Source organism: Hylobates moloch, unplaced genomic scaffold (assembly GCF_009828535.3).
Source record: "Hylobates moloch isolate HMO894 unplaced genomic scaffold, HMol_V3 SCAFFOLD_5, whole genome shotgun sequence".
NCBI classification, from domain to species: domain Eukaryota; kingdom Metazoa; phylum Chordata; class Mammalia; order Primates; family Hylobatidae; genus Hylobates; species Hylobates moloch.
In genome coordinates this window covers 141,465,015-141,578,722 of record NW_026652280.1, presented here as the reverse complement: position 1 = coordinate 141,578,722, position 113,708 = coordinate 141,465,015, and the positions used below count along the sequence as shown (strand labels likewise).

At 41.7% G+C, this 113,708-nt stretch overlaps 1 protein-coding gene across 1 annotated transcript; it reads right to left on the bottom strand.

The window, feature by feature from the left end:
• Positions 1-31,648: 31,648 nt before the first annotated feature.
• LPAR3 (lysophosphatidic acid receptor 3) lies at positions 31,649-112,925 on the bottom strand. The gene is made up of 3 exons (XM_032151984.2): positions 112,774-112,925; positions 85,125-85,881; positions 31,649-34,039 (listed from the first exon to the last, which is right to left on the bottom strand). The coding sequence occupies exons 2-3, from the start codon at positions 85,858-85,860 to the stop codon at positions 33,714-33,716; spliced, it is 1,062 nt and encodes a 353-aa protein (XP_032007875.1). The 5' UTR covers positions 85,861-85,881; positions 112,774-112,925; the 3' UTR covers positions 31,649-33,713.
• Positions 112,926-113,708: the final 783 nt, after the last annotated feature.

The following is a 113,708-nucleotide window of genomic DNA, read 5'->3' as shown; positions in this document are numbered from 1 at the left end:
GGGTTTCACCGTGGTCTCGATCTCCTGACCTCGTGATTCACCCGCCTCGGCCTCCCAAAGTGCTGGGATTACAAGCGTGAGCCACCGCGCCCGGCGCCACTTTCTTTTCTGACTGTTTCTCTCTCTTGCTTGGAAACATTGTCCAGCCAAAGGTGCTTCTCTGGGTGGCTTCCTGAGTCTTTGTGGCCTCATTGTTTTATGTGGTGAATGCTGTTGCTACCAGGATGCCCACAAAGTCCACTTGGGTCCCCAGCTTTATTTCAGGGCTTCCTGGGGCTGCCAAAAAGTTGTGCAATTCTTTCAAGGCCCTGGCACCGGGGACTCACACTTGTAAGGCTGCTTCATTCTTATGTCAGCTCTGAGACCAGAAAGGACTCGCCAAGGGTAGCCACCTAGGTGCATGCTTCATCCCCAGAACCACATGGGCACAGGGTGGTGCAGAAGAAAGAACAGCAGTTTGGAATTAGTCAGTTTACACGTTTGCAGAGTCCGATAAAAAACAAAACAAAAACAAGAAGACAAAGTAACCAAACTGGGCAATCCTGAGCAAATAAGTCAGCAGTCCTCCAAGCTTCAGGGTCCTTATTGTAACAATAGGAGCAGTCTTGCTAACCTCTGTCCATTGTTTTCAGCAGTGATGACACCCCCATGAGAATATGTTTCTTACAAAGGATCTCCTTCATCTCTCCCCAGAAGAGAGGAGGAAACAAGATGAAATGCATGGTGCAAAGCCCAATGCCTATCTGCTGGATGTGAAATGCCTGCATGCTATAAAATCACTCTGGGATTTACCCACGCTCTAACAGTGGTTGTGTGTGTTGACTATTCTCTGTCCTCAGCCAGCCTACCGGAGGCAAAGTATGGTGATTGGAGGGCATCTCTGCAGGCAGAAGCAGCACTGAAGGCACCTGGAATGAAGATGAGTGGAAAACATCTCAGTAAACACAGCACTATTCATGATAGCCTAGATGTGGAAACAACCTAAGTGCCCACTGATGAATGAATGAATGGATAAATAAATTGTGATATCTATATATATTACAATATACCTATAATGGAATACTATTCAGCCTTTAAAAAGGAGATACTGCTATTTGCTACAAGATGAATGAACCTGGAGTACTTTATGCTAAAAAGTAAGCCAGATACAGAAAGAAAATTACTGCATGATCTCACTGGTATGTGGAATCTAACAAAAAGTCTAATTAATACATAGAAACAGAGTAGAACAGTGGTTACCAAGGGTGGGGAGGGGAAAGAAATGGGGAGTTTGTCAAAAGGTACAAAGTTATGTGGGAAGGATAAATCTGAAAATCCAACATATAGCAGGAGGACTATAGTTAATAATACCATGTTGTATATTGCAAAGTTGCTAAGAGACTAGATTTTAGGCACTCTTACTAAAAACAGGGTAACTAGAGAAGGTAGGGAAGGTGACGAATATGTTAATTTGCTTACCTGTAATAATCGTTTCACTATGTATATCAAAACGTCATGTTGTATACCTTAAATATATACAATAGAAAATAAATAATAAAATAAACACATTAAAAAATAAAAACAACTCAAGATACAAATGTACATATGGGTGGCTGTAGATGTAATTACTGGCTAAGGCATGGATTCTGAGCCAATCCCTTTGAGTTCAGATCGTGGCTCTTCCACTTTCTCACTGTATGATCTTCAGTGATAGCATCTTTTTTCATGGCTTAGGAATTTTTTAAAGTCCTAAATTAGGTAGTTTTAGCTGGTAGATCCTTGGATATATCTTGTTCTTCTTCTTCACTCTTTGTAAACGGGGGATAATAATACCATCTACCCCAGGGTTATTGTGAGATTTAATAAGTAAATATGTACACACAGAGAGAGGGAAAGAGAGACAGAGCAGTTGGAACAGTCCCTGACAAGCAACTTTAAAGTGTTGGCTATTATTATAAGGGAAGGGCCAGGTAAATGCTGGTGCTTGACACTTATTTACTTTAAAAAGAGAAAAGAAAAGAAACAAGTCATACCCAACATCTACCAGCTTAAACCACCTAATTTAGGGTAAAAAAAAAAAATTCCAGACAATGAAAAAGATGCTGTCTCTTAATTATTCAGGGAATGGCTTTTCTCTAGGAAAGGCAATCTGAAATGTGTCCTGGCAAACCACCTCCTTGGCTAAAGACACATGGTGGCTCTTGGTTGGGCGTGGATTAAAGCGCAGCTCCTCCCGCTCTCCAAACTCAGAAAGGAGGAGGAATGTTAAGTGTGGCTGCATTGTCATTAATTAATTTCTGAAGGGCTGCAGTAATCAGGAAGCTCATTAATGTGTTTTAGCCTGCCTTTCATTTAGAGAATGAGTAGGAAATGTAAATGGAGTGCACTTAGAAACCTTAAAAATCGTTCAGTGCTGTAGTGCGAGGGGAGAAACCGTGGTATGTCTCTAAGGAACAGAAAAAACCCACAAGGGCTTCTTTAATCACATGAAAGAGAAGCAGTTCTAACTCAGCAGCAGCAGAGGCTCCCCGTGGCGTTTCAAAATATTATCATTTGGACTTGGTTGTTCCTCTACTCTTGTGCCATGTTTAAAGATGCCATGCTCCATCCATATTTATACTTCTCCCAGCAGGGAGCATAATCGTGAAGGGCAAATTCCAGGGGCCAGGGCTCCGTGGGGCCATTCCACAGGGTGCTGCCAGGAGCTCCCTGGGGTATACATGAGCAAAGGCGGCGCAGAGGAAATCCGGTCTCCACGGCTCCCCCTAGCGGAGGCTCTGCTGTTGGGCCAGGTTGGGGGCGGGGCACCAGCAGCTTCTCTAATTCTTCAAGGCCAACCTAGGGCCATACATGTTCTCCTTCATTCTGCTCTTGACCGCCCCTGAGGAGGTGCCTGAAATTGAGCTCATTCCTTTTCCTCTGTGAAGTCACCATGTTTCAGAGGCCTCCCTTCATAGACGTGGACCGATTCTTCCCTTGCAACTCCTGTTAAATGTATACATAAAGCACTTAGAACAGGAGGCAGTGTTCCGTCATTCTCATTGTGATTGTTAGTGCTAGCTACTGGCAGACAGTGGGCCACCCGGCTTTGGGGGGTGTTTACCCCTCCAGTTTCCACACGGGGCTTCCTGACGATGATCACTAAACAATTTGTCACACATCCAGCCACAGAATCTTGAGTTGTGACTCAAACTTCCCTCTGTCCTATGCCCACATCCTTATCTTTGGTAGACGAAGGTCTCACTTTTACTCTCCCCTGGATGTGGGAGGGAGGGGCTGGGCCTGAGTCCACATACACCCTCTCTAGTAGGATGTGCCTCTGGTGGGCATGGGCATGAGCCCACAGGAAGCCAAGTTTCTTCTGACCAGAAAAGGGAAGCCAAGTAATCTATGTCTCTCCCTCCTCCCCAGAGAACAAACAAGCCACTTAACACTTATCCTGCCCCATCTTGCCCCGCCCCCACCTCTCCCAGGGGACCTTGCATACATGACCCTCTCCTATGACCCCAACCGAACTTTCCTCTTCAGTTCAGTTCAACAAACGTCTATTGAACACCTACTACGTGCCAAGCCCTATGCCAGGTGAGGGGATCCAAAATTAATAAGACGTGTTTCCATTCTTAAGGAACAGATTAGGGAGTAAGTCAAACCCAGAGGCATTATTCCAACAAATGGGAGTACAGAGGGGGCTGGAACTCAACCTAGGCTTCCTGGAAAGGAAGGGAGCCTGAGGTTGGCCTTGGCAGACATGTGGCAGGTTCCCTGGGACTGGAGAGTGGTGGGCATGGGACAGCGTGGCATGTGCCTCCACGGTGAGCGTGGTACTTGGCACACAGTAGGTGGTCAGCACACGCATTGAGCTGATGGAGCAGGTAGCCAGCAGTCAGTGCTACTGGTGCGTGAACACTGGCCTGTGGGGGTTGATGGCGCTGAAGAGGGTCTGAAGCCCGAACCTGAGGAGGGCCTTGAGTGCCAGGCCCTTATCTTATAAGACCTTACCCTACAAGAGTTTGAAGCAAAAGAGTGACATAGTCAGCTTTACATCTTATTTGCTCATTATTCCACTACCCTAAGGAAGCCTCCTGAGAACTCTGAAGAGTTGCCCTCTAAGATCACAGTCTCATATGACTGGTACTGCAAGCAGCTACTCTCCAGCCGTATTATAACCGTGGTGCTCCTTCAGCCAACAAATGGGCTAACTGGATAGCTAATCTTGAGATACTTGGTCGACAGTTTATAGGGTGAAATGTTCAGTCTCTACCTTAGTTCCTAATCGGTAAACAGACCTTTTGAATTCTATTGAAAAGCTTTCTCCACAAACCTTTCCTACAAACAAGAGTTTATTCCCACCTCCTGCCCTTAACCGCTACAACGCACTCTTACCATCATGAATATACCTCTGCACATCTGAGTACCCAGTCCTATTTGTACACTTACGGACCAGTATCATAATATGACATCCTGGATCAACTTCTGAAATGCAATAAGCAACATGTCACAGCATAGGAAAGAATCAGCTTCAGGCTTGGGCACAAGGTAGGCCAAGGCTGACATTCAAAAGAGGGGTGTCTATTGTAATGTCTAGTTTTAAACCTGGATCATGCCTCACTCTTTGAGATTTCTGCTACATTTTAATGATTTTTCTGAAGACTGAACAAAATAATGAGTAAAGTGCTTAAAAATGCCCTACCTATAGTAAGCTCTCAATAATATTGTCTATGTTCATTATGACTAACAGGATAGTTCTGCCAAAGATTCAGGTCATTTATACCTCTGAGGATAGAGAGAAATTTATCTACTGTGAGAAATGAATTTGGCAGTTTTTAATGTTAATTACTTTGGTATTGTTCTTTCATGTTTTGTGTTTATATCTTGGCCCCCTAATTAGAATGTTAGGACTTTGAAGGCGGGGGTCTTGTTAGATTTGTATTTTTATATCCTTCAAAGAATCCAGCACTATTTCTAGTATGTCATAGATATTCAATAAATAGATCTAGATTGACTCAATGTTAGAAGGGCTCTATGAGTATTAAAGTGTTAATCACCACAATACTCGGCAAGTGATCATCTGCCCCACAGTCCTTGTCTTTGCCACCGCATCAGGAAAATGGGCAGGACATAGGTTCACGAGTTGGGTAATGAGCCCAAAGGACTGTAGACTACGCTGTCTGACTGGTTCGCACACCCCAGCTAATCACTGTATCTCTGCTTCCCACTACACGCTGGCCAAGGAAACCTCGTGAACTTCTCTGACCTCCAGGCTCCAGGGTCCCAGGTGCAGCACCGGTTCCCCAGGCATTTCTTGTCCTAAGGTGCATATGACTCCTCCAAAGGTCAGGAGAGGCCCTGGAGAGCCGGCCCCCTTCTTGGGTATCACTTGCAACAAGTTGGGGCAGACTACACTGGCTTCTTCCTCCTGGTCAAATAATAGGCCATTCAGTCTTGGGGAGAGAAATGAATCAGCAGCCCCAGGGCCATTCCAGTGGCCCTGAAAGCTGCCAGCTGGACAGCCCATTTCAAACAACCAATTAGTATGAGCACCACAAGTTGATTTGAGCAAATCCAGGCACCTCTCTCTGCAAGTACAAGATGGGCCTGCATGTCTGCATGGAAAATGAAGTTGTTTCACCTTCCATGGCATTGTTCCACTCCAAGAAACAAGCTTTATTTATCTCAAAACTTGGCTTCTGTTGACTTGCCAGATGAAAAATGATGTGAAGTTACTGAAATCATCTGCTAAGGGAAATGAATCCAAGCACGGTGAAAGTATGTTTTGCTGCTTTTTCAAAGCACATCAGTCAGCTTGTCTTACAAGCAAAATAGAATTTTGCTACCAGGTAAAGACAGTAATTATTTCAATTAGCAATTGAATTAGATGTAGAAGGTAATGAGGAATAAAGATGCTGAACTAAGTTCAATAACTCAACACATATGCTTCTCTTTCTTGTTCTAGCTAAAGCAGCAATAAACAGAGTGAATTCAGCTGTGGGATGACAGGAGCCTTTCCCCGCAAGTGGACTGAGTCTCAATTCATCATTCACTGCCTGATGAAGAGGCAGCACAGCAGACATGAGATGCCAACAGTACTCAGCCTATGCTCAGTCCAGCACCATCCTTGGTGCACAGTGAGCCTTGTGGAAAATGGGAAATTATGAAGTTCTATGGTAATTCGTGAAACAATAACTTAAAGATATTTTCAGCTCCACTGCTGAAATAAAATAAGGAAATTCCAAGGATCTAGAGTATTTTTATTCAGCATCTTCTGAGACCATTCTTTTGATTTCATTCATGTGCGTCTCTGGAACAGGAAGAAGGAAAACAGAAGGGGAGAGGGTGCAAGAGCCGGGGCTTCCTTATTCTGGGAAGACTTTGACCAAACTAGGCTAATATGGCAGAAAGAAACTGACACAGCTGATGGTCTTTTTGCAAGTTTAGCACATCTGAAGTTTCTGTTTTGATTAGCCCCTCTCCATGTTATCTGAAAAGTCTATCACTAAGCAAAAACTGACAGTACTTCAAGGAGTAATTGACAAATTTGTGATCAGAGTGGGAGCTTTAACATGGCTTTCTTAGTAATTGATAGATCAAGCAGCCAAAAAATTCAGTAAAGTTATAAAGATTTGAACAAGATGATTAACAAGTTTGATATAAAAGACTTATATAGAGCACTGCATTCAACCACTGGGGAATATACATTCTTTTTAAAATCACATATTACCTTTACAAAAACTAATTGTGAATTAGGGCAGAAAGCAAGTATCAAATCTCAACAAATTCAAAGAGTAAGTATCATAAGACCATAACACAATTAAGTTAGAAACAAGTGAAAATTATAATTAAAAATCTTCATACAATTAGAAATTTTAAACACATCACTTAAAAATCCATAGAGACAGAAAGCAGATGGGTGGTTGCCAGGGGCTGGGAGGAGAGGGGAATTACTGCTTAATGAATAGAGTGTTTTCTTTTGGGGTGATGAAAATGTGTTGGAACTGGATAGAGGTGGTAGTTACATAACATTGTGAACGTACTAAATGCCACTGAAGTGTGAATTGTATACTTTAATACGGTTAGCTTTATGCTATGTAAATTTCACCTCAACAACAAAAAAAGTGCTCATATCTCTGTGTTTTAATTTTTGTTTTTTTAGATGGAGTCTCGCTCTGTCACCCAGGCTGGAGTGCAGTGGCACGATCTCGGCTCACTGAAACCTCTGCCTCCTGGGTTCAAGTGATTCTCCTGCCTCAGCCTCCCGAGTAGCTGGGATTACAGGTGTACACCATCACGTCTGGCTAATTTTTGTATTTTTAGTAGGGACGGGGTTCACCATGTTGGCCAGGCTGGTCTCAAACTCCTGACTTCGTGATCCACCTGCCTCGGCCTCCCAAAGTGCTGGGATTACAGGCATGAGCCACTGTGCCTGACCTCTGTGTTTAAATTCTAATGTGTGGATACACAGGTGTGTATCGTTTATGAAAGTTTTTCAAACCATTCACTTATAACATGTACACTTTCTGTATTAAATGTGTATATTTACATTTTCTATATTATGCTTCAAATAAAGAGTTTTAAAATTAAAAGAAAACATATTACTTAACTCATGGGTCAAAAAGAAATTGTACAAGAAAATATAAAAACTAAGAACTGTATAACAACTACACTAAAAATGTGCAGTTTGCAGTGCATTTATTCAGACCAAGGGATGCAGGTGAGAAATCAGCTGTGGTAGAGGACGGCAATGGGTTCTCCTAAGTACGTATGAATACAAATGTATAGGTTTGAATGTTTATTTGGGAAAAAATGCTACTTTAAACATAAAATTAATAAGCTAAGAATCAAACATAAGAAGGTAGAAAGAAAACAGAAAATTCCCAAAGAAAATAAAAAGAAGGAAATGACAGCCTTAAATTAGATAACAGATACAATAAGGACAATCAATGAAGCCAAAAATTAACACTTTGAAGAGACTAACTTCTGGAAAGACTGTATAAGGAAACTAAAAATATATATAAAGAGATAAGGCACAAATAATGTTAGTAGAGAAAGTAGAATACAAATGGTCAAAAAGATAATAAAAATATAAAATGAAAAACCTTATCCAGTAAGTTTGAAAATGTTCATTAAATGGACAAATTCCTAGAAAAATATAATTTGCCAAAACTGACCAGAAAAGAAATAGAAAGCCTGCATAACCAGCAGTAAAAACCTTCCCACAAAATAAATCCTAGGCTTGGAGAGTTTTATCTGTGAGTTTTATAAGGCATTTCAATTACAGCTGAAGATTATACCAGTATGTTAAAGAAGCAGGATTCATGGGATATAATCCAGAAAGTTATTAGTTTTGTCTCCAATGGCCCCTTTAAATCTTCTCAGTGAAGGCAATCCTTCCCCTGCCATTGGATGAAAACTCAGGCAAGCCCTATATAAAATAACTATAAAATATTCACTTTTATAGTTGTTATTGAGTAATAGAAATACCTTTATTCACTTTCAGACACAAACCCAGACTCAAATTAGTAACTTGACATAAAAAGCCAGGCTTTTTTTTTTTTTTTAAATTATACTTTAAGTTCTGGGATACATGTGCAGAATGTGCAGGTTTGTTACATAGGTATACACGTGCCATGGTGGTTTGCTGCACCCATCAACCTGTTGTCTACATTAGGTATTTCTCCTAATGCTATCCCTCCCCTAATCCCCCACCGCCCCACAGGCCCCAGTGTGTGATGTTCCCCTTCCTGTGTCCATGTGTTCTCATTGTTCAACTCCTGAAAACCCAGGCTTTCAATTTAAAAGTTAAGACTTCTCTTCACTCTACCTTCTTTTCCCCCAGCTAAGGGCTGTGGCAGGGAGGCCACCTGTTTGGGGGAAAGACATAAAATCCCATCTCTTCCTTTTTTCTCTCTCACCTTGTCAATCACCCTCCCCTATACTAGTCAGGGGACAGAAAACACACCAGTTATTTGAGAACGAATTTAATATAAAGAATTATTAACTAGATGTAAAGCTACTAACTAGGTAACAGAAGAGAGAAGAGAATGCTAAGGTGTCATAAGCAATCATTTGAGGAAATGGCTATCATTCCCAGGGCTGAAGAAATAAAAGGAAGAGATTGGAATTCTTGAAATCTAAAAGCTGAGACAAAGGATCCTGGTGAGCTGAAACCCTGACCCTGAGGAGGGGGAGATGACGGACTGATGGTGGTGTCTCAGCTCAGAAGAGCAGCCAGGGGAGGCTGGGGCCCGGACTCTGAACAGGGGGCACTGGTCAGCACATAGTCGAGTCTCAGGTTAAAACGGTGAATGTGACAAGTCTGGTCCTGCAAGTTTGGTAGAAATGGTGAACTAGATCAGCTGCTGCTATGGAAGGAACTACCACCAATACAGTGAAGGTGCAGTGCTGGAGTGACACTCACAAGAACTATGAGCAGAAAGGAAGGCCAAAGCAAGCAACTGGGAGGAGCACATTCCTTCTGCTCCTCCAGCCTTTGAGTTTCCCTCTAGCACCCCAATTGGCAGAGCCCAACAGGGAATAGCTGGCGAAGCAGAAAAATGATTTCCAGGGTTCCTGCCCGAGCACCAAAAAGCAGGGAATAAAAGGGTGGAATGCGCTGAAAGACAATTAATAACTCATACATCCCCCATCCATTTACTGCTGTTTCTGATCCTCTTCAGGTTTGGGAGATGGGGAACGAAGAGAGGTAGAAAGTCCTTACTTAACTGGTATCAGCAAAGTATTTGAAGCTGATTCTTTCTCTTATGGAATGCTTTCATGTGTACTTTGGAGAACTTATTTTCTTACCCTATCACTGCTGATTTCTTTTGATCTGAATGAATGCACAGTGTTCTGGAAGTTGCTTACTTACTACCCCTTACTGCCAAGGAAAGCAGTATCCACCTCTAGCTCATGCTGTAATGAAACCTGTTCACCTCTCCAACTGACTTGACTCTGAGTTCTTCTATGATGACCCAATTCCCAGCTCTTTTGTGCATACCTAGCCACATATGAGCCAAGGAAACCATTGTACTGCTTTGTTCAGGCAAATTTGGGGATTACGAGCTGATTCAAGTCCAGCAGCATCTTTCATTCAATCCATCACCAAACCAGTTAGCCTATCCTTTTCTTGCCTTCTGTGTTCTAGATGGGAGGTGGACACAAGTCTGCTGACCTGCCTAGGTGGAGAGGACGCATATGGAGCTTTCTGCGGGGAAAACTTGAATCCCTTCTCAGTTGGCTCAGTTCATACTAGCAATGTTTTCCAAAGAAATCCTCTTCAAATCTCCATTAAACTCCACTTTCTAGACATTTATTTGCTTGAGAGGGCAAGGAGCTGTTAGTGTGAAGGAATGATTCCTGGATATTTACTTTGGAAAGGCAACCTTGGTCTAACATTTCACTTTGAAAGTTTATTTTTGAATCTTGGTGCTTCAATTGAAACTTAATTTAACATCCTTTTTCACCATTCTTAAATTCTTCCTTTTCATCCTGAGATGGGTATAACATTGATCCTAAAATCAAATTAAATAGTACTAGAAAGGAAAATTATTGGCCAATCTTATTCATATGCAAAGTTGCCAAAATTCTAAGCAAACTATTATCAACCAAATCCAGCAGGGTATGAAAAAAACATTCATCACACTAAGTTGGGTTTATCCCAGGAATGCAAAGCTGGGTTAACATTATAAAATTAATTAACACAATTCCTTATATTAACAGATTAGAGAAAGAAGACAATTTTATCATTTCTTTTCCGTTTCCTTTTTTTTTTTGAGACAGACTCTCACTCTGTTACCCAGGCTGGAGTGCAGTCGCATGATCTCTGCTCACTGCAACCTCTGCGTCCTGGGCTCAAGAGATTCTCCTGCCTCAGCCTCCTGAGTAGCTGGGATTACAGAGGTGCACCATCACATCAAGCTAATTTTTGTATTTTTAATAGAGACAGGGTTTCACCATGTTGGCCATGCTGGTCTCAAATTCTTGACCTCAAGTGATCTGCCAGCCTCAGCCTCCCAAAATGCTGGGATTACAGGCATGAACCACTGCACCCAGCTGACAATTTTATCATTTTAATATACGGCAAAAAGCATTTGAGAAAAAGCAACCTAATTTGTGATAGAAACACTGAAAATTATAATTAAGAAGGTAACTCCTTTAACAGGATAAAGGTCAAAAACCAAAATTTATGGCAGATAATCATTCTTAATAATAAAACTTACAACTATTTCCTTCAAAATCAGGAACAAGTTGAGGATGCTCAATATTATCATTCTATTCAACATTATTCTACTGATTCTCATCAGTAAAATTTTAAAAAGGAAAATAAAAAGGTACACAAATTGGAAAGAAAGAATAAAATAATTATTAGCAGATAATATGATTGCCTATGGAGTATATTTTTTAAAATCTATAGTTAAACTATTAGAGTTAAAAAGAGTTTAAGTTTCGCAAGGTAGCTGGGTAGACAAAAACCAATTGCACTTCCATAAAGCAGCCATAAAAATTGTAGTAATATAATTTTTAAAAGATACCATTACAATAGAAATAAAACTATAATAAAATAAAAGCAAGACCTTTATGGAAAAAATGCTATTGAAAAATGTTAAAGAAGACCTAAACTAATGGAGAGATATACTGTTCCTAGGTAGAGAGATCCAATTTCATAAATATGCCAATTCTCCCTAAATACAATGCAATTCCAGTCAATAGCTCAATTGTTTATCATGAACCTTATTATCTGATTCCAAAACTTACATGGAAGAGTAAAAGCCTACAAATAGTCAAGACACTTTTGAGGAATAACAACAAGGTGTGTGGGTGGGTGTGTGTGTGTGTGTGCGTGTGTGTGATGGGGTAGAGGTAGGGGTTGCCCTGCAATTTGTGCTAAATCTATGTAAATCATGTAAGTCATGATAAATCTATGTACATAAGATAATGTGGTATTGGAAGACAGATAAACAAATAGACCAGACGAAAGAATAGTGAGCCCCAAAATGAATCCATGAATATATGAAAACTTATCTAGAGGCATTGCACAGTGGCTGAGGTGTGGGACCAGGGTAGAAGGCATGGTAGAGAATGAACTGTTTAATAAATAGTGGGGGAACAAGAGTTTATCCATATTGGAAAAAAATGATATTGGATCCCTCCCTTATACCATTTATAAAATAAAGTCCAGGTAAAATAAAGACTTAAATGTAAAAGGAAAAACTTTAACATGTTTAAATGTCAATATAGAAGAATAGTTATGTGACTTTGGCTAAGAGAGTATTTTCTGAACAACACTCAGAGACTACAAGCCATAAAAGAAAATATTGACAAATTAAAGAAATTCAAATAAAAAATTTCTAATTTTTATCTAAAGACACCATAAAGTGAAAAGACCAACCAAAAATCTAGAGGGCATATTTTCCATGCATATAATTAATAAAAGATTAGTATTGAGAATCCATAAAGAAGTCCTAAAAATCAGTGAGAGAAAACACAAACAACCCAATAGAAAATGGCCAATAGGAATGAAAAGATTTTTCACAGCAAAGAAAACATAAATGGCAAATCAATATACAAAATGTATCTTAATTTCATAAGTACCAAGAAAAAGAAAAATGAAATCACAACGAGAGATAGTTTTATACCCACCAGATTGGTACAAATTAAAAATCTGACAGTTTTAAGTGTTGACAAGCTGTGGTACATCAAGGTCTCCTAAACAGTGATAATGGGTGATGCAATCACTTTGCAAAACAATTTGACATGAGCTAGTATAGCTGAGACTGTGCATCTCCTATGACTCCTAGGCATGTGCCCTTGGAAAACTCTTGCACATAAGTACCATGTAACAAGTTGGAGGCAGCATTGTATTAACAACAAACTGAACACAACCCAAGTGTTCACCAGCTGGAGAATGGACAAATCAATGTGATTCTTCATAAAACAGCTATAGCGATGAAAATAAATGAATCAACAGTGAAATGGAATGTCAGATATAGAATGTTGAGAGGAAAATTCATGAAATATGATATTTTAATAAGCTTGGAAAACAAGCAAGGAAAGCAATACTTTGTTTATTGATACATACAAATGTGTAAGGCTATCAACAACAGCAATGGAATGATAAAGCCAATTTTAGGGTAATGGTTGCCTGCCATTACCTGGAGGCCCAGGTAACTTTGAATTTAAACAATGAATGCATTTTTTAGTATAACTATGTCCCAGATATTGCATGGGACATAGTTATACTAAACAATTATGCACTGTTTATCTGAAATTCAAAGTTAGTTGGGCATCTTTTCTCACTGTTGTTGTTTGCTTTGGGCTAAATCTGGCAACCCTACTCAGAGAGAGCTTCAATGATATTTATAATGTTCTGTTTAATATGTTGGGTGTTAGGTTCATGGCTGCTCATTGCATTATTTTATTTAAAAAGAAAACATTAAAGCAAATCTCATTGTTTATAATTCCACTTGGTGGATCCAAAGCTTTTGCTAAAAAAAATAAGCAGTAGCTGTAGACTAGGCTAGAGTGTCAGGAGCTGATTCTCCCTGGCCATGTGGGGATATGTCAAATGGTTTGTTGCTGGGCTTTCTTCTTCTCTCTCTCTCTCTCTCTCTCTCTGTGCTGTGTTGGCAATCAGCTCACCCCACTCTAATACTCAGGAGCTGCTGATAGAATACGCTCGTTCAGATACCCACCATCTACCTTTCACAATGTCTGCAAATGTGGGGTGTTATTCATTGCGGGATCCACTTTAAGCTCGTGTTCCAAGCCATAAAAGACCTTTTAACCATAAAAGTCCCTCCTATCTTCCCAGCTCACATCCCTCAGAGAAAACATCAGAAAAGAAAACACGAACACCCAGGTGAAAGAGGCGATTAGTTGCAAAATCACTTGACAGCCCCGTGGGAAGGAGCTCACTAGAGGGAGAAAAGCCTTTCTCAAAATTTACTTGATGCCAAGGCTCAAGACCTAAAGAATCTTCTTGAAGCAAGTACACAAGCAAAGGATAAAGACTTTGCAGAGAATATAAGGACCCAGCAACAACAGCAAGACATTCCAGCATAGCACAAACAGCTAGGAGGGAGGGTATGGGCTGCTCAGCATATATAGAAGAGGTTCAGACCAGATCTGCCTTTAAGCAAGACCGAGGAGAGTGAGCAGGCCTGTTGAGCTCACTGCAGTATTCCAGGGCTTAACCCAGTGACTGGCATAGGGTTGTCCTCAATAAATCTTTGTGGGTAGAATGCATGAAGCCATAGTGAATGAGAGAAAGAGCAAATGCAGCATTGAACATTATTATCATTATCTGATCCTTCAAACGGTGGAATCAAAAAGTCATATCAGGATCTGCCGATTATCGTATATATTTCATTGTCTACAGGTATGTACATTGTTTGTTGTTCTTAACACAAGGTATGGGTTTGTAAAGCCCCGAATTTAAAGAACCCTGGGTGAAATCTGCATATCTTTTTCTTTTCTTTTCTTTTCTTTTTTGAGATAGAGTCTTGCTCTGTTGCCCAGGCTGGAGTGCAATGGGGCGATCTCGGCTCACTGCAACCTCTGCCCTCCAGGTTCAAGTGAGCCTCCTGAGTAGCTGGGATTACAGGCATGCGCCATCACGCCTGGCTAATTTTTGTATTTTGAGTAGAGACAGGGTTTCACCATGTTGGCCAGGGTGGTCGTGAACTCCTGACCTCAAGTGATTTGCCCGCCTCGGCCTCCCAAAGTGCTGGTATTACAGGTGTGAGCCACTGCACTTGGCCGAAATCCGCATATCTATTATCTATCCCACTCAAGAACCTGGTGCCCAGAGTGGGTAGAACCAAGAAGCAGCCTCTAGCAGACACCCGCTTAATGAGGCCAGCTTCTGCCTGGGTTTGCTCAATCACTTTGGGAGGTCTGTTTTCTACATGTTTAGTTCCTTCTGGCAGACCTTGAGGGATGATAACTTCGGACACTTTTTCTTTTGACATGAGGTGTTGATGTACTGGCTTTGTGCATCAATCCTTGCATTTAATCATTTATTCAATTAATATTTATAAAGTATGTGCCGGGTACTGTGCGAAGCCCTGGAGATTTAGAGGTAGCATTTAATGAGCACTTACTTACTAAATGTCAGGCACAGCATTAAGCTCATGACTTAAAGTGTCTAATTTGTAGCCCTAAGCAGTAGGCACTATTATTATCCTATTTTGCAGATGAGAAAACTCAGAGATGAATAAGACATGGTCAGAGGCTTCAAGAGGAAAGCCTCTCCTAATGAAGAGGGCTTCATTCTCACTGCTATAGCTGTTTTATGAAGAATCACAATCGATTTGTCCATTCTCCAGTTGGTGAACACTTGGGTTGTGTTCAATTTGTTGTTAATACAATGCTGCCTCCAATTTGTTACCTGGTACCATGTGCAAGAGTTTTCCTAGGGCATGCTTCTAGGAGTCACAGGAGACGAGCAGTCTCACCTATACTAGCTCTTGTCAAATTGTTTTGCAAAGTGATTGCATCACCCATTATCGGTGTTTAGGAGACCCCATTGTACCACAGCATTGCCATTTGCAACACATGGTTCTGAGGATTTTCCGAGGTACCTTAGGAACATAGTGTATGTTGCCAAAATATTAATATGTATTAATTAGATAATTAAGTATTAATTATCTATTGCTGCATAACAACTTAATCAGCAGCTTAAAATAACATGCATTTATTTCCTCACAGTTTCAGTGGGTTAGGAGTGCAGGTATGTTTAGCTGGGTCCTGTGTGTCAGGGTCTCACCAGCAAGCTGCAATCAAGTGCCAGCTAGGGCTGGGTTATCATTCCTCTGCTTGCCTGGGGAAGAACATTCTTCCAAGCTCATGTGGTTGTTGACAGCATTCAGCACCTTGTGGCCTCAGATTCTTCCTGGCTGGCAGCTGTTGGCTGCTCTCAATTCCTTGCCACCTTTCCTCTCCATGCTCACAATATGGCAGCCTGCTTCCTCACAGCCAGCAAGGACAGGGTCTCCCAGCAAGGTGGACATTTAAGTTCTGTAAGCTTCTGTCTTGGGTAATATAATCCAGAATGGACATCCTATCACCTTTGGCGTATTGTATTAGTTGAAATTAAAGTCACAGTCTGGCCACATTCAAGACAGAAAGGGCCTGACCAATCGACCAACTTGGAAGCAAATGGAGATTTTAGGACCAGCAACCACACAGAAGGAAACCAAGGATACAGACAGCAATAAATGGGAACTAAAGTACTAAAGCCAGAAATGATTATCACTTCAAAATAATCATTCTGCGGTTTTCTCGGTAGGAACAGAGTTGGTTCCTCAATTGAACAGAAGAAACAGAAAATCAGACGCTTGCCTGGATGCCACACTCACCGTACTATCTTCAGGAGGAGAGGTAGGGATGAGCAGAAGTCAAGCTTTGATGGAATTCACGTTATCTGTTCAGTCACTAGAAGCCTTTGGACCTGATGTTCCTTCACGTGCCAAGGAACGCTTTGACTCAGAACAAAGGCACTCGCCGGCAAAGTTCGTGGCCTTCTGCTGTTCTGACCACAGCATAGATCACCTTCACACCGTCCGGGCAGTGCTTCATTTCTGCTGACCACCTCCCTTGGCCCTGTTCCTGAAGAATGGAATAATTAGAAAGTTTTTTTTATGTTGCCTCTATTAAATATGAGCTTTTTTTGGTGCCCTCGAGTGGTTTTGAGGGCAGAAAAAACTATTCAGAGGTTAATGTTGCTTTTTAAAAGTTAATATCAAATTTATTAAAGTTACAGATTAAGAAGCCCTATTTTTCCTAAAGCTTTTATGTTCTGCATAAAATCTTCTTGTTTCTTGTATATTGTATATGGTCTGTCATATTTTCAAGAACTGTGTTAAGGGCCTTTGAATAATATGTGATCCTATTTATAAGCTTAGCTAATTTAACATCCTCAAGCATTTTAAATTGAATTTATAAATCAATATATTCTATTTATCTTTTAAAATTACTTCAATTTTCTGATTAAACTAATATAATCTTTCTGAGTACTTAACATAGAATGACTATACATCAAACTCATAAATAGGGTTAACTTTAAGTTCCTTTAAATATTTCAATGATCTATATAAACTTAGTAAAATTATAACTTTAAAACTAAATCATTTATTCACACATTATAAATTGGAATCTAACATCTGTTCATTTTAATATTAGGCCAAATTGTCTTAAACGTTACATGCATGTGAGATACCAAATACGTGTTTCTATCTCACATAAAATATTAACATACAACCAGTTAATTTCCTTAAACACATCCATACTTGAATTGAAATCAGCCTAGGGTTGAGCGATACTTACCCACTGTACTGTATTAGTTTCTCTGGGCTGCTGTAACAAATCATCATAAACCAGGTGGCTTCAAACAACAGAAATTTATTCTCTCACTGTTTTGGAGGCTGGGATTCCGCAATCAAGGTGTCAGCAGGGCCATGACCCTCTGGAGTCTCTAGAGGTGGATCCCTCCCTACCTCTTCCAGCTTTTGGTGGCTGTTGGCATTCCCAGGCTTCCTTGGCTTGTGGCCACATCACTGCTATCTCTAGCTTCATGTTCACAGCACCTTTGCCTCCACGTGTCTCCACTTTTCTTATGAGGACTGTTGTCATTGGATTTAGGTCCCAGTCAGGTATTCCAGGATAATCTTATATTAAGATTCTTAACTTCATTACATCTGCAAAGATCAATTTTCCAAATAAGGTAACATGCACAAGTTCTAGGGATTTGGAGGTAAACATATATTTTTAGGGGCCACCATTCAACCCACTGCACCCACAAAAGAGCTAACTGTCACTCCCATGAGTCATGGTGACGCCCAGAGGTGGTGGCTGGGAAGCTGACCGCCTTCTTGTCAGCAATGCTGCTGGAACATGCTTCATTCTATTTATAGCGGTGCTATCAATGCCCTTCAGATGATGTGTCTCACAGTCCATGTCCCCAAGTTCACATTCTACTTTACTGAGTTTCTTTATCTCCTCACAGAAGCCTGCAGCACCCCCACCCCACTCCATACTTCACCCAATTAGGTTTTGCAGATAGATAGATAGATAGATAGATAGATAGATAGATAGATAGATAGATATTTGTGTATATACATATAGATAGATATTTGTGTATATACATATACATATATATGTATATTTTTTTCTGATTCTCTCCAAAGACATTTGAACTTGATAGACAGAATCCTGCATTCTTTCTATCTGTTAGGATAATTAATTCTTAGGGCTATTAAAATGACATCCAGTTGAATTCTGGCACCTCTCTTATGGCTTTGCCTGACTTCTGAGGTCTTTCCACTGTTTCAAACAGCTTGGTAAGAATTCTTTTAGGGCTTTGGGCAACCGTTGAAAAAGGAATACCAAAGAACAAATCCTGACAACAGGTCTTTGCTTAAAGGAGGTAGAATTGTAGAGTGATAAAGAAACTCAATCCCAGCACTTCGGGAGGCCAGGACAAGAGGTTCGCTTAACACTAGAAGTTTGAGACCAGCCTGAATAACATAGCAAGACCCCCATTTCTAAAAAAAAAAAAAAAAAAAAAAAGATTAGGCATGGTGGCCTATGCCTGTAGTCCTACATCCTCAGGAGGCTAAGGCAGGAGGATGGCTTGAGCCCAAGAGTTCAAGGCTGCAGTGAGCTATGATCATGCCACTGCACTCCAGCCTGGGTGACACAGTGAGACAGAAAGAGAGAGAGAGAGAAAGAGAGAGAGAGGAAGGAAGGAAGGAAGGAAGGAAGGAAGGAAGGAAGGAAGGAAGGAAGGAAGAAACGAAATAGTAAGACCCCCATTTCTAAAAAAAAAAAAAAATAGATTAGTCAGGCATGGTGGCCTGCATCTGTAGTCCTACATCCTCAGGAGGCTAAGGCAGGAAGATGGCTTGAGCCCAAGAGTTTGAGGCTGCAGTGAGTTATGATCATGCCACTGTACTCCAGCCTGGGTGATATACTGAGACCCTGGAAAGAAAAGAAAAGAAAGAAGAAAGAGAAGAGAAGAGAAGAGAAGAGAAGAGAAGAGAAGAGAAGAGAGGGAGGGGGAGGGAGGGGGGATAGAGAAAGAAAGAAAGAAGGAGGGAGAGAAGAAAGAAAGAAAGAAAGAAAGAGAGAAAAAGAAAGACAGAAAGAAAGAAAAGAAATAGAAAGAGAGAAAGAAAGAAGAAAGAAAGAAAGAAAGAGAAACAAAGAAAAAGAAAGAAAGAAAGAGAAACAAAGAAAAAGAAAGAAAGAAAGAAATTTATATATACCAATAAATGCTGTGTGGTTTGGGGAAATCACTTAACCTTTCTGATCTGGTGTACTGGTATACTCCTGTCTATACAATGAGGTAACATCACTCCAAGTTACTTCATTGGGTTGTGAGAATTTAAAGAAATGGTGCATGCAGAATGCTTCCCACAGTGCTCAACTTAATAAGCACACGATAAGTGTTAGTGATTAGAATACTTGAATTTGGCCGGCCATAGTGGCTCATGCCTGTAATCCCAGTACTCTGGGAGGCTGAGGCAGGTAGATCACCTGAGGTCAAGAGTTCAAGACCAGCCTAGCCAACATGGTGAAACCCCGTCTCTACTAAAAATACAAAAAACACTAGCTGGGCAAGGTGGCAGGTGCCTGTAATCCAGATTCTCAGGAGGCTGAAGCAGAAGAATCTCTTGAACCTGGGAGGCAGAGGTTGCAGTGAGCCGAGATGGCACCACTGCACTCTAGCCTAGGTGACAGAGCGAGACTCCATCTCAAAACAAAACAAAACAAAACAGAACACTTGAATTTGTGTGCCTAGAGTAATTGTTCAGAAGAGTGTTCCCATTCTTTCTTAGGGACTATATGAACACAAATTCAATGGAAAGAAACAATACAGTATTGCACACTTTAAAATATGTTAAGAGGATAGATCTCATGTTAAGTGTTCTTAGAACACATACACACATGCACACACACAAAGAACACCAGGAAATATTTGGAGGTGATGGATATGTTTAGTAATTTGATTGTGATGATGGTATTACAGGTGTATGCGTATGTCCAAACTCATCAAATGTATACATTAAACAAGTGCAATTTTTTTGTATCGATTATACCTTATTAAAGCTTAAAAAACAAATTCAGCAGATGGAAATATTCCTTAAAAGGAGGTTCCCTCCTGTATATTATACATTCATTCATTATTATTTATATCCAAATATTTACAGAACACCTACTATCTGCCAGGCTGTTCTAAGTGCTTGTGATAGATCACTGAACATAAGAAGCAACAATCCCTGCCTCATGGAGCTTAGGTTCTAGTGGGGAGAGCGTTTCAGAAGATGATGAGTACTATGAAAAAAATGGAGCAGAGGAAGGGGGAAGGTCAGAACCAGGAGTGGGGTGGGTTACAATTTAGATAGGATGGTTGGGGAAAGTCTCATGTAGAAGGAGACATTTGGGTACAGACTTGAAGGAGCTGAGGAAGTAAGCCATGTGCAGATATATGGGAGAGGAACCAAGAGCACAAGGGCCCCGAGGCAGTAGCATCCCTGGCATGTTCAAGGACAAGAAAGAGCATGATGTAATGGGAATGGTGTGAGTGATGGGGAGAGTAGAAGGAGGAGAGGTAAAGAGGTGACAGGGGTAAATCATGAAGGTCACTGACATCGCTTTAATAAGATGGGAAGCCACTGCAAAGTTCAGAGCAGGGGAGTGACATGACTTGACTTGAACTGTAAAAGGCTCACTCTGGCTGGAATGTGGAGAATAGATGTAGGAGAAGAAGGGTAGGGACTGGAAGACCAATGAGAGGGTATGCAGGAATCCAGGCAAGAGATCAAGGTAGCGCAGACCAAGAAATAGCATGGGGGGCGGTGAGAAGTGGTCAGATTCTGGCTTTACATTAAAAAGAAACAAGGCAGTTTGTTGACATATTGGACAAAGAGTGTGAGAAAAAGAGAAGTGAAAGAGGAGTCTAAGATTTTTAACCAGAGCAATCTAAAGAATCGTGTTACCATCAACTGAGATGAGAAGGACTGTGGGTAGAATTGTTTGGGGGCAGGAGGGAATGTATGTGAGCTGTTTAAGTGAAATTTTCTACATGAGTTTGGAGTTTGACAGGGAGAGGTCTTGGCCATAGATAGAAATTTGGGAGTTGTCCACATACAGATGTTATTTAGAGCCATATGATTGGATCAGATCATGAAAAGAGTGAGGGTAGATAGAAAAAAGAACTGGACAAGTGGCAGTGCCCTCTAGCATTTACAAGCCAGGGAGAAGAGTAAAAACCAGTAAAAAAGACTTGGAAGGGGCAACCAAGGGAATATGGTGTCCTGGAAGCCAATGAGCTGTGTCCTCTGTGGTGCTAGAGTCTGCATTTAACTCTGTGGGAATTTCCTCCATGTGATGACAATGGAGTCAACCCCTTAGCGGTCCAGGTGACACCAGTCCTAGCACTCCCAGTTACCCTTAACACGTCCTCTCTAGCTAAATATATTTTGCCTTTCTGCATTCTTCTGTTAAGGGAACCAAATGGATTTTAATAATTAAAAAATAATAATGGAAACAAAAATCATGGAATATGCTTCAGGGTAGCAATAATAATTTTTAAAGTATGTCTGTAATTAATTTATATAATCTACAGAACATGTGTATCTCATACACAAATGTCCTTGAAATCACTGGTTCTTTGGAAAATTCTAGTTGATTCCATAGCAATAATGAGTTTTATACCATATGCTGCAAGATGTATAAAGGCAATCCAAATGGCACTTTTCGATAGTCATAAATCTGGTGAGAGACAGCATAGGCAATTGGTGAGTATGTCGTTCCTTTCTTCCTTCACAGTATTTTTTTTTTTTTTTTTTTTTTTTGAGATGGAGTCTCACTCTGTCACCCAGGCAGGAGTGCAGTGGCACAATCTTGACTCACTGCAACCTCTGCCTCCCAGGTTCAAGCGATTCTCCTGCCTCTGCCTCCCGAGTAGCTGGGACTACAGGCGCATGCCGCTACGCCCGGCTAATTTTTTGTATTTTAGTAGAGACGGGGTTTCACCGTGTTGCCCAGGCTGGTCGCGGACTCCGCCTCAGCCTCCCAAAGTGCTGGGATTACAGGTGTGAGCCACCGTGCCCAGCCTATTGCTTCACAGTATTTACTGGAAGAGCCTTAGTCATTAATGTAAGTGCTTTTTGAGCTCAGGGTCCATTTTATTTCCCTCACTATCTTTCTCGGTTCCCAGCACGCTGTTTAGCTCATGGTAGATACTTTATACAAGTTTGCTCTATAAACGGCTGAATAGTGCAAGCTGCATCAATGAGTGACTTAAACTAAAAAGACTTTCTTGGGACAGAAACTGAAACTCAGACAAGCATAACAATTATACTTAGAAGTTGCCTTTTATGTTAAATTTATTGCATACTTTCTGGTTGGGACATTTGTAGTCCTTTTCTTTCTATAACAACAACAACAACAAAATTCAAAAGTGAATGCTTTCTACCCAAGGACAGGCAAGATGCATGCCACATTATTTGAACCACATATATTTCCCAAAGGAATACCTAGGCAAAGAAAGGAGAAATGCAGCTTTCTAATCAGCAGCGCTGATGAGGACAGATGCTAGTTTATTTTTCATACACCCCATTTTTTTCCATGATTTTATATCACTTGTGACCACACGTATTTTATTTCTCATGCTCTAATTCAGGAATTATGATTTTCCATATTATCAAAGCAAAAAAAAAATCTCTGTGAGAAGGCAAGCAAACTAATGGTGTCACTGAGCACATCACACAGGTGCAGATGAGAAGCTGTATCCACAGGCCAAAGGGGCATAAGATAGAGTGACTCTGCAAACTAATCAAAAGGACCATTTCCATAAGCATCCACCTTATTAGATGCATCATCAACAGTCTACCTAGGGCCTCTTTCTGTGGGAGAAGTGGGGAAGATAAAGGTTCATTTTGTCAGTATATTGTAGTTTTTCTTATGATTCTTAGCTGTCTCTAGAATTTTTTTTCAGCATTCAGACAGACAGCTATAAAACTGATTGGCTTGAAAGCCAAATAAAATAAAACACAGTAGCCTACTTTGTCATTTGATACTAGCTATTTATTATGAGCAGTGCTGTGTTGGGATATCAACCCGGAGATTAAAGCTGGGGAAATATAGATTCTGAGATTCTGTGGACACATAAAGCTCCCAAGGCATGGTGACAGATGATAATGAGCTTATACTCAGGGGCCATCTTTTATCTCAATGGAGACCAACAGCTATCATTTTTTAAAAATAATGAATTGTATAAACAATGCAGGGAACATTCACTTAGCTATTCTGCAATGCAACTTCCTTGGGCTCTGAGCACATGGTCAGCCACCCAGCCAACTGGCCATTGAAGACAGACACTCTCCTAATTCATTAATTCCTTGGTTGGTTGGTTGGTTGGGTCATTCATTCTTTCATTTATTTCAACCTATTTGGCCCTAGGAGGCATCCTTCTCCCTGAATATTCCCTGAATTCCTCATGTTCTTTCTTGCCTCCAGACCTTTTTTTGCCTCTAGCTAGGAAACCCTCTTACACCTCCAAAATAAAAATTCTACTGCTTCTTTAACACACAACGGAAGTCACACATCTTCCACAAAATCTTAGGCAATAATCTTAGAGTAAATTGTTTCTGGATTCAAATCCTGGCCTTACTCCTTATTAGTTGTGGACCCGTGGGCAACTCACTTCCTCATTCTCAGTCTCAGCATATTTACTCTAAAGTAGAGGTTAAAATTCTTATCTCTAACCGTTGTTTCAAGACTAAGCATATACAGTGTTTAACACAATTCCTAACCCATCGTAAGTACTCAATCAATGTTGATTCCCCCTCCTTGGCTCCTGTTCTCTGAATTACAATAGCAGTTTAATTTATAGCTCACGCTTATATAATTAAACATACACTGAATTTTTCACAGCTGTATTTCCTGGAGCTCAGGCTCTTCACTGTACCTTCCCTTCACCCTCTTGCTTTAATCCATGGTTCCCAACCCTGGCTGCACATGACAATCACTTTGGGTGTATCTATGGTTGGGCCCAAGCCCCAGAGATTTCGATTTAATTAGTGGAGCCCAGACATTGCCTGACAAAATAATTCAACTCTGTCTACAGCATAATGACATCCAGGCAGCTAGATGGGCTGGAAAGGACATATGGCCTTTCTGAATGGTAGCACCTTAAATCTGTGCCCCCCAGCCTCACTGAGGGGGCCTTGGTCTAGCAGCCCTACTAAGTCTCCTGGTCCACTCACTGCCCTTTTCCTCGGGAGTGTGATTTCTTACCTTCTGCTTTCCTCAAACCTCCTCCTTTACCGTTACCCTCTGCTAATGATCTGGGGCACTCACTGATAAGACAGGAGAGAAAAAAGTGAACATTCTCACCCTATCTTCTAACTCCCTGCATTCATACTCTATCTTCCTCTTCTTACTATGGATGGAATGTCCCTGTTCAGGTCAAAAACCAGACTCCTCCACCTATATCCTAAAGCCCATTCCTTCCAGCAATTGTCACCGCTCACCTGAGTTATCACTTATTCCACCTGTATATGTCCCACACTGGGTCATTCCCACCAAGAGCTAATATGCTGTAATAATTCCCACCTTAAACCCCTCCCTTGACCTCATATGCCCCTTTAACTATTGCCCCATATCTCTGGTCCCTTGTCAGGAAAAAGCAAACAAAAACCTCAAAAATAGCCTGTCCTCACTGTCTCCAATCCTCTCCTTTCATTCTCCCTTGAACCCCTTCCAGTTAGGCTTACTGGTGTCAGGGTCACCAATAACCACCAATAACCTCCCTCTCAAGCCTTGACTTGCAGTATCTGACATGGTTGTTCTCTCCTGGGTCTCCACTGACTTTTAGCTCTCTTCTTATACCACTGGCTTCTCCTTCTCAATCTCCTTACCAACTCTTCATTTCTCTGACTTCAAACATTGGAAGCCCTCAGACCTGTTGTAATCTCTCTCAACACTCACTGTTCAAGCGATTTTGTATAACCTTATGACCTTAAACAGCATCCATATACTAGTGATTGATATCTCCTGTGTGGACCTCTTCCCTGAGCTTCGTATTTACCTGGCTGCCTTCTTGACATCTCCACCTGATTGTGTCTCTGTGACATTGAATGTCACACATCTAAAATGGAATTCCTCATTCCCACCCACTCCCAAATCTGCTGCTCCTAGCATTTTCTCTGTCTCAGGAAAAAGCAATTCCACTTTTGTGGTAGTTTGAACCAAAATTTTTGAAGTCATCCTTAAAACACGTCTCTTGATACCATGGCCAATCCATCAACAAATTCTACATTATAAATGTTTTTCAATATTAGATTATTCACACCTATAACTTTAAATCGCTATATAGAATCCATCAATAATAATAACTGCAAATACACAGTGCCCAGCACTATTCTAAGTGCTTTACATAAAACTTAATCTCCACAAAAACTCTGAGATAGGTATGATTGCTATTCCCATTTTACAATAAAAACTGAGGCACAAAGGAACTTGCCCAAAGACACAACGCTAGTCAGTAAAAGAGCTAAGATGAAAATCTAAGCAATTTGGTTCCAGAGTCCATGTACTTGACTACAGTGCTTTATATTTATCCTGTACTTAAATATTTAGATTGTTTAGAAGTTTCCAGTTCCTATAAATCACGTCATTTTAGCCACCTTTGTGTACAAAGCCTTTTCCTAATTTAGAACAATTTCTTCAACATACATTCTCGGGAGCTGAATTACTCAAAAAGCACAAACATTCTTAATCCCTAAAATAGGCTAATTCTCAGTAAACATTGGCTCTTTGAAATCTGAATTTATATCCAGTTATTCAGAAACTAGGTTTTTCTTTTTTCTGAATAGAGAAGACCTAAAGGAGAGCTTGAGAGCAAAGTTTGATCCTTGATTTAATCACTAAGTATTCTACTCAATCTTCCAGTCTTTATTTTCTTCATCTGCAAAATCAAGATAATTCCTAAGTCACAACTTCCCCCAAGATGCGCTAATGAGACTCTTATTTCTATATTAAAAAGTTTGTCTTATTTCCCACAAATCCTGAAACTTCGATCTATTCTTGTTCCATCCTAAGAAGGTTTTGATCCATTGCATCTTTTAAGATCATAGAACACTGAGTCTGACTTTTAAGGTGACTTTGCATATCCAAATTTTACACCTCCCTTTGCTCATTCGTTATTGTTTCAAGACCCTATTCTACTCACCATCTGGAAAGCTGAAGGAAAGATTACGTATTGATGCGTTCGCCATGGTTTTATATTAACTGTGACCACACATATTTTATTTCTCATGCTCTAAACTCAACTTTGATATCACAGATTTGGATATTGAAGAGCTAATGATAAGTGAACTTTTTTTTTTTTTTTTGAGGTGGAGTCTCACTTTGTTGCCAGGCTGGAGTACAGTGGTGACATCTCAGTTCACTGCAACCTCTGCCTCCCTGGTTCAAGCGATTCTCCTCCCTCAGCCTCCTGAGTAGCTGGGATTACAGGCAAGCACCACCACGCCCTGATAATTTTTGTATTTTTAGTAGAGACGAGGTTTCACCATGTTGGCCAGGACGGTCTCCATCTTCTGGCCTCGTGATCTGCCTGCCTCAGCCTCCCAAAGTGCTGGGATTACGGGTGTGAGCCACTGCGCCTGGCCTGATGTTATATTCTTTTTAGGCTTTTTTCCGTTCAGCCTTTGGATGATCCCTATACTACAGTGTGGAACTCCTATGTTATATGTACCAATATATTATTATTATTATTATTATTATTTTGAGATGGAGTCTCGCCCCGTCACCCAGGCTGGAGGGCAATGGCACAATCTCGACTCACTGCAACCTCTGCCTCCTGGGTTCAAATGATTCTCCTGCCTCAGCCTCCCGAGTAGCTGAGATTACAGGTGTCCGCCACCACACCCAGCTAACTTTTGTATTATTAGTAGAGATGGGGTTTCACCATGTTGGTCAGGCTGGTCTTGAACTCCTGACCTTGTGATCCGCCCACCTCGGCCTCCCAAAGTGCTGGGATTACAGGTGTGAGCCACCATGCCCGGCCCCAGCATTTTATTTTTAAGAAAATTTTCACCTTACTCTAAAACTGTTATATCTTCTTCCCTCAGTCATAAAAAACTAATACAATTTTTCTTTGAAAGGAGAAAGTTCCAGAAGCCAAGAAGACCCCTCTCCCCTTCATTTGTTTCCTTCTCTGCATGCCGGCTTGTCTGCTGACAGTCAGTTTTATTGCTGTTCCTTTCTATGCTGTCCCCTGTATCTGAAAGGCTGGAAGCCTGGAAACTATATTTCCCAGAATACACACCCAGTAAATATCTCAGACAATTATGAGAGATGAGGAGGGTAGAGGGAAGCAGAAGCCATATTCTTCTACTAGTGGCAGATTTGTGAGTCTGGAGTGGCCTGTGTTGTCCTTCTACAAGTCACAGCCTCAGGGGGCACTTTCCAGTAGTTTCTGACCTGTGTGGCAATAATTCCCTAAAAGTTAACTGCAAATCTGAGAGCTAACTATGGGCTTCCTTTGCCTTTGTTCCCTGTAGCCTTTCCAACTGTTTTATAAGCATCTGTCTGTTTTCAATACCTTCCTGCTTCAAATACCCAGAATGGTTTCTGTTTTTCTGACTGAATACTGACTGATATGTCCCATCTTTAAGACTTATATAAACCTGTGGTCAGACATCCACCTAAGCAAGATAAAACAGAACAAACAAATAAGTCTAGTTTACATGATCAGTATCAGATCCCCAAACCATAAACTGTAAAATGTCTTTAACCCAAAAAGAAGCCTATTTAGCTAGGTTTGGTGGCTCACACCTGTAATCCCAGCACTTTGGGAGGCTGAGGTGGGTGGGTGGATTGCTTGAGCTCAGGAGTTCACGACCAGCTTGGGCAAGATGGCAAAACTCCATCTCTACAAAAACCACAAAAATTAGCCAGGCGTGATGGCATTCACCTGTAGTCCCAGCTACTCGGGGGGCTGAGATGGGAGGATTGCTCGAGCTTGGGAGGCGGGGGTTGAAGTGAGCTGAGATCGCAACACTGCACTCCAGTCTGGGTGACAGAGTGAGACTCTGTCTCAAAAAAAAAAAAGAAAAAGAAAAAAGAAAAAAAGAAGCCTGCTTGTATGATTTCCTTTTATTCCTCTAGGTCTCAGATAATTATATATCAAATTACAGAGGCCCAATCTAAAAACCCCAATGCCAATAGCCAATATCACCAGTGTTCCAGTGTAATGCCTTGAGGGTGGCTAAAGCAATACAAACATGTCCATCCTTCATATTTTCACCTCCCTTTCACTTTAGTCCTCTTATTTGTGTACTTGTGCATATGCTTGATTTATGATTTTTGTTTATTCTTTTAAGAGCAGGTTTTTTTTGGGGGGGATGGGTTTCCAGCACCTAGGAAATGTTCTAAAGATGTTGGTTAAATTAAATGTAAAATAAATGTGTGGTTTTCTATTAGGCTTGATGGAGTAAACAGCAGCTCACACGTATCAAATTAAGTTCACTTAGGAAACATAAGCAAATCATCAAGCTCTTAGGTTTTCCATATGGGATAGTGGTTCCATTTTATTTTGAAAATCCTTTTTCCCCTGTATTGATGATGAATTTATGATGACATATCTCACACCTGCCTAAAGCACACAGATGTTAGGTTGTCTCCCTAGGTAATTCTGATGCACATGAAAGCTTGAGAACCTCTGCAGCAAATGAAAACAGAGCTCCTTTTCTTTGAAATCTCTATGCCAAGAGTGAAATGCACAGAATCCAAAGACCTGGGTCTCTTTTCCAGGATTCACATTTGGGAGACGATGCACAGAAAGTGAATTTTGGAGCTGAAAAGGTCCTTATAGGTCATTTAATTTAAGCCTCTCATTTAGAAGATCAGCAATCATATCTAGAGTTTCTTTGGCATTTTAGGGCAGAACAGAATTCAGAACATAGGTATTTTGAATTTCAGTCCGATGTGTTATCTCCATGTGTCAGTCGTACTGTGGACAGGCATATGTATTAGCAGAGTTTTCTGGCTGGTAGCAGTAAAGTTTTTCCAATAGATGCTAGCGTCTTGAGGAACAGATATCATTTTTCTAATATGCACAAAGATGTAACATGAGCTTGTGGCAGGCAGCCCTCCCCCTTTTTCTTTCATATATCTTATTAATATACAGTGTGGAGGCTCTAATCTCAATAACAAAATACAATACAGATGCATTTTAAGAAAATTTGAATTATACAAAGTTGAAATTGCTGATGCAGAAAAATATTACAAAGTTTTGCTGCATAAAATTACAACTTCCTAAACGACTGCCAAGAACTGCAAATTATAAAATGGGGTGGTGCAGTGAATTGCAAACCATGTTCATGGACTGTCATGCAGAGGCACTGCATTACAGTAGTAGGATGTGACTCGCACTTTTATTGATGTACACTGGAACCTGCCTGCATGTGATTCCAGTGACCCTTGTGCTATTATCTGTACAATAAACTTGTATTTAATTTAATTAATAATTAATTCATCTACTTTTGAGACAGAGTCTTACTCTGTCACCCAGGCTGGAGTGTGGCAGCACAATCTCAGCTCACTGCAACCCCCACCTCCTGGATTCAAGCGATTCTCCTGCCTCAGCCTGACGAGTAGCTGGGATTACAGGTGTGCACCATCACACCTGGCTAATTTTTGTATTTTTAGTAGAGATGGAGTGGGTTTCTCCATGTTGGCCAGGCTGGTCTTGAACTCTTGAGCTCAAGCGAGCTGCCTGCCTCAGGCTCCCAAAGTGCTGGGATTACAGGAATGAGCCACCATGCTCAGCCTGCACTATAAACCTTTAACTCAGAAGTTATAGATAACATAACACTCTGAACCTCTAACAACTGCCATTAGTAGCTTACCATCTGTTAATTTAGGAGCGAGCATACACCAGAAAGCACTGAAGAGAATGGTGTAAAGATAAAATATGGCATTAGGGCCAAAAAAAGAAAATAACCCACACCAACAGCATCTCCCATCGAATGTTTATTTATCTGTGAAAACTAGCCTTAAATTATGAGTATTTCAAACCATGTGATGAGTTCAGGAGGGCATCCCTCACACAAAAATGCAGCTTCCCTGACTTTAAAAGCTCTTCCTGTCTTTACTCCTATGCCTGAAAGACAATGTGTAAAACTGGAAGGAGCCCTAGGGGTTTCCAATTTAACACATTTCCTGGTCCACAATGGGAGGGATATAATTCTCTGTTAAGTCTCCTAGAAGTCAGATCTGCTTTTGCATGTTTTTAATTCCTTTTAGCGCACAGTGAGATGCATCATCATGTGTTTTCACTCCAGGCTCTAACAAGGCCGGAGTTTGTCACTAAGTCACCTTCACGGGCGTCTTCACAGACCTCACCTTCATTATGTCTGCTCAACCAATTAAAAAAGAGAGCCAAGTAATTTTATTGTCCCCTTCCCAGAATGATTAGAGGATTAATGAGCTAAACAAAACACTCTCGAGCTCAGGAGGAACACTAGTCTACAAACACGGAGCATGGCACACTCTGTGGTCTGCGAGGGGTGACATCTGCAGATGAAGAGAACGGCACCCCCTGCAGCGCCTGATGCTGCTGCTGCCAACTCCATCGGGTCCTTGGTCTTGGTCCATCCAACCGGGGCCGAGTGCGTGCTCAGCGTGCCGATGAAGCTGGGGCACCAGAATTTCTAAATTTTGATTAGTATTTATAAAAAGCATCAAGGTGCTGAGTGTGAGGAAAATTAGAACTTTATCGGAGGCTTACATTTATTTTAAGGTTTGGTATTGTTTTTATTTGGAATTACATGAATGGGGGCAGGGTGATGCGATAATCATTTCCATGCTTAGGGCTTCTCAAGGTCACAAACTGGTTCCAGGTTTACTACTCACTTGAAAAAAAATTCACCAAAAAATTCAACAATTTATTTCCACAGGATTATTTCTTTTCAAGCAAGCTGTTTTTATGAAGTACTAAATTCTTTCACCAGTACAGATTTATCAGAACACCTTGGACAGTGCTACAAATCTAAGAAGAAAATTAAATATCATTTAGCTAGGGAGTAGCCTCTGCTTTGAGTCAAGGGCTGGTCTGATGAGGTCTAGATGAAATTTTCAGGACCACCATATTGATAACTTGCAGATAAGCTTTGCATCCTAGAATCTGAGGACACACAAACACACAGAAAGGGCCAGGTCTGTCAAGGGTCCTTGGTGAGCTCTGTGACCCCGCCACTCGTCATTTCTAAATATTCCCGACTTCCTTACTCTTGTGCCCTTGCTGAGATGTGTGTGTGCATACAAACAAAAGCTATATATTTCTACCCTGAGTTTCCACACTTTGGACCCCCTCCAGACACCATTCTGAATATGACACTCTGCTGCAGGGTACTAAAAATTGTTCTTTCCTCAAAATAAAACCTTTAAAGATCCCTTAGTAGCTATTTGGGGACTGGAATTCAATTTCAGTTCTCCACCCTTTGGCCAGCTATAGATTCAAAATGCTTACATAAAACATTGAGAGTATGTACTTCATGGCAAATTTGATTTTTCTTCTGCAGTAGAAATGTATGCTGTGGCTACCACAAACTATATTTTTACTTAGAAAATACACAAAGCAATAATGCACCTCAACAAGAGAGAACAGATCTTTTAAAATTTTATTTTATAGGTAGCTTTGATAAAAGCTTCAGATAGACTCACATACTATACAGAGTTTGTGAAATCTACACTTTCAAATCATAATATTCTCTATTTTAGGCTATTATATTTAGAAGCATGACTTCTCAAATCCTTTTATTACAAGTAGTTCTTGCACATAAATGTTATATCACAATAGCAAAAAAATGTAAACTTCTTTTGCAAACTACATAAATACTATAATATCTGCCTTGAAGTTATTCTCATTTTAAATCAGAATACACTCTAAATGTTTTACATAGAAAATTCTGGTCGGTAGCCTATGTGTATGAAACATTATTTTTTCTTTCTTACCGACTTGTCTTTCATGTTGCCTACTTAGGTCTCTGAAGGAGAAAAATTCAAAATAGAATCCAGATCAAAATTCAGTTCACATGTAAGCCAGGTACCAGAAGGATGCCGTTAAGCTTGGGAAAAATAAGAGATGTGAAATTATTCTACATGCTAAATCCAACATGCCACCAGTTGGTATGGAGGTAACTGAAGATAAGGACTGGGGTCAAGCTCATATTTCATTCTATATGGAAGGGATTCAGCCTGCTTGTCAATACAGCTTTTACTCTGACGTATAAAAACGTCTGTTTTCAAATGAACACCTCTTTCTCTTTTCTCGTACAGCGCAACAGATCATTGCTACAGCTCTAGTCCTAGACTGGAAAGTCTAGGTGGCCGGTGAATTGATTTCACCTTCGCTGTCCTTCGAGTCTTTAAATGCAAAGTGAAGTTGCCTCAGCTTCCCAAGTAGCTGGTATTACAGGCATGTGCCATCATGCCTGGCTAGTTTTTTGTATTTTTAGTAAAGACGCGGTTTCACCACATTGCCCAGGCTGGTCTCATACTCATGGCCTCAAGTGATCCACCTGCCTTGGCCTCCCAAAGTGCTGGGATTACAGGCATGAGCCAGCGTGCCCGACCTCTCTCCTTGATTCTTAACACTGTTCTTTGGTCCTCTTATTCCTCTGTCCCTTTGCTGGGTTTTCTCTACCTGCTCCTTAAACGTTGGTGTTCTATTGGCTTCTTTTGCTCTTACTAGGCAAGATTATCAGCTGGATGTTCCAGAGGCACTTCAAACTTCACATTCTCTTCTCCTTGTTTTCTGCATAAACCCTTTACTAGCTCTCCACCGTTTTTCACCATCATGAGGGAAAATGAGCACTAATGTGGGCTGGTGGGAGGCAGTCTGGGGCGGTAACACCGTATCTGAAATACTCCAGGAATCCATGTTTCTTTCAACAGTCAGATTAAGCATTCCCCAGTCCAATCCCCAGATATCTTTGAATAAAATCAATAAAAATCAGTAAAAACAGGAATACATACACACACACACACACACACACACACACACACACACGCACGGAGGACCATACCAAGGCCTTTTTCAGGTCAAAAAGGGTTTCCACATTGACCTTTTTTGTTACTTTTAAGTAAGTATTTTTCCTCAGAATGTTCCTTCAGTTAAGTATCAGGTTTAATCTGGAGCTCTTACTGGTTTTTCTTTGATTCCTACTGAAAACCTAGCTACTGGCCATGGTTTCTTTGAAGAAGAAAATACCATTGTTGAAGCATTTCTAAACATTTTTAATGCATGCAGAAAGAACTACATAGACTTTCCAAGCAGCTATATAAGGTGGCTCAAGTAACATTATTATTTATTTTGGTCTAAGCCCTTTCATAACGTCCTTTTAAAATACAAAGAGAATGACTACGAAATGGTGCCAGAACCCAGAAGGCCCATCCGGACTGACAGGAGCTCTGAGTAGTTCACAGGACAAGCAGGGACCCGCCGAACCTCTCCCGTTTCTGTGCTTTCTCTAAATGCACCAGGTCCTCTCTTTACTGCCCATGCTTTTAAACGATGAAAAAAAATTTTTAAAGAAATCTAGCAGTGATTAATGGAGACCTCAAATAACACTGCACATGGGCTTTGTTAGAGACAGGTAACCATTCTTAACAGCTCTTTTCCCAGAGGAGGCCTGGCTGGGCCGAGAGGCATCCAGAGTTTAGGAACTGCTTTTATTGCAGACTGCACCTTGGCTAATACTATCCTCTATGTATTGGCTGCCTGTGTCACTCCTGCTGAGGACTGCGGAGGGGATGCGAGAGGGACGCCTCTCTGGGTTCTCCTGAGAGAAGCAGCAGATCATCTTCTTCATGGTGCCATACATGTCCTCGTCCTTGTAGGAGTAGATGATGGGGTTCATGATGGAGTTGAGCAGTGCCAGCAGCAGGAACCACCTTTTCACGTGCTGCACGCCACACTGCCTGCAGTTCAGGCCGTCGAGGAGCAGAACCACCAGGCCCGGGGTCCAGCATACCACGAACGCCCCTGCAAGGAGAGAAGAGGAAGCAACAGACGCTCAGACCTTAGGGGGCTTATTCAGGTTTTCTTCTCTCCCAGCCTTCAGCCAGTGGCATCAATGGGCCTTCATGATTTGTTCTGACAACTGCAAGGCAAACTTCCACCTACCATCTGAGCATTTGAGACCTACGCTTGGTATAGGCAAATAGCTGGGAACCTCCTTGACTATCAGTCACATTTCATTTCACTTTCTTTTCTGCTTACCCAGGTCTTGTGATTATGAGGGGCTCACACTTACATTCTGCTTAGGAGGCAGTCCACATGCATGATCTCCGTTAGTTCTCTGAACCACACTGGGAGGCTGCTGCACTCATTATCCACATTGGACAGATAAGAAAACCAAGGCCCAATTCTAGGGGGAGATGAGGGGAGAACTCTCTGACTCCAGGGCTCCCACGCTTCACCCTACATTCTGCTGTTATAGAAATCAGATTTTCTAAATGTGCTCTTGAAAATAAGACACAATGAGTCTACGGCATTCTCCTAGTGGTTTAACTAAGTCACCTGCTCATAAATTTCATTCTTCATAAATTCATGTGGATGCTTAGTAAGCACTACATTCTTTTTGACATATTCATGGGCCATCTGCATAATCATCTGCTCTACATTTAGATTTTTTGGTCAGAAATAAATCTTTCATGATGAGACAGTTAAAAATCTACTTTTCAGACTCTGCAATTGAATATGAACTGTAGTCTCTTCTGAGTCTCTAGCCATAGGATCATATTTACCTTACCTCTAAATTTCATGATATTTTTCTCCCATTAAGACATGGGTCCACTATTTCCCTACTATTATCATAACCTCAGATAGCAATAACGACTAATCTTTATACAGCACTTACTATAACGAGGCACCGGTGCAAATGCTTTCCTTGATTAACTCATAGGACCACACTATGACATTGGCATTATTACTATCCCCAGGAAACTGAGGCACAAGAGAAGTTAAGTAACTTGTCTATGATCAAATAACTCTTAAGAGACACGATTTTGAATAGAGGCCGTCTTTCTCCACGGGCTGTGCCCTGGGCCACTATATGACCCGCCTCTGTAGTATGATGTGGTTGCTTTCGGCGAATGTCCTTGTCATTTCTAAATGCACTTGCTTGTCCACTCATAAATATTCATCTGAAGCTTACAATGTGCCAGGAGCTGTACTAGACAGTGAGTGAGGTGAAGTCCATGCACTCATGGAGCTAAAATACTAACAGAGGAGACGACAAACAAGCAAGTTTGTAGATGATATCACCATCTATAGACTTATGATATCTACTCTAGATAGATGATATCTACTCTACTGGTTAGAATCAGTTCTGCACAATATTTCATATTTCTCTTGTTGCTTATTTACTTCCAAGAGATATAATACTAAGTAGGGCAAGTCAAGGATTATAAAGAGGCAGTGTAAGGCAGGGAAGAGCCACGAGCTTTGGGGTCAGACACGTACGCACAGCTTAACCTATGAGCAACCCGAATTATGGGAATTACTTCACTTTTCTCAGCCTCAATTCCCTCCTTTATACAATAAAGTTAATAAACCCAACTATGTGAGGTGGTGGTTGTGAGGATCAGAGGTCATGGAAAGTGGTACCCAACACCGTGGTGGGTTCGCTGAGCAGCAGTTATCATGAGGTGCTTTGTTTCCACAAAATATCTATATGTTTAGTAGCTAGCAGGGGGGTTGAATTCCTTATTTCATAATTACAGTTCAGCAGTGGTTCCCTTTTTTCTCCACCTTGTATTATTATTTTCGGTCTGGCTGATATATGTGAATAAAGAACTGGACTTGGAGATAAGAGATCAGAGATTTGGGTTCTAATTCTTCACTTACTGTACAACTCTGGGGGACCCATGTCATCGCGCTGGGCTCAGCTTCCTCAGCTATCAGCTGAGGACTGACTTTAGGCTAGGTCTGAGTTTTTCTAGTGGTGGGTCAGAACTTGTTAGTGGGTGTGCAATCAATGTGACAGGTTCAGACTGTTTTTTTGTTTTATTCAGACTGGTTTGAAACAAATAAAAGAATTGGATGGGCAGCCAAGTTTGGAGCTACCAACTTGAGAATTCATATTAGCAAGTTTTTAGCCATACCACCCGATAATTGTGTCTGAGAAACAAACAAGTCAAATTTGTTTTATGGAGTTTTATGGAGAGTTAAAAGCCACAGTTTCACAGAATTCAGCAGTTTCCTACTTGGAAAAGAGTTCAGAAGCCGCTTAGCACTATCTTTCATTCGTAGGAAAAAGGCCTTCCCTTTGTACATCTCAGGACAATCCAGGCAAAGGAAATGCCCTGGTCAAGGGAAGCTCCTCACCTGCTGAACAATGGCTTCTTCTCTCAAATAACTTCATTTAGGTTGGGCACAGTGGCTCACAACTATAATTCCAGCACTTTGGGAGACTGAGGTAGGTGGATCACCCAGGTCAGGAGTTCGAGACCAGGCTGGCCGACATGATGAAACCCTGTCTCTACCAAAATGCAAAAAATTAGCTGGGCGTGGTGGCAGGCGCCTGTAGTCCCAGCTGCTTGGAAGGCTGAGGCAGGAGGATAGTTTGAACCCAGGAGGCGGAAGTTGCAGCGAGCCGAGATCATGCCACTGCACTCCAGCCTGGGCAATAGAACAAGACCCCATCTCCAAAAAAGTAAAAAGCAAAAAAATATATAAATACCTTCACTTACTCGAAAAGAAGGCTTGCATCCAAACTCTGCCTGTTGTACTCTTCCATTTGTTTTGTGTGATCTTCTGCAATAGCCCAGGAAAAGTCTGTGCTTTCTTTATGTGATGCCCTTCAGGTTTTTGAAGACAGCTAACGCTTCCTGTCTTTCTTCAGCCTTTTCTCCAGGAGACACATATTTAATTTTATCTACTAGTTCCCAGATGGATACCTCTGGACTCATTCATATTTGTTAATGCTGAGATTTTTTTTTTTTTTTTTTTAAGTAATCTGGGCATCACACAAACTCTTCTTTGAACCCTGCTGGTTCCCAGCAGTCATAGTCTGAGCATTGAGGCTAAATACTCAAAAGACATTCCTTTTAGTTTTTTTCTTCTGGATTTATGCAGATTGGTAGGCAACTGAGTGATAAATATTTTCCAGGATCTATCACACACACACACACACACACACACACACACACACCCTCCCGTCTCTTTTAAGAATTAGTCCAGTTACCTGTTTGAACGTTCCTGACATCTCCACATTCTCTATGAATTCTCCAAGACTACAGACCCAGGGTGTGGAGGTGTGTGGGGAGGTCTTATGTTTAACTGCCAACATAGAGCAAAATCCCCCAAAGAATGAACTGTTAGATAAACTGTGCATCTCTTCTGAGATGTGTTTGGAGAGAGATCTTGGCCTCCAGGTGGAGGAGGCTTGGAACAGCTGTGTTTCCCAGGGTCACTGTCGGGGAGCATCTGCTCAAGGCAACATCTCTGAAGCACCTGTTCTCTAGTTTAGCCACCTAGTATGTTTGTGCTGTTCTGTCAAAGAAGATTTGCCTTTTGTTGTTCACTGGAAACAGTGTAAAGATAAGATCAGCAGATTTTTATTTCTCTTCTGACACCACGGCCAGCCAATCAGCCAATATTTTTGTTGGATTCCTTTGGATTCCTTCCCTCCTTTCATCCCTCCCTCCCTTTCTTCCTTTCCTGGCCAAAAAAAAAAAAATCTTTCCTTTAACAAACCAAAGAATGATGTAATGGTGATATATGCAGCTTCATGGTCAGACATGACATACTACGGAGGGGCCCTTGAAGTCCAGAAGTACCCTCCCACTCCTCCTTCACTCTCTTTAGTAGTAAGATGCTTTATGGGCCACAGCTGAGCAGCCTAGCATAAAGTCAGGAACATGGCTCTGGTGCCAGGCTGCCTGGGTTCAAATCCTGGCTCTTCCACTGATCGGCTGTGTGCCTTTGACCACATCACCTAACTTCTCTGTGCTGTAGTTAACTCAGGTTTAAAATGAGGGCAGTACTAGTACCATTCCCAAGGGTTTTTATAAAAATTAAATGGATTAATTCATATACAATGATTAAAACAGGATCTGACACAAAATCATTGCTCAATAAAAAGCTTATAAGGTTTTAATTGAATGAATTATTTTATGTAATTCAATGAAAAGGGAAACTATGTAGGAATTATCATATTATGACAAACAGCATCAATGTGAAGACTCATTTGGAGTGTTGGGTCACATGATTAATTCAAAACAGAGTTTTGTGCTGGGGAGAAAACTTTCATGATAAAAAAATCACATCCTTAAAGAATAAAAAATCACATTAAAAAAATTCACATTTAATAATATGAGAGTGGGGTTTTAGGAAAACATTGGCAATTTATTTTTATCCTTGAGTGTGTGTGCAATACACGCATGCAAGGGGGGTGTACTATATTATTCAAACAAAACTACAAAAAATATATGTGAACTTTAAAAAATAATGCTTAAAAGAATAAAAAAATAAGAATATCTGTCTACTTACCACCCAACTTAAAGAACTTAAAGAAACTTAAAAGAACACTATCGTATCTTTAGAGCCTCCTGGGTGCCCACCCCAGTAGCCCTCTCTCCTGTTGAGATAAACGTATCATACATTTTGGGCTAATCATCTTCTTGCTTTTTCTCATGGTTTTCCAGTATATGGATGTAATGTTAGACATCATATTGTTTAGATTGATCTGTTTTTTAACTGTACCATGATTTGCATTGATTTTGGTTATCAATATATTGGGATTCACTTCTAGCATCTTATTTTGTTCTTTGTTTAATTTTTTCTATATTTCGCTTTTTCCCCCCTCTCTTTTTTGTATTGAGATCTTTTATTTTTTCATTTCCTTTGGTTTCATTTTTCCCCTTCCACTGGTTTGGAAGTTGTAGACTCTATTAAATCTCGACTTATATGTTTAACAAAGTATAAAGTTGGCCAGTGTTTGTCCTTCCTTCCCGTCAACATAAGGACCTTGGGACACTCCCACCTGGATTTTTTGGAATTATACAATTTCATATAGAAAGGACTCTTCACATCAAAGTTGGTGGCTATAGCTTTTGATGTCAGGCTTGTTTAGTTTTTCACTCTTCACAACACAGTAACCCTCTCTTGGGAATAGCAGAGAGAATAAAAGTGTTACTGTTATGGGAAATACAGATCACTGGAGCTGGGTGGGGCCTTAAAGATTACCAGTGTTTTTCAAACTTTTGACCAAGCTAAATGAAAAAGAAAGGAACTTTTAAAATAATGCATATTCCCTGGTCCCACATTAGACCCAATAGTCAGAATCTCGGGTGGGACACAGAAATCTGCAGGACTAAAAAGTTCCCTGGGTGATCATGATGCACAGCCAGTTTTGTAACCTATTTCTCCATGCTGACCCAAAATGGTTTAATCAAGCTGGATCCATAAGCAAAATTGTAGATGCCATATCTACTTAGCAAAAAGCCATGGAAAAGAGAGAGGGAGCAGAGTTTTTTCAAATGAGAAAATAAGCATCTCTAGAGATGAATATCTACAATTTGCATTTGGGAAAATGTTTGAGCACATATGCAAAAATAAACACACAAAGAGTGGCGGCAAAAGTAGTCTATAGGCAAGGCATCCACAGTCCTCTGCTGCTCTTTGGCTCGCCGTGCCAGGAATGCCTTCTCACCTCCTAATCTGAGGTCTGCTTTTCTTTCTAAGCTTAGTGCATACTCTGCCTTCTCCACTGGAGCTCCCCCATCTCTCCCACCACAGTGTCCATTTCCTCCTCTCAACTCCTGTAGCACTTTCTATCTATAGCATTCACATGGCACTGGGCACATTACCTGCTTAATTCCTCTCTAGCATTTCCTGAGAACTCTGGGTCAGGCGGTGTGCTCAGGGCTTTACATGCACTTCCCCTGTAAAACTCAGAGCCCTACAAAGTTGCTACTTTTATTATTATCCTAGACTAACATACAAGAAATTTGAAGTTTAGAGTAGCTCAACAGTTTGTCCTAGGTGCACAAGCCAAAAAATAGAAGTTATCATTTGAACTCAGGCCTGACTTCCCCATGCAAACTCTTGAGCATTGAGCTATACCAGAGGTAGTTTTTAAGACATATGTCTTGTGTCTCAGGTGTGTTCTAAGCTCCCTAAGCATGTTGCTGTGCCTCATGTGTTTGTATTCTTAGAACTAAATATCTAGCCCCACACTCAGTAGCACAGGAGATGAGCTAGGTGAATGTGACTGAAATTTATTAATCACTTCAGGGATTGACAGGGACAGAACCTGGACCTGATGACTCTAACTCCTGTCATTGAGGGTCTCAGTCGAAGTGACACTCAGTTGAGCTGGTGCTGAAGGGCAAGAATGACTGTGCACAGGTGAGAAACAGCGTGAAGCATCTGGGTAATTCCAAGTGGTTCAGGATGGTTTTAACCCAGGAAGATGATTGAGGAAGTAAGGTAAAGTCTGAGAGGTGAACACAGGGCTAGATTGAGAAGGGCCCTGTGTGCAATAATCAAGAGTTTGGATTTATTACGGATCAGACACTAATAAGTCTGTCTCAACCAGGAGTTCATGCAGAAAATTAAGTCTGAATGCCCTTAGGCACCCATTGTATGTAATGAACTAACTTCTCTTCTAAGCATCTAGAATGGTGTGAGTTATGTACCATCCTTGAAAAGATTAAGAAAATATTTCTATGTTCCATGGTTCATAAAGGAACCCCATTGAGAAAGGCTAGATCAAAGTTTTTCCAGACACAGTAGCAATTCAGTGGGTTGTGAAATCAATTTAGTGAGTTGCAACCAGCAATTTAAAAAAAAAAAAGAAATAGAAACAGAAAATATCAGAGTGCATCAAGTATAGTAAGGGCATGTTTCATAAAACTTGTTTCAATTACACAGAAAAATAAGTGTGTGAACTGGGCTGTGATACAAAATGTACACTATTTCTTACTGTGGGTCCTGCTTTTTTTTTTTTAAAGTTTGAAATCCACTTCAATAGATCAGTGGTTTTCAAACTACTTTTTTTTTTTAAGTAGAGGAATACTTTTCCCAAAGGAAATATCGCATTAAACTTCAAAATCAGAGCTTCTCTGACTAAAGAAAGAGACGGAGGAGGGGGTATTGACTAAAGCCCTATGTAGCAGAATGGGCTCTCATCTTCATACTCCAAACACCCTCTCCCCATACACGTCCACACACTGAGGCCCCTCTGAGGGGCTCTTGGCAACTCTACTGACCACTACTTTAAAAATACTGTTATTGAATGGTAGTTCTTCGAAGATTTTGAATCAGGGATGTGAACAAATCTCATATTTTAGAGTAAATCTTTATCTAAGTGCTCAGGATGGACTAGAGGTATTTGTGGAACTAGAAGTCAGCTCTAATCTGCATCAAAATCATCTGGGCTGCCTGCTTAATATTCTGATTTCTTAAAACCTAGTCCTGCCAAATGAGAAAGTGAGGAAAGTGTGATCTAGGCATCTCCATGTTAGCCATCTCCCTGGGGAATGCTTTTGCATGGTAAAATTTGAGTACTGCTGGCCCACGAAGGGAGATTCATCTGAAGACTAGCTAAAATCCAGGTGAAACTATCAGGATCTGAAAAAGCAGTGGTTGTGGAGATGGTCAGAGAAGTTGTAAGGGGGAAGGAAATGTGAGACCTGATGAATATTTGGATCTAGGAAGTGAGGGGAGGAAAGACTCCAGGGTGAGTGGGTAGCATGTGGCTATGATAACTAAGCAGGGAGACAGGAGGGACAGGTTTAAGAGGAGACAGTGTTCAGTTTTAGGCATCGGGCACTTAGAGTGTCTGTGGCTTCTCCGGCTGGAGATGTGTAGAAGGCAGCCAGCAGCATGGGTCAGAACTCTGAGAGCTCCAAATTGAAATGCTGATTTGGGAGTCATCAGCAGTAGGTGGTAACTGAGGCAAATGTCCTTCTATTAATAAATATTTACTAAGCAATTACCTACCATGTGCCAGTGAATGCCTTTATGATGACTGAGTTTGTATAACAAACCTATTTCCTTCTGTGGCCAAGTGACAGGTCAGTTATATTGATAAGAAGCAATTTTTTTTTTATTTTAATGATGTTCTACATCCCTTCAGTACCTGTTTAAGAGACTCACTAATAGTTCAATTAGACTATAAATAAGGTTTCCTCTAGTAATTAAATAAACTAGTTTGAGAGTTGTACTCAAAAATCAGTAACGTGAGTTCAATGTTAATTTTTAAAGATAAGTGAATAGTATGCTAGAATATTCAATTATAGCACTGAGATGATATCTTAATGACTGCAATTTAAGGTAATCAGAAACATCAAATTAAGGAATGTCTAACACTCTGGAAGGTACAATTATATTGGTGACAAGCGAAGTAAAAGATCTTGCAAAGTCCGTAGTCAACATTATTGTTTACATACTCGATAACAACCCCCACACCCAAATTTGGAAGTTTACAAAACACCTCAAATAGTACCTTGGTTAATACCTCATCTCCACATTATAGGAAATAAGAAGGGAGAACACCCTTCCATCTGGAGAAGCACCCTCCCATCTGGAGAAGCACCCTTCACTGGAACATATTTAAGATGGTTCAGCATTCCTGGGGTTTTGGTGATGGATAAGGTCTCAGTTTACACAAGGCCTGTTCAACACTCAAACTTTTCTATTCCTTCTATTTAGACTTGCAGCCATATTTCCATCTGTTTAAAAATTCACACATGCAATTAATCAAAGAATGTTGACATGAGTGGCACACAAATAAAACATCCATAATGATAAAAACAATCACGCAGAATACTCTCACTTTGCCACATGGACTACTAATTTCATCACAAGGGAGGATATATTTTAAATCTGTTCACTCTCTTATTCTTTGTTTTTAGTCCAGGAAAAAGCAGCAGGGCACAAGCAATAATACTAACCTAGTAAGCCGCAGGGCCATCTGATTTACTAAAATAGAAAATTGTAACTCTACATAAAAGTCAGGTTTGTGGACCTCAACCTAGGGAGGCATTCTTCTTATTTGAAAAGGAATTTTTAAAGTAGAATTTCAAAGTAAGCATCTACTTTTGATTAGAAGCATTATAATGTATAAGTTACAATTAACAGAATATTTAAGTGAAAATGCTCTTACGACATTAAAGAATTTGTTTAACAATTTAAAAATAACACTTCCAGATGTGGTATGCAGTCAAATTCATATTCATTTAGCATTTCAGAAGTCCAATAACTCAGAAAATAGATTGTCACATATGTGAAAGGAATGAAAATATACACCTTTAGTAAATCTGACTTATATTTTTACTGTAGAAAAAAGGACACTAAGATGCTTCAAATAGATGATGAGCAGTTAAACATTCCATAAATGATTCATTTAACACTATTGTTACTACTGTTGGGTATTTTGACTCTAACAACTGGTTTTAGATACTTGTTTTAAACTTGTGGCCAGCTTTCCAGCTTTGAAAAACTGAAAATCTTGATACCAAGGGCAATAAAAGATAAAATTTAAAGCAGAGGCATACCAGCTAGAACCACTGCCTAGACCTAATTCTAGTGTTTAACTACAGGCAACAGCTGGAAGTTATAAACCGTGTAAGAAAACACCATCTCCACCTCCAGATTCCACTTTAAATGTTATGTGTACTAAACAGCAATGCCTCAATACTTTACCAGCTATTATATCGAGGGCTCTATGGCAGCTAAGAAAAGGTGTGAGGTCAGCTGTGTGTACTGACAGAGTAGCAGCTATTTGCCTGGTATAATCTTAAAGAATGACAGATCCCAACGAACCTTCCCAAGGATTGGACATTCTTCCTGCTGAAGTCACTCCTTTGGATTCAGAAGTCCTCTGTTGCAACTTACCTAGAAATGCTAACATATTAGGCTGTGGGCATGTAATATTTAATCACATAAACTGTCATGAGCACAGAACAGTGCCCTGGGGGAATGTATAAGAGATATCTCTGATGGGGTTGAAACATTTTGAAAGGACCACAGCATTGGGCATTGCACAAGAAACTTGACCTACCTGGGACACAAGATTCTGGACATAACAGATGGCATAAAATATCACTCTGAGCTCAGAGGAAAGGAGTATGAATGAAGTGGCAGGCACTGGGGGAGTGGTTGAAACCATGCTGCCTTAGAGAGAGATGGGCCTGGAAGAACTATAGCATGGTACAGCTCAGGAATGACATGGTCCTGACACAGGCTATCACTTTCCATCCTCCACTCATGGTTAAGAAACCATGACACTATTTGTTTCTGGGATCAGATATGACCTAGAATTGCAATCTTGCAGCACAATGCTCCAAGCAGTCTCTGGCAATCAAATAGAATCAGCCTTGAAATGAAACCTACTTATCCCCATTATAGTAAAATGAGCATAGGCTTGAAATCAAGCAGACCCTGAGTTGAAATCCTGGTTATGACTAAAGGCAAATCAGAACACCTTCCTGGGCCTCCATTTCTTAGCTATGAAATGAGCATGATGATATGACCCAACAGGATTTTTGTGAAAATTTAATGAGATAATATGTGGAAAGTGTCCAACACAGAAAGCACTCAGAAAATATGAGTTTTGACTACCCAGATAGTGTTGGTTACTTCCTCTGCTGTCCTTCTTAGGCAACTTACAAGTAGATCTGGGATAGTATTTCAGTTGCTGCTGTGTGCCCACACATGTGTGCACACACAATTTCTCACACCCTGCTCTGTTTCTGTATCCACCTGGCCTCCTGCTAGACTGACACCCTAAGGGGAGATCTCTTTTGTGTCTTATTCCACTTAGATTACCCAGTGCTTAGCCAAATGCCATACGCCTAGTGGTGCTTAATAAATGTTTGCTGAATGAAGGAGTAAGGAGTCTTGATTCAAGTTCAGATCCTGGACTAGAGTGTGAGTTTTAAAAGGCCATTCTATTTCTCTGCTCCCAGTGTCTCCATCTATATGTCACTGAGATTGGATGAGAACGCCCTGTAAGGGTCCTGTCTGCTGTTACATTTGATGGTTGTGGGATTGTCTCATAGCTTCCTTTAGTCAGCCAACACGCAGTGCTAGGAACTGAGGAGAAAGGCAAACATGGATGCTCTGCATCGTGCAATGTGAGAGAATCTTGTGGTAAAACTTAAGACCATGTCACCTGACTCCAGCAAAAACTGGGATCTTTATGGAGTACAGGAATGCTCTCAGATATTCAATATCTAATATGCAATGGGCATTTGTTAAGTGTCAGGCACTGTGGCTCATCACTGGGAATAGCAAGATAAGGAGACAGAGGAGTAAATGATTCCAGGCAAGATATACCCAAGATGATGTAAGGGCATGCTGCCTGTCTTCACAAGGGCTGAATTTAATGTTCTCTGCAAGGCCACCATGTTCTGTGTTTTTAAATGGACAGGAATGTTAAGAATCCCTCTGGTTGGACATTATAGATAAAGGTGATGCAAAGGGGCTCACTGAACATCCGCTCTTTCTCCAGGTCTTCAGGACTGTACTTTATCTCTCGGATCTTCTATTCTAGTCACAAATCCATGATTGCTACACTATGTTTATAAGCTCCCTCTGTTTAAAAATGTACCATTAAACAAAATGTTGCCAGGTTTGATGATGATGGTAAGAGGTTCCTAACTCAAACAGAGAAAGGCCCAGGAGGCAGGGCCTGCTATCCTGTCTTGGTCATCAATATGGTTGGCAAACCCTGAGGATCTCAATCCCCACTTACTGTGGGTACTCAGAAAATCTGATAATGAATAAAAAAACAAATGTATAAACAATATTCCAAAGTTACAGAGCAATCACGCTAAGTACTAATAGAACCCTTCAGGCTATTTAAATGATGTAAAAACCAGTATAAAAACACCATATGGACATGACTTTCCTGAGTGTAAGGTCTTGCTGGGTGTGCACTAGAGAATATAATGATAATGGTGCTTTGTGGAGTTGTGCAATGTGAAGAAACATCACTACATCACTACTCTAGAGCTCAAGAGTTATTTTACATATATTTTTGAATTATGTATAATAGCAACATATAATATATACATATATATAGTGCCCAACAGCCATATCTTAAAAAAAGAATAGATGTGATTTTTACAGATAGTCTGAAGAATTTCACTCATTTCATCAGGCTAGTATTTGTCATTTTTGATGAAATCATATCAGAAAAATTCAACAAGAACTTTAAGCTTTTAGGTCACAAATACTCTGGGAATACTATAGCTTTTCAAGATTATTTTTCCTTTCTAGCTGACATTTTCTTTGAATGGTTGCCAGAACTTGTTTTTCTTTTTAAATCTTAAATTTAGTAAACCGTAAAATCTTTAAGTCTTTACATTTAGTAAACTCAGCTGTATCTAGGAATTTTATAATGCAGCTAACACCCCTGAAAATCATGATTCATCCAAACAGTGGCATACTATACAGCTACTGAAAATAATATTGTTATGAAAGATGTTCATTATATATTGTTTTTAACCAAAAAAACAGGTTACAAAACACTACGCGTAGTATGATTCCATTCTGACTACATTCATTAAAAATAAACTGATTAATAAATTAAGCAGGCATCTGTGCATGTGTGTGCTTAAAAAAGATCCTGAAACAAATATCCCAAAATCCTAGCACATATAATCTACAGGCAATATGATCCAAATGATTTTTTACCTCTTCCTTGCATCTTTCATTATTGTCTTAATTTTTTGCCATGAGCATGTCTTTCTTTTAAGTAATACATCCTCACTAAAACTACTCCTGTTGCCATTTTGGGAACAAATACATTTGCATGCACTAGATTTCTACAGCAAGAAACACTATAAGATTGATACAAGTTGAGAAACTCTAAAGTCATGACTGACTTTCCCAATTAATCTTTTAATGGCAGTTTCACTTAATTTTATCTACAGTTTACTAAATAGAAAAATGCACTGAAATGCATTTTGTATGAGGGAGTCATTCAATGGTAAAACCACAACATAATCTTGGAAGTTGAACCAATAAAAATCAATTACGTACAATGTGCGCTTTGTTATTGCAGTATTAATTTAAAATTTGTTCTATTAGTTGTATATTAAATCACAAAAAGCACAGGGAAACATATTGTACTGTACACTGAACCAAAAGTCACAAATGATAATTTTCCCCTTCTCTCCAAGAGCACAACTCTGGCTGGTCCCCATTGGAAAACTGGGCTGGGGGAGTGGAAGTCAGTACAGATTATGTATTATGGGGGTAGGAGCTGTTAAATTCTTTCATTTATTATCAGAGGATGAAAGTCAACGACTCCATCTTCCAGATAACCAAAGCTTAAAAACCTTTAAAATAGAAGCATACCTCCCTTCCTTGAGAAGTGGAGCCTACTGATCACACCTCTGTCTTTTCTTGACCAACTGTCATCACCATGAGCATGTTATCCCAGAGTGGGCGATATGACTGGAGAGCTGCCCTTCACTTGTGCCCTCATGATGCAGCCATACCCGTGGTCCCTGTGCCCCTAACAGGCACTGCTGACCATTCAGTTTGCTAATTTACAGTCGACTTAGAATGCAGATAACCACATCTCGTAAGAACTGCGACTAAATAAAGTCAACAGAGCTCTGAACAATGACATCATGAATAAAGCACATTGAAAGGCTTTGAGACAACTATTTGTGTGCAGAGGACATTTTCTACCATGGGTGTAGGTGCTAAAAGATTTTTTTTTTTTTGAGACGGAGTCTCGCTTTGTCGCCTAGGCTGGAGTGCAGTGGCGCCATCTCGGCTCACTGCAAGCTCCGCCTCCCGGGTTCACGCCATTCTCCTGCCTCAGCCTCTCCGAGTAGCTGGGACTACAGGCACCCGCCACCACGCCCGGCTAATTTTTTTGTATTTTTTTAGTAGAGATGGGGTTTCACCGTGGTCTCGATCTCCTGACCTCATGATCTGCCCGCCTCGGCCTCCCAAAGTGCTGGGATTACAAGCGTGAGCCACCGCGCCCGGCCAGATTGTTTTATAGATTAAGTAAGTCCAGGGACACCAAGAACACACAATTCATATCCACATGGGATAATTTTAAGAATTCATTCTTTCTCGTGAAAGATGGACAACACTCCACCATTGTGACTACTGAAAATCAAAACAAACAAAAAACAGCCAAACCAAAAAGAAGAGGGGGTGGAGGGGAGGAAGAAAAAGAAGAAATAATTATTTAGCAAGTATTTATAGCTCAGTTACAAAGTTTCATCTGAGATCTGGACACTGCCAGGAAAACACATTCATCTCTCTCTCTCTCTCTTTTTTCTGTTCCAGGCCCTCACTAAAAGCAGGCTAAGTGAACGAAGGACACACACACAGATATAGAGATATGCTGCTGTGAGTGTACCCTGATAATTCTTAAATAGTCAGTTTCTCCAATAATGCATTTTGCTTTTTTATGCTTTTTGCTGCCAGGAGGGGAAAAAATTCAAATGGCAATCATTTATAGTTTTAAATTGGCAGGGGTATGATTCAGAGCAGCATTCAAATTCTATCAAAATACCCTTCACTTGTGACTTCTGATCACATCTAACTTTTCCCTAAGCTGTTAGAATTGGTATTTATTCTAATTTTCTTCAAAGGGATGTAATATAACATCATGTTTGTTTTCTAAAAGCTTTTTAAGTTTACTTTGTAATATACAAAGCAATGTTAGTAAGAGCACAGTGCTCAATCCCAAGAATATGGCAATAATTACTGATTACCCTTTGAAGGGGCAGGTCATAAGGCCAGAGGTACGAGCGTGGACTTGTTTTCTTCCTCTCCTTGTTCCTAAGCTCCTTGGCTGTCCCATGGCCCCCCAGGCCTCTTTTCTCACATGTTCTCCTTTGTACACTTTTCTTCATTTTCTCTTTTTCTTCAGGAACTCTGCTTCTTGCAGAATTTCCTCAGATATTCTGTAAATATTCTATTTGTGATAGTAACCTCTCTTAATTTAGTAATCTCTTTGAACTTCAAGAGCACTCCATTGATTCCGTTGTTCAGATTATGGGTACGACATTGCTGTCCAAGGACTTCATGCATCATCCAACAAGTATTTATTAAGCCCCCACCAGGAGCCCACGTTAGTGCTAATACTCAGGACACAGGTAAACAAGATGGCCACGAGCTCTTCCCTAGCTCCTGACTTCCTCAGCTCCTTCTCACAGTTTAGGTCTCAGCTCCAACGGGATATCTTTGGAGAGGTTTTCCTTTGTGCCATGTAAACTAATACCCAGCCCAGCCATTCCCTAAAATATTATTCTGCTTGATTTCCTTGTATCCCTCTCTGCAAATTCTTTTTTTTTTTTTTTTTTTTTTTGCTTATTGGTTGATTGGTGCATTGATTTGCTTGTTGTCATTACCCTAGTTGGAAAGTAAAGTAAACTTGAAGGTGGGAACTTTGCCCATTTAATTCATTTACAGGTACCTTCCATGTATAAGGTGCTGTCTAGTTCCCCTCTAGAGATTCTGATTCTATGAGTCTAGAATAGGGCCCAAGAATTTGAATGTCTACCAAATTCTCTGAGGGATTCCCATGCCCAGGTGAAAGTAGGAGGTGCTGGAGTTTATACAGACCCAGATCTCTAACTCATCTGCCAATCTAAAAGTTTGATGACCATATCTGCTTCCATCCCACTGGGGGATCCTTCTGCTGGGAAGGAAAAGAAAAGATCTTCAACTGTGATACACTCTGGAGGCTCTTGGGAAATGTCACTTGGTAATAATGAATGGCATGGGCCTGTAGGAACTTATAAAAGATCATGCAAGTCAGGCTTATGCTCAAGAAAAAAAATAATGGCAAGGCACAATTTGGTTAATAATGTACTATAATGATGAAAATATGCATCCAGAAAAAGAAAAAGAAACATTCTTTGGAAATGTTTCCTTGGTTTGCACTGAGCAAACTTTCAAAGTTTGATAGAAGGAATATGAGGGAATGGGAGTAGAATAAGGAGGAAAGCAGAAAGCAGCCAAGTAAGGCAGAGGACATAAATAGAACATGTGTAAGAGACAGCAAGGGAAGGAAAGCAAGGACAGACAGGGCAAGCAGTACAGGGCAATGACATTAAGGTATTCCATAAAAACCCGAAGAGAGAAGAAAGGCTGCTCTTTGAGTTAAGCCCTAAACCAAAGTCACCATACAGAGATATTGTAGTCCCACACCTGTAAAACCTTTACTGAAATCTGACTGAAGGCAATGACATCTCAGAAGAAAGAATGTCACTGGAGCCAGGGATGTCTAGAAGGACCTTATGCAATTCCCAGGGAGAAAAGTTCTTGGTCAAGGTCAGCCTGTTCTCATAGCTAGTTCTGCTAGTTCTCTCTTGTTCTGATTCTCTTCAAAAGGCAACCTGTTAGTAACTGGACTTGCCAAGTATTGAGTATCTGAACTCCTTGGTAATTATATTTCCTCTGTCCAAGTAAACACGTCCCCATTCTAGTTAATTAGATACATAAACAGACTACCCAAGGACAGGGCAAGCCAAAGGGAGGAGGGAAAGAGGCAAATTAGCTGAGACTTCCATCCCTCATTCATGTTCTTCCCCCTGCCACTCACTGTTAATGCCTGGTGACCTCCTCCTCATTCTTTGAAAGCCAGCTCACTTGTCACCTGTGTGCGAATCTTTCCCCAGTCACTCTCCTCTAGGTTGAGTCCAACGTTCCCCATTCCACAGCACACTCTACACACTTATTGTCAAATCAGACACCATCAGTGGATTATCCATCTGGCCATCTAGACTGAGAACACCTCAAGGGCAGAAACACTGCCATTTTCAGCTTGGATTTTCGACACCTGATCAGACCAGATGCTTAGTAGGTGTTCAACTTTCAGAGAGGCAGCAAAGGAAAGCTGAAATGTCAGAGAGGAAACACAGAGGTAATGCAATGGAAAATTGAATGTGCTCCCTGCCAGGATTGCATATAGAATGGCTCATTCCATTCTACTGTTTTCAGACAGAACATTTCTCAAGCAATCGACCCTGATCGCTCTTACCTTATCCCCGGGTAAGTGCGAGGCTACAGCACCACAGGAGACCCACTTTATGGATTTACTCAATAGCCAATTCTGTTCCCAAGTTTTGCAAGTTGATTGTTTGGAATTCAAAAGATGCTATCATGAGCACACTGATACATGTGGCTCATAGGGCACTTAGGAAAGCCTGTTTCACTTATATATAGTTGATTACTTTATAGGCAATTCCAGACTTAGAACAATTTAATTTGTAGTTTTTTTAAAAAAAAATTCTTGGCCAGTTAAACCTTTTTTACCCTTGCTAATATTTAGAAGAAGTTCCAAGAGTCTCCTCTCAAACAGTGAACCTCACCTTGTGTGAGACCCTGCCAGTTGCTGCAAGGAGTAGAACTGGTCTGTCTCTGGTGTTTTGGTTATTTCTTCAAGACCCCTCAGTCCTTCCCACCACTCCTGATATCTCTTATACCTCTGTATTTGAAAATAAGCTGGCCTGGTGCAGTGGCTCACACCTGTAGTCCTAGCTACTCAGGAGGCTGAGGTGAGAGGATGGTTTGAGCCCAGGAGTTTGAAGCTGTAGGGAGCTATGATTGTGCCACTGCATTCCCACGTGGGTGACAGAGCAGGACTCCATATCTAAAAAAATAAAATAAGCTAAATTAAATCTTAAAACGTATAACTGATTACCCTCTTTACACTGTATGATCTATATACACATATGCACATACACACACATACTTTAAAGATACAGGCTTGCTTTACGTTATACATAGGTAATTCAGAGTCAATAAAATAGAATATTGGTAAAAACTCCCATTAGAGAAATGCTGGACATTCCAGGCTTTTGGGTGGAAACCCAGTTCCCTATTAAGACATTGCTCCTACTGAAAATTTGACTGAACTGAGTTTCTATCATTTTGTTCTGGAAAGCATGCAGCAAGCTCAAATACAAGGACCACCTGCGCTAACAGTGCTGTACTACTGATCCACCATGATGCCCCATGAAAGGACAGTCACAGTTACAATCTGTGTTGTCAGCCATAAATAGGCCCCCTCCCCATCTAGGAACACGGATATAAAATTCTAATGTGCCTTTTCTTGTTTCTTCCTACAATCATCAACTCATTTATAAATCTCTGTAATAAGTGTGGGGAAGTCAAGATGGTTTGAAAGACAATACCTTTCCTCCAAGCGTTTGCCCTCTAGTAAGTCAAAATGGGCACATACATAGAAATAACTGTCATAGGCAGTAAATGACATATATTGTATGAATGGAATAGGTGAATGAGTCAGAAACTTAGAGAAGATATCACAGGCTGAGGTAATTGAAGACGACGTGATGAAGAAGATAGGGTTTAGGGGCAGGGTCATGAAGGAGTTGCAGGAATTGAATTATTAGGGAAAAGGAGTACTCTCAATTTGTCCCTCTACCCTTCTGGCCAAATATGCAACATATAAATACACCAAACACCTTCGAGATCAGACACCATCCCTTGGTGCTGTAATAACCACAAGCTGGGTCACCTTCCAGTGCATGTTTCACTCAAAGAAACTGTTATCACAGGTGGCTGGGCAACAAGGGGTTCTCCTCTAATTTTGAGCATTTTATTATAACCTAGAACAGAAGAGTGTGAGGCTGTTCTCACAGGCCATGGGTTTCCACATTTGGGTACATCAAATATACTGAAACCACATTATGTCATAGTTTGAAAGAATCCTCTATTTAAAAAGTTACTTGTACTATTTTAGTAGTCAAATGAGATGAGTAAGTCAAAATGTGTAAACAACAATAAATATTTTGTAAATTGTTAATCAGTGAAGAAACTTCTAAACCACATAAATATAGAGGCTAAGAAAGATTAAAGTTTAAATGGTTCTTTCTTTGAATTAGAGATTGTCTGCTTTGGTTCAGGATATGGGAGAAATCAAACACCCTAAGTTCAGTAATGGGAACATGGTATACCATCTCTCTTAAACTGTGAACTAAAGACATCATGACACTCAAATAACAAAAAGCTCATATTCATGTCCTTTAGGCTTTCCCACTGCCCCCTAGGAAAAACATTAAAACTTCCTATTTCAACATATTCCTTTTTATTTTCCTGAAACAAATGTGTTCATTATTGTAAACAATGACTCATTTGGCATTTTCACCTAATGATATAGATACACAGAAAGATTTACTAGTTAGGTAAACTTGGGTAATACTCCCTAAGCCTTGTTTCCTTATCTGTAAAACAGAGACAATAAATCCCCCTCCTGGGATTGGTAAGGACTGAGTGAGAGAATGGATATAAGCCCTCTAGCATTGGGTCATCGTCCTGATCATTAGCTTGCTTTATTACTCCAGGAAAGGCCTCGTGGGGTCTGATATTTGAAAACCTAGAACAGCATCGGTCAGAGGGGCAAATGGCACAGTGTTTTAGCAGCGTGGCTTCTAGAGCCAGACTGCTGAATTTAAATCCCAAATCTATCACTTCCTTATAGGTAACCTTAGGCAAGGTGTATTTAACCTGTTAGCCCACCTGTACCTCATTACCTTATCTGTCACACGGGGATAATAAGAACACCCAGCTGCAGGGGTGGCTGTAAGGGCTAAATGGCTTATGATACCTAAAGTGTCCAGAACAGTGCTTGGCGCAGAGTAAGCCTCTATCTGTCAGCCATTCTTGCTGTTGACACTGCTCTCCAGCTTTAAAGACGGTCAAACTCAAACTCAAGAGTCTGGGAAGAGCTGGAAAAAATGCTTAGAAACCAGAGCTAAGTGAGATGCTGAAACTAACTATTCTTTTCTAACTAATTCTGGAGGGGTGTTGACTTTTCAAAAAATAAATTTAGTCATTTAGAACAAAGTTGTCCAGATGGAGCTAAGTGAAAAAGACCTGTGTGGTAGAAGTAGTGTGCTGAGACTGAGCCATTCAGCATGTCTCTATTAAAGCCTAGCCATGCTGCAAATATTTTTTTTAAATTTTCATGTCCACTTTCTCAACTAGATCATATAGATACCAGGGATTGGGACTATATATTGGTACCATTTACTTTCATACTTCCAGTGTGTAGCACAGTGCCTGTCATAAGGCAGGCATTTAATCAATATTTATTAATGAGTAAATGATCAAATGAGTGCATAAATGAACAATCTGAAGATACAGGTAGCTATTTCCTCAAGTGAAAGAAGACCTTTAAATACTAATAAGAGTAGAATCTGACCCTTAGGTAACCAGGTTGGAGACGATAGCAAATGAGAAGACAGATGAGCAGAAGTGATGTTACTATACCCGGAAAATCAATTTTACAGTTCCTATGGGTCCATTTTACTGAACAGAGGTTTTATTATGAATCATCTTGTTTGCTTGGCAATTCTAGTTAGTCCAACCAGAGCAAATGTATTTCATGGGGCCTTTGGCAAGACTGCTTTCCTTTGTATGTGTGTACAAGATGATTCACAACACATACCCATGCAATTGAAGTATTTAATGTTTGTGCCTAGTTAAAATGAGATCAGGTCATCAGCCCATTCTAATACAAAGTCTTAGCAATAAATCTCATAAACTTTTTTTGGTAGAATCACAGACTCTGAGACTTGCAAGAATTCTTACAGGATGTCTATCTATCCTCCCACTCTATGAAGGAATCCCCTAAACGGCACTACACACAAGGGTCATCAACATCTACCTAACACTTCCCACAAGGACTTCACTGCACCAGGCTGCCAGCTCCACTGGAGAGAAGCTCCGATTTTTAGAAAAGTCTTCTGACAATGAGTTAAAATATTCTTTCCGTAACTTCTACTTCGTCCTAGTTTTAACTTCTAGACCTCTGAAATAAAATTCCTTTTCCAGGTAACAATTCTTAAAATGTTTTAAGAGAATTGCTATGTCATTTCTTCTCTGGTGACACTCCCCCAATTCCTTCATCTGTTCTGGATCCTTCAAAACTCCAGTTACCTTCCTACAGGTGCTTACTACACGGACTAAATTCCTCTTAAAATGTGATGGCCAGAATTGGCCTTAAGATGCACCATGGACTGACTTGTGTCCAAAGAAAGCAAAACAATTTGTTCTCCAACTCTGGATTCTACACCTTTGATTAACGTGCCTGCAATTGCATGTCCCTTTTTGGAGAACCACGTGGGCATGATGTAATCTAACCCACAGCATTTCTGGTTCATAGAAACCTGTAAGTCTTTTGTTTTCCTTGAACATGCACTGTTATCAAGAAGGTTTTACTCATCTTTGTGTAGTTGTGATTCGCAAATGTGTGTATGTGTGTGTACATGTGTGTGTTTTATCTAAACAATGAACATATCTAGTCTCTTACAATGGTGTTCTTCCTTGTTTTGGCATAACATTCGACTCTGTTGATGGCTATTTAGATCTGGAACCTCCTACTTAACCTATTAGCTATTCTTCCCACATATTTTGCCACTTACATACAATTTTTAAAATATCTTCTACAAGTCCAATATTACTATTTTGCTCAAGAAATATAGACCAAGTACAGATTTCTCTGGCACTCCTCGAGATTCTTGCTAAATTGACGTCAATCTTATCTTACTCACCAAACTTCAGGTGTAACTGTTCAGTTATTGATGAATCTCCTAACTGTTCTAGCACCCTGCCCACACTTCTTGGTCAACAGAATATTGTGTCCAATTATCAAAGGCCTTCTGGACATCCATATACTACATACTTTCTAGAGCATTTTCTTTATTTAACTAGCACCTTATCACAAAATGTAAATTGAATTAATTTCTTTAATTTACCTGGTGTGGTATGAATGCCCCCTCCCCTTTTTTTTTTTTTTACTTAGAAACCCATTCTACATGGCTGGGTGCGGTGACTCACACCTGTAATCCCAGTACTTTGGGAGGCCAAGGCAGGCAGATTGCTTGAGCCCAGGAGTTCAAGACCAACCTGGGCAACATGGCAAAACTCTGTCTCTACAAAAAAATACAAAAATTGGCTGGGCATGGTGGCACACGCCTATAGTTCCAGCTACTCGGAAGGCTGAGCTGGGAGGATTGCTTGAGCCCAGGAAGTCAAAGCCTCAGTGAGTCATCATCGTAACACTGCACTCCAGCCTGGGTGATATAATGAGATCCTGTCTTTATTAAAAAAACAAACAAACAAACAAAAAAAAACCCATTCTGCAATTTTGCTGAGCATATACAATTTGTCGTCAAACATTAAAATAGTTAATCAATATAAATTCATGTCTAATATAAAACCACTCAAAATATTTCCAATCTTCTGAATGTGGTTAGAAAATGAAATTTAAAGTTCTCCTGTTTAAAACGGACATGTTCCTTTCTTCTCAAATATACACTATGTCCTGGGGAAGAATAAGAACTTACTTCATTTTTAATTCCAAATAACTTATTTGGAATTTAATTTAGAAAATTAGAACAAAATCTTAAAATCACAGTTCTCTCTGAAGCTGAGATGGCCTTTTAGGAAAACCAAAACAAAACCAAACCACAGTTCTCAAATTTAACAGTTATTTCTGGCCTTTCTAATTGCCTCATTTTATAGATGAGAAGACTGACGCTAAGCAAGTATTAGCAAATAATATAATGAAAGCGAATCTTATCCTGCAAATTAAAAGCCCTATATTATTTATTTTTGTTTTGAATGGATACATTGTAATTGTACATATTTATGGTTTACGATTGGATGTTTTGATACATATATACATTGTATAATGATCCAATCAGTGCAGTTAGTATATCCAAAAGCCTTATATTCTTAAGAAAGAAATAATTCTATCACTAAAGGAAAAAACCTTACTTTATCACTTTAATTTTTTTTTTTTTTTTTGAGACGGAGTCTCACTCTGTCACCCAGGCTGGAGTGCAATGGCGCAATGGCTCACTGCAACCTCCGCCTCCCACATTCCAGTGATTCTCCTGCCTCAGCCTCCCGAGTAGCTGGGATTACAGGTGTGTGCTGCCACACCCAGCTAATTTTTTGTATTTTTAGTGGAGATGGGGGTTTCACCATGTTAGCCAGGATGGTCTCCATCTCCCAACCTCGTGATCCACCTGCCTCAGCCTCCCAAAGTGCTGGGATTACAGGCGTGAGCCACTGCTCCTGGCCACTTTAATTTTTAAAAACCACACTTGATATAAATATCACACTTTAATTATTTAAAGAAAGAAAATTCCTGTAGGCTGATCCCACATAGCTAGCAGGTATGCTTCCCTGCAGGTTCTGAGCCAGTCTGGGGCCAGCAAGAATTTGGAGTCTTTTCCCACTATAGAAGAAAAAACAAGACAGCATCACCTCTGATAGAGTCAACAGAGGAGTGTATACACTGCCAAACTTAAGCAGAAGTTTCTCATTATAAAACATGGAAATACAGTGCATTAGCAAAGTCTTTATTACATGTTATTACACACCCACACATAAATAATATTCATAAGTTTGTTGACACTGAAAAGAAAGTCTGAAATGCTAATGGTGGTAATGAGATAAAGAAACAGAAGGGCAGTAAGGCTAGAAGAGTTTGTGCAGGTTGTAATCAAACTTCACTTTCTTTTATATACCACTTCTTTACTGGACCACTGCAAAATCAAAGGGTATATGGTTTCCATCTCTGAAAAGAAATGTATGTTCCTATTTGCACAAAACCAGGGTATCTGTTATTTGGAGCTAGAAGAAAAATGATACAATTCAGAAATGGTATCCTTAGATTATATATAATTCATTTCTAGGACATCTACTTGTGAAATATCTTGCGGTTGTTAACTAGATGGCTCCTATGGTTCCTACTGGTATAATGTGATGTGATTAAAACATCTCCTTAGAACACTAGAGCTCTGTAAAACACAGTTCTAGTATGTATTGGGGCATAAAGAGCACAGGCCATTTCCTGGAGATACAAGCTGTACTCACCTCCCACAAAAGCAGTCCTTGGGAGTTGGGGACAAGCAGGGGATCCTTGGGGAAAAAGGTATCTGAGGGTGAGGATCACTGTTGCCAACAGCTCTGTGCCAATACTCTAGCCATTAGCCTCTGTGCACGAATGCTAAGAAATCTGTGCCAGCCAGCCTTGACATGGGGATCCATGGTGGATTCTTTCACAGATCACCCTCTTGCATGGTATACTCCACCATCTTCTCATGGTCCCATTCTCAAAGATTAGACTGCGCTCATATATGGGCTACATGCCTTGAGTTACGGTGAACAGTATCACTGTGCAACCAGTTGTCCAGGATAGAAATTTGGGTGTCATCCTTGACTTCCCTCTCCCCACCCCAACATGTGAACAGTCAGTAAGTACCATTGACTCTGCCTCCTCAGATATCTCCCTAATCCATCCATTTCTTTCTAACTATTCTATCCCTCTGATGGTGGTTACATCAGACCACTATCATCTCGAGTCTGAATTACTTTAATAGCCAAATGGCCTTCTTGCCTCCAGTCTCAGCCTCTCTAATTCATTCTCCATAGTGTGGTCAATGGTTTTTTTATTAAATATAAGGTAACTCTGACGGAACTATCTCCTTGCTTCAAAGTCTTCCAGATAAGGGCCAAAGGACACAGCCGGACAGGCAGGCATTCATGACTTCTCCCCAGCTGACCCCCCCACCTCCCTGCTGCTCTGACTAACCTCTCCTTTAATCCCTTGTTCTGTCTTGTCATTTACAGTGCCCCGGACTGGCCATGCCATCTTTCACTTCTGGGCTTTGTCCCCGCAGCTACCTTTGCCTTCAACATGCCTTACAGGTCCACAATCCAGGTCCTCACACACCACCACAGGTTTCAGTGATCTGTTTCATGAAAATGGTAGCTTACACTTATTGTTCAGGGTTCCATTCAAACCATTTTTATGCATTCTGCCATTTAATCCTCACATCAACCCCTGAGATAGGTATTATCATGGTCTCTTTTCATAGATTAAGAAACTGGCACCATTTAGATAGCATTTGGTGTGGAAACCAAGTGAATGATCTTCAAGGCTGGATCGTATGCATCTTCTATGTGCTCCCAGAGCTCCCACTGCTTATCATAAAAATTAGAATTATGTGTTTTCATAATGATCTGTTTTCCCAATTTTTTGCACCACAGACTGTAGGTTCTTAAGGGGAAAGACATGTCTGATTTTTTATGATTCCCTAGATTAAGCTCAATAAGTGTTTGCTGAGTTAATAAATGTGGACTGGGTACAGTAGCTCATGGCTGTAATCCCAGCACTTTGGGAGGTCAAAGGTGGAGGATCACTTGAGGCCAGGGGTTCAAGACCAGCCTGGGCAACATAATGAGACATATCTCTGCAAAAAGCAGAAACAATTAGCTGGGCATGGTGCACACCTGTAGTCCCAGCTACTTGAGAAGTTGAGGTGGGAGGATCACTTGAGCCCAGTAGTTCAAGGTTACAGTGAGCTATGATCACTGCACTCCAGCCTGGATGAGAGAGCAGGACCCTCTAAATAAATAAATACGTAAAATAAAAAAAAAATAAATGATTACAACACTGTGAAATATGATATAAAGGTTAGGTACACATCCTAGGACCAAAGTGCACTCAAATCTTAGCTCTTCCAATTACTGTGTGACCTTGGGTAAGTTATTTAACTTCTCTGCTTAGAATAGGAATGGTGATAATACATACTTCATATAAGAATTAAGTAAGTAAATATCCATAGAGTGCTTATTTAAGCTCCTGGCAAATACAATTATGTAAGTGTTTGCTTTTATTTTTCGAACAGGGTGTCACTGTGTCGCCCAGGCTGCAACGCAGTGGCAAAATCACAGCTCACTGCAGCCTTGAACTCCTGGGCTCAAACACTCCTCCCACCTCAGCTTCCCAAGCAGCTGGGACCACAGGTGTGTGCCACCACACCTGGCTTATTTATTTATTTATTTGTAGAGATGGGGGTCTCACTATGTTGTCCAGCTGGTTTCAAACTCCTGGGCTCAGGCAGTTCTCCTGCCTTGGCCTCCCAGAGTGCTGGAATTACACGTATGAGCAACCATGCCTGATCAGTGCTTACTTTTATTAGCATTAGTGTTAATGAAGAAACCAAAAGCACTTGTAAAACTAAATGAATATCATTAGCGCAATTTCACAGGCAAGAGGAGCTGACAAAGATAAAATATGTGCTGCTCCTAGAATTAAATATCATCACCCCAAAATTTGTTACAAAGCATCAAATATCCAGCTTAAGAATTCCTTTGAAAAATCTTATAGAAGACTTTTAACAATAACAAAAACCAACGATGGCAGATGAATGAGTTGGCTCCTTGCAAACCCTAAAGAGGAAACAATCCAGAAGTATCAGTCAGAGCCCACTTACCTATACAAACAAACTTTCATGCATAAGGACCAAATTTATAACAAAGTTACAAGGAAATGTTTCCTCAGATTTTGAGAATGTTGAGGACCAAAGAAATGCCATTTTATGAGGAAACTTTTCTGAACAATTTAGTTACTGACATTGAAAAAAAACTGCATCCTCAGACTTTGACAGGGGATTAAGTTGTATATTCTTCAAAGTGAAGCAGATGTCTCTTTAAAACAATAATTGTGTTTAAGAAAAGACATAATCAAAGGAGTCAACATTGTGCCAGGATTCTGTAGTGTAATTAAGTATTGCATCCCTCATCAGGGACACAGTCTTTTGCTCAAAGATTACTGGAATAGAAACCCCATTTCCTGAAAACAGTGGCCGGTTTTTACCAAAGAAGATACAGAAATACAGAAAAGTTTTATTCACTGTAGACCTTCTTCTGAGCAAGCCAAAGCCTTGATCCTCATGTCTACAACATATTGAAAGGCTCACTGGAATTTCCTTGTGAAACAGTTACCAGAACTTTTACCTCAAATGGTAACCAGTCCTTCAGTTTTCAACAGTTATCCAGGCTTTGGCAATGAAAATAATAAGTATTCACTGAGGGATCCTTTCTTTCTAGATCACAGATCAAAAATGAATTCCCGAAACTCCATTTCCCATTTTTGTGATACATATTAAATCCTACTTAAAACACAGCATAATCATGAAAATTTTTATTTACTTAAGAGGTTTACAAGGACAACCGACTGCCGCTTATGACAATTAAGGTTCGCTTTACTCATTATTAAAAACATTTTGAAACAAAAAAACCCATTACGACTAAAAATCTGGAGAGTCCCTGGATTTCGCTGTGGAGTTTGTCCTTTGGAGGAAAAGAAAAATGAATGAAACCCCCATGAGAGTCCAGGAAGTTCTCAGTGGTTCCTGTCAGTCTCCAAGCTTCTACGTCTATACTTTCAGGTCATTTAATGTTACAACTTCATGTTTTGAGATTAAAACCGACACCTTCTATTCAATGTTATACCAGAAAAACTAAAATAAATAAATAAATAAATAAAATAGACATCTACAAGTCAAAGATTCCCTCTTCTATGGTAACTGCTTCTACCTGCACACCCCTCTCAATCAAACTCCTGTGTGTGGCTACACAAACACATATCCTCTAGTCATACGGTTACACAGGTGAGGCTCCTGACAAACCTGATTTCACTCCTGACCAAAATTGTTAGCTTCAAAGCACGTGAGGCAGAGTGGACTAATCATAAGTCCTTCCCTGGACCCCAGCTCTGGCCAGACTTGAATGATATAAGGGTTGGTATCTGATTCCAGGCTGGAGCAGTGGAGTCCATTCCCAGAAAATTTGCAAATGAAAGAAAGAGAGAGACCTTGATATATACACTTAGGAGCTACTGGCTGCCATGTTTGGTACAACATAAGCAGAAGAAGCAGGACAGAAAAAAAGTTTGTAGAGGAAGAATAAAATTAGCACATGGAAAGAAACTCAGATGAGAAGTAAATAGAAATAATTTCCTGAATAACACAGGGCTTTCCAACACCTGGTTCCAGCATGGTAATCTCCACACCCTTGGGTTGTATGAGACACTAGTGTTCCTCTCCTTTTACACTTAAGCTGACGTGAGTTGGTTCCTGTTTTTGCAATCAAAAGTATAGTTAATACATTGAATGGAATTCTACGTTTAAGTATAGGGCAAGAAGTTGAAACACACAGTTCCTTCCAGATAAGTCATAACCACCACTATCGGATCAATCATTTGCTATAATTCTAGAGTCCCAAACAAAAGAAATCCAGTCACTGGTCAAAAGCCAAAAAGTTTCCAGGGTTTGAAACAAGCCTATAACGTATGGTTATGCAAGCTGAATTTTAATCACGCAAATGAATGAGCAGAAATCATTTTCCTTACATTTCCTTTAGCTCCATAAGTTATAGGTTTGAAAAGATGCTTTAAAAGAAATGCACTTAAGTAGATTAGTTTTCATTTTGATAAAATAAAAAGTATTAGTGCAAATTATAAACTTCATGAGTCTGCTTATTCATAGCACTCTTAAAAATTGTCTTCTGAAAAAATTTATCTGCTAAAGTACTTACGAGTAAGCACATTTTTTCTTTATGTAGGTAAATGAGGGTAGACTTGGGAGTTCTTTTCAGAAGTAGAAGATAATCATAACAGTCCTATGTTTGAATTTCAAGTTCAAGATCACATTTGGCATGGATTTCAAAGTCTTCCAGGGGTGCTGTTTTGTTCGCAAGGAGGTTTTTCTTGTTTGAGCTCTCTTGCATAAGACTCTTGGAGGAGAGCAAAGAAGAATAAAAAAAGATTCCCTACATGTTGAGACATGGAAGAACCAGAGTGCAGGAAATGAAAGCCACCCAATAAGCAGTGCTTCCGTCCCTGTAAGCGTTCTGTCAAGGCAATTTCAATCCTCCCCTTAAAAGATGAGGTCTGAAAGGAGGAGGACCAAGTACTGAAGAGAAAGCGAGCTCCCGCCTTGGTCTTCACGCTGCTTAAAAGTCAATCCAGCCTGGCGTGGGGACAGGGCTAAGCCACAAGTGCAATGCCTGTGGAGGCTCTGGCCTGCAGAAAATCTAACTCCTGTCTTCACCTTCACGTTTAAAACTCCATTTCTTCTTTTATCCTGTCCTCTTTTGCCCTCCACAGAGCTACGCCTCATCTCCTGCTCTCAGCCAATACTGGAATCCTGAGTAAGGGGTGGTGGTGTACTATTCTTAGACACCCAAGAAACTTCCCAGGCTTGGTAAGTGGAAGTTTCTCTTTGTGACCACCTTCCAACAAACCTCTTTTTTCAACTGTGATTTCTTCTCTCCAATGGTATTAAAACACATTTAATGAACTGGGTTCTTACGAGGCAAAGCTGCAGAAGAAGGACTTGCCAGTCATAAAGTGTGTTCGTCTAGACTTTTCCAAGCTGGAGGTGCAGTGGGTCTATTCTGCACTGGTATAAGTTTCAACAAGGACAGTCTTGAGCTAGGGAGAGGGGTTGCGTGAAACGCCACACCCGCTGGGTGTTGGCAGAGACTCGCTGATGGATTTTACTGGTTAAAATCCTACCCTATGCTAATAACATCACTTTTCTAAAGAGATCTAAGTGCTTCACAAGTTCCTTTGCCCAAACATGGCATTCTATAAAGAAAGTAAGTAGCCCAGTTATCGTCTCCGGTAAATCAAAAGTCAGTGCAGCTTTGGGGCTATTCCTGGAACCCATCAAGCTGGCTCCTTCCTCAGGCCTTTTGCATCTGCTGCTGCCAGCTCTGCCTGGATGGGCTCCCCCAGGTCACCAGTGGGCTCAGTCTACCCTGCATTTGGGTTTCTATTTAAGAGGTCCATGACAACCCAGTCTAAAGCAGCCTCCCTACCTGCGTCCTACCACCCTTACCCCTCTCCCCACTTTGTTATCAGAGGTCTTAACAATTCTTGACATTCTGTTCTAATTTATTTGTTGATGGATCACCTGCACTAGAACGTAAGCTCATGAAGCCAGGGACTTTGTCTTGCTCATCACTGTGTTCCCAGGGACTAAACAGGGCCTGGCCCATTGCATACCTCAGCAAATGTTATATGAATGAATGAATAAGAATGGTGGCCAAATATCTCAATTTCTAGCTTAACATGTGCTCACTGCCCTGTCAGCTTTAATTTACTCTTCTATGCTTCCTGCCCTTGGTTTGCTGATAGGCACTGACAGACAGATAGATAGTTCTGGTCTTTTCAAATGTCTTGTGCTGCAGCAGAAATGTTTCATTTAAATGTGTGTGAATTATAAAAACCTGATGTTGACGGAAAGCATAAGGAGAAAGATTTACTGCACTGTTTGTGGGAGTGGAGATTGATGCAATCTGTTGGAGGACAATTTAGAGATAGCTTAACAAAATTTTAAACATGCATTTTCTTGACCTACTAATTCTTGAATAAATACAGTTCACAAAAATAGACCCAGGAATGCTTGGAGATGTACATAAAAGGACCCTCATTGCAGGGACATTTTACTGGCAAAAATTAGAAATAGCTCATAAAATATCATCAATCAGTATGTAACACAATGTAGCCTTATATAGCCACTGAAGAGAATTAGACATATGTTTATAGAGACATGAAAAAATATTCGTATGTTGTCAAGTGAAAAAAGATGGAGAACTATTATGACTATTAAGAACACATTTCTGTACAAAAATCATTACTCTGTGAGTACCGTACACACACATATCCCCCACCCCACCACAGTCTTTTATTATTTGCAGGGAAAGTGTCCGCAAGCCAGCATATTAACCTGTTAACAGTGGTTCTAAAATCTCTAAAGAGAGAACTAAGGGGGACTTCCACTTTCTAAATCATATATTCTACAATGTGTGCATTTTAGAAACAAGCAAATTACATCCACAATAACAAAAACAATTAAGATTTTAAACTTCACTTAAATTCTAGTGCCAAAGTACTTCAATATTTATAAAACTATTTAAATTCTGAGCTCTGGGCCCAATGTTCACATTAACAAATCTGGTAACTTCTCCAAGCTTTATTTATTCCTGATCCATAAAATGAGGCTAAAAATACTTTTCCTTCTACTGCTTAGGGTTATTGGATGGCTAAATAAAATCAATGGGAAGAACATTGAAAAGCATTTTTAAATCACTAAGTTAATTCCAAGTGGCCATTATATACATTGTTTAAGCTTCTTGTTAGCATTCTACCTGCATTTCATTGACTCATAAGAATACATTCTAGGAGGGATTTGTGTTACGACTGTTACAGATGAGGAAACTGAGGTGTAGAGAAAATGAATTTCTTCCTTGGAAAGCAGAACTAGAATCAAACACTCAGACTTTATCCCACACTTTATTCCTCTTCCACCTTCCACACTACTCAGAGAGCAGGTAGGTATAAAGGCCCTGTAAACTATAAATCTGTCAGACATGAAAGGGACTAGGATTATAGTCAGGAGCAGTAATAAGCACCTTTTGAACTAGAAAAGAAAAGAAAACTGCAGTGAAAAATTGTATGTTTCTTATCCTGCACTGTGTTGGTCCATCATTACCAAAACCAATTAATCTTTTTAATTACGCTCAAACCTTTTTATGCACCCCAAACTAGAAATCAGAACAGTTTAGGAAAACCTCTCCAGAATATATATTCAAGGTTTTATAAAAAGAAAAGAAAATGTAGGCTTTGATAAACTCAACATGTATTTACTTGAGGAAAAATGAGATTTTTAGAAAAAGGTAGGGGCAAGTGAATTCACCAAGCTGTGAAAAGGATACTTTATCCACTGGGAAGTTTCTGTGAGTTTGCTTGTTACAGGAATACTAGCAATATATACAAACAAGGTATACAAACACAGCGACAGGACACGTCCTACCAATTCCACACAGCCACAATCCTAAGTCATTACTCTTACCAAAGCTTCATATAAGAGGGCTCATTTCTAAATAAGGTGGGTAGGCTCCAATTCCCTCAGCTTCAGGTAAGCAAATTTTGGTCTGATATTACAAAATACAATCAATTTCCCGGTACCACAGGTCCAGTAAGAAAATAAGTTCAAGATTGTAAGTTTATTGATCATAAAATATGTCAAAAAGACGTTCCAGACAAATTCTCATGTGAAAAAAGCCATTTTAAAGATGTTTCAGCTACCTAAAGGGATAGTAGAGAACTACGAATCACATTGCTCCAGTTAAGGTTAGAAATACTCTGTCTAATTTGTGTTTCCTTGAAAGTTGCAGTCTTAGTAGAGAGTCTCAAAACACAATATTGCAGAACTGCATACAATTTTTTATTTTCATAATGCTACAGTGATAGGCTCCTGTGTCCAATTCAGATTGGTGACATTCTGCTGGAAACTAGTAAACCTTGTCATCAGGCTAATTTTACAAGTCCCTTCTCCCCTCTCATTTATAGCTACTTATATTTCTCTGCTTTTCTTTATGACTTTCCACATGAAGCATTCTCTAAAATATTGTTGGGCAAAACTTCATTCTATGCTTGCTCAAGAGTGCAGTAATATTGGAAGCACAGTTTGCAGGTCACTGTAAGAGGTCAGTGAGAAGTCTCCTGGTGTTAATAACTTGAGTAATATTGTTTTCTCCTTCAGACCACACCATTAAATTGTTTTCATTACCCACAAAGGGGTTATTTGTGTCAGAGCAAATAAGATCTCATTCAAATTCAAACTGGATGATTTCAACCTAATAAAATAATTTCTAATAACTAGAAGAACAAGACAATGACAAAAAATTGTAAAGTCTTTTTATGACATACAAGCAGAAGAGAAGAAATGTATTTTTTAAATAGGTCCTACAAGAGTTTTAATGTGCTATCTGGAAATTTTGGAGGGGGCTACCCTGTAGTTTATTCTCCTAGAAATGGGAGGGTATGAGGTATTTCCCAAAGGTTTTACAAGAAATTATATCTTATGTTCCCTGGGAATACCAGAGATTCCACTTTGGACTTTTCTATTTCACTGAGTTTCCTCCGTTTCTGACCCACCATCTTCTTTGTTCTTTTGGTCATCTAAATTTAAAACGCTGAAGCTGGATTCATCCTTTTGCTACTCCCTTCAGGCTCAATGTGTCACTACCTCCTGAAGTTTCTATCATTTTAATGTATTTTACATCCATTCTTCCTTTTGTTTTTTCGCTGCTTTCATAGTAACTCTTGCTTCTGAAATGTTTGTGCCTGGGGTAAGGGCCTTCAGAATACCTCAGTTGTTTCTTCAAAACAGGGGTGTCAGGGCTGTACTAGTGGATCACTGGATTAGAAACCAGCAGGTGTGTGTGGGAGTGGAGGGAGAGTTCATGCATACGCTTGGCACGTTGCCCTGGTGATGTTGATACAAAGTACCACACCACCTCCTGAAACCACATTTCTATGAAGAATTGTCTGGGCCAGCCCTGTTTTGGCAAACTTCCAAACCCAAGTGCCTGGAGCCAGTCGGAGTCCATCAACAAGCCCAGGAAGCAAGTCCACCTCCTATCAGGGAATCTGAAGACCCCCAATCCTCAGCTGTGCCTGCTGATTGGGACCTGGGTGCCTGCTTTATGTCCTTGTTCCACTACTTGGGGTCTCCAGGGTAGCCTGAATGGTACTCTAACTCTGCTGATGCCAGGGTCCTCCTCAACTCCTGTCAGTCTTTCAGGGACTTACCATCACTCCAGAGGATGCATCTACCCTTCCTGATTCCCAACCTGGCCCATATCCATGGCCAGGCCTCATTAACTGCTGCCAGGTTTCCCTGACACTGACTTCCAACTACAGGGCCCAAAGTGGATTTAAGCACCTGATTGTTAAAGGAAGTAGCATCTGTGGTCCCCGAATCTCCTGCCTAGGTCCCACCCCTTCCTTGGTGGCTCCTGGGCACTATTCTAGGGCCCACATTTTTGTGGGAACTGCAGTTTTGCCCTGTCATCTAGGAGCTGCCACTTAACACTGGTCTGTCTGCAGCACTCCCTTAACGCCATGTTGAACAGCAGGCATGGGCCTCTGTGAGTCTGCCCAGATCTAGCCAGTTCCTTCCCTCTACTGAATTGTCCAACAAGCCTGGCCACAGCCTGCCAGTCACCTGAGCCTTCCACCCACTGCAGAGCTCAGATAGTGGCTGTTGGAAGGGACAAGTGTTGTCCATCTGGATGTGGCCAGCCACCATCTTATATGGCTTCCTTCACCTTAAATGCAGGTCCCGCCAAGAAAGCCTTTGACTTAAGAACCCCAGAATGCCCCTGCTGGGCCCTGAGGTTGGCCACTTTCCCTCCCAAACGACAGAAGTGCAGAATCCAGTGGTTGGTTCTTAGCACTGTCCCTGTGGACCACATTCAGAGAGCCTCCCTGAGCTAGGAGGCCCTGTGTGATCCCTTGTCATGCAGAGGCCAGCAAAGAAAAATTGAGAAGCCAAAATATTCTCCAGGCTCACCCAAAAGCTACCCTCCCTGAGCTGCAAGTTGCCTTAGGCCAGAGACACAAAGTTCCTTTCCAAGTTGGAACAAATGAAGAAGGGTCCAGTTATCACCCCATAAATAAGCATTAACCTCTTGTGAGACAATCTCTATGTCCTTCTGAGAGTCCACTCCGTGCAACTGAGAAGACACAGTTTTAGTTTCTAAGCTGCATGCAAACTCAGGTAGAGCCTCCAGAACAACCTGGGTCTGCTGTGTCACCTCAGCATCTTCACTAGTTCTCCCAGTCCCAGCAGAAAGCATAGAGCTCCACTCTGAAACAGCATTCGTAAGTTTGCCACGTGTCAGGAGTCACAGAGGGATGTCTAAGCAGTCATGCAGATCCTAGGAACTCTGCTACATGTTTTGCAACATATGGACTCTCAGAAGTAAACTCAGTACAATGTCTCTGGAGCATCCTTCAACAGAACAGTAGAATGTCTAGAGATCCCTAAATAGAACATCAGGCCTAACTGTAAGATGCCCTAGAACCAAGGAGCTTGGAACATAACCTGGGGAGGAGAACACTGACCTTCCAAGGGAAGAGTTATTTAACTTGTATAAAAAGTTCTGACTGGGCGCAGTGGCTCACGCCTGTAATCCCAGCACTTTGGGATGCCGAGGCGGGAGGATCATGAGGTCAAGAGATTGAGACCATCCTGGCCAACATGGTGAAACTCCGTATCTACTAAAAATAAAAAAATTAGCTGGGTGTGGTGGCAGGCACCTGTAGTCCCAGCTACTTGGGAGGCTGAGGCAGGAGAATCGCTTGAACCTGGGAGGCAGAGGTTGCAGTGAGCTGAGATTGCACCACTGCACTCTAGCCTGGTGACAGAGCGAGACTCATCTCAAAAAAAAAAAGTCCTGACCTTTGGTCTGGGTCCCATTTATAGGATTCTGAGGCTGTAAACTGAGTCATGAGGAAGACTGTTCTGGATACAACACTTATATCATAAGCCTTGTCATGGGTCCAGATAGGCAGACTCAGCACAGATAGAGAGCAAGCACACTGTCTAGCTGACTCATTGGTGAGTCCAGTTCTGAAAGCCCAGTAATGTAGAAACTCTAAGGGGAGTCCCTGGGATTCACCAGTTGCTAAGATAACTGGAAGAAGGTCTCTGCCACATAGCACCAGTGTCCCTCCTGCCAGTGCTCGAGGCTGGTGATAAGGAATCTCACCCTGGGGAAAGATACCAGCCCTAGAAAAGACAAAGAGGCCTCAAAGAAAATACTTCTCAAAACCAAGGAGGCTGATCAGAGGCAAGGTACACAGCTAACCCTCTAACCCTCATGATCCCAGGAGAGCTAATTTAATGACACCTAAGTCTCCTGAAGCTCCCTGGATCATAGTAGGGTTCGTCCTAGGCTAGTTAAGGTCCTAGGACCTTAACATAGTAGGGTTGGTCCTAGGCTAGTTAATCCGCCCTCTCGGATGCGCGGCCCTGTGTGATCACGAAGGTCTGTGCTCAGAAGGGCCTGCACTTGGTTGACAGCTCTGCTGTCACATTCTTGAAATCTTCAACAATTTTCTCTTTGAACTTGTATTTTGTAAGGGAGCCAGAGGAGCATGAGGGTGAGCAGAGGAGATAGGTGGAAGAAGGGAGAGAGCTTTATATTTTAGTACCTTCAGTGGCACATCTCCCTTGCCTTTTGAACAAAAGACCCACAAATTGTGTAGCAGGCTGTCAGCAGTCCTGATGGAAGCCCCTCCCATGTAACCAGCCACCATACAAAGGAGGGAGTTAAAGACTAACAATCAAGCTGGGCGCAGTGGCTCACGCCTGTATCCCAGCACTTTGGGAGGCTGATGCGGGAGAATCGCTTGAGACCAGGAGACTGAGACCAGCCTGGGCAACATGGTGAAACCCTGTCTCTACAAAAAAAAAAAAAAAAAAAAAAGAAAAAAAGAAAAAGAAAAAAAATAGCTGGACATGGTGGTGCGCGCCTGTACTCCCATCTACTCAGGAGGCTGAGGTGGGAGGATCGCTTGAACCTGGTAGGGGCAAAGGTTGCAGTGAGCCGAGGTCGTGCTACCGCACTCCAGCCTGGGTGACAGAGCCAGATGTTGCCTTGAAAGGGAAAAAAGAAACAAAACTAACAATCACCAGGGACTCTAGAGACCCCTCAACCTCTAGTCCCAACCCTAACCAAAGAAATTTTTCATGCCTTTGGGTCACTGACAAAAGTCAATTCCAGACCAAGGCTAACTCCGTACCACAGATCCCCCCAGCTCAGGCCAAGATAACCACTGGTGAGAAACAAGACACAGGAGGCCTGCATTCCAGGAAGCAATTCATGGCTGATGTGCAGAGTTAGTAAGAGGGGTCCCAGGCGACGTAGAACCGTCCTTGTAGTTACGATCAGCACAAGGACCCAGGCTGAGCCAGTCTGGGTGGACCAGCCCAGAACCACTGTCACCCAGGCTGCCTCTCCCACCCCCTGTGGGCTGCTGAGATGGTGGCTCCCAGCACTGTGAGGAGGGTATGCCCTGGGGCAGGGGGAGCCTTTACGCCACCTTGATATATGACCTGGGACAGGTTTCCATCTCTCTGAGCCTCCATTTCCTCATATTTAAAATAATGGCAGCAACAACTTCCAAGAGGATTAAACAGAGTATGTATAAATGCCTGGCACAAAGTGGTGGTCAATTTTTAAAAATCCCTTTTTTCTCCATAGAGTTGTTATTAGAAATGAGCTGTTCTTAGAAATGAGACAATTATCCATAAAAACTCCTGACAATTCAAAGTGCTTCATAAATGTCGATTCTCTTCCACGTTCTCCTTCCCAGTCCCTCTTACCTTTGTTCTTGTGATCAGACCCTCCACTAACTGCCAGCTCCCACCCCAGGTCCCACCCAATAAGCATGTTTGTTGGCTCATTATATAAACATTTACTGAGTGCCTACTGTGTGCCAGACACTGCACAAGTGAAAACACACACACACAGTCCTGTCCCTGAGAAGCTCACAGTCTGGTAAGAGAGGCACTTAGCAAATAAATTTTAATAGAGTGGGTTACTTTTATGAGTTAATTCTTTTAATATATAAATAGTATACTACAGAAGCAGTGGATAATTAACTCTGCCTTGGGGAGTCAGAGAAAATATCATAGAGAAGGCAGACTCTTGAGTTGGATCTTGAAAGATGGACAGGAGTTTGCCATGCTACAGAAAACTTCGAGGAGCCTCAGGCAGTCACTGCACATGTGCAGGACAGTGAGAAGCTTGGCATGAGAGAAGCAGGGGCTGTGTGGGGGGAGTGCATGGAAAAGGAGGCTGGGAACAGGACTGGGAAAGCAGCCTTGTAATCCCAACTCATTTGGGCTTTATCCAGTTTGCAAGAGTAGACAAGAAAAGATCAGAGCTAACTGTGCTTTTTAGGAAAATGCCTCAGCTGGTGGTGGGGGAAGGCCTAGAGCAAGAAAATGCTGGAGGAGGGAATCCAGACGGAGATGACCGTTAGCAACACACAGCAAGTCTTGGTCTAAAGGCGTGTAGTAGGATCTGAGACACCACTGAAGCAGATTTGGTGACTAATTTTTTTTTTTTGAGTTGGAGTCTCGCTCTGTCACCAGTGTGGAGTGCAGTGGTGCAATCCCAGCTCACTGCAACCTCTGCCTCCCAGGCCCAAGCAACTCTCCTGCCTCAGCCTCCCGAGTAGTTGGGACTACAGGTGTGTACCACCACACCCGGCTAATTTTTGTATTTTTGGTAGATGGGGTTTCACCATGTTGGCCAGGATAGTCTCGATCTCTTGACCTCGTGATCTGCCCTCCTCAGCCTCCCACAAGTGCTGGGATTACGGGCTTGAGCCACTATACCCGGCCGATTTGGTGAATAATTTTAGATTTGGTGATTAATTGGCTATAGGTGGTGAGAGAGATGGTCCTACCAAGCTTTCCAGCTTGGAAGGCAAGGCAGATGGAACCCATTGCAGAGATCCTATATAACAGGTAGAGCAGGTCTGCAGGCAGCTGAAGCTTGTGGTGCCTCCAGGACATCCAGGTGTGCATGTGACAGCAGCTGGAAACAGAGATTGGGATCTCCTGAAAGGCTGAGGATGAAGAGGCTGCTTTGAGAGACGTTCACGTGGAGGGGTTGGTTCAAGCTGCAGGAGTAAAATCACCTGGAAAGAACTTGGGGACCCAAAGGAGAAGGAACAAAGGGCATTTCAGAGATAGTCAGAAATGGGAGAGACTGGACAAGCAGCAGAGAAGGAACAGAAGGAGGAAGATACTATCGAAGGGAGCATGAAACAAGCAGGTGCATAACAGGAAGGTCAAGGTAGATCACTAAATTTGGCAGCTAGGAAGACAATGGTGGCTTAATCAAACACAATCGTATTAGAATAGCATAGGAAGAAGCTAGCTTACTACGGTTTGAAGTATTAAGAAAAGAAAATAAGAGTAAAAAAATCGGCTAGGCACACTGGCTCGTGCCTATAATCCCAGTACTTTGGGAGACTGAGGCGGAAGGATCGCTTGAGCCCAGGAGTTTGGGACCAGCCTGGGCAACATAGGGAGACCCCATCTCTAAATAAGAAAAGAAAAGAAAAGAAAAGAAAAAAAAACAAACAAGAACAAAAGTCTGGTGATGAAGGGAGGGAGAGACAGAGCAGCAGTTAGAAGGGGAGTTAAGGTCAGGGCTTATATTTTTGAATGATCAAGCTCATAGGAAAGCAAGAATAAGGACAAGAGTAGGCTCGTGGATCCCCCAGCTCCTGGCTGGAAGGAATGGGCCCTAGCGAAAAGCTAGGATGGTAAGGATGTGACCTGTGCAGGTGGACTCAGATACGAAGGGAGAGAAATTAAGGGGGTTCATGCCAGATGAAGAAAGCAGAGATCGGGAAGTCAGCTGGGGAATGAGAAAGGGCAAAGCTCAAAGACCTTGGGGAAAGTGGCAAGGCTTGATTAGGTCTTGCTGTTGCCTGACCCTGCCTCTGAATTTTAGTTCCCATGATGGATCCCTCTTCCTGCTTCTTCTGTCTCTGCCTCCTGCCAGATTTCCATAAGCGCACACCCCACTGTCCTGCTTCTCTTCTCCTCCCCTGCAGCCCCTGATGGGCCTTCTAGCTGCTGCTGACAAATGTGCCTTCCTACAGCATCTACCATGATGGACCAGCTCCGCCTCTCTCCGGCATCTGAGCTACCTCCCATCCCCGAATCCTGGGGACTCTCCTATTGTCTCCTAAGTGATCTCTCCCTCTCCAACCCACCTCTCATCTTTCTAAAACCCTGCTTTGCATTTTGCAACTCCCACCTTCTCAACCCTCAAGATCCTACACGGGCTCTTTCTTGCCAGATGAGGCAGTTCAGCTGTGGGCTGAAGACTGGCCACAGGCCTATTTAATTTGGCCTGCACGGTCTTTTAACAAAAAATGAAACTGATTGTATTTACAGAGGGCATGATCTGTCTAGTTAGCCACAGGCACCACCCCTCCCTATTTCCTTATATCCACTCCAGACCCAATTCATATACCCATGTTATCTGCCTCGTCTCTGTTAGATATTTGACAATGAAGTCCACAGGACCCTAGGATCCAAGGCCTTCCAGTCTCTGGCTCCCTTATGTCTCTCAAACCAGATTGTCGTTACTATTCAAACTCCTTATTCCAGAAATCGGTCTGCCCAGTCTCCCCTTCCTACCCACAGCCCTGGCATGGCCTCCCTAGATCTAGATGTATGTATACCTGTCTCCCACCCTGCCTTTCCTGCTATCTGCAATGCCTTGCCCTTTCCTCTCCACCTGTTACACTGAAATCAGGCTTATATTCTACCTCCTCAAAGAGGCCTCCATGGACCATCCAAGCCCACAGCATTTTTTCAGCCTGGGCCCCCTCATTCGGCCCTTGTGGATATTTCTTTGTGCCTTCAGTTATCTTTTTTGAGTACATTTCTCATTTCCTCAAATAAGCCTGGAAATAGGGTTCTCTATTAGTCACACACAGGAAAAGCCACACAGAACAGGTCTGCCTCCATGTCATCTATCTCTCATGTGACACAACCTTTGACTCATAAATCTTGGTCATTTCCTGACAACCATAAACCACTAGAGCAAGCACGGATTCACAGTGCCTTCAGGGTAGAGGCCATGTCTCATAGTTAGTACATGTCTAAAACCTAGCAAGGTAGTCAATAAATGTTTATGATGAGAAAATATAAAATGCAGAAAAAACATAAAGAATAAAATAGGTTCACCATTGAGCAGTAAATTCTCTGACTTGATGAAAACAACCCCTGTTGTGATTCACTGTCACTCAGACATCCAAGGACAGGTATATTTTGCCAAGGCAAGAAGTTGGGACCCACTAGAAGAAGCAGGAACTAGAAGGTCCAGAGCTGCAGCCACAATGCTGCAGTAATTTACAAGGTGAACTTGGTCAAATCTCTCAACAGTATTGATTCTTTGAGGTAATGGGATCTTTCCACCACATACTCTGCAGAGTTAACAACAGTCTGGTGGTGAGGGAGAGCAGGTGGCTGGGCTGGAGGGACAACTGTCAGTGCAGGAGGGAGGATGACTCCTGCCAATAACTCTTGGTTCCCCTACCCCTTATCCCAGCTTCCGTGTTGATCCCTAGGTCCACGACATGGCATAATTCCAGCAAACACCCTTTACTCCCAGTTCCCACCCAACATGTTTGCCATAGCTACACACTGAACATAGCAGTCCCCAGCTGAAATTTTCAAAGAACAATGTTAACATGGAATTTGATAAAATTCTACCATTGGCCAGCATACACCATACTATTCCAGATGTTGAATTTGCCCAGTGATGTGATGCCTGAGTCACAGATGATGACCACATTTCTCCTTTGGCAGAAATCAAAGCCCTAAGAGAGAGTGTTCCTGAGTTCTGGAACGTGAAACCTTCCAGGAGGCTGAGTGTTGGCAGGAGGGTTGGATGTAGTTGGGTACTGGAACCTCTCCCTAAACCTTCTTTTCAAAGAGGTCAAATTTGAGAAATGTTTCTGTACCTTGCACTCAGAAAATATTCAATAATTCTTTGTTTCAGCTTAAGAGGAAGGTTTCAGTTTTCTAAAAAGAAGAAAAGCCAGAAGTTCTGAAGAAGGGGGCATGAGAGGGGAATAAAAGAAGCCGAGTGCCTTTGGTGTAACAGAACTGAAGGGGTCTGGACCGGAGGAAGTGGAAGAAGTAAGATGGCAGGGCAGTGGTTACACTGGAAACAAGAACACTGATTTGGGAAAATCACTTCTGAACTGACTGCAAAGGGAGATGTCTGAAACAGTGGCACAGGGGGAAAAGAAAGAACCAAGAGCCAGACTTGAGGTAACAAATGGCTACATATGGCAGAGACAGAAGAAAGAAGACAGACTCCTGGAAATGTGCTGTTGGCAGAGGTGTCGAGATGGCATTTGAACAAGTGGGATGGAGCGCCATATGAGGGATTTTCTTTTTTAATTGGAAGCTGTCTTCCTTCTAGCATGAGACACTGAGGTCATCTCAGTCCCCACGTTCCCCCTCAGAACAGGAGGGGATGTGTCAAATAGCGGCGTAGGGGCAGCAACTGAGTGGCAACTGCATTTTTGCACCCACCGATTGACGGCCTGCCCTGAAAGCAAATGCCTCCCTCCTATAGGCCTCTGTGCAATGCCATGAAGCACACAGGAAAATCATCTCTGACAAAGGTGCTCCTGGGACTAGCCATTTCAAGACAAAAGTACGAACACCCCTGGACCCAATGTACTGAGTACTGGTGCCTGGATGGCTTGACTCTGAAAAGAATCATTCTCCGTCTGATATGACTCTCTGCACAGCAACAAGAGAGCCCCTGTGTGCCAACAATCTGTTCATTTCACTCAGCATTTCTTAAGGCAAAGCTTTAACTGTTTTCTTTTTTTCTATTTTAACAGATACTTGATTACTAAGGCATGCAGGCAGTAAACATTGAAAGCAGGCTTCTGTGTTGCAGAAGCAACTACAAGGCCACAGAAGCTGAAAACAAATGTTTCAGAATTCCTCACGAACTTAGGCACATGTACTTTTTTCTTTCTCTCTCTCTCTTTTTTAATGAAGTAAGGACAGTTCATTGATGAAGCTTATGAACAATACCAAAAGGCCTGTGTTTTAGTCCCAACTCTTTTCAGTCACAGGGTAAACTTTTCAATCCTAGCAAAAGTGATAATAGCAGCTGATGAACTAGCTACTCTTGAAGGATTTGTTAGCAAGAGGGGGACAGTTTCTTATGAGGACCGTCCTATAATAGAGCTCTATACACAAGATGTTGGTGCCGTATCACAGGACTCTTGTCAAGCTAATGCTTGGTGGCCAGGGTCTCATTTATAATGTTTTATTCATAAATGTTGCAAAAGTGAAATGAATTATTAATGGAAAGATCATCTGTCAGAGACAGGAATCATTAACAGAATTTCGTAGGGGAGAGGGTGGTTTATAGGGACTAGCAATGTAAGCACAGAGCTTTTCAGTTCTGTGGTGACCATGTGTTCAGACTGTCCTCGGTCTCCAGTAACAGAGCTGGTACCATTTGCCATCTGTCAAGGCAGCCTCTGCAAAGCACACCCGGTCAGCTTCCTCTTGGCTACTTGTCCATTTTATAAAATCTGCCATCATGATGGCACCAACAGTAGGCTTCTAGTCCCTGTGTCCAGGTTACTTGGTGATAGAACTGGACCTAAAAGGGCATTCTGCTTGAATACAGGGCATGGCTCTTTAGAATCAAACTAAGGTCTAAGAGTAGCTAATATTTACCTAGTACTTACTATGTACCAAACATTATGCTAGGTGCTTTATGTGTATTAACTCATTGAATCCTCAAAACCTCACCATGCCAAAGACACTATTATCCCTTTCTTACAGATGAAAAAACTAAGGCACAGACAGGTTAGATGAATTGCTCAAGGTCACACAACTTGGAATTGACAAAGCTAGGATTTAAATCCAGTTCCAACCCCCGACTCCAAAGCCCCTATTCTTACCAATGATTTTAATAAGCATAAAGTTTGAAGAGTATACAGCTGTCATTTTCCAGGAGATGTTTTCATAGCTGTCACTAGCATGCTGCAAAACATTTGGATCAAGGGCGAGCTAAATGTTGAAAGAGCATGCGACTTTATAGAAATAAACTTTACAGAAACCAAGGGAGATACAAGTTATAAACCTCATGACTTGGGTCCACATCATTCCAGCCCCCTTACTTCCAAGAGGCTGTTAACTGACTGTGAAGAGTAGAGTATGGAGCCAGTCTCCTGGGGTTGGAATCTCAGCTCTGCTACTGACCTTGAGCAAGACACTGAACCTTTTCGGGCCTCGGTTTCCTCATCTGGTAATAACAGAACTTTCCTCAAGGGCTGTCATGAATGCTAAATGAAATAAAACATATAAATTACTCAGAACCATGTATACCCCACAAGGAATATTAACTATTAATAATTTTATCAATATGGGTGTGTGGGCAAGAGGCTAAGTTCACTCGAATTTCCTTGTCTTAAAAACAGATCTGCATAGAGTTGTTATGAGGGTTAAGTGAAATAAAATTCTAAAAGCATGGAACACGCTGACCTCATCATAAGAAGCATTCAAAAAATGCTCATTTCTTTTCTCCTTCCCAAGATAATACTATCACTTAACCTTCAGAGACCTCGGCTTCTCATATTATAAAATTATAAGATAAAACAAGGGCCGGGCATGGTGGTTCATGCCTGCAATCCCAGCACTTTAGGAGGCCGAGGTGGGCAGATCACTTGAGGCCAGGAGTTTGAGACCAGCCTGGGCAACATGGCGAAACTCTATCTCTACTAAAAACATAAGAAAAGTAGCTGGGCATGGTGCCACATGCCTATAATCCCAACTATTCAGGAGGCTGAGGCACAAGAATCACTTGAACCCAGGAGGTGGAGGTTGCAGTGAGCAGAGATCACACCACTGAAACTCCAGCCTGGGTGACAAGGCGAGACTGTCTCAAAAAAAAAAAAGCCTAAAACACATGATTCTTACCTATTCCCCTGCCCTTGTCTACCTCACAGGCATGTCTCAGCCACAGCCCATCTAAGGCCAAGATGGAAGTGAGGAAACCTGGGTTCTGCTTTTAGCTCCAGCATTTGAAAAACCACCTACCTTCCCCTCAGCCTCAATTTCCTCCTTTATTCATTGTAGTACATCTCAACAAGTGTGCGCCAGATAGGGTGCTGGCTGAGAGTACTAACTTTTAGATATGCAAAGACAGATAAATAAGGTATGGTCCCTGACTTCGAAGGGTGTATACTCTAGTGCAAAATAAAGGCATGTAAACAATTAAGTACGTTGATTGTTGTATGGACAAGACTGACAGGCAGCCCAAGGGAAGCAGCAATCAGATTTACTCCAGTAGGGCAAAGGGAGATTCAAAGGAGACAGACCTTGGAGTTAGATCTTACAAGGTGAATGGGAGTTTCCCAGGCAGAACTAGGGGAAAGGTATCCCAACATCTGCAAAGGCTTAAAGAGTCAAAATGGGGGAAGCGCAAATAACTCATTATAGCTTGAGTATAGGATACATCTAGGGGAGTTGCAGGAAAATCGGATAATAATACCTTAACTACTTGCCTGGCAGGATTTCTATGAGACCAAAGAGAACAGTGTATTAAAACTGAAAAAGACACAGTACTGCAGAAACATCATGTGTGATTATTATTAGTACTCTAGCAAGGCTCTTTATGGTACTTAATTTTCACCCATTTCCTCCTAGCATGAGAACTTGAGCTATTGTTTCTTTGCTTACTGCTACTTTGCCTCCTTCCTCTCTCCCTTAAGAGAAGGAAGAGGATGATTTAGCATCAATCTAAGTGGAGAGGAGGGAGGAAGAAGTGAGAAGAAAAACAACCAGCTCCCTGTTTTAATTACCACAAGCCCTAAGTCCCTTTTCTAAGTCCCTTAACAACGATAATGTTTCATATTTTAAAAGAGTTCAGTGCTTTCTGGCAGAAAAATAAACCTTGACCCTCAAGATCATGGTTTTTCAAACGTTCTTGACAATAACTCATGAGAGGAGATACATTTTATATCACAACCCAGCACACACACAGGCACACAAGGAAAGGTTATAAAACAATACTGATACCTGTTAAATGCAACATACTCTGACATTTTCTCTTCTTTTTATGTCATTTTAAAAAGTGTTGCTTACAATCTCATCAGTGCATCAAAACTTACAGTTTGAAAAACATCACTAAAAGACAGGAGGGTTCACGGAAGACTTCAAAAGAATGGTTTGCAAGTCCCTTCACTCTTTCTTTTCTATTGTATTTTAAGACACTGCAAAAGAGAGCAAAGTCCAGCCCATTTTCTGGGAAACAACAAAACACTTCTGTGCGCACAGTTCACATGGTGTGTTCTTTGACAATAAATGAGACGTTTCCATGTGGGGTTTCTTGTGTGTTTGGTTGCTGTAGCTGATCAGGCTTGTTGACAAGTAAGATTTCAAAACCCTTTCGTAGGCAGGGCCTTGGTGCTCTTTGGAAAGCAGGATCATATGTCTCCAATGTCTTTTCAATGAGAACATTCAATAAGCAACTTTTTTCACATAAAGGGCCCCATCACACATTCTAACCCAGAAGTGAGCAAGCATTTTGTCTCAGGGCTGCTGAAACGGGAACATGATGCCTAGATGCCTTTCCAATCATGCACACACAGATTGAAAACTCACATCACCATCATCACTACCACCACTACTCTCAAAGAAAGAGTCTGAATCCCCATGCTGTTAGCTTTTGTGTTCAACCAAAATCCCCAAACTGGAAAGGAACACAAAGGTCATCTGGTCTACTCTCCTTCCAAAGAGGATAGCCAACTCAACTTTGCTGGTTCACAGGTGAGCTATTTTTCCCCTGCACCACAGCAAGTATTTGTGCTTTGTGGGGCCTTCCTCATGGTAATGCACAAGCTTTAAATGTTTCTATCATCACACTTCTGAGTATGCCATTTCTCCCCCTTAGAATGTGTCCTCCTCCAGCCCGTGCAAATCCCACCTATCCTTCCAGATTACATCCCAGCCCACTAAGAAGCCGTCTCCACACTCAACAGCCCCTGTCCATCCTTTCCTCTTCTAAAATAAGATTAAGCTCACTGAATTCATGCAACCATGTACCTCTTAGATACTGTTTAATAGACAGTTAATATGTACTTAGAGACTCACTTTCTAATATGTAAAAGAAGAGGGTTCGTAAGAAACTTTAGAATTTTTTTTTTTTTTTTGATACGGAGTCTCACTCTGTCACCCAGGCTGGAGTGCAGGGGTGCCATCTTGGCTCACTGCAACCTCCACCTCCTGGGTTTAACCAATTCTCCTGCCTCAGCCTCCTGAGTAGCTGGAATTACAGGTGCCTACCATCACACCCAGCTAATTTTTGTATTTTTAGTAGAGACGGGGTTTCACCATGTTGGCCGGGATGGTCTCAAACTCCTGACCTCAAGTGATCTGCCCGCCTCGGCCTCCCGAAGTGCTGGGATTATAGGCGTGAGCCACCACACCTGGACAGATTTAATCTTAAATGAATCTTTCCTACAAAATATGTATCAAGGAGTAAATGGAAATGTTTAGCATTTTGTCATAAAGACATTTAAATCCTGCAATTATTAAAAATATGAGTATTAAGCTATTCATCTCCACATAATCAGAATCAGCAATTAGATAATGGTTAATGCCAGCACTGTTGATTTTTCTAATATACTATCATTTGGGAGATGCTTGTTTTAGGCAATTGAATTCTTACATGTAGCATATAGGGAACTGGGGGCTTTCTCCCTAGAAAGATACTGTGGTAGGTGCTGCTGTCAAGGAAAGAGGCTCTGTGCTTGGATCCACAGAACTGTTTGGTGCTGCCCCACAAGATTCATATTCTCTCCCTCAGTCTCTCTCTCCCTCTCTCTCTCTCCACTCTTCCTTTTCATTCCCACCTTTGGTTACTAACTGTTACAAAGGATAATTGAACTTTGTAACTTGTAAAGAACTTAAAGATGGTCTATGCCACCTGATGAGGGAACCTAACCAAGAAAAGATGAGCTGATGTGCTGCAGACCATCCTTGTAGAAAATGAAAGAATTGAGGGTAAAGCCCAAATCTTTCTGTTATCTAGAGAAATCAGGAGCTGGAAGTCTTAAGCCTCACACCACCTAGCTCTTGAGTTTCATTTCCCTTGTCCCTGAACTTCCTGTCTTCCACCAGGTTCCTCTGTCTTACCATTAAGGAACTTCTGAGGTCCTTGACACCAAACTGTCTTCCTTCCATTAACCAATTCCCCAATGTTGTCTTATCTCAATCGCATGACTTCTCTTACCCTACTTGGAAATTTAATTGTTGATTATGGTTTTTCTCTTAGCCAATACCACACCTGCCACCTCCCAGCTCCTTTCTTTTAACCCCTTCCATAACTGTTGCAGACAAAATTACACACAAAACTGAAGCCAGTGACCACGACTATCTCACAAAGGGTCCTGTTCTCTCCACCTAGGGTTTTGGAATCCTTGTCTCTATCATGCTGTATAGTATATTATAGTATGATGAGAAAAGAAAGTTTTCTTTTTAAGCAGGCAGGTAATTTCTCAAGACACATAGCCAAGCAAATGATTATGCCTACAATTAAGCAGGGACAGCAGCACAGTTCATTGACACTATCTGTAAATACCAAAGTTCATTCTTTATCAAAAACATCAATATCTTCTCCAGCTCGAGTGGAAATGCTGATTAATATGAACCCTCTCTTTCTTGTTCTTGTCCATTTTCTTATCAAAGTGTCGACGGTATCAAAGCAGAAGACAGGACAAAAAGATGAGCAGTAAAAAGTCCAAATAAATCAAAAGTAGCCACAGAGTATGGTGGCAAACGTGAACTCTGGAGGCCAGCTGCACAGTGAGTCTCGGTTAACAGCTGAGTGACTGGACACACTGCTTAAACTCTCAGTTTCTCCATCTGGTAAATGGGTATAATAGTAGCACCTATCTCACATGGTTTCCATGAGAATTAACTAAGTTAATGTTTGTAAAAACACTTAGGACAATGCTTGGCACATATTAAGCACTATATAAATATCTGTTAAATAAATCCTCAGTTTGAAATCATTTTAACAATCACACTCTGTGTCTGCTGACCTCCAAATCTTACTAGCAGTTTCAGGACCTAGAGGCATTGTGAGGGTTTCTATACCACACCATACACACTCTGTATCCTCCACTATGAACTGCTACCTGATAATTCATTTTATAATTCCTTCTCATAAAGAGTAGGCAGAAATGTACTCCTGAACCTCTCTCAGCAACATTCCCCGTTGCTGCAGCCACACACACAGTGAGAAATGGCCTCTCTCCCTTACAACACAAGGTCTGTGAAACCACAAAAGTTCTTGTTTGCCCACACATTACAAATTCTACCTGTAACCCAGAATTAGAACTGGGGAGTGGGGGCAATAGGCCACCTACTTCAGAGAAAATAAAACAAAGGGAAAATTCTAGGAAACCACATGTCTTCTTGGTACAGGGCTCACAGCCTTTCTCTCCTCCCTTTTTTTTTTTTTTTTTTTTGTTTGGTTTTGTTTATGTTTCTTAAGATAGGCTCTTGCTCTGTTGTTCAGGCTGGAGTGCAGTGGTGCGATCACAGCTCACTCAACCTCAACCTCCCAGGTTCAAGCGATTCTCCCACCTCAGCCACCCAAGTAGCTGGGACTACAGGTACGCACCACCATGGTCAGCTCATTTTAGTATTTTTTGTAGAGATGGGGTTTCACCATGTTGCCCAGGCTCTTCCTTTCTTTCTTAATTTTACTCCAATCAGGCTCTTGGCTATACCAAATTTGATGATCTCAACATCAGCACAAGTCCACCACTTTGGTAAGGCCAGCAACACCTGGTCTTACGCCACCTCTCAGAGTACCAACACTACTAATGCTTCCTCTCCTCGACTGCCTTCTTCTCTTTCTTCTAGTTCCCCAGAGTCTCCTGGGTTTTCCATCCCTTCTAGGGCTCCTTTGCTGGCTGCCCCTTACCTCCTGACCTCCTTACACTGGAGGGCCTGCCCTATGGCTCCATCCTTGGTCCTCCTCTCCTTCATATCCACATTCACGTTCATGGTGAGCTCATGCAGTCCTGTGATTTAAAATACCACTTCCCCCCAGGTCTCTCAAATGTACATCTCCAGCCCAGACCTAAATCTTGAATTCCTGAGTCATACATCCAATGGTCCACTCAATAACATCGCCACACCCCTTGGATATCTAATAGGTTCCTAAATTTAGCTTGTCCAAAACCAAACTCCTGATCCTCCCCCAAAACGTCCTCCTCTTCAGTCTTCCTCATCTTGGTTAATGACATTCCCCACCTTCTCCTCCACCTCTCATCTTCCCCTCTACCTTACCCATCAGTAAATCCTTTAAAAAATATCCAGAATCTGGCCAGGTGCGGTGGCTCACCCCTGTAATCCCAGTACTGTGGGAGGCCGAGGCAGGTGGATGGCTTGAGCTCAGGAGTTCGAGACTAGCCTGGGCAACACGGTGAAAGCCTGTCTCTAAAAAAATTACAAAAATTAGCCGGGCCTGGTGACACAGGCCTATAATCCCAGCTACTTGGGTGGCTGATGTAGAAGGATCACTTGAGACCAGGAGGCAGAGGTTGCAGTGAGCTGAGATTGCACCACTGCACTATAGCCTGGATGACAGAGCCAGGCCCTGTCTCAAAAACAAAAAAACAAAAAAAACAGAATCTGACCATCACCTTCAACTACCATCTGGCCATGGTGATCTCTCCCAAGTACTGAAATACTCTATTAACCCATTTATGCCAGGGGTTGCAAATTTTTTTTGTGAAAAATCAGAACTTGGCGATGACCTTGAGCAGTAGGATATAAATAACTCCCACAAGCTTAGCATTCTAATAATGGAACACTAGGCATAAATAGGTTAAACAATTTTCCTGTTTTTGCTATTGCCTCACTACAGCACTTTCTTAAAACAGTAGCCAGAGAGATACTATTAAAATATAAGTCAGATCATGTCACTCCCCTGTTTAAAACCTTCCCATAGCTTCTCATCTCACTTGAGACTGGCCCAGCCAACATGGAGAAACCCCATCTCTACTAAATATACAAAAATTAGCTGGGCATGGTGGTGCGCTGCCTGTAATCCCAGCTACTTGGGAGGCTGAGGCAGGAGAATCACTTGAACCCGGGAGGTGGAGGCTGCAGTGAGCTGAGATGGCGACACTGCACTCCAGCCTGGGTGACAGAGTGAGTGAGATTCCAGCAAAAAAGAAAAAAGAAAAAAAATGAAAAGCTGAAGTCCTTATAAGAACATGACCCTACATCATCTGAGTAGCCCACCCCCTACCCCATCAGCTCCCTGACCTCATCTTCTCCTGCTCCCCCTGCTTGATCCACGCAGCCACAGGGGCTTCCTTGCTGGTCAGGGCTCCTGTGCTTATCGCTTCTCCCACCTGGAACATGTTTCTCCCACCTGGAACATCCTTCCCCAGACACCAGTATGGTTCGCTCTGACTGCCTTCACACCTCTACTCAAAAGTCATCTTCCAGGCATCCCTCACAACACTTTTTTAAAGTGCAAACGATACTACCTGCTTAGCTTAGCACTCTCCAGCTCCCTTCCCTGCTTTATTTTTCCTTCCTTCCCTGATTCATTTTTCCACGGGAGACTCATCTTATTTTACTTATTTTGTTTACCCCATTAGAATACTTATTTTGTTTTTCCTTATTAGAGTGTAAGCTCCAGGTGGGTGGTGATTTATGTCCATTCTTGCTCACTGCTGCATTCTTACTGCCTAGTAAGTGCCTGGTACACCGCAGATGCTCTATAAAGATTTGCTGAATGAATGGGAATGATGATTTGCTTGGGTCCTCTTACCTACCTAAGACAGTCATCACCGTCTTCATTAGCTTCATGGGTGTCCTCCGGCGGCTGATGGACCCACTTGTATGAGGAGACAAGACGTTGGTTTTCCTCTTGACGTACATGTAGATCCGCAGGTACACCACAACCATGATGAAGAAGGCCATGAGGTTGGACACTGTCCAGAAAACAAGGTAACTCCTGCTGTAAATGGGGGCCAGGGAAGAGCAGGCAGAGATGTTGCAGAGGCAATTCCAGCCCAGTGTGGGGACCGCCCCCATAAAAATGGCGATGGCCCAGACAAGCAAAATGAGCAGCGTCACCCTCTTTTTGGTCAGGTTGCTATGGACCCGCATCCTCATGATTGACATGTGCCTCTCCACGGCAATAACCAGCAAGTTGGTGAGGGAAGCAGTCAAGCTAGTGTCCAGAAGCCCCTGGCGGAGAAACCAGCGGTTGACAGTCAAAGTTTTTGAAACTGGGCCTGTGTTAAACATCAGGAATACATAGGCAATTCCAGCGAAGAAATCGGCAGCAGCTAAATTAGCCAACAGGTAGTAGAAGGGGAAATGAAACTTTCTGTTTTTGATCACTGCCGCGATGACCAGAGAATTAGAAAAAAAAATAAACAGGCAGAAAAACGTCCCAACACACAAAACAATCACAAGCTTTGTTCCTGTCCAGTCATCGACAGTATCAGTGTTGCTCCTATTATAAAAAAAGTCCATGTGCTTATCATAGTGACACTCATTCATTGTGGAGAAGAAGTGAACATCCTAGAAAGAAATTTAAAGAAAAAACAAATATCATTTGTAAAATCAGTCACTAAACCATCAATTGCTATTTCTAAGCCCCTTCTGGCTAACTCCCATCAAGGGAGTTGAAGACCTGAAGTGTCAGGTCCTTTGCTCCAGGACATAGCCCCGACCTCCTACCACAGCATTTAGCTCACATTTTCATTGTTTGTTTCCCAGGCTAGGCCGCTCAGGTTAGGAGGACGTATCTCTATTTTGTTCACCATGATAACCCTAGGATTCAGCTGCTCTGTCTGCCTCATGGGGGGCAATTATTGGTGGGTTGGCTGGCTGGCTGAATGAATGAATGAATTCTCATGGAGGCATCAACAGGGCAAATGTGCTGAGCCCTGCAATATCCACTCTGCACTGGTAACAATGACAACACATTATGTTAATGCCTCCTCCTGGCTCCCAGTTCATTAGTTATTTATGGATATGTTCATTAATCAACGGCAGGTTGGTAATTCCAGGTACATTCTTCCCAAGATAATAGGAGTTGAATTACCATTCACATAACCAAATAGATTCCCCAAGAGACCAATTTTCTGTGACTTCTGATTCCACTCCTGATCCTCCTTTTGCCATCTTTTGGTTTCAACAAACAACTCTGATATTCACATATTAGGTATATGATGCAGGGATGGAGACTTTGGTCCCAATATCTCCCTTCCTTACCTTTTGTTCACTTCTTCCTTATGGTCTCCTAACCCAAACTGTACCAATGTGAACCTGCTCACTGGATTTTCCAGCATTCCTCAACACGGCAGGTGGAGGAGGATCGGGATTCCATAGGCAAGACTGAGATTTGGAATTGGGGCAGATCTCCAACTCAATGTGGAAGTGAGAACATATCTACTAAGTGAGGGCATGTTCTTCGGACACTTGTCTGAAAGAAGACCCCAAACTGGGATATCAGGCAGACAGGGAAGACACTAATCCTCGCAGTAAAAGATCTCTTGAATCCCAAAAGCGAGGGATCTTGGCCAAGGGCTGGGCAGAAGCCCCACGGATGCCCATCTGTCTACACATGGTGGGGAAAACCAAGTATTCTGCCTCACAGCGGTCTGGTCACAGCCATGAATGGTCCTATGGAAGAAGATTGGGCTTAGGGTCAGGGTTCTAGCTTCTGGGAAGAATGACCATCTGCTCCCTCACTGAGAATGAGGCTGCAGCTTATTCCCTGGAGAACCAGAGATTCAGTCGGCAGAGGGACGGAGCAGCCCTCTGGGAGCTGTGACAGTAAAAGCACAGTAGAAGCCCACAGATTTTAAAGTTCCTGAAAATTCTGAAATCTAATATCACAACCAGAATCAAGAACACCAGATAACAATATTAAGTAGTACAAAATAGAAATGTATCTCAGTCTTTTTTTTAATTTATATTTTAATGGTATAATGATACTTTTACATGAATTAGATATTGCTTTTTGGCCATAGCAAATGGGAGGTAAATATCATTTTATATGCTTAAAAAAAAACTGGGAGTAGTCTCAAGAGACAAATGGTTCCAGTATCTTTCAATTACAAGAAAGGAAGACTCAATTTTCATAATGACAAAATAAAAATTACTCTCTTTGGCAGACAGTCACCAATATTTAACTGTAAATATCAAATAAATTCATATGGTATTATTTATACTGTATCATAATTTTCCCAAATTAAAAATACAGATAGTATAATTTTAATAGCTTCACAATATTCTATTATATGAATAGGCCACACCTTACTTAACTAATCCTAAATACTGGACATTAGGGTTGCTTCCTGTATTTCACTTTTATAAGCAAGGCTACATTCTTGTGCATTAATCTTTATATATCTAGCCAATTGTTTCTTTAGGAATAACTCATAGATTTCAAATTGAAGTAAAGGATATAAATCTATTTAAGGGTTTCTGATACATCTTGTCAAACTGCACTTAAGAGAGATAGTATTTTTTTTTTTTTTCCAAGACGGAGTTTTGCTCTGTCGCCCAGGCTGGAGTGCAGCAGTGCAATCTTGGCTCACTGCAACCTCTGCCTCCTAGGTTCAAGCGATTCTCCTGTCTCAGCCTCCTGAGTAGCTGGGACTACAGGCGCGTGCCAGCATGCCCGGCTAATTTTTGTGTTTTTAGTAGAGATGGGGTTTCACCATGTTGGCCAGGCTGGTCTCGAACTCCTGATCTCAGGTGATCCGCTCACCTTGGCCTCCCAAAGTGCTGAGATTACAAGCACGAGCCATCACACCCAGCCTGAGAGATCATATTTTTAATTCTACCAGCAGCATATGAGAGTTAAATACAAGGTGCTAATCTAGTGAAATTCAATTTAAATATTTAAAGAGAAATACAGCTTTCAACCATGTTGAAAGTATACAGAAATTCAAGACAAACAATCCGAGAACCACTTGTTATGGTCTGAATGTTTGTGTGCCTCCAAAATTCATGCTGACACCTAACCCTAACTGCAGTGATATTAACAGGTGGGGACTTTGGGAAGTGAATGGGATTAGTGCCCTTATTGAAGAAGCCTGAGAGAACTCGTGAGACCCTTTTTGCCACACCACTATTCAAGGACACAGCATGTGCCCCCTTCTGGAAGCAGAGACCAGGCCCTCACCAGACACCAAATCTGCTGATGCTTTGATCTTGGACCTCCTAGCATCCAGAATAGTGAGCAATAAATTTCTGTTATTTATTAATTACCTAAAGTATTTTTATCATTGCAACAGGAATAGACTAAGATACCACATGAGAAATTTTAATAATACAATTATTATGTGTCTTTTCTAATTAAAAATAATGGATATATTTTACTTTGTTACATGCTCTATATATCTAAGAGAAACATATTTCTAATTTAAAAGTTATATTATCTTTGACTAATTTATTAGAAATATAAAGATGAGTATGTCACAAAAACATTGGAATTAAGACACTACAGAAATACTGCTCAAATTTTCCTAATTTTATTTTGAAGGATCTTAACATTTTAGTTTTATTTCTTACATGTGGTCGAATTTTTAATTATATCAAGCACTAAAACCTCAATGATTTTTACTTCAAAAATCTTCAAATTCAACTGTCCCTTGTCAAAACCAAAACAGTTTAAGACATGTTTTTAGCAAAAATTGCCCTGAGACTGCAAAGCAATTTTGTCCTACAAAGTTGAGACATCACAGAAAAACTGTGATTAGCCAGAACTCCCACTAAGCAGCACTGTAGCCTGGCTCCAGATCCTACTTTTGAGAGAAACAGGCAATGAGAGAAAAAAACTTCGTATAGGAAATTGGTGAAAAAGATTGCACGGGATGGAATACTATACAGTCCATGAAAAACATACTCATTATGAAGTTGCGGTAATACAAGAAAAAGCCCATGTCATTGCTTTAATATACAACACACATAACAAAAATTTATTTGTGTTGACTATATAGAAAAAGATAATGAAAAAAATCTCGAAATGCAAATAGTTAAGAATGGTGGAACTGCAAGTCATTTTTAAAAAATTCTTTCCAATTTTTTCCATCTACCACATTTTCTGTAATAAGTAAATCAAGACTTTTAATTAGGAGCATATATTCTACTTAATGTATTCTATCTTTCTTCTACAATTATGGCTTTGAAAAATCAATGTTCAAAGGAAAAGTCTCAAAGATTTGCATATGTTCAGTTTATTCTTACGAGCACAGCACACTTTAGGGTTTTTCAGTGACAACAAAAATAAAATAGTTTTCTACTTAATCTTCACATAACCAAAACTTGACTTGCTAAATCCTGACCACACCAGGATGTAGCTTTCGCCAATTCTCCTATAAAACATTTCCTAATGCCATCACCACAGATCTCCCCAGTACACACTATCTACAGATTATCACATTGTCTTAGCTAGAAATTACCAAAAACTTTTAGCAAGCTTATAACAAATGACTGATTTATTATTATCTCTCGGCCTCCCTTAACCCTTAAAATATGATTCTGTGATTTTCAACAAATTAATCAGTTACTTCAGTCCTAGCCTAAATGTTCCCTCCACAAAGATACTTTTCTGACTAATTCAAGATAGCTCCACAGCTCTCATTCTCAGAGAGCCCTTGTTTACCTCCATCAGAGCTACCCAGTTGCTTGTGACCCAGTATTTTCTTTTATGTTTAAGAATTTATTGTCCATCTCCCACCCCTAGACCGTTCCACTCCAGCAGAGCAGGGAACCTGCCTATTATGCTCGTATCTATAGGATCAGTATTTGTTGAATGAATGAATGAATCTCTGTCCTACACGATCTTTTTCCATGTCTAAAATGAGAAGGTTCTGTGAAATGCCTTTGCTGACTTATACATCAATCACTAAGTATGACAATTAGTGAGCTCTGTCACCTATTAACTAAGTGTTTTCAGGTACATTACTTAATATCTCTACTTTATTATTACTATTTTTCATTATTAATATTTCAGTGCTTATCTGTGCCAGGTACTGAACTAAGCATTTTACATGGATTATCTCATGGTATCCTCCCAACAATGATGCAGATACTATTATTACACTCATTATGCATTTGAGAAAACTGAAGCACCCTTGCCTAAGGTTACACAGCTAGGAGTGGGAGACCCTGGATTCTATTCAGGCAGCCTCATTCTACAGCCTGCATTCTTATCTGCAACACTACACTTTATCTCCACAGGCATGTGAAATGCCAGACAGAACCAAGAATTATATTTATACTTACAAGAGTTATAGAATTACCAAAATAGAATGATCTGATCAAATCACATTAAAAGACTGCCCCATACTATAAAAAACAGGGGGCATTCTAAATAGCCTTTGGCCTTTTCTTTTTTTTTTTTCTTAACCCTGAGAAGGGTAGAAAAGACACTTTTCTGAAAATATGTTTTCAACTTTTATGGTAAGTAGGATACAATATGGTCAATTTCAGGACCAGGTTAACATTGCTCAACTTTACTTCTGTCAAATCCCAAGCTGTTTTTTGTTTGTTTTTATACTAAAGGTTTAGAGGGTTTGATAGTTCTAACCTAGAAACAAAAGATGCTAAACTTTGGAGCAATTACCACAACTTCAAACTCCAGTAATTTAAGACTTCATAAAATGATGGTTTAGAAAGTCTATATGTGGAATCCAAATGAAAACTTCATGAGCAAAGCTTTCATTTAGACTCTTCCAAACTTGCTTCCCTGAAAAAATGTCCAGCCAGCCCAGAATGTGGAAACAATTATGAAAATTAAGACATTTGAAAACCACTCAAGCAGCTTTTATTTCTAGCTACATCTTACCAGACAAGTTGCTGCCTGGCCTTTTAGCTGGCTTTCAATAACAATCTCTTCTTCCTCCTAGAAAGAAGTATGGTACATCAAAGACATGGTCAGTCCATACTGTACATATCTTCTTTCTCTAAGGTTCACAAATGTAGGCCAGTCCTCTCCTCTTGGGAAACTCTATCCAGATTGGGAGTTGGATGTTAGGTTAGTTGGTACTCTAGCAACCAATCATGGGTCAGCAATCACGTCTGTTCACTGAATTCCTTTTAATAATTCATGTTAATGGCAAAATCAGGATAGCATGGAAGATTTAAATCCACATGAAATCCCAGAGGTTCATTTTAGCCATTAGTTTCAAGGCCTTTGCACTTGCCATTCCCTCTGCCCAGAAGACTTTTCCCCAAGATACCCAGGGGGCTCATTTCTCTACCTCATTCCTGCTCCAATTCATTTCCTCAGAGATCCCTTCCCTGCCACTCTCTAAAGAGCACCCCATGCCTCCACCCCCTGCTGCACTTAAGCCATTTACGCTGCTTTATTTTTCTCCACAGCATTTCTCCATACCTCAACTATCTACTTGGGTTACGGTCTATCGCCCCAACTTCTATTTAGTCATTATGTCTCCTTAGGCTCCTCTTGGCTGTGACAGTTTTTCAGATTTTCCTTGTTTTTGATGAAGGTATGCTTAGGAAGGCAGAGAACATATGTTGTTATGGTGCCTGCAACAATGCCCAGCACACATTAGGCACTCAGCAAATACTTTTTAAACGTAGAATTAAATGAAGTAATGCTTGTGCACTCATGCCTACATGACCCCTAACCTTTACCTGAATTAAGCATTATTACTTTATGCTTCTTCTGCATATTCTCTAATTTGGGTCTCACAACCCATTCATTCCTCTGGGGAGACTTGGCTCCAAGTCCTGCAAGCTGAGAGGTATAAGGAGTGCGTTCCCTACCTCCAGAAAAGCAGCTCACCTGAGCAGATCAGTCAGGGTCATTCTGAAGGACAGGCTCACAATAGAGACCTCCCTCTATTAGCATGAACACCAGAAACAAAGACTCCTCTCTGAATAATACTTCAAAAGAGGGACCCAATGGCCAAAGCCAAAGAACAATCCAAGCAACAAAATAAAGTAGTACTGGATTATAAGCCGAAGTATAAATAAACATCCATGAGTCCATAGTGACATAAATAAACGATTGAAAAAATAATAAATGGAAGGATGAGACAAATCTCCCAGGCAGAAGAATACCAAATAAATAATATAGATATTCCACTGTAAAGGAGGGGGAGCATAGCTCCTTCATATGTAGGCTGTACATAGGGACCTCCTTCCAAAGAGCACAATATGGAAATGGGGCAGGCGGTGGGGGGGTTAGTGACGTCTCAGCAGAGAAACTTGACAAACACTACTTCAGCCAGATGATCAACATCAACAGTGATAAGTCATGTTGCTAGTCTGTAATCTTGATAAGATGTGTTACTTCATGATGAAGATCAGAGAGTAAAACACAGTTTACTGTGATCTTCCTCCCAAAAACCCATAACCCCAGGCTAATCATGAGAAAAACATCAGATAAATCGCAGCTGGGGAACATTCTACAACATTTCTGACCAGTACTCCTCAAAACTCATCAAAAAGAAGGAAAATCTGAAAAACTGTCACAGCCAAGAGGAGCCTAAGGAGACATAATGACTAAATAGAATATGCATCCTGGGTGGGATCCCGGAACACCGTAAGGATGAGGGTAAGAACTAAGGAAATCTAAACCAAGTACAGATTTTAGTTAACATTAACATATCCCTATCAGTTCATTAACTGCAACAAATATACCACAGTAATGTAAGATTTAATAATAAGGGATACTGTGTGTGGGAGGGGGTATAACATAGGAACTCTCCGTACTATCCGTTCAATTTTTCTGTATATAGAAGACTGCTCTGTAAATAAACAAATATTAAAAATAATTTTTAAAGAGGAGGCATGTTGTTGACTCTACTACACTAATTTTAAAATAAATAAAGCCCCTGTGTTTCATAAGCAGTTACTTTACTCTTTGATATGGTAAAATAAACAGAGGAGTGGCAATTTGTTCAAGATTAAATTTAAACAGACATTGTAACTGAGAATGAGATGCCTCTGATATTCTTGGATAAAGCGAATATGTTTATTAGAGGGGTGCTTGTTAAGGGTAGGGTTACAATTCAGTTTCTGTATCTTTATACTCTCGATCATTTCTCTTCAGAAAGCTAAACCCTCAGTGTTGCTAAAGTTTGGGTTTGGTTACTCTGCTTCTTTTGAACAATTTTTTTTTTTTCTTTTGAGACAAGTCTCTGCTCTGTCACCCAGGCTGGAGTGCAGTGGCGCAATCTCTGCTCACTGCAGCCTCTGCCTCCCGGGTTCAAGTGATTCTCCTGCTTCAGCCTCTGGAGTAGCTGGCATTACAGGTGCCCACCACCATGCTCAGCTAATTCTTGTATTTTTAGTAGAGACGGGGTTTCACCGTGTTGTACAGACTGGTCTAGAACTCCTGACCTCAAGTGATCTGCCAGCCTCAGCCTCCCAAAGTGCTGGGATTACAGGCATGAGCCATCTTGCCCAGCCTCTTTAGAACAAATCTTAAACTCGGACACCTAAAATTGCTCTGATCTAGATCCTGTTTCACGTAGCAACAAAGTCTCCATAATACTGGTCAGTAGAGGTTCCAAGAGGAGAAGCCACAGAGGCAAGCGTACAATGCGTATGCTTGGGAAAATACTTAGTACAAACGCAAAGCTTAAGCATCTCAGGTCATCTTCAGCTCAGAGATGGCGACACGCAGGGAAAACTGCAGCCTGAGCTTAGCAGAATAAACAGGTTCTGGTGTCAGTACAAGTTTCGGAGCCCTTTAGGCAGGGAGGACAGCCTGTGGCACGTCAGGGGGCTCACCTACTGTTCTCTCCCAATCAAGTGGGGTTTACAGAAGGTCTTGGTATATACACACAGCTTCTATCCTAGGACTTGTTTAATAAACAACTAGAATCAAAGATATTGTTCCCCAGATGTTCCTGATGGCCGAAGACTGTCTTAAGCATTTTCATTAAACAGGAAAGCAAACATGAAAACATACAGAATTGAACTAAATAAAAGAGGTGACAGATGAATTTTATGGGATCAGCAAATTCCTTGACTTAGTTTATCCAAACATAACACAAATCTTTACTTGTGTTTGCTTTATATAAAATTTTAATCTTTGTCTAACTCATTAGGCTAGAAAGATGACTAATACATTTTGTCCCTTGACTCATAAAAGGACAGAAAAAGTAAAAGATGCTAATCAAAATGCTTAAAATTAATATTATTTATATATAATATAACTGGACATGGTCTATAATACAGCAAATAAGCCTTAGACCATTGTATAATCACATTTCAGTAGCTTTACTGTTTGAAGGGGTTGAGAACGTCAATTTTTTTTGTTTGTTTTTTGAGATGGAGTCTAGCTCTGTCACCCAGGCTGGAGTGCGGTGGTACGATCTCAGCTCACTGCAACCTCCACCTCCCTGGTTCAAGCGATTCTCCTGCCTCAGCCTCCTGAGTGGCTGGGACTACAGGCCCGGCTAGTTTTGTATTTTTAGTAGAGACAGGGTTTCACCATGTTGGCCAGGCTGGTTTCAAACTCCTGATCTCAGATGATCCACCTGTATTGGCCTCCCAAAGTGCTGGGATTACAGACGTGAGCCATCACGCTCGGCCGAGAATGTCAAATTTTAAAGTGTGAACATTCATAGCTGAAAGAGATATTCTTCTGATACAAAGGACCTTGTCATATGCAAAAATATATTTTGAGACATTTCAAAGTGCTTGTTTATACCAATGACTTCTGCTATGGTATAAATATGTCCCCCAGAGTTCATGTGTTGGAAACTTAATCCCCAGTGCAGCAGTGCGGAGAAGTAGGACTTTTAAGAGGTGGATTAATGGATTAACACTGTTACTGTGAGAGTGGATTTGTTATCACAGGAGTGGGCTCCTGATACAAAAAGAATGAGTTTGGCCAGATTTCCTCTCTGTCTCGCATGCTTGCCTCCCCCTTCCACCCCTCCACCATGGGATGGCCCTTGACAGATGCCAGCCCCAAGCTCTTGGACTTCCCTGTCTCCAGACTCTGAGAAATACATTTATTTTCTTTATAAATTACCCAGTCTCTGGTATTCTGTTTTATAGCATCAGAAAATGAACTAAGGCAAATTCCCATGAAAAGGAAATTCTATTTCTTTACATTGTAAAATTCACAATAGACAAAATTTTGGTTTAAATTATCCGTCCTAATCCAACTGTGGTACCATATTCCCTTTCTCATTCCATTTTTCGTAACCTGTCTCCTGTCTCCTGTCCTGAGAAGGATAGTCAGGAGTCTCTTGCTCCATATGGTTTGTTCCAAATAATCCTGTTGCCAGCAACAGGTTAACAGTGACCTACAGCAACTCCTTCTTGCTTCTGGAGATCATACACACCCAGGTTAGTGCCTGTCTGAATCCTCAGACACTACATAGGACGGAAAATAATATTTTTAAAGCATGCAGCTGTAGCAGGAAACAGTTCTTCTAATCAAGGCTTCAAAGATACTAAAGAAGAGCACTGTTACTGCTAAACAAACAAGCCAGAGGGGCTCCTCGAGAATGCTATGCCTTGGTCAGGAAGCAGCATCCATCACTGGAGAGGAAGGCTCATATCTCATACCCCTCCTCTCCTGCCTGCCTCCCTCTCCTACCCCGTGTCTGTCTGGTAGTAAAGGTAGCCAGGTCGTGTCAATGAATATAACGCACATTTGAATGTGGTGCCTAATCTCATCACATGCATCCTGCAGCTCCCCTCCCTACCCTGTATCCTACAGGGCTGGCCCTTAGGGACTGCTTCCCTGCTTTGCAGCTTCTGCCAATGAGAGGCACAGCAAGAGACTGGAAGGCGGGAGGAGGGTGAGGTTGAGATACTGATTTCTCCTGCCTCCTCCCCTCCAGGTTGCTGTAGGTTGGCTGGGTTAACCACTGTCAGGCATCCCTCTATATACATGTAGCCTCCCCTTCTCCCTCCTCTAGCTTTCAGGTTGAGAGATGTTAACCACTCCTTGCTGCTTCTAGCTCGGGGACACTGTACCATCTCTTGTTGGTTTCTACGATCTCTGCCCTCACTCTGTAAATGGTTTCCCCTCCCCGCCGCTCCAGTTACCAGGTTGACTATCTCACCTCTTGCCTGTGGAACTCTTCTTTTAAAGTACATTGTAATAACAACAAAAACTGTTATTTGAAAAGTCATACATGTTATGGATTTTCTTAAATATTTTAGAATGATCTAGTACACCTTTCCTAATTATAAATATAACAACTCTCAGAGAAAGAAAGGGGAATATATCACATTCCCAAGGGCATGGACCAGTAGCACAATTCTTTTGATGTCCTCAATGTCCCTGTGCAAATATCAAAACCCTAGTAAATTTCTCTGCAGATAGTAAGTGATTCAGTAAATGAATGATCTATGCATGGTTTACTGCATACTGGAGTCTACCTCACAAATGTCCTTCAATGTCATTCAGAATCAGTTCCAACTCTAACTGTATTCTGGCCTTGTGCACCACGGAAATTTCATACATGATATGGATTTACATTTTAATTCTAAGGATTAGCCACATTTGAATTTAGACACTACAGAGAAGGAAGCAATAGACTTTTCTTATGATGTCTGGCAAGGGGTAAGGTAATGACAACCTGAGCCAAGGGGAAGCTGCAGCCGGATGCAAGGCAAAAGCAATGCAAATGTAGTTACAGACCTGCACTTAGGTGTGCATTATGGTTCATCCTACACAGTGGTGTTTCCAGTGACTGGCTAGCCATGGGGGATGCTGGGTAAGTGTTGCTCTCAGAAAAGCTCTGTTGCCTGCAGCCTTAGTGGAACTACTATCACGGCAGATGATCTTTAGACCCTGGGGACATAAGTCAGACATAGGCCCTAAGTAGACAGAGCAGCCTGGGGGCTCAGAGCACAGAGAAGGGGGCTCAGGAATAAGCTCTTCCATATTCCACAGCCTCATCTCACCGTAGCATTCTTAACCTCTGTTCCTTCACCTGCTCTTCCCAATCTGAATACAAATATGCTTGGGGAAGATCAGAGGCAATCCTCAACTTTCAAACCTCTGTAATCTGTACAACTGGAATTTTTGTACATGTTACATTGATGCTCCTAAAGTGGATTTTTATTTATTAGATTCGGACTCTCAGCCACAGGATGGGGTGGGGAGTCCCCTGACGTTGCACTGTATACGCATTCTCTGCCTACCTAAAGGTGTCAGCCTTTACCACCAGACCATGAGCTTCTCAAGGAAAAGAACAGTTTCTTACCCATGATTGTGCCCCTCATGTCCAGTACAGTGGCATGTAGTAAGTAGATGCACAACAAATCTCTAGTCGATGTGTTAGTTGGTTACTTTCAGTTAGCTGGTTATAGGGGGATTTGGAAACCTGATGACAATTGCGTTGAACAATGTTAGGATGATACAGCAGAAGAAAGCAAGTATAGGGTATTCTTGAAAAAAAAAATGGCTGAGAAATACTTGTGACTTCACATGACATTCAACATATTTTATTAAATATTTGACTTAACCTCACTTCTAAATTTGTTAGGAGCAGGGCTAGTATCCTTCTCTCTCTGATTTTTGAACCACAAACAGAATCTGACATAAATTTTTTTAAAGTATTCACTTTGATTGAATAATTCCCAAATCTTCTGTTTACAGTCCTTATTTTCTTTGGTTTCACTGTGGAAGTTGACAATAGTTATTCCCTTCTTCAAACTCGCCTCCTGCCGCCTCAGTGACTTGACTCTCCTGTTTTTTCCCAATGTCCTCAGTATTCCTGTCTCCTGTTTTTCCACAATTCTTGAATTGTAGACACTTCTAGACTTGGTTCTCAGCCCTCTCTTCTTTTCCCTTTAAATTCTCTTCTACCAAAAAATATTATTGCTTAAATTATTTCCTCTACGTGGATGACCCCAAATAATTACCACAAGCCCTGACACCTCTCACGCCCTCTCTCTCATGCTAAGCTACCACTTGCATGTCAGGAACCCAATGTGCCTTGGAGCTAAAACAAGAAGAAAGGCACCATGAGGGCAGCATGTACGCACTCTCAAATGAATTTTCAACCTACCTCAGCTCAGCTGTTGGAAGATAGTGGGCCACCATAAGGAAAAAAGTTTCAACCTTAAACGCCAGGATTTTAACATAGAGGATAAAATCATGGTGACTTCAGGACCCTGGGGTTGTTTGTAATAAAGCATTGGCAACTTGGCAGGATGGTTTGGAACTGGAAAGCCTCCACCCAAACTACACTGGCTAGGACCCTTCGCTCTCCCTCTCTCTGGTGTTTTTCTTGGGCTCAGGGTAAACTGCTGAAGCCACTTTACCTGAGGCCTAGTCCTGACTACTATAGTGTTCCCTGCCTTTGAATCTGCTCCTGACCAATTACTCTGTACATAGCTTTGTGAATTCAAACTCAGCTCCAAGCCTAGGAATTTGGTTTCTGAACTTTCCCACTGAGAATGGTTCTTAGCCTCTTCTCACTTGAACTTTGCATGGTTAACCTCTGGCCTCGACCCTCAGGCTACATTAAAGAAGCTGCAGGACCCCAGGCTCCATTTCTAAGAAGTCATGCAATGGGTGGTACAGTACTAAACTCACAGCTGTTCTAACTCATTTGCCCATAATTGCACATTACCCTGTGACTTCTTTTGTAATTATTTCTTTGTACTATTATTTAGCTTTATGTTCTGCAGGACAGACTGCTAAATCACATTTTCCTTTCTTTTTTTTTTTTTTTTTTTTTTTGAGACGGAGTCTCACTCTGTTACCCAGGCTGGAGTGCAGTGGCGCGATCTCGGCTCACTGCAAGCTCCACCTCCCAGGTTCATGCCATTCTCCTGCCTCAGCCTTCCAAGTAGCTGGGACTACAGGCACCCGCCACCACACTTGGCTACTTTTTTGTATTTTTAGTAGAGACAGGGTTTCACTGTGTTAGCCAGGATGGTCTCAATCTCTTGGCTTTGTGATCTGCCCATCTCGGCCTCCCAAAGTGCTGGGATTATAGGCGTGAGCCACCGCACCCAGCCCATGTGTTGCTTTTCTTACAAAGTAATGGGCTTATAGCTGGGCACCAGGATGCCCAACTGGACACTCGATTTTCCAGCCTCCTTGCAGCTAGGGTGGCTACGTGACTAAGTTCTTGCCACTAAAATGTGAGCATAAATGTGTGCTGCTGCCAGGTCAGCCCCAAAACAATGAAGGTACCCTCCTCCATGTTCCTTTCCCTACCTGCAATTTGGAACATAAACAGGCCTGTGATCCACTTTGAACACCCAGCAGGGAAAAGCCTTTGGGCAGCCTAAATTCACGTAGTCCATGTACTAGTTTCCATCAACAAGAAAATAAGTATAGAAATTGAGAATAAACACTCAGAAAAGTTTATAGCAATTTAATTACTCTGATCTGATCAATCTGATCACCATATAGTATCTGTATCAAAACATCACAATGGCCTGAGCGCGGTGGCTCATGCCTGTAATCCCAGCACTTTGGGAGGCCAAGGCAGGAGGATTGCCTGAGGTCGGGAGTTCGAGACCAGCCTGACCAACACGGAGAAACCCCATCTCTACTAAAAAATACAAAATTAGCTGGGCGTGGTGGTGCATGCCCGTAATGCCAGCTACTCGGGAGGCTGAGGCAGAAGAATTGCTTGAACAGAACCAGAACATGAGCTTGTTTGGGCTGCTCCTTGCAGCTTTTAGCAAGCGAGACAAGAAAGAGATGAGCTCAGGCAAGACTTTTTGCAAGTATGTAAGCAAAGGTGGAAAGGAATGGAGAGCGTCCAGAAACGGAGGGCCTTGGAGAATCAGAAAAGCCAATTGCCCGTGTAGCTCCAGAGTAGAAAATAGTATTACCACTCTCAGCCTATCTCAAAGGCCTCTCAGTAAACTTGCAAGGGACAATGCCAGGCAGGTCTGTAGTAATGATCAGAGTATGGGTGCATCTTCCCACCCGAGTCCATGCTGCAGAGGACCTCAGAGTACACACTACTGAAGAGAGGCAGAGAGATGAGCCAAGCACAGCAGCTGGAAAATAAGTCATGCTTAAGAGCTTGATCCAGAGTGGGATTTGGATGCAGTAACTGACCTGTGGAACTGACTAGAAGTCTATCAAGTTTATAAGGAATTGTAGTGCCAGGGAAGCCAAGTTTGGCCCAGAAAGGCCCACATTCATTCTCCCCCAAGGAGTACACACTTTCCACACCCTTCAGATGTGGCCACAGTGGGTACAGAACAAGCAAGGACTTCCCAGGGGACAAAGACAAAATCAAGGCTTCTGGGAGGCACCGCCCAGAGAGGGGAAGCACGGACCAACCATGGAACTGACTCCACTGCCAGGGCAGGGAGGTCTTAGTAATTCCTGCCCAGAAGGGTTTCATCATTTTTAGGCCCGTTACTTGTCTTCAATTCTTCTGAATGGGAAGTTTTATTGTGGTTTTCTTGTTTCTACTCGTCCACTGAATAGTGGATGTTTGTTAGAACAAAGAACAGAAAGGACATTTTAGAGTGAGTATTTCAAACAGAGGTTAGAGAAGGGACAGCCAGACCTGTGGAGTTCTGGGTTCACCTGCACGCTAAAGGAAAGCATGGCAGGTTGTGAGGCACGGTAGGGGCAGGATGGTGAGGGAAGGGAAGGGGAAGCTTTGGCATCAGCTGGACCTGGGTCAGATGCAGGCACATCACTTTTAGCAGTGGCTGTCACCTGGCACACTGCTGATCTGGCCAGAACCTTTTCCTTCTCTAAAACTGGCATAATCATGATGACAACTATATAGGATTGTTGGATGGACTAAATTAAAGCAATTATTTCTATAGTGCTTAAGGAAACGCTTAGTACATAGGATGCACTCAATAAATGGCAGACAGCACTTTCCAAGGTTAGATAACTCAAAATTTCTAAAAAGTTCGGTGAAACACACAACTGGCATTCTGGGAGATTAACCGTTCATGCTCTAACACCTCAATTTAACAAGGAATGGTGACAAAATCATCCTGTAACTACACTAAAATAACTATAGTCCAAGAAAGAATTTCCTCCTGCCTGAGTATGGGCTCAGTGCTGCAGTGATTAAGCTTAAGACAGCACCATGTTCACTCCGCTGTTGCTTGAAACAAAGCAGGGAGGCAGGAGTGGAAAGCGGGGAGAGGAGGGAGAGGAGAAGAGAGGCAATGCAGTGCAGCAGAAGAACACAGGATTTAGGTCCAAACACTAGCAGATAAGCAGGTGAGCCGAGTATTTAAAGAGCATGGCCCCCACAGCTAACATCACACTCAATGGTGAAAAACTGAAAGCTTTTGCTCCAACATGAAGAACAAAGCAAGGATGCCCACTCTCATCACTGCTATTCAACATAGTATTAGAAGTCCCAGCCAGAGCAATTAGGCAAGAAAAATAAATAAAAGTCATACAGATTGGAAAGGAAGAAGTAAAATTATCTCCATTCATTGACGACATGATCTTATATGAAGAAATCACCAAAGACTCCACAAAAACACCCATTAGAACCAATAAACTAATTCAGTAAAGTTGCAGGACACAAAATGCACATACAAAAATCAGTTGCATTTATTTCTATGCACTAACAACAAACAATCCAAAAAAGGAAATTATGAAAACAATTAAATTCACAATAGCATTAAAAAGAATAAAACCCTGAGAAATAAACTTAATCAGAAAGGCAAAAGACTTACACACTGAAAACTATAAAACACTGATAAGGTAATTTTTAAAGACACAAATAGAGGTAAATATACTTCATGTTCATGAATCAGAAGACTTAATACTGTGAAAATGACCATACTACCCAAAGCAATCTATAGATTCAATGCAATCCCTATAAAAATCTGAATGGCATTTTTTACAGAAATATTAAAAAAATCCTAAAATTCATCTGGAACTACAAAGGACCCTGAATAGCTAAAACAATCATAAGAAAGAAGAACAAAGCTGGAGGCCTCACACTTTCTGATTTTAAAACATACTACAAAGCTATGTATGGTAGTATGGTACTGGCATGAAATCCAACATATAGACCAATGGAAAAGACTAGAGAACCCAAAAATAAACCCACACATACATAATCAACCGATCTTTGACAAGGGTAAGATAGTGTCTTCAACAAATGGTGCTATACATATATAACAAACCTGCACATTGTGCACATGTACCCTAGAAATTAAAGTATAATAATAAAAAAAATGGTGGTAGAAAAAAACAGATATTCACATGCAAAAGGGCATGACCCTGGAGCTAGCCAGACTGAGTTTAAAGCCTTGCTTACCAAAAAGTTAGTTATCTTCTCTATCTTAATTTCCTCATCTACAAAACGGGGATAATAAAGGTAACTTCCTCCTAAGGCTGTTAGGAGATTTAAAGAAGGTGCTTGGAATAGCCCCTAACAAACAGTTGTAATTTACTTATTGTTATTATCGGTGGGATCTGAGAAATGGAGCCTCGATTTCCTTTTTTGTAAAAGGGAGATAAGCTCTAACTTGTCAGGTTAGTGGGACAAAGTGAATGACATAGCAAATGTAAAGCCCCAGTCCACTCCAAGGTCTAGAGGAGTCAGAGAAAGTCCACTGAGCTCCAGGGTGAACTTGTTCCCAAAAGGCTGGGGAAAAGGGACCCCAACAGAGAATATTGGGAAGAGGAGACCAAAGGAAGAATCCTTTCCCTCACACTGGGTGGGTCACCACAATACCACCCCAAAGCCAAAGCCTTCTCTCCTCTACCACTCTAGCCAGAGTCACTAGCTGGTGCTTTTCATTACCTTTTAGTCCCAGAGTCCCAGATGAATGTGTACAATCAGGAAAGAGGGGTTTAGCCAGCTGGGTTGAAAACCTAATGTTTAACATTCTTACTATATTACTACACTTCCTCTAAACTACTCCATCAGGATCTTGGAGTAATCCACCAAAACACATTCACTGATATACTAGTGAACAAATTTCAAAGTTTACATCTCTTTCCCCATTTGATCCCACAGTGAGATGGGCAGTGCAGCATTCTCCATTTTACAGAGAAGAAATCTAGAAATTGGGGACTGATTCACCCTGACCAGCCCTCATCCTTCTGGCCCAGGGCTTTTTTTTTTTTTTTTTTTTTAACAGTACTGACCACTGGAGCCTTTTTTTGGAAGCAAAGTCTCTGCCGCCTGACCCCCAGAGAAATGAAAGACGTAGATTTGTTCTCCATAATGACATTAATGCCTTTTGCAAACATTTACTGAATCCAGAAGAAATATAATTGCAGAAAGTAAAAAGTTTCCTCTTCAAAGATTCCCTTCTTGTTAAATAATAAATCATAAATGTTAGAAATAATAGTTTCTTTTAAAAACTTTCTTCAAGCCTCCTTGCTTTGTGCTAATAACTCTTTGTTAAGCCCTATCCTATGTGGCTATTGGACATGCTCCCAGGCATGTTCCAGCTCACAGCCTATGCCCCTTTCTTATTTGGAAATGTTATTACTTCTTTAAATCTTTCGTAAGCAACTTCCCCTTTTCCTTTGTTCTCCCTTGCCTTTACCTATCTAAAAAAGTTTTAGGCTCTTAGCAAATCGGGTATCAGTTTAGACTGTGAGGTTTGGCTCCGGCCAATGGATGCAGGACACAGCAGTGAGGACAACCCAAATGTGTAAGGGATAAATATGTCTGCTTTTCCTTTGGTGTACTCTCGTGGCAAGACTGCTTTCTGCAGAAAGTAAAAGTTGCCTTTTACTCACCTTCTTTAAATCTCCTAACAGCCTTAGGAGGAAGTTACCTTTATTATCCCCGTTTTGTAGATGAGGAAATTAAGATAGAGAAGATAACTAACTTTTTGGTAAGCAAGGCTTTAAACTCAGTCTGGCTAGCTCCAGGGTCATGCCCTTTTGCATGTGAATATCTGTTTTTTTCTACCACCATTTTTTTTATGAGAGAATTAAATTTATGTTCAAGCGCTATTTCTTTGTGGCACCGGGGAACGAGCATTTTGCATTTCTAACATAATGTTTGCGGTAAATGTCAATAAAAATCTTGAAGCACATCTCTCCTTAGAATTTTTGATAAGAGTTTATGGGGGAAAATCCATATAATCAAATGAAAATATCAGAGTAAAACTCTAAATACATCATAGAAATTAGCAACCATTAGTCAGTTTGCCTGTTTCAGAGAAAGCTCAGAAGAAACTCAGTTTACCTCTACAATGTTAAATGACGTTAATTAACACCTTCTCCTAAAGCATTTTACTTTCCCCATCAACAAAATAGACTATATCAGCTGAGATAGGCCACAGACCTCATTGTCTGTCTATACGAAACTGGGGCGAGAATGAACTCAGAAAGACAAGTAACAACCTGGTAGCAATCCATGGCAAGTTAACCTTGCTGACATTCCTCTTCACTTCCCTCTGTTGGATGTTCCTGGAATTTGCATTTGTGGAAAGTTGCGTACTTGCAATGAACAAGTTCCACTGGTCCTGTTGTAGTGGATTCTACCTAACCTTTTATTCCTCTCATCCCTGTCCAGCTAACATTCCCTCACTGTTCACCATATGTAAGTCAAAGACAGAGGTGCATGAAGACATGTATAAAGATGCAAAATTCCCCCAGGAAACTCATTATCTAGAGCAGCCAGGGCCAATCCTCTCCTCCTCCCAGGGATTCCTAGCAATATCTGGAGACATCTGCATCAGTCATGACTTGGGGGAGGGGGGTACTATTGGCATCTACTGGGCAGAGGCCAGGAATGCTGCTGCACATGCTACAATGCACAGGCCAGCTCTCCACAACAGAGAAGTATCCAGTCCAAAATGTCAGTGGTGCTAAGGTTGAGAAATCCTGACCTAGAGGGTGAGATGAGACATATAATACAGGGTTAAATGTGGCAGAGCTGTAATAGAGCTAAAAGCAGAGTGCTATCAGATTGACAACATTTAAACAAGTGGCTATTACTCAGTGTTGGCAAGAACGTGGGGAAAATAGTACCCTTATAACATGTTGGTGAGAATGTAAACTGATAGAACTTTGGGGGAAGGCAATTTGGCAATGTATAATAAGACTTTAAAATATATACACTATTCCTCTTTGCTTTCCTTCCATTCCTATCTTCTTTCTTCCTTTCCCTTCTCTTTTCTTCCTTCCGCAGAACAGAGCAATCAGCATGTAGCTGGGAACGCAACGTGAGGCTGGGGAGTTTGGGGAGATAGAGGCATGAGCTATGGCTGGGAAAAGCTGTGAGCTAGAGGGACTGGAGACTGATGATTAAGCTACACAGAGACACAGGCTAGCAGGCCTGGCAGCCGAGGACAAGAGGCAGTGGCAAAGGTGGTGGACACAGAGGAGGCAGGATGACCTTCACATTTGGAAGACTGGTTACTTTATGCAAATAAGCAAAAATATTGAAGATAATGAGAGTCAGGTTTTCTAACTGCCAGAGAAGATACGTACAAACATATAAAGGGGGAAGAACAGAAAGCTCTTTGGGTGGTAGATTGAAATTGTAGGTGTAAGTATGAATCATGATTTTATAATACACAGCCTAATATAGAAAAATTTATAAACGTGTGTACACATATACCCATATATTTCCTAGCTCTGTCCTCTGAGAGATCTAGAAGCAATAATACCCCAGTAACAATGGGCACATCAACCTTCTATGTATTGGTGTCTAAATATAATTCTCATATTGTATATTAGATCTCAAGACTTATTCATCCTACGTAACTGCAACTTCGTACCTTTTAATCTACATCTTCTGTTTTTCCCTGTTTCCACTAACGTACAACACAAGGACTACAGTTACTAATACTGTATTGAGGCTGAGCGTGGTAGCTCACATCTGTAATCCCAGCACCTGGGATGCCAAGGCAGGAGGATGATTCAAGGCTGGAGTTGGAAGCCAGCCTGGGCAACACAGCAAGACCCCTCCTCTAAAAAATATTTTTTAAATTAGCCGGGAATGGTGGTGAGCACCTGGAGTCCTAGCTACTTGGGAGGCTGAGGTAGGAGGACTGCTCAAACCTAGGAGTTAGAGGCTGCAGTGAGATATGATCACACCACTGCACTCCAGCCTGTAGGACAGAGCAAGACCCTGTCTCTAAAAAAATTAAAATTAATAAATATTGTATTCTGCTAATTTGCCAAGAGAGTAGATTTTAGGTACTCTTATCACAGATACAAGAAAGGTAACTATGATGGGCATGTCCATTTGCTTGACTGTAGTAATCACTTCATTACATCTATGTTTATCAAGATAAATACATGAAAATATCATGTTGTAAGCCTTAAATATATAAAATATAAATAAGACAAAAGTACCATTCTCTACTAAAAGGGAGGCCTAACTAGGTCAAGGAAAGTACAAGATGAGCCCAGATCATCTGGTGGAGCCAGAAAATAAAGAAATGCTCAATGAATAATAGGGATGTGTTAAAAGGACACAGGAGGCAGCTTCAAGAGGTCCCCATTGGCCAAATTGAGCACAATTTGAGCATTAAAATAAAAAACAATCGTGAGACTTCAACTTATTGAATACATAAGGAATCCATGAACACTTCTTAATAAAAACATAACAGAAAAATAAAGTTCTTCCTTATAGTAGAATGCCAACTAACAAATGTAGAAAGAGTGACGGTGATAAAGAATCATCACTTGAGGCTGGGTGCAGGGGCTCATGCCTGTAATCCCAGCACTTTGGGAGGCCAAGGCAGGTGGATCACTTGAGCTCAGGATTTCGAGATCAGCTTGGGCACCGTGGTGAACCCAACTCCATCTCTACAAAAAATACAAAAAAAATAAGCCAGGTGTGGTGGTGTGCACTTGTAGTTCCAGCAACTTGGGGGGCTGAGGCAGGAGGATCACCTGAGCCCAGGAGGTTGAGGCTGCAGTGAGCCAAGATCATGCCACTGCACTCCAGCATGGGCAACAGAGCGAGACCTTGTCTTAAAAAAAAGAATCACCATTTGGCAACATTCATAGAGGTGGCTGATTCAGGCAGACGTCATCAATAAATGGTAGTTTCTGTAGGTACAGGCTTAATGAGGAACAGGCTATTTGCATAACCTTAGAATACTTCCCCACAAACACTAGTACAAAGGTGTTTTCAAACACCTTTGGGGAAACAAAGGACAAATGGCGAATTTAAGGTGGAGAAATCTGGCAGACACCAACATAACCAGGTGATTGAGGTCAATATCCCAGCGGAGGGATGGGTTGGCACCATGTGCCTTCTGTTGTAAGAAGCTAAGAAGAACCGAGTTTCATTTCTGAAGGATTCCTGCCAAGAACACATGACCTCAGTCAGTCTGTGAAGAAATACCCAATACACCCAGGTTGGGAGTCATCCTACAGCATGCAGGACCTATACAACTGCAAGCACTTTAGGAACAGGGAAAGTCTGAGGAACCATTCCAGAAGAGACATGGTAACTAAATGTAACATGAATCCTAGATCAGACAGGTAGAAGAGACATTTGGGGGATAACTGATGAAACAGGAATGGGCTCTGTGGATTGGATGATAGTGTTTTGTACCAATGTCCAATTCCTGATTTGATGGGTGTATGCTGGTTATATAGGAGGACAGAGTGCATGTTTTTTTTCTTTTATGCTGGAGTGTTTTCAAGAGTGATGAAGAATAATGTCTATGACTTCCTTTCAAAATAAAGACTGATGATGTATATTTTATATATATATATATCTATACACACACACACACACACACAGAGAGAGAAAGGCAGAGACAGAGAGAAGGAGGGAGGGAGACGGAGAAATTGAGATTTCAATCCTAATGCCATGGAGCATAGAGAAAGATTATACTATTTATTTTCTCTTCACCAGACCCATGTGATAGTTTTTGTCCAGAGAAAGGCCTTCTTTACCCCCATTCAAAGAACTGACTTACTAAAAATCAAGCAGGGCAGGAGGTAAATGATTCACTGATGTGCTCCCAATAAATTCTATACTTGATCCCTTGCTTTGGTTTTCTATAACTAGTCACTGCCAATGGCTTTGAGCCTTAACTCTGGCTTTCTACCTCCTTAGGGAGTGAATGCTGCTGATAGACTCCGCTGCCTATCTTTGAATTACGTGGTCTGAGTCTGTCTGGGGGCAGCTCCAGAATTTCTACAGAGGATGTGCTTCGGGACAGCTTGGCTTAAAAGGGGAGACCAGGGGCTTGCCTTAAAGCTGCATTTATAAAGCAAATACACTGCTTTTATTTAGACTGCATGTTTGCTTGGAAGGCCTTTGGATCAACTAGTGCACTTATGGAGGGGCTAATGTGCCCTCCAACCCAGCCCTGCCACCTGCCAAGCCATCCCTTGATAACACCTTGGTCAATCTGCACATGGGTGAGTCAAGGCCAGGGCTAGTAGAAGCTCCAGCTTAATGTCCCAGGGAACAATGCAGACACACGACTAGCTGATGAGCAATTACAGGGGCTGATGAACATCCTCAGGAAGGGGTGGGGCAGGCTGTGCTGGGCAGGTTGCTTTCCAGAGTGACACCCAGTCTGGCCCAGCCTGAGGTGTACAAATGATTCACATCTGAGGAGGGGTGACAGAATCATGGGAGTAGGGCAGTATCAGGGGTCATGGGCAAGGGAGGAGTTCAAGGTTGTAGATAGATAGGACAGGAGGCCAGCCAAGGAAGAGGAATAAAGAGGAGGACATAAGACTGGGGGTGATAAAGAGGGGGGTGGGTATAACCCAGGATGTCAGAACCTTCCACTCAATCCCCTCCCCCACCCCCCAGCTGGCTTGCCAGGACAGGTAGAGAGAAATAAATATCTTTCAGACTGAATTAAGTAATTAGCTTAATTTGGGGGTGGGGGGGGGCAATGCCTTGGGTCAGTTTAGAACTTTGCAGAGTAAACCAGACACCCAAGTCAGCAAGAAGGCACAGGGGTGTGAGGATGGTATAGGTGGACCCAATACATTGTCCAACATTGCCATCAGCACTCTCCTCCTGACCTGTGGGATGGGTGGCCAGCTGTTTGTGTTTGTCCACTAAGAACTGAGATGCACAGACAGTACAGGTAATTCCAACACGAAATTAAAGCTTCTTTGGAACTTTGCCCTATGCCTTTGATCATGTAGTGTTGGGTAACCTCAGTCCTGAAATTTGTCTTCCTCTCATATTCCCCACAGAGCAGTTTCTCAACCTTTGATGCTATTTCCTCCTCGAAGTCCAGTATGATATCAGAGGACGGGAGAGAGGAATATGGAAGAACTGCAGCAGTGCCCCCTTAGCACTCAAAACATGCTTGTGGAGATACTGCCAACCCCCAATAGCCAGAGCTGAGTGGGCCTGCCTGAGGTGGCCCACATCTGGATGCCCTGCCTCTTTAATTCCAATGTTTATACGCTCTTCACAGGGTACAAAGCTCTTTCACATACATAAGTTAATGGAACCCATCAACAATCCATGCAGACAGGTAGAAAAGTAATTATTATCCCCACCATATAAATGAAAAAAAAAAACATGACAATCTATTCAGGGTCACAAGAACTCACAAAAGTGGGACTAGGATTCAAAGACAGAACCCTGTGCTCCAAGTACCTCTAGTCCACCGTTTGTAAAAGCACAAAGTCTCTGCACTTATGCAGATAGCTCCCCAGCCCCAACACCACCTCTGCCATCCATAGCAGGATTGAGTTCCGGGTGACTCCTCCACAAATACAGAATCCAGGATGAGGAACAAAGGATCATCAAGGCCGGAAAGGGGGAGGCTCAGTACCTGCAGGAGGAATGACGAAGGGAGGAACAAAAGGCCCATGGCCAGGAAAAGAGAAAGCAAGTAAGAAAAGTGTGTATAACATCTCTAAGTCACCTAAGGCTTAGAAATCTATCTTTGCACTTTTACCAGAATATACATTTGCACCCATGTTTACACAAGTGTCAATACTTAAATTTTTATCTAGGAGGAAAAGAGGGCAACTAGCATTTAAGGAGTACTTCCTGTATATGACAGACCAGGCTCACTGCTTTCTCTTTTAATCTTGGGAGATGGATATAATCTTCATTTTTACAGATGAGGAAATTAAGACTTAGAGAGGTGAAGCTATGTGCCCAAGGTCACAAAGCCTGGACTGGAACAAAAGCTGGTCTGACTGCAAAGCCTTGGTCTTCCCTTTATACCGCATTAATAATGCCTTGGGCCTGGTCTCTGCCATTTGGAAGCTTGCAAAGACTTAACCACTCTGTTGGGTATAATCACACGCCAGAAAGCATTTAAACTAATGTATACTCCAAGGAGAATGGCTAATGGGTAATCTGAGTTACAATGATTCCCATTTGAGGTATAGTGATTCCCCTTGCCCCAGCCCAAAGAAATAAGAGGCTGGTCTTAAGTTATCACGCACTGCTGCTCCTCAGCAGCAGGCTGAGAAACTTGGAGGAGAAGCAGCCAGCCTTAGGCATGTGTGTACAAGTGATGTTGAGAGTGTGCGTCTGGGTGCTGCCTGGCTAAAATGCTGTGTGTGCATTTCTTCCACTGTGCACGTGTGTTTCTGAAAAATGACATGCTGTAGTTTCTTAAGTAGATTCCGGTGAACACACGTGAAAAACAATCTCATACTTCAATGTTTTCAATTCAGTCTCCATTCATAGAAAACATATGCAGACCTGTTCTAACAAATATCTTGCAGAACAGCAACATATCTAAAATAGGTCTGATCTGATTTAAAAAAAAAGAGTGGTAGTTGATAAACGCATTTGAAAGGTTTAGACAAGAGGGGTGTCATATGTAATTAAATCAAAACCTCAAAGTTTCGAATTCTAAAGACAAAGAAAAAATTTTTGCCAAAATGACTTATTTTCCTAGTTATATGATAGTGACAATCAATGTAAGTGTTGTCCAAATGGTTAGACGTCCAGATCTCCACAGGATAACTAGGTCCTTACTGTCTCAAGGCACAAGAGACAACTCTGGAAGCTTATCTCAAGTACACAACTCTGACTGGCAGGGTTTGCTTGCTCGTCTTTTTAGAACAGTCCAGTTTGTTTAGACAAGCCTGGGTTTACAGAGCCAAGGTGTGTGTTTCTAACCATATCGCTTCTGTCCCAAAAAGAGGAAAACTCTGTTTACTGGACTCAGGCCACTAAATAATATCGGATCCACTGTCCATGGAAAGCAGGGTTAGCAACTGTTGATGGATCACTGGAAAATCCAACAACTCTTCTTAGCAATACAAAAGTCCATGCATTAATGAAACGTTGTGCGGTACATTGAATTTGTAAAGAGGAGATGGACTGTCTGTCTGTAATTGACATTTACTTTATTCTCTCATACAGACTAAGTTGGAACCGTGAGGAAGCCCTTTATTTCTAAACAACATCTCAAGACCAGGTAATGCTACTTTGAGAGGAAAAGAAGGAGGAAGAAAAGCGTTGTAATGACAGTAACAAATTACGGGGGAAACAGTTTGTGGAAATTACTCAGTTTAAAAAAACTGACCTGGCCGGGCGCGGTGGCTCACGCCTGTAATCCCAGCACTTTGGGATGCCGAGGCGGGTGGATCACGAGGTCAAGTGTTCGAGATCAGCCTGGCCAACATAGAGGAACCCCCGTCTCTACTAAAAATACAAAAAATTAGCCTAGCGTGGTGGCAGGCGCCTGCAATCCCAGCTACTAGGGAGGCTGAGGCAGGAGAATCGCTCGAACCTGGGAGGCGGAGGTTGCCGTGAGCCGAGATCACGCCACTGCACTCCAGCCCGGACGATAGTGCGCGACTGTGTCTCAAAAATAAATAAATAAATTAATTAATTAATTTAAAAACTAACCTACAAATGCTTTTCAGGGCCATTTTAATGATTACCTTAATAAGACTAAATTGTTTCCAATATTCACAGTCACTCCTCAAATTACATGCGTGCGGAATTTCTAAGCAATTTTGTGTAGCTGCAACTTGTTGAGGGAAAGCAATAAAGTAACTCTGCTACAGAACAAAAGCACTTTTGTCTCGTGGTGGTGAGGGGGCATACCCTGAACAAACAACCCCGACAGTGTTGCTAGTTACTAGTTCCCAAATCTCTGGAAGCCTGCACATGGTTCAAGCTGTTCCCCAACGGACACAGCACAGTACCAGATGTAACGGGAGGCTGAAAAATGTTATATCCCTAGGCTTCACGAGAGAACCCCAGTTTCCTAATCATCATCGACGGCAATGAGACTGAGTTTGGAAAGAACCACATGTGCAAAGGCAGAGGCAACCCGTGCCGCGCTCTCCTCGCCTCTGCGCCCAGCCTGCCAGCCCTCAGCAGCGGACGCAACGCCGATTTTGCCTCTAGATTGCTTTTTGCTCCTAGCGGGGAAAAAGGTGGGAAAAGAGCGAGTTGTGCCATACACCCGCCGGGAGAGTCTTGTCCCAGGGGTTTGGAGTGGGTCTGGAGCCCAGGCTTGCACGCCAGATAACCCCGAAAAGCCGCCGGCTGGGGCCCCGCAAGCGCCCCTGCGCCCCGGCCTCCCCACGACGCACGCCCTGGTGACGGCGGCTCAGGGTAGCCTCCCCGTGCCCGGACCCTCACTCACCGCTCACGTTCACCCGCGCCGCCAAGCCCGGGAGCGGGGGCCCCTGCGGCTGCCGCATGCCCTCGGGGCAGAGCGCGACGGGGCGACTGGGCGCCGGGCTCCGGCCGGAGAAGCAGCGGAGGACGCGGCGGGCGGGCGGCGGAGCGCCTCCTCTCCAGCTACCGCTGCGACACGCCCAGAGCCGTAGGAAAAGTTTGGCGGTGCGAAGGAGGGACCTAGGGACAGCGGCCCCGCCCCGCCCCGCCCTGCCCCGCCGGGGGCGTTCGACGTTGCCACGGGAGAGCGCCCCCAACCGGCAAGGCCGCGAGCTGCGCTCAAAGGGGCCCGTGCGAGCCGCGGGAGGGCAGCGCTCTTGCAGACGCGTTCCTGCCTGGGATCGTCCCCAGGGAGGTGGTCGGCCCCGAGGGGGAAAGGCGCCCACTAAAGGACCGCTAGTACCCACAAGCCTCACGGAGCCATACCTCGGAGATCCGTATTAGAACGCAGTCCCTCTGTCCCTCTGTCCCTCTGTCCTCAGAGATTTGTTTGAAGTGGCTGCGGGAAGTGCAGCCCACACCCACCACCCCCGTGGGAGGCAAGCTCTACTCCAAGCCCAACCTAACGCTGGAAACCTCGACCCCAAAGCTACCCGAGGGTGCGGACAACCCCCAGAGGCAACCAAAAATGTTTAAGGTTCTTGTAAGAGGTTTCTTGGCCTCCTGGGGCAAATAGTCCTGGATACTTTGTTTTTCAAAGCTGAAATATAAAACCTCCACTGACCCACCTTTAGTAAAGAAGAAAGATGCAAAGTAAAACAAATGTCATGAAGGCGTTGTTCTCTCTGAATTCTGCGAAGCAATAACGAAGTCACAGAAACGTTCAAAGTTGTGCTTTCCTGGTGACCTTACAAAAAGGAAATACTGTGAGGCGAAGTCCTTCCCACTGAGGCTTCAAGC

What these genes read in the sequence shown, in the direction of transcription:
- LPAR3 (XM_032151984.2), bottom strand. Translation starts at nt 85,860, where the DNA reads ATGAATGAGTGTCACTATGATAAGCACATGGACTTTTTTTATAATAGG. An exon ending in GACGGTGATGACTGTCTTAG is followed by an intron (nt 34,040 to 85,124) that starts GTAGGTAAGAGG and finishes CTCTCCTTGCAG; the next exon opens with GGGCGTTCGTGGTATGCTGG.